This window comes from Streptopelia decaocto, assembly GCF_964273445.1.
Source record: "Streptopelia decaocto genome assembly, chromosome: Z".
Taxonomy (NCBI): Eukaryota; Metazoa; Chordata; class Aves; order Columbiformes; family Columbidae; genus Streptopelia; species Streptopelia decaocto.
Genome location: NC_138657.1, coordinates 52312107 through 52456285, shown reverse-complemented (window position 1 = coordinate 52456285; position 144179 = coordinate 52312107). Strand labels below are relative to the sequence as shown.

Sequence of the window (144179 nt, the reverse complement as noted above, 5' to 3'; positions counted from 1 at the left end):
AAAGACCCTTTTCTTTCAGTGAAATCAAAGTTTGTGCTTCTTGCTGTTTAGACCCAACCTGATGCAATGAAGGAAGTGCAAGTCTGTGAGGCAGGAAAATTTCAAGGAGATTGTCCTAGCTTTCTTGCATGGTGCTGGCAAGTCATTAGCCTAATTAGATTAGCCTGAAATTAGCGTTTCAAAGCCACGGGGGATGGGGCTTTTAGGACTCCACGAAGGGCTCTTAGGCTGTTTCCAGAGATGTTCTGCACTGACATCGTCAAGGGAAATCAATCCCAGACACTTTTTTTGCTGGGGAAAAGTCGACAAGGTCCTTTTTCAACTGAAATGTTTTAAATCGGCTTTGCTTTTTGAATTTACTTTTTGTTCAGAGACTGAAAGTCATTTCATTCTGAATTAAATTGAGAAGCAATTTAGGCAACCATGGAGGAAGGGGCGGGAGTAGGAGATGGAAGACGCAGACGAAGGGAAAACTCACTCTTTTGATGTGATAGTGTATTTAATCCTACTGAGCAAAATGCCGGTTAAACTTTCAAGCAACTAAATGATGAGCTAATGTCTTTAGATAAACCAAGTTAAGTACCTAGGGAAATTATTTAAGGAAATTCCTCATAAAATCCAAGCTGATTTGAGAGTAAACGGAATCTTAACACCCCACAACCTTAAAAGTCCTATTAAAATGTTAATGTTATTCAATTACGACACAGCTGCAGCAAACAAGAGGTTCCTCAGTAAGTACGAAAAGAAAAAGCATTAACAACTGTGGCAGAAGATGCTTTCCTGAGCATCTTCATACTATACATTAAATGAAAAAAAAAAAAAAAAAAGAGAGAGTGCTACGTATTCTTGATGCTCTCAGATTATGACTGTACTATCTATTTGACAAAGTAAAACTGAAATGCTACAATTTGATTGCAGCGTTTTATTCATTTGGTTGCATATTAAACTCTGATTTTAAAAGGATCTGGGTGTTTTTTTCTCTTTACTATTCACCACGATAAGATACAACATTTGTGTTATTCAAGAAATTACATGCTATCAGTGGTTTCAAAATGAACAGGGAGCTAAGGAAATGAACGATTTCATTGTACTAAAACTGATCCAGTTTGTGCAGTTTTCTGTGAGAGAAATTCCAAACAGGTGGAAGGGAAGATGTACCAGGAGACAACTTACCAACTACAGCCTTTTTGAGTTTTCTCATTAGGCATCTTGGAAATACAGCCAACAGGAATTAGCAGTATTCTACACTGCTAAAAGCCATCTGAAGAACAGCTATAACTCTTAAATACAGACAAGAAAACAAGAATTTAATGGCTGAAGTGACTGTATCATTTAAATCCATTCCTTTCACACAAGCACACACGTTTCACTATGAGATCCAGTTCAGGATGCCTGCTCCCACCTTTCATAAAGCACAAAATGTTTCACATGACTTTAACAAATTTGAGCTTTATACTGTAAAAGACCAAAAGCTGTAAGAAGAGGATAGAAAAGTTTAAGGCCAATGTTAATATTGTAGCTGCATGTCTCTCAGTCAAACTGTTCTGGTTTAAAATGAGTCCAAATTTGGTACCGTTTAGTCCTGACTGTTGTCAAGATGAACCAGCCAGGAACAGAAGTGACTTTCAGCAGAACTGTTCCCTGTCTTTAGCTAGGGTGACTTTGTGAAGCCCTGCACATCCAACTGTATATGAGACAATTAGTCTGCTCAGAATCAATACACTACAAGTTCAATGCAACAGCACAATAAGGAAGCCTGAATGTCCAGCTTTGTGCCATCTCAGCATTTTTTCCCTTTTGGGGCACAGAGGTGGGCTGGCTAGCTCTCTATGGTCTCCTGCCCAGCCAGCTCAGAGCTGGCTAGCTGTGGCCCACTAGGAGCTCTGCAGCACTGAGCCATTCCAGTAGGTCTGCAAGAATCAGCTTGAGTCTAACAGAGGTAACAGGGTCACCACAGCACTCAGCTTCAGGGCTGAGTTAGGTCCTGAGAAGCTCCTGAGAGTTATTTCCCAGCCTGCCCCCTGACACCACCAGGTCTGCAAACAGAGAACAGTGACACCCAAGGCCAGGCCTGGAAAGATGTGCTACCTCTGGCACTAGTCATGCCAAAGCAGCAGTGGTGCTTCATGGCTTTACCAGGTCTTTGGTGGTACAGCTCGGTTCACATGCTGCTAACTCAGCTTCTGGTGGCTCTGCTGAACACCCTCAGATTTCTGTTCCGTCTTCATTGCATAGTTAGAAAAGGACCACTAATCTGGGCCTGATGACCCAGAGAAATTACCTGGAAGATTCAGTAATAACCACCATCTCAGAATACTAGAGTGCCTGTCTATTATGTTTCCCATGTTATTAACCATGTTTTTTGTTGCCTGAGACATCCCAGTTGCCACAATCATCCTAAAAAAATGGTGAGCTGACTGCAAGTTCCATTCTTCTATTCTCATTCCATTCATCTGCCTTACTGCAACTCTCATGTTTATCATTTCTACTAAGGCCAGAAACAAATTATTTAGATACACAAGTATTTATTTGCTAATTCTGCATTTCTCTGCCAAGAGCTTACAGTAGCAACAGCATAACTCAGGATAACTGAGTTATGGGGGGATAATACATTCCACCTGACAGTCTTAGAAATAATAGAAGAGAAGGTAAACACTTCATCTGGAATTAATAAATGTCATGTATATTCAAGCGACATCACTGAAGTGAAACTGTTACTAGTGATGCCTGCAATCAAAACCATGGGGCAGCTTTTATGCAAGTCTAGAAGTTTAAGATTAATTTTGGAAGATGTTCACCTTACTATGATTCATCTGTGAAGGAAAGAGATTTTTCAAGCGTATTTGTTCAAACGTAGGTTTTTATAAGTCTACAGAAACTTCTCAGAAATTTGACATTGGGGGAAAACTCAATTTTAAGCTACATTTTCAGTGTTGCCCCTTCTGTACAAAGTACAAATGTGATGAAGAAAGAGCTGGAAGATTGTCTCTTAGCCATTTACTCATTTTCTTGATACTTAGGCTGCTAAGCAAGGATTTAATCTCAGAGAAACTCTGGGAAAATCTATTTAGTCGATTCTAATCATTCTCTGGAGAACAAAGCAATGTTCCAGCTATGCTGAGGTTTTTATCAGCACATCTCCTGTGTCAGAGACAAGGGAGAGCAATACACAGAACTGGTGCATTAGGAGCTGGTCTCTGTGAAGAAAGATTTTGTAGCTAGTTAAGAATTACCTGTGTGGTGCAATGCAGTTCCAAGAATCCAGAATATGGCTAAATGGGTTCTTAAAAACTGTAATCTGACATTTGTAATTTAATTAAAAACACTATATCAGAAGCAATTTTTTTCTCAACCAAAGTCTGCAAAATAAATCATCTTAATAACATCCACTATATAATTCTGAAATTGCTGACTAGCACTGAGCAGCTTCTTGGTTAAATCATGCTTTTTCTTCTAGCTAATTAATATTAGTCCATCTATTTACTTAACATACCCATTCATCCTATAGCAAAATATGCAACTGTCCTAAAGCACTTGTTCACAATATGTACCAGATTCCAGTAGTATTCTAGATCTTATGCCATTTTTCCAGGTATTGAACAATATTGGTATGATTGTTTAAACAAGGACTGCCAATATATTCCAAGCTTTATAAACATTTTTATTTTTTCACTTATTGGTTATTTTATTTATGGATACATTTTAGTGGACACATTCAAGCTTTGTTTGTTTTGTTCTGCCCACCACCTCTCCCAAAAAAAAACCAACCAACCAACCAAATAAACAAACAAAAAATAGACAAGTTTCTAGGCAAGGAGGAGTTTTATAGAATGAGCCAGAAAAGATTTTCAAATAAATTTTAGCTTAAGGAGATTTACGCTCCAAAGGTTTTTATTGCAAGGGCCATTTTCCTGCTTTTATGTACATATATTATTTCGCTTCAGAGGAGACAAAGTAAGAGACAAGTTATTCTTGAATAACAGCAAGTTATAAAAACACATCTCATTTCTCTAGTTAAACTTTTACAGGCCTCAGTCTTAAGTACCAGGTCAATCTAAATAAGTTCATCAATATTTTCTAAAATAAAGGTACTTGAATCTTACAGTTGAGTTGCAGGTGTAGCAACTAAGACTTCATCTCCTCTTATGTCAGAGCTTCAATACTACACTAGAGGTTAAAAGTAACTTGCATAGCATTATTGTCTCAATCAATAAATACAGTGGTTAGAGTTTCAACATCATTGCTTATAAAGGATATAATCTCTCCTATTTGAGACACACCACAAGACTGGAGCTCAACAGTATTGACCGCAGTTCCATAGTATTAATCCAACTACATTTTAAAAAATAGATGTTACTATGATTTAATTTTAATTTCTTTACCTTATAATGGATATAATACCATTATTTTTTAAAAAATAAATAAAAATTTAGAAAGTAGAGCTGATGTGTAGACATTAAATTTTAGGAAAGTCTTGTCTTTGCAGACTAACTTTATCCTTTTAAATTAAAAAGATTTTATCTTACCTACACAGAAACGAGTCACATCTAGTCATAGAGACGCACACAGTCTTTGCTTTCAGAGTGACCTTGACAAAAGCCATGAGGATATTGTCTTTCCTGATCTATTAATCTCCTTTACCCAAGGCATTCGTTGACACAGTACCAGACCATCATGCCCTCCCAAGAACCTGGGACCTTGTTCATGGAGGAAGGTTGTCTTGTTTCCTTGCTGGAAGTAAATGTGGCCTTGAGGCATTAATCAGCTGCAAAATCATTATTTTTCTTTATGAGTTTTCCTTGTACAATCACTGCTAGTGCTTGAGGCAGCTAGAGCATATGGGCAAGGATACAGTGTAAGGTAGAAATGCCCCTTTTAGCAGCATCCCCTACCTGATACCAGTTTATAAGGGCTGACTCGTTGGTGCTGTTTGTTAACTTTCAAACGCCCTACTAACTAGCAGTGTTCACATTAAGTTAATCACCCAGGATTCCTATGTAACAAATAGAGTTCAGAGATCCCCAAAAAGATGTTCACAAAAGTAGGCACATTGAGCATACAGCTTCTTAATCCTTCCAATAGCAAATGCTAAGGAGAAGAGTTTTACTTAGACTCTTCTGACCAAAGCAGTTCAGATATCAAATTCCATCAGCAGAGCTAGAAACATCAGGAAGTTCCTGTCTGGTTTTAAATAGTTTAAAAATTCCTGAGGTTTTTGGATATACAACCACTACTGCCTCCTTTGGCTTATGTTTGTATGGGATCAGGCCCATTTGACATAAACCTGCTGGACAGAGGTCACAGTATATGAATCAAGCTAGACCTTAGATTTGAGCTTGGTGTTGCCAGGAAATAATCAGTTCTGTGTATTCATCACAGCAACAGTGTGGGCTCTTTTAAGTAGATCAGGGAAGTCACCAGTAGAAAACAGACCAGTGGAAAAGTCAAGGATACAGACGAGTTGTGCAGGCCACTGCCTCACCGCATTTTCAGTCCATTCACCAGATGATTCTTAAAGGAGGCCAGGAAGGGAAAATATAAAATGAGGGCTAGTGGGTGTGTTGGCCAACCACAGCACTTAGAAACACAGAGTAACACATTATACAACCTCGTGGGTGAATTTATTATCAAGACAAGCCAAACAGACTCTGTCTGCTACAAAGAAACAAAGCTAACGAAGCAAGATTGAAGTGAGATTTGATCAGGTCTTAAACATCACTGTAAAAATATGGGGGGTTTTGTGTTATTTCCTGGATAGTGGTCCTGTTCCTTGGCAGTATTAATTCTTTCCCAATATTTGTGATGTTTGTTTGTTTGTTTTCTCTACTCTCCTATCCCATTAATCACTCTTCATAAGCTCCTAAGTGCTAAGCAAAATTTCTGTACCCGCAGGAACTTCATTACATCAGCCAATGACACCCAACATTCCCTTTTTAGTTGCAACTGTCATCTGAACTCCCCCTTCACATTTTCTGTTATGACTCAATTATGTTCCAAGTAAATAAAACCAGTCCTTTCCTTGTTTTGTTTCTTTGTTGTTGTTGTTGTTGTTGTTTTTCCTGAGACTACCTTGTTATCAGTTCCTCATTTTAGTTTCATCTGACCAGATAAGATTAGATTTTGAGGCCCTCAGAACTATCTAAATGGCACATCACAATCATGGAGGCTGTCAAGTGCAATTGTAGTGCACAGTGTCTTGCTAAAACTTTTAGGAATCTTCATCTAAAAGCAGGTTTTGTGGGACAAAAATTTTGTCCTCGGGTGCATGTTGCAGCAATGAACTTAGTTGCAGAGCTAGCCTTTATTGCTTTTGCTAGATGCTGCCTCAAATCACTTATATCCAAGAACTCACCATTGTAGCATCAGTATCTTTACCCCTACAAAGCAAAACCTGAGAACGAGGTACTGAGAAAATTCTAACAAACCAGTCCATTCCTCTCCAATCTCTCCAATAATTTTATTTTCATGACTGTTCATACAAAAGAGTCACAGTGTGTTTTACGTATCCAGTACATCATGTAACCCTCAGGGTCTTTGAAGTTTTTCTTGCTAAGACACATATAATGTTAGTCATCAAAGGCTGGATAAGCTTTCTTTCACCTGTACTCTGGTGCAATATGTAATTGCATTACAGTAAAGAAGCATACAACTATGCCTCTGAGAGGAACAATTCATGTCCTCCTTTCCACTTGCTCAGAGGGGACAGTAAACTGCCAGCTGGAGTAAACTCCATCTACTTTAGAAGAGAAAGGAGTACAGCAAAAACCTCTTTCCTCCTCCCAGTCTGAATATCTGTTGGGCATTCACCTTTCCCCCATCTAACACTTTGGTTATGTGAACCAAGACACAACATATAATAGTTCATGCACTAACTGAACAAAACTATTTTTAGATTTTTCTAAAGGCAGTTTCATTAAAACTAGCACTGCAGCCATACACATACTTCATGTATCTATTCACTTGCTATCAGTTCTCTTGTGTATCATCTTCCATTTTTAGCAAGAAATCAATATTATGATATTGTCCTTGAATTCAATTGCATTTTGCTGATTCTCCATTTCTGTTTCTGCAGGACTTTGTTAAGTAGTTATGCTGGCTAAGGCGTTTCAAAGGAAACAGGGAGTAAATTGTTTTCTGCATAAATGCACATATCTGGTTTTGTTTATCTTGATGTCAGAGTAACATTGCCATCATGGAGATAAATCTACTTGTATTTGATTATTACAAGCCAATGAGAGAGACTAGAGCTGAGCAAGGTGGTATTTATGACTCTTTGTGTCTGCAATGTCATACAAGTTAATAATCTGTCTGGCTTTAAACCCTGCGACGGAGGATCACAGGGAAAAAAAAATAATTACCCATTCTATTCCTTACACAGATCAAATCCTGGATGCTAATTTAGCGATTCATATTTTAAACTCTGGCTGCATCCACCTCTGTGGGGATTTCTATCTGATCATTCACTGAGTGGTAGGTAAGTACCAAAGGTTCAAAAAGGGAGAAACACCTGTCCTTCATTTCTGTCACCAGAAATCCTGCCATTTAAGCCTGGTGGGGTCAGGACACTGTGTCTGGCTCTTCCCAATGCTTAAGCTTATTTTTGTTCTGTTAATCTACAAAAAGACAAGTAAATTGGACTGAAATTAGTGAAGTCCAATGGGTTTTGTCAGGATAACTCAGCAGGAGATTTGGCATCATCCCTTTTATTCTGAAGTCCATGTAGGCTGAGTGCAACCTGCAGTTGGGAGAAGCTCCACTCATTGACACAAGCGATGCATATTTATCCAGCAGCAGCCACAAACTGCAGTTTCAGAGGAAGGCAGAAATGCCAACTGGACAATTATGCACAATATACGTATTGGAGAAATAACTGAAATATTTTGCAGTCCCACGTAGTTAATGATTAATGTATGTTCAAAAACAAGAAAACATCTCTGCATATCTCTTTACATACATTTTTACCCTAATGTAATTGAAGTCATAAAAATGCCAGCTTCAGAAGGACAACATATTTTGCTCTTGGCCCTTATTTCACATTTGGCAATGAGTTGAATATTTTAATTATCTGTTGTGTAAAGGATTATAAATGAGTTTTTACATTTTTACTAGTAAGCCTTTTGTCTATTAAGAAAAGCCTGTGATACCTTCTATATCCTTGTTTTATCTGTCTCCTATGTCTTCCTAACAATTTTCTGTCTGAACAGAATTACTTCAGTCTCTTCACATCATAGGGAAGTTTTTCTAGCTCTCTAAGCTTGTCTTGAACTGGAGTACCTCTTTTGTCTCTAAGAAGCGTTGTCCCAGGAGGAGCTTACTAAATGCATATATAGTTTGGAGCAAAATCCTGCTTCTGTATAATAATTAGTTCACTTTGCATCGATCTTTCTGATGGTTAGGTAAGGAAATAGATTTCAAGCCTTTTCAATAACTAATAGCATTGGACATATAATTAATCTTGTCTGCAGATAGAAATTAATAATCACTATTTAAATTAAAAAGTCTAAAGGAAGTTCCTGGATTAAGAACAGTGGAATTGGTTAGAATAAATGTAATTACTAAGAGATGTGGGATTGGTTTCCCAGCTGCTGTAAATCAGGATAGTTAAATCAAAATGTAATTATCCATGGTCACAAATTATAGCAAAAACTAAGAACATAGTAAAATTCAACCAAGTCTGCACAGCTAAAATAGAATATCTTCTGTACATGACCACAGACAAAAATGTAACTCTTGGTTACCAAGTGTAAGTTAAAGATCTTGGCTGCTGTAAATAATATTCTATTATTCCATGTTTTTAAGGTAGTTGAATGGAGGAAGAAGGTGGACTGAAAAATTTCCTGTTGAGAAGAAGTTGTTTCTTGTTTGCTCTGTACCACAAAGATAGTTGCATCTTTTTCATCTAAAGCATGTCCCACCTTTCATAATAAGATGCAAATGAGGGTGATATCTTCATAAACAAGAAACTGGATGCAAAGGTGTCATTGCTTTAATATACAGGGAGTATAGAAATGCATGGATCCAAGACCATGAAAATAACTGTTCTGTGATGTAATGTTGGAATATCTGCCCTACTCCATGATTGCTGTAACCCCACACCCATCAGTTTTCATACACAGAATCACCACTTTTAGGGCTACATTCCTGACTTTGGTTATCTGCCAGTTTTTGCTATAATGTTTATAATGTCATTCTGATCAGCATTTAACAAATGCTCTAACAGTTGTTACCTGTATAGCAACTCTGCTTGCTCTTTTCAGGGTCATTGTAGTGAAAACCACCTTAACAGAAGTTCTGATATGTACATGCCACTTTTTCTAACTCTTTTTTTCAGTTTTTGATTTGTCTTCTGTTAAGGTTTGCCAAAGACACATCTTTATCAGTTTCTTTCTTCTATGGTTACACCAGGCTCTTAGTTTTCTTCATACCTGAAAAGGATGTTTCAGTTCTCCATAGGATGATGTTCACAGAATGGGTACAGGATGAAGACAGTTATTCATAAGTTCAAGCAGCTCTTGCCTCAGGAAAATACCTGCTGAATTTAATGGAAGTTCTCCAATCACAAGTGCTACAAGTTTACCAAGTATATGCGGACAGCTTCACAATACCATTTCTCTTTAGAACTACATAAAAATAAATATTATAACAAGCAAAAATCCATCTATAATTGGACTCTTGGATTAAGAGTCCTTGTTCAAACAATGAATTATTTTATTCTGTTCACTACTTGAATTCATTTCAGTCAGAGGGAGATGAGGTTTTGCAAAGTATTTTAAACACATTTATGACGCTCAGCAAACAGATAGGTCTGTTTGCATGGGTATGTTACGCTGAAATATATGGGCAAGCCAACTACCACACAAATATTCAGAATTCAGGGGAAAACAACAGATGAAGCTCTGGCTGTCTCAAAAGGAAGGGTTTTTTTTGCTTTGAAGTTCTTTCCATTGCCTGCAGTGAGGACAAGCTTGCTTTCAACATTTTCTTTTCATGTTTATCATCTGTTGGAACAGATTCTCTTCTGTTTCCCCAGAACACAAAAATCCCCAGTTCATAAATACTTAAAATGAATTAATATTAATGACTAATATTAGTAGCAAATAACACATTTGACTAAGTCTAAAAGAAGATGAGACCCAGTAGGCACTTTAATCAAATAATGATTCTTCTATTAATGTATTGTTGATACTAGCTGACTTTTCGTTTCCTAAATGGTAGAATGATAGGGAAAGTATGAAGTCAGTATTTGTCTCTCTAATTCTATCTTGATTAAAACTATTTTACTTTCTGTAAATAAATAAATATCCGTTAGTCCGCAGGGAGAATGACTCAGTGGTTTGGTACATATAGCCATGAAGTGGTCTCAGATCTCTATCTCTATGACAAGTTAACGGTTCATACAAAGTTGTACAGCTCTAGCAAGCTGCTGAACATCTCCAACATGAGATGAGAAGTGCTTTACTTCACCATAGCAAATACCCTGATGGCCAGGATGCCTTCTGAGCATGGAGAAGACTTAAGTTCAAATCTTTCCCATAAATCAAACAGATTTTGGAGGGCTTCAGTCCAGGCGTTCAAGACCTTACGGACGTATCCTAATGATCCAACTGTCAATTATGACACTTCTCAGTTTCAGGCCTTTTCTGAGGAAAAGTAATTTCCTTTAAATATTACTGTCCTTCCTACAGATATCTGCTCTAAATTTGTGCAGCTATCCTGGAACAAAATTATTCTTGGTGTCAATATTTTTTCCTCTTATGTCACACTCTTCAGTCTTGGTGTCTAGGAATGTTTACTGAGTACTGGAGTTAGACTGCAATGAAAATCCAGTGCCTTTAAATTCTAACCCTAACAACTTCTAGAGTAACAGCAAAAGAGGTAGAAATGTAAATTTTTCAAGCTGAAAAAAATCAGTAGTTATCACAGGTAATTGCTGTCATAGTAGCCACAGGTAATGACTGTTTTCTTGGTAGCCATGCACTGTCCAGATCTTCATGCCAGTTTTTTGGCTGTTAAGCAGTTTAACATCTCTCAAGACCAGACGGTTACTTGCTGAACTGAGAACTCTTTTCAGGCTCTGGATTAATCAGTCAATTGCATTTTTGCACTAGGAGGGAGTTTTCTCAAAAGGCTAGAACAGTCCAGGCTAGACAGGTGTTTCCTTCCTGACAGCCTCAGATTTCATTGCGTATTTGGTAATTCAGCATCTCTCTCTGAATTTGTCACAACAATAGCTTGGTTGCAAAGACCAAGGATGAGTATTTGTTTCAACATTCATGATTTTAGACTGGCAAACCAGGAGTTGTGTGAGACATCAGAAGCTTTGCATACATGCAGGCTGGATCTTCTTTCACAAGAGGATCCTTAATTGGGCCAAAGGGCTAATTCTCCCTAAGTACAGATATCTGGTCATGGCTCTTTATCTATGCACTGGTTGCTAACTGTAGCTGGATATGTATTTTTCAGAAAATGAAGCTGTAGCCCATTGCTTGTCGTATAAACACTCAGTCCCAAAAATTAATTCCTAGGAGCACATCTTCTGTCAAGTCTCCAGAAGCTTTCATCCATAGATATCCTAAGAGTGACTAGGCATTTGCTTTTTTCCTGTGCACCAGATTTATTTTGGTATAATTCAATGTACTATTTCCAAGATTACCACAAGGTAATGAAAAACAGCCTCACAGCATGCTGTGGAGATCTAAGACATTTCAATATGTGATTTAGCAGTTGCAAACCTGCAGCTAAGATAGTGCTTCCATTCCCATTAAGACCCTGCTTTTCCAATTACAAATGGCAGGACAATGACCTCATACTGGAATAAATCCGAAATAATTCAATTGGAACCACGTTGGTTTAAAATTGAAATAAGTAAAAGAAAAATCAGTTGTACGATCATCTACACATTATTCTGCCATCCAGCTATGATCTGTCTTAGAGCAGCTGTCTCCAAAACTTTTTGATTGCACACTCCCAATATGTATTTATTTATTTATAAATTATATACACATGCTACTGTACTAATATATTATGCACATTACAAAATGCACATAAACATAGACATTAAAAAAGGTTAAGATGAAATAAAGACTATTTAAAAATATTATATTATTTTATTTTATTTATTAATAGTAAAAAAAATTTCTTCCCGCATCCCAACAGATTGTCTTGTGTATCCCCTGGGGTGCACACACCCTACTTTGGACCCCACAGTCCTAGATTTAAGTTCTGTCACTGCTGTTTCTTTTCCTAAGCCAAGACTGTCCTCATGTAATTTACAAGTCACTGTCAATGACAATGGCTTTCTGCATTGATGGTTTAACTGGCATAAAGCATTCAGCAGTTTAAAATGTATAACAATAATGTGGCAAACCCTGCCAATTCTGCCATCATAGTTTCTACAAATAAGACTAAATGTCTTTTTTCTAGCTCAGGACCACAACATTGAGATATTTTTTTTCTGGAAAGACATCATATGTCAAACAATTACGAACACAAAATTGCATATGAAAATATAGATGCCACTGTTGTGAACACTTGATGTGAACTGCCTGGAAAGGTCAGACAAAGGAAAACTAATAGGACTTAGAAGAATGAAAAGAAAATCAATCTCATAGATAACAGTACGAAGCCTGTGAAGAAAATCTTGGTTCCAGAAAAATTTTAAGTTCTCATCCACTTTCACAAGGTGAAACTTCTGCACAAAACACAGGTGTGAGCAGCTCTCCTAGTCAGAGCCAGGCAAGATTTCAAACATGAACACTGTAAGTTAGGTCAACGGATATCTTTAGAAAGATGGTGGAATGCATTACACAACATGTAGGGAAAAAAAACCCCATCTTTTGAAATTAAATGAAAATGTGTTTAAATGCTTTTTAGCTGGCAATCAGAATCTACCAGTCTGACTCATTTTTAAATATAACTCATCTGCAAGAAGGCAACTCAAATTTTGACACTTCCATTCAAAAATCAGCCAATGGCTATGAAAAAGAGCAAAATCTATACCAGTTCTCATCAGAACATGATGCTGTGCAGATTAAAGCGGACTGGTAAATGTTTTGCTTTTGGCAAGTGTTTTTGTGAAGAGTTTAAAGCTCACAGTCACAGTAGCAAGGCATATTCATTAACTTCCAGTAATTCCAGGGGCCTGAGTGAGACTATTTGTATGCCAAGAGATAACTCCTGATTCAGCAAAATACTTGAAAAAATGTTGAAACTAGATAGCATTTACATTCTTCAGTGCTGCTGAATGAAATCACATAGTTGCGGGTTTGCTTTAAGACATGGGTCAGTACTTTTTACCCATTTCATTGGTGTTTCTGCCTCAGAGAAACAGATAAATCTGTCAAATCTCTAAATCAGATCAACATATTAAATGGTGATATGGACACAAGAGGGAATTACTAGAGCACATATCTTAAACCACAGGTAGGAGAGAATGCCCTTTAGACAGATGTGTACAAGCAGTCAGAATGAATGAGTGTGGCATGGTACTCCAGTCAGATATCTCTAAATTTTTCTTTCAGCCAGTTGTGATTAGGAATCAGTTAATAGGTAAAATGCAAGAAGCCTTAGAATATGTAATACATAATCCTCAGCAGTTCCAGGATGAAACCACTCCATTTTGAGCCCAGCAAATAGCATTTTATAAGCTTCCTATAGAGCTTGCTGGCTCTTAGTTGTCATTCCAGTTCAGGTTAGCAATCCTAAAATTAAAACAGAACTCAGCTGCTCCCTGGGCTGCAGTGAGGTATAAAGAATTGCCAGAAATGCTGCCAATGTCCTCATGTGCACCTGAAAACATTGAAGGAGACTGAAATTAAGTGGGAAATTTCAGCCTGCCTCAGTTTTAACAAGTGAGACAAGCAATGCAGTACCTGTGAAATACATTGCAATAGCTCTAAACATCAAATCATTAATAGCTCAGTTTATATCATGTTCTCCAGGAACCTTTTGCTTGTTTGGGGCTTGGGGGGATTTTTCTGGTGACAAAGTAACAAATATATTTGGAAGCAATGTATATGGGACCGGGGAATATAGCTTAGTAAATACTTAAAGAGGAACCTAATAAATTGATTGCAGACCTTAGGAAGTCAATTATGCAAAGACAATAGAAAGAACAAGAACAGTTTTCACATTGTAGAAGAAACAACTCATCAGCACTTGAATGAAACAAATCAGTGTCCTGGCTGCTTAAAGTCATCATTTAACTGGGAGCATGCCAAATGTTCCTCATATACACAGGGTGGAAATGCTGAAAAGAATGATTGGACAAATATAAGCTATTATGATGGGAATCTCTTATGCAAAGGAGTCTCTCTAGCGTAACAGAATGAAGTTGGGGAGAGCTTTGCCACTAAATTATTGGTAGCTCAACTTTTAATACCCTGGTCAAGGTTTTATATGCTTTTTATAGCTAGAGCTGAAAGAAGTACAATAAAAATTATTGGATGGAATGAATATAATCCACCATCAAAAGAAGTGGTAGTTTAAAGAACAATCCTTCCTTTAAAAGAGATATGATGGAATGACTCTTATCTAGGTCACAGCAGTCATATGGTATATATGCAAGTATTGGAGCTTGTGAGGAAAAAGTAAACAAACCATAGCCATTTAGAAGTCTCTCCTCCAGAAACTCTCTGCTCACACTTAGTGCGTTTTTAAACCCCATAGGAACAGAGGCTGAACATTGTAGAGTCTGGCTATGTGGAAGGACCAAGGGACAGCAAGTTCACATATATGTGTACTCTTGGGATCATCTTTCCTCAGCAAGCCAGACTGGCTTTGATAAATGGCCAGAAATTGGACAGAAATATGTCTAATCGATTTTTAGCTACACATATACACTATTTGTCACTCTGAGATATGAGATCACACTTGATATAAAGTAAAACACACATTTTTGTAGATGCTGCATATTTATGGTCTGGGAATTTCATGAACATCAGGGGGAAAAAATAGGCTAGCACTGACTGCATTTGAAAATGTTACCCTAATAGAAAGTAGTGACACAACAAGTAGGCATTTTAACATATTTAACTGCTGCTTCAGCTATTTTTTTTCTGTTAATATCTTAAACAGTTTGTGGAGCATTAGCCATTGACAGTATCCAGTTCTGCAACCACATACAGTAAAGCCCAAAACAGGCAGCTCACGTAGTTTGTTCTGGTCAGTTAAATGGTGATGCTCTTGGGCACTGAAGTGAAATGTGTGAAAAGGCCCACAGTTACACTAACAAACTCTTTTAGCACCCAGAAGAAGGTGCATGCAGCATGTCTTTTAGTAATGGTCCCAGAGAAGGCACAGAATTGATTGGAAGTGGCAAATAACTGGAGCTGAAGGCATCCCAGGGAAAGCTCACACAGTACAAGGGGAGATGTTGCAGTGTATGGACACATTTGGGATACTGCTGAGCAATTTGAGAAGCTGTAGACTGTAGCGCTAAATGTAGTTGCAGAACTGAGGTGTATTGTTAGACTTATAATTTGATGTCTTATCTCTCTCTCTCACTGTGGCAGAATGCAAACCCCCCTCTCTCCCCCTCCCTCCTTCAGTATGGAAGGAGTAGGCACATCTCCCTCTCTCTGCTGTTTGAGGCTAACAGCTTCTTTTGTTTGGCCCCAGAGCACCCTGGCCATGGCCCTTAGGAGAAGGGAGTGCCGAGGCGCCAGTGAGCCGCTGGGCGCCTGCGGCCAGTGTGGGGGATGTTTGGAGGCTTCAGGGGCACCCACAGCCAGTGTGCGGGTGCAGAGAAGCTTCTAGAATGCCTACAGTCAGATCTGATCAGCCAGTATAAAAACGGAACTCTTGTCGAGACTCCGCCCATTGTCATGGGTCTCTCGGAGCACGAGCAAGATGCTGCCGCTGAGAGCCCCCCTCCCCGGAATGGAGACTCCGCTCACCTTGCCGCCACGGCTGTGAGTAAAACTTCTCGCAGGATTGCGAGTATATTTATACTTTTCGTGCACATTTGCACATGTACTTTCCGTGCACATTTGCACGTGTATTATAAATCAATCCTCGCACAATCGCGAGTGTATTTTCCTTCCGTGCACACTTGCACGCGTAACTTTCCGTGCCCAATATGAGCACGTGTATAAATTATTTCCTTGCACAATCGCGAGTGGCCGCTGAGAGCCCCTCGCACAGTCGCGAGTGTATTTTCCTCCCGTGCTTCCACATAAGCACGTGTACTTTAAATTTACTCCCGCACAATCGCGAGTGGCCGCCGAGAGCCCTTCACACAATCGCAAGTGTATTTTCCTCCCGTGCTTCCACATAAGCATGTGTAGAATTCCGTGCACACTTGCACGTGTAAGCAAATTAACCCTTGCAGGATTGTGAGTGTATTATAAATTTACCGTCGTGCAATCCCGTACTCACTACGAGTACGTGTATCTCTTTAAAAATAATCCCGCACCGTGTTTAGGCAAGTGCGTACTTCTCAGGGACTCAGGGACGGCTCCGGCATTGTTTTGGGTGAAGCCACGTGCATGCACACTGTGGACCACCTGTTGTATTAGTTGCTGCCCCTTAATAATTTTCCTCAACTGATATCCGAAGCTGTATTTAAGTCACTTTTGGAGTGCTAAAACCCTGTTTCTCACCAGTTTAATAAAAGTTGTTTTGGACTCTGTTGTCCCTTAAATTAACCTTGGGGTGCCTCCGTGACACTCACACACACATGTATGTGCAAATCTGAGCAGTTAAAATTGCACACTTCAAAAATCTTCTGTGACAAACTGCCCAGACTCAAGAAGAGGAAGGACTGCTCCTTTGTCTAAATAGATAAAAATTTCATATAATTCTCAGTTGTATTCATATAATTCTAAATTGTACTTTGCTTCCACACCTAGATTTTTTTCTGTTCGTTTTGTTTGAAATTGGCACCAAACTAGGCTGCAGTTACTAGCCTTTGGCATAGATTGAAGATATGAGAAATTGCTGAAATTAGTGCTGTCCATTAAATGACAAAATGTGCAACAGCTGGTTATGCAGGGTCCTCACTTAGTGAAAGGGCAGGCTTGGCAGTAGTAAAGAAAGAGTTTTTCCACAGATGGATAAAATTAGGACCTGAAGGAATTTCTGATCATTTAGCCTGGTCTTCTACATGGCACAGACCATTTTATTTTTGCCAGTTACTCCTATACTTATCAAAATAATTTATTATCCAATTTTTATTTGAATGCATTTGGTCATTAAAAAAAACCACAAAAAACTTTGGTAATTTTTTCCAATATTTTACATCTTCATTGTTAAGGCTCATGCTTAACATCCAGCTTGAATTAGTCTCATTCCTGTTCTAATTTACAGCAATTACATTTCTTAATATTTTTTTTCTCTTTACAGTCACAGAGAAGAGAGTTTTTAGGTGTAGGATATTAAAGGGATACCAAACACAGCTTGGGAGAAGTACACAGTTCATTTCAGGGGTCCTTTTCACAGACAAAATCTACAAAGGAAAAGCAGATATTGGGAATATCTTGTTTTGCTCTGATATTATTCTCCATATGTACAAACTGGTGTTGCCATTTTAGATGGCCTGATGATGCGTTAATGGATCTTCTCCTCAGCATTAACAATATGGCCTGTTTTGTAAAATATTACATTAGCCGGTCTTTTAAATCTGCTTTTTCACTGCTGTTCTGTAATTATGGACTCCATCAGTTCTGTTCACCTCTCATCATATTCCATTAGTATCTCCCCTCAAAGTACCAAATTCTGTTAATTTTCCCTGTGTATCTTCTATGTGATTATGCTTGACTGTTCCTAAATGTTTACCACAGCTTATTTCAGCTATCCAGCCTATTTCATTTCTCTGGGTTACCACTTCTGATTGCATCAGTTGCTCAATGAATTATGAAAATCTTGCTCATGTATTTCTCAGAAAATATATACACTTCCTCTGCCATTTCATGGGTTTTGGTGCAGTAAATTCCAGGGTCACTCAACTCTGTGAAGATCAGTGAATACTTCTTAAGATATTTTCTCCTAGTGTCTATACACACCCACTATGAATTTAGAGAAAAAGCTAACATTTAAGAATAGAATATATACAAATAAAGGGAATATTATTTGTATTTGGTTTATGAATGTGATTCACAAAAGAAATGCTCTTCTGAGTTTGGACTCTTTATTATAGTAAGACCACTCAATTCTAGTCATTTTGTCTTTGCTTCAAAGTACTTAAATTCCACTGTAGTCCAGCAATACCTGCAGACTTTCTCAATATGTTCTTTATTTCATCACCCAGGCCATTAATGAAATTCTTGAACAGAAGCATACCCTAGACAGATATATGCAGCACTCCTGAAATGACCTCCTGGAGTGAAAGCACACTGTTGAGAATGGCATTGTGTTTCCCTTCTGGATGACTACTTCATTTCATCTGGACCATATTTCCTTAGTTTGCAAATGAGAATGTCATGCAGGACAGTGACAAAAGTCTTACTGAAGCCAGTAGATCATATATACTGCTAGACTGGTTATCCTACCAGAAGAGCAAATTACATTGGCTTTCACCACTTGATCTTGACAAATCTACATTGGAGACTTTAATCAGCATTGTTATCCCACAGATGCTCATAAAATTGATTGTCCCAGCACTTTAACTAATACTGACTTTAGGCTGACACACTTATAATTCTCCAAGTCCTCCTCTGCTTCTTTTCAAGGTATGTGCCATATTTGCCTTATCCTTTTCAGATTTGAAGTAATAATCTCTACTTATTCCAAGGTTGTTCAGGATTTCTTCAACAAACCAAACTGAGTTTCACCAGCCCTTGCAGCTTGTCGTCATACAGCATATACACATTATTTTCCTTTGTGTTATGGTCTGTTTACCCTTGTAAAGACAAGTACATTAACTGAGTGATAATAAACGGCTCTTTGAGAGAGTGTTTCAACCTTTTCTCCGCCCATGATTACTTAACCACATCTCCACTTTACCAAACATGCCTATCTGTTCCTTTCTGTTACAGAAAAACGTCTGTTTTTTGATGGGGTTTTTTTGTGTCATTTACTCTCAAGTTTAGTCTTTTTAAAATTTTGTCTTTAAATACATGTGATTTCTTGTCCATTAAAGAACTGCAGATGCAGCCACGTTTATACTTTTTTGTGTTACTATTTTTTTTCTCCACAGCAGGACAGTTTGCCATTCTGATTTCAATAAAGTTTCTTTCACTAGTCACATACTAGTCACATATTCCTTGAAAATAATGCTTTAAGACCCCATTGACCAGTTATTTGCATTCATTCAGATCTTCTTTTAAGAACATAAGAACAACTGAATTCTGTTCTATATTAAAGTGCTACTAGTTTCAAATGGAGGCTTTTTTACATCTGCCTTTGTACTCTTACTTCTGTGTGCACGGGTATGACTACTAAATACACAAATCTAAACAGTTTCTACTTGCTATTTAGTAATTTCTGTTTCCTAAGGAATTTTCATTTTCTTTGATAGTATTGTTATTCCCATTAGTTCTCTGATATAACATATTAGTAAACACTGCCTACTAGTGTTTTTTTTTCTAATTATCTCTTGATTCCTCCTAGCCACCAATTCAGAATATTATCACATTCTTTCAAGATTGTGTGTTGGAAGAAAACAAATTAAATAATAGAAGAAATTATATTACCCCCTATCTCAAGCAATCACAAGTGATTCCAGCCAAAAAGTAATAGATCTGTAGTCTGTGGGTTACTTATGCATTATGCTAGAAATCAGGTGAACAATCACACGATTGATAGGTAAGATGCTCTGGTGCAGTGTCTGACATAGGCAATATATCTCACATCCATCTGCTTGCATTTGTGTGAAGTGAGGCTTAGTTCAGTAGGCTGAGTGAAAACTGAGCTGATTCATGAGTGATGAGGTGGGTTTGCTTCAGTGGAGGCAGTGCTATCAAGGAGCTAGGCAGCAAGGTTAGGACAGTCAGCTTTCTGCTTTTGCTCTGACAGTACACATCTCACAATGCCCAAAGGAAGTCCACTGTAGCAACCTGCTCAGGACTGTTACACATTTCAGCTATATGGAGCCCTTAGATTAGGACTTTGGTTAGCAGTGGATTTGCTGGAAAAACCCATACATACATATACATATACATATATATGTATGTATGTATGTCTTTTGCAAGACTTGCTTGAACACTAGGAACACCCAAGTTTTACGTCACCTCCAAGACAGGTCAGTTGGTGAAAGCTTAACACACTAGGTAAGCTCCCTCTAAGGACTTCTGTGTTCTGCTAATACTAAAAGGATGAACCCAAAGTTTTATACCTTTATGTTTTATCTTTATGCTATGTAAATCATACATGCCCATTGCAACAGAGAAGAATGTTCAGACTTAGGCACAAATATTACAAAGGCAAACATATAATCTTAATCATCTCATATATTAAGTCTGTACTATACAGAACTTGTTTTTCTTCTTGTGGATGATTTCCTCCTTTATTACCTATAAAATTCTCTACTTTACAACAGTACCTAGCAAATGCTAAAATGCTGCCAAGATCAGACGACAGTATTTTATCGTCCTTCTGCTTCAATGCATACTACGCCAGGAAGGGTGATAGAGAATTACTCTTTTAAGGACCTAATCTTCATATAAAATGTAACAATAAAGAAGAAGATTCTCTTTGAGCATTTCTTAACTGTGAATAGAAAAATCATACTCAGAGTCTGTAATTTCTTCCTGCCTAAAGCCTGTCAATCACTCCTGCTACACGACACTTAAAGGTTGTCAGCAATGTCTTTTAAAGGTGTCTAATTTTTTAGAGGTCTCACTGCAGTATTTACTGATTATAAAAATAATATACAGCTGCATACTATGCATCACATTGAGAGGAGTGTGTATTCTTTAAAACAGATTTATTCAGTCATTGTTCAATAGTGTCTGCAATGGAAAGACTGTTCAGTGATGAATCAGTTTCTAGTAGAACCATCTGTATCTGCATGAAATGACTAAAATAATAAAATAATTAGTCAAGATTGAAGCTTTAGGCAAGTAAGCCTATTAGATAAAATACCAAAGATTTATTTGTTTCATTGTTTCTCCATATTTTTCTGACTTGACAGGTTACCAGAAAGTATAAGGCAGTCACAGCTTCTCGAAACTGTAATAGACTTTATACAATGAGAGACACAGTAAGCGTACAGCCAGACACATGGCATAAAAATAAACCTCTATTTCCACTAGTGATCCTCAAGGTTGGTAGATATTAATTCCATCAATAGGGAGGAGAAACCCCTTACATTGTTCCTCTTTACTTCTCGGTATACCTGTATCATACAAAACCTCTTGTCCAAAATGGGGCAGCCATTCTGTTTCTGCAGGCATAATCCCAAAGACTATGGTGATGGCACAGGTGGGTTGTGTTTCACAGGGTTCCTTTGGGAGTGTTGGGCCCGAATGTTTGGCAGGACTCCTTCATTCACAGGTCTTCACTTCTGTTACTAGCATTTTTTCAGGGCCTATTTCCATGTACCCTAGGTGGTCAAAATGGCAATACAGTGAGCTGGCAGTAGCTTTGGCCTGTGGGAGGAATTCTTGCCCTGGTCATTAACATTTGTCAGGTATAAATTCAGAAGGAATCTTTTAACTCTAGGGTATCCTTAGGAGACAGTCTGAGTATGAATTGTATAGGTCATACCTACTCCTGTTGAACAGCTATTTTTTCCTTCTAGTACCCAAAAGTGTGTCTGGGGATTTCAGGCGGGTTAAGTAACTCCTGGAGATACCATCTTGTGTGTCTTCTTAGCATCTGTTCTGAGGAGCAGACACATGAGACATGTTCCTTTCAGAAAAAATCTTCTCATCGCAGGTGCTATTTCCGTATTTAATCAAACCAGTTCAAATTAAACTACTTAATCAGTGGGCAGATGCTCGCCCTCTCTCCCATTTCCATCCTTGGGCTGCTATGTTATTTCAGTATTTTCCATGTGTCCTTGATTTTGACATTTGTGTCAGTCATGTGGTCAAATTCATACAATTATAACTCAAGAAATGTAACTCACACTGAAAGCCCAAACATACTTGTCAGTTTTCTCATTCACAGTGACCTACACAGGCACATTTGCGGCATAGTCTTCTAGGAACAAAACTTTCAGTATCTGGGGTCTGAGCAGCAAGTTAATGACTGCATGCTAGTGCATTTCAGCCGCTTTTCCCATGAGAACTTCAGGGTCCATTTTCCTTTCAGTCAGAAGACCTCCTTCTCAGTGTCTGCCACTGAACTATGTAGATTCTGTAACGTCAGCAAATGCAAACAAGTAAATGTGTATGCCACCAGTGCATAAAAGGGTAAGGGTCTGGCATGAAGAAGGACAGATATCTCAATGTAATGTATACAGGAAGTTATTTTCCCAAAGCCTGAAAGAGCAGACAGAAAACACAGTAAACTGCACTGAAACTTGAACAGTTAAGCATAGATAAAATTAGAAAACAAACCATAAAAAAGGATATCAAAATTAACAGTTGAATTTTCTCTGTACACAGCTCTCAGCAGTGAAAATAATTAAGTACTTTCTGCTCAAAGTAGGACTTGCTTATAGTCCTAGCAACTAAAATATTCTGTATTTTCACACTTATATCTGTATCCACAGTTCCGAATTTTATTCTCTTCAGATTACAGCTAAGTAAACCTTCCCGTCATTAAAGAATTCTTGCATGCGTTAACAGAAACATGTTTCTATGCCTTTTTCCTTAATTTGGCTGAAATTCGTTGCTGATATAAGTTGATATTTTATTCACCTCCATTTTATCTAACATGATCTCTCCTATCCTTCACTGGCGGAGAATCATAAACCGCAGAGTAAGTCGGGTTGTCTTTTGAAAATAGATCTTTCTTTTGATTTCCTTGTGCTTCATTATTACAACTGCAGAAACCTTCTGCCAGTCTTTCTGTTGTAAACATTTACCACAGTTTTGTTACCTTAAAAATCCAGTCACCTTTAGACAACTATAATTTGGTAAATTGAAATCAACTTATTTCCCGAAAGGCATTGGTTAATTTTCTTGCTTGTAAGGCCCCATAACAGACACATGGTCACACAGCTCCATACAAAGAGAGTTTTCTGTGTATCTATAACCTTACTATCTAGACAGTTAAAAATACAGTCCACAATGACTCAAAAAAAAAGTTATCTATTTTGTGTTCTGGCTTAAGAAAAAGAGAAAAATTCTGACCTTGGCATTAAGCCTGGCTAAAGTTGAACAGTCTTCTAGATCCAACAAATTCTTATATCTTATAATAAAAAACAGATTTTCAACATTCAGATGCCTGCTGTGATTCATGATGCCAGGAGTTGCTTAGAGTAATAGCAAGCTCCTTGGGATAGTCCTATGGAATGCAAAAGTGAAAAAATCTCGGAAGAAATTAGAAAACCAGATTGCAGAAATTACTCAAGCAATCCATCATTTTTACTCAAGAAAGACATCCCTCCAAAACAATTTCGTTCAAATAATTGTAAGCTCTTGGATGATCATAAAAAACCTCTATGGAGCAATCATTTTTCCATCAAGTTCTGTTAATATTTCCCCCATAAATACTACTTCAGAAAAGGCAAATAGAATCTGACATTAGGATAAATTAACTTGATCTGACATTAGGATAAGTTAACTTGATACGAACTTAAAAAGAAAAATAAATAGGAGGAGTTTAAATGCACCTGAACAGTTGAATACATAACAAATGCCAGCAGAAAGGTCACTGTCTTCCATAGCACTAGTAAATAAAAAAAATCTATTATTGTAAGATTTTATTCTTTTTTTATATGTCAGGTTTCACATGTACTAGAAAACAGGTTGTCACTTTGCGACTTCTGAGCAGGTTTGAGGAGTATTAAGAACACCTTTTTCTTAATAGGTAGATTAAGATGTTGAAACTCAGGGGCCAGGTGTACTTCAGAACAAATCACATAAGAGTGTGAGGATAAGAGTATTAACATATTTTCCCTGGCCAGACTTTCAGAGTTTATATCTTTCTATTCTATTCTATTCTATTCTATTCTATTCTATTCTATTCTATTCTATTCTATTCTATTCTATTCTATTCTATTCTATTCTATTCTATTCTATTCTATTCTATTCTATTCTATTCTATTCTATTCAAATATTTTCTTTTCACTTTTTAATCCAGAAAAGTTCCACTGACAATCTATTGCTCAAGATACTTAACTGTTTTAAAATGAAACATACCAAATATGGTATCTACCAAAGGCAAATCTATCTGACAAAAAACTCAATTTGGAGAAAGCGTTTTACAGAAAACCACCAAAGAGATGCTAACTTTTATTGGAAGCACCAAAGCTCTATTTGCTAACTGACCAATTTTCCTAGTGGTTACAGCTTATAATGATGCAAAAATCTACTACAATGTGAGGACAGCAACAGGATGCCATTTCTGATAATTTCACCTCCAAAGGGAGCCGTGAGTCAGTCAGAAAAAGCAGACGCAATCTTTCTAGGAGATTTTGTACTCACTATGGCAGTAATTCCTTTTAGTATCAGTGCATCGTGTTTATATTGGACAACTAGATCGTCTGGCAAGGCTTAATCATCTGTGTCAAATTCCATAATTCTGTAAAAAAGTAATAGAAATGACACAGAGCCAGTGCTGGAAAAAAAAAAAAAATGGAGAACAAGGAGGGGAATCTGAACAGGGAACATCCAAAGAGAAAATCTCTTCCTTTTATGGACAAATAAACTTTTGTCACATTATGTAATGCTCATGTGACTTGTAGGTTCTGATGGCATGTCTCATGCCATATGCACCACACTCTAAAGCTTTGGGCTGGTTTTTCTTCTTGTTAAGCAGGTCCCAAAATGCCAAAAAATACTTAAACACCAATGAAACAGCAAATTCAATGTAATTATTTTAAGTGCTAAACATCGCATTTGGTGATTTTACTGTACAGCTCTTGCATGCAGCATCAAAAAAACCCAAAAACCTGTCATCAGCACATTCACATTTCTTTGGTCACTTGATGAATCAGAACAGGAAACTGATCCAGCTGAAAATTAATCTTTTAAGCTGTTTGTTTATTTTGCTGTTTCCAACTGGATCAGTTCCCAGATCCAGCTCACTCACCTCAACACTAAGATCTGCACAAGAAGGGACTAGGAACAAGTGGCTGCAAGTAGAGGAAAAGGCCACTTAGGTCAAATTAAAGAAACCATGAAACAACCACCTCAGAGCACAACTGTCAGTGATTGTGCTTCTTTATTAGGGTGCTAGCTAACACCCCTTAAATCTGTCACTTTATTTAAAGGCAAATTATAATCTAACATATTAGATTTTGTCAAAAGCAACTCTGGACAAATCAAAATCTTGAGATAAGAGTTTGTCTTGACTACCTACTACATTCAAAATACAATACGTCTGTGCTAGATTTTTAAAATGCTACTTAAAATATATTAATTCGTGTGTATTAAAAAAAAAACAACAACTCAGTTTTACCTGGGGGTAGATGTAGACAGAGAAGAGAACCAATATAAAAATACCCTGTCATATTATTCTATCAAAGACCATTACAATAATAAAATAGTTTGCAAGAGGTTTTTTATATTAATTTCACGGAACTTAATTGGTAATCTGTAAGTCTCAAGACAAGTTGTGATGTATATAGTTTGTCAGAGTGTAGCCTGTGATATCAGCACAGGAAAATCTTAATTTTAACGATGAACATGAAACATAACCATGTAATCTTTAGGTACAGGATTGCGAAATAACAATGAAAATATTTTTCATTGGAAATTATTTTACTCCTGTGTACTACTGTCAAGTAGCCCAAATAAGATGGCATTTCTAAAGCCAAAATAAAACTCATGTTTATTGGCTTCCTGTTTTCTGAGTCCCTGAGGATGAGCATTTTCAGGTTTTCCCCTACTGCTCACCAAACTATATAAAGGCTGTTATTGCAGAGACACCTAAGTTAGTTGAACTCTTGTTTATGTATATTTTGCACAGGTAATTTACTGACTCAAGTTAATTCAGTTAAACAATAATTAAAATAGATCAAGAATATTTTTGTGAGGCCTTCAAACTTCTCTGTGTAAGCTGCTTTGGTTAACACTACTGCAACATTTTACATATGCAGGCAACCCAAAAGGATCTCAGTTTGTAAAGGCTGTCTTCTTTTCAACACACAAGGACAAAATGGGGGGCTTTTGTAACTGGAAGAATCAAGGTTGCCGTAATTTGAGCAAAGTTACTGGGGCTTAATGCTTTGAAAGGATGGGCATAAGAGGAAATCAAATACATATGCAGTCATGTAGACTAGACTATGTAATGTTGTGTGAGTTGGTAGGAAAGGTCAATGTTTTCATAGGCAAATTATAGAGGTTAAAATTTTCAGGAGAGAGCCTCTTGTATATCACACCCACTGATACACTCGGCCATGTAGATCTTTTGTTAAATCTTCTCATCATTTGTGGAAAATCCCCTGTTTGTGGAACTAAGAAATATTCTCAAGTGCAGAACTTTGGATGCTGGCTATCTCTTTTGTGGACCTCTTGCATCTTCTTGAAGGGAATTGTGCAAAGACAGAATGACCAGTTCAGTAACAGATGAAATTCTATCAGAATATATTCTAATAAATTGTATTGTGCAGAACAGATCGATACTTCAAAATGAGAAGAATACCTCAAAACTATTTGTACAGCGTGGAACCTTGAACAGATGACATAACAATCCTCTCCTATCATTTAACAGTCCTTTTAGTGGAAGAGACAAATTCAGTGATTTTTATTTTGCTCATACATCTTGCCAAAGAGACAAGTGAGGTAAATATTCATCGTCATTTCCAGTATTCAGTAAAGATTCTCATACGAGCCCTCTTCAGCAGTTTTCTTCATGCAGATAGCTCAGTCTGGTTGTAGCCTGACCCATTTCAGTTGGGAAAAATTCCCTTCTCTTAATTTGGATATTTCTTTATGGCTGTTAGTCTTAAGCACATGACTGTTAAAGTAACAGCGTGTGAGCTTAAAGCATGTTACTATATTTTAAACATAAAAAATGTAATATTTAAAAATTAACACTATGTGTATTTGGAGTTCTGTGGAGCAGCAGGTTGATTATGTTCTACTGTGCCTTCTGTTCCCACAAGACATATTCTTTAGATTAGGTGACCTATACACACCGTGAAACTATTTTTTTGTTCCATAGTCCTCAAATCAGTTTGTTTGTTTAATTTTATATATATGGGGATTAAAGAAAGTATCTCCATGCAGCCTAGTGTACCCTTTACAAGCACTGGCACCAATTTTGCATATGGAATCAATCCTCAATGCCTTTAACAGGCTCTGTGCAAGGGTCTGGTGGAGCACGGTACCAACACAACAGAAACCTTCGAAAGCTGAGCCTTCCTTCAGGGCAGCTTTGCAGAAAGATGATGCTTGAAGAAAACTATTGTAATGGACCACAGATTGCAGTTTTTTACCATCTTGTATTACTTCAATACTGTTTAAAGAACATAACTCCTTCAGTCTCTGACATTTACAATCACCAATATTATTAGTATGAGATCTAAATTCTGCCCTCATTGTATACCGTTGTGTTCACTGAAGTGTAAAAAAATTCTGACATAAAGAAAAGTCTAGTAAGTCTCTTGCATGTCTATTAGTGCAACAGAGCTGCTCAGCTACAGAGGAGAAAGAAGGATTTAACTCTTCATCAGTCAAATGTGAGCTATTGCAGAACTATATCTTTATTGAACACTGGTAGAAAATAATACACTTTGATTTTCTGATCCCGGCTGTGTCTGCACATAAAGATAGGAGGGGGGGAAAAGTAAAATAAACAGATCTGATACAGAAATAACTATCATATTTTTATAGATATTTCCCTGATTGTCTGAAATAACAGTACACTGAACCCAGTGAATTCTACTAAGAAAAATAATATTTTCACAATTGCTATCAGAATTGTGTATAACTGTTGCAAAGCAGACTGAAAACATATGCAATTTTCTACACACTTAAACCGGCATGCACAGGCTGTCTAACTCAAAAAATTATTCCAGCCAGTGGAGGTTTTGCTGAATTATAATATCAAGTAGGTATTTCACAATACATATTTGAGGACTCATGAGCATCTTAAATCAGATTTTTGTTTATTTCTCTTACTCTGGGTTCAATTACATTATTGCAAAGGAAATTCTTAAGAAAGAGGCAGTAGTCACAGATTATTTATTTTTATTGTGAGAAGTGCAAATTTTATTCTGTAATTTTTTGAAAAGGGAAAGATGGTTTGTAGTAACTCACACTGAAATCAATACAAAGCAGATACATTAATGCTGTCAAAAATCCCACACATAAATGTCTTATCCAAAAGCTTGCACTCCTCTAATTAAACCTGTCATAAGAAAATTTTCAGAAAACAGCAAAGGTGAAAAATATGACATGCCCTCATGATCTTAATTGTTTGATTTCTTATAATGGCAATGAGACATTAAGCCTGGAGAGGGGAAGGCTCGAGGCAATCTTATAAATGTATATAAATATCTGAAGGGCAGGTACAAAGAGAACAGAGCCAGCCTCTTTTCAGTGGTGCCCAGTGACAGAACAAGAGGCAATAGGCACAAACAGAAACACAGAAGGCTCCCTCCAAACATTAGGAAACACTTTTTTACTGTGAGGGTGATAGAGAACTTGCACAGGTTGCCCAGAGAGGGTGTGGATATTGCAGATATTGAGGCCACACATTGAGTATTGTGTTCAGTTTTGGGTCCCTAGCTACAAGAAAGACATTGAGATGCTGGAGCATGTCCAAAGAGCAATGAAGCTGGTGAAGTGTCTAGAGAACAAGTCCTACGAAGAGCAGCTGAGGGAACTGTGGCTGTTTAGCCTGGACAAAAGGAGGCTGAGGAGAGAGATCTTATCGCTCTCTACAACAGCCTGAAAGGAGGTTGTAGTGAAGTGGGGCTCGGTCTCTTTTCCCAAGTAACGAGTGATAGGACAAGAGGAAATGACCTCCAGTTGTGCCAGGGAAGGTTTAGACAGGATATTAGGAAAAAATTCTTCACTGAAAGGGTTATCAAGCATGGGAACAAGCTGCCCAGGGAAGTAGTTGAGTCACCATCCCTGGGGATATTTAAAAGATGTTTAGATGTGACACTTAGAGACATGGTTTAGTGGTGGACTTGGCAGTGTTAGGTTAACAGCTGGACTCAATGATCTTAAGGGTCTTTTCCAACCTAAATGATTCTACGTTTCTATTCAAGAGTTGTCTGGACATTATCGAGGGCAACCAGCTCTATGTGACCCTGTCTGAGTAGTGGGGTTGGACAGGGCGACTTCTAGAGGTCCCTTCCAAGCTCAGCCATTCTGCAATTCTATGATTCTGTGACAACTCCTCCACTACCGAAACAGAATTTTTGTGCATTTAATGATAAATATTAGTTGCATAATTAGCTTACTATACTTACAGGAATTTGATATTAAAATAGTACAAAGGAAACGTGGAATCAAAGTGTAGCTCAGCTAGGAGAAATGAATGATGTTCAAAGTCCAAAAGGGCTGCCCACTTTATTATCTACGGCTCTTTACCACGAAACTGAGTGAAATTTGCAGAAGCAGAATACCTTATGGCTAAGCTTGCGTAAATGGAGGTCATATATGATGCAGAATGAGGAAATCCGTAGGTATTGAAAGAACACTCAATAGAGTACAGGTTGAGTGCAGGTCAAGTTTGAATTAAGAAAGCTAGCTTGCTTAGGTGATGGTTAGAGAGAAGATGGTTTATAGGCTTCTGTACTGTCAGCAGCCTGCAGAAATGTATCTTCACTATTATTGTTATCCAAGCCAGCTCATTTAAAGATAGCTTGAGTATATCTATCTAGGATGTAATTACCATACCTTCTGTCACATGCAGTAACTTATACAAAAATGCTATTGGTTCTACAAAAGACCATGTGCATAATAATATCAACCGAGTATCATCTTAGAATATAACCACTTAAAAGTATTGAATCTTGCTTGCCTTGTTTATAGAAAGAATTCTACTAAAGTAATAAAGACTGCTCTCCTGAGCAAGTCGAGAAGGAATAGTGTTTGTTTGCAAGTATACTTTCTCAAAAAACATAGATTTACACTTCATTTACAGTTTTCATACATATTATTTTTTTTTTAATGGAACACATGGAATGTGAAGAAATACAGGTTTTCATCTTTCATATATATAAAAAATGAGTAAAACTCTATCAGATGAGGATGCAAAAAAGAAATCTGAACATGTTTAACAATGAAACAACTACCTCTTGCTTTTCCTATTAAAAATTAAGTTTGGATTGACACAGAGAAGCATTTATAATTATTAATAACTGATTTAAACTTACAGATTGTTGACAGGTTTTCTTTCTCACACCATTTTTCATTTTGGATTGTTGCCATTTTTGCCAGTTACATCACCTATAGATGACTCTTCAAATTATTGGCTTCATTCTACAATACTTTCCTATGTCCTTCACAGTTAATTTGTCAGAAATAAGCAAGATTGACAGAATGTTTGGAAATTTAAACTCTGGTCCTCACAGATAATCTCTTCAATGGAATAACAAAAAGAGCACTTCAATGCCAGCACACTGGGACTGTAAGCAAGCTGGTGAGAAGGGATTTCTTTTTTACCTGTGAATTCGTTAGTAAATCTGAACTTCAAAGAAGTTAGATTAGACAGACAGTTCCAAGTCGAGGCTGTAATGCAAAATACGGTTTACTTTTATTCCAAAGAATGTCCTCATAAGAATGTTTTGTCTGTATCTCTACTATTGCTCAGCTTGTTTTGTGGCCATAATGTAGTGCCTTGATTTGGCTGCCTGAAAGGTCCACTCTGGAAATCAGAAATTAAAAAAAAAAAAAGAATTCATCTACAAAGTCACAGCCCAACTCCAGGATAGTCATCTAAACACTACTGTTGCTAAAGGTGTGCTCTTGTTGCTGTGCTGTATGAGAATGGACCACACAATTAGTAGGATTCTGATAAGCTACTGTTTCTTTATTTGAAAAGGAAGGGTTTTTTGCTTGTTTTTTTTAATTAGACTTCACAGACCATATATACAGCCTGACTCCCAAGGATGTTAGCAAAAAAAAAAAAAAGCCATAATGACCACGCTCAGCTGTCAAGACTTCAGTGAAAATCAGCAGAGACAAACTTGCTAGCCTTCTTTTTATAATTCATAATCCATCCAGCCATATACAGAAATTATCATTCGTGACTCCACACTGCATTCCCTTTCCTCATCGACTGTCTTTTCGGCATGTTCAGACTGAAAGTTCTTGGTCTGGGGATTGTCACTTCTCTCACTAATGCCCTGAACCTGTGGTGATCAGGCAGCTTTGTCTGCATCTCTCCAGAGCTACACAGCACACTCCTCATGAGGAGAAGGAGCAACAGAGCTCCCCTTATGCCCAAAATCTCAAAAGTCCTTTCTATCTGTGACTCCATCTCCTTTTGCTCACAGCTTCTATTCAGGGTACACTAGCCTGGGAATGAGGAAAAGATACAACTGAGAAAATATTGCATGAGCAGGTGGGGGACAGGAGGGGTGAGAATTGCTGTTTAACAAAAGCAGCTGTACACTTTTTCTGCGTTGTCATAATTTGTGGAACACATGACTTGCAGTCAGAAGAATTGCAGCATTTTTGCTTCCCCTTCGAGCAAATCCACAAGCAATTAATTGTATTGCACAGCTGCTTTTCATATATCATCCTTGTGCAATTTTAGCATGACTTAGGTGTAAGATGCATGAAGGAAATACGTGCAGCTTTAAAAATGACAAGCAGCTTAAAAGCTAACACAGTTATTGTCAATGGACAGATGCTACACTAATACGCAACCTCCATTCAAGATTTATTTACATCTTATATTAATGACCTTTGAAGTAAAGGAAAAAAAACTTTGAAACTGAAATCTTCAAATGGATATTCCTTGAAATTACTGAAGTCTTCAAAATGCTTTTCCAGACAAGAGTAAGAAATACTGTTCAGAAATACTTTCAGATCTTCCTGCATTTGTGGCAATAAACTTTCAGGTACTCTTGATTCTATACCTTTGTCACTTGGCTCTTTGATTCTTTCCGCTAGAATATGCAGCACCACAGACACAGTATGTGACAAGCAGAATACTGTGTTAACCAGGAAGAATAAGACTACTCTAGAATTTAGGAAGACATCAGGATAATTACCTTAGTAATTAGCAATTATGACATAAAACTGAAGTCTTCAGCCAGTGCTTCAGTGCCACTTAGGAATTGAAGCAAAACATTTCAATTGGTCTTAAAGAAGGAATTCTATTTCTTTCACCAGTGAGGACATGAAATGTTTGACTACTGATGTCAGACTTCTGTGGAATCTATTTAACTTAGATAGGTGTGATTAACAATTACATCTGTTGCCTTCTACGTGCTCAAGAGTATCTTTTTATTTAAACAAACAGGAATTTGTCCTTGAGAATATGTGTGAATTATTTTCATTCAGCTACATCAAGTAAAGCTAAATTATCTTCTCAAAGTACATTAAGTCAGAGTAGTCTCCACTTTTAGCTTCTATATTAGTTGGCCTAAATGGGACAGGTACACACAGAGCAAGCATCTGTTTCACAGTGATATTGAGGAACATAGCTTGCACTCTGCCTGGTTTACGTCTTTGGAATTTCTCTTTCATCTCATAATGCCCAATGAAGTTTTCTGCAATAATGTGTATTGTCTATGACTTTTAGTGTACATTTACACTTTCAGCTTGTTTTTACTGCCTAGTTTGAGTGAGAAAATGCACTCACAGATACATTTTAAGATGCAGGATCAGTGCTTTCACACTAGTAAATCCTGTGACTGAGAGCTGACACCACTTTCTCACCATTAGCATGCAAAGATTCTGTTACAGTGAGTATCGTCACTTCTGGCTGAGATTTGAGGAAGAAGGTAAGTAGATCTGTATATCAGCCTGTCTTAGGATGCTCAATCAGATTTCAAGGAGTCCAGGTCATTCTGGATGGCTACTCTGAAAGGGAGAATAAGTGAACCTTACGAAGTGCGATTATTCCTAGGCCTTCACGATACCCATGAACAAAATCGTGTAGTATTTCTCGTGTCAGAAGTTTAGTTAAGTGCGCCTGCATACCAGTTGCTGATGCCAAACAGAAGAGAACATCTCACTTCCACACTACTAAATTATCTTAGCCTCTAAAGCAGCATGGTCACACACAATCTGCCTAGTGGAAATGATCCGTAGTATATCACAAACTGTGCTTTGAAATTGTTTGGAACAGTACAAGTTCATGTAGGCCAAAAAGATACTGAGAACTACACTAAAAATTTCACAGCATGTACAACTGAATTTCAGTGCTCAGGAATGTTCTCTTACACTGTTCATTTCCTAGCAGGTGTCAAAAAGACATTTGATGATAACATTGACGTTCTTTTGAGCCTTAGAACTGATTGAGGTAGTTTGCTTGGTTAAGCATTGGTATAATCTAGACAGTCATGTAAGTGTCTGTGTACAGGAAGTGTAATGGCTACATCTACTTCCTGGAACAGAACAATCATTAAGGCAAGAGATGGGTTAGGTAGTCATCACACTGAAATGGAATTGCTCATTGTTCTTCTCTGCAATAAAGTGACATATATAAATTCAAACCTTGCATGAGAAATTCCTCACCATTTCTGTGCAACAATAATAACAGCTACACAGTAAATATTTCCAGGGGGCCAGCCAGTCTCTGATGCAGCAGAAGTTCTCCAGAGTTTCCTGAAAATTCGCATCCAGAACTCTCAAAAAAATTCTGACTAAAATAAAATGGCTAATATTAGAGAAGGCTGACTGACTTAAATATGTCTTTATAATCCAAGTCCTTGTTGCTTATCTGAAAGTTACAAGCATTTTGGGCTTCACTGCCAAAGCTACGTTAAAAAAAAAAAAAAAAAAAAAAAAGGAAAAATAGTATCTTTGAGATGAAAAGTCTGTGCTCAGAATGGAAAATTTTTATTCCCATCCACCCCATCCACCTTCTAGGCTGTCTCTTAGTTTCATATGAGTTTGAGAATTCCCAAACAAGGACAAAGTAAAACAATGAGTTTTCTAGCAGAAACCTTCAATGAGGTAGAATAGAAAATAAAATTCTGTCTTAATTAAGATGTTTTCAGTTTGCAAGTATACATGACTTCTCATCCGTGACAGTTGCACATCCCCCTGACATCTGGAGCCTTCAATGGGACAGTTAATGGCTCTTTAGCACTTTTTGTGCCCCGCTGTGCCTGTTCCCATGTACATACCTAGGATGGTGCTGACAGTCACCTCTTCCTCACACTTGGGATAGGGTGACTTCACCTCCCCACCGGCTCGGGGCCAGGAGGGGTGGGACCCTCAGTTAATTAACAGGGTCCTCAACAAAGGAGATGCCCGGAGTAGCTGCAAAGCTTCTGGACTGTCATGTTGTAATGCCTACAGCCAGATCTGACCAGGCTATAAAACGGGGTCCCTGTCGAAAAACCCCTTTGAGTCATCTTCTTGGAGCAGCAGGTCTGTGAACAGGAGCCTTCCCCTTAGACTGGGACGCTGTCTAAGGAAATTTTCTGGGATTCTCACCTCCTCATTTGGGTGAGTGTTTTTCTATGCTGGATGTATCTTTGAATGAGTCTCTGCCTAACCCAGGCAATGAAAGTCCTTGCTTAACCCAGGCAAGTGATTGTTTCTTCTGGGTACCCTTGAGTGAGAGGCCTCTGGTTTTGGTTTTTGTGAGTGTATGTGTGCATGTTGTGGATTCTCATAACTCTTATGTTGTTGTACCCCAATAACCTCCTCAACTGATATCTAAAACTGTATTTTATGTTGTTGGAGTCCTAAATATTTGTATAAACCCTGTTTCTAGTCAGTTTATCGGTAACACTTTTCTGGGTAGAATAAAGTCTGTTTTGGAACTGCTTGTCTGCCTAAACTGACTTTTCGGATGTCTCCATGACAACAACCAATGAGAAAACACTCTAAGGAAGATAAGCATGAAATGTTATGAAAATCCAGCTCAACCAGAAAAATTAATGGCCTATCTTAAAATTATACCTAACACCTAAAGCTTCTGTCTTTCCATTTTGTTGTTGTTATTGTTGTTTTGTTTTGTTTTGTTTTGTATTCTTGCTTCAGGTGAACAAATTCACCTATATTTTCTGAGTTTCAAAGATTTCTAACAGGACTTACTTAAATTTTGTGTACTTAGCAGCTGTACAGATTGGGCCTTTCAGATTCTAATTCCTTTATCTGCATCTGTGGTTGTGTGCTTGAAACCTATATGTGATCCAAATGAGAATGTAGATCAGTGATGTGGAACAAGAGTTCACAGAAAAGAGTTGAAGTGCCTCATTTATGTCTGAGGTCTTAACTCTGGAGTCAAACATTTGAAATACCAATACTGCCAATTATATTCAGAGGTGAAAAATTAATCTGAAAGGACATTCCAGGAGGATGACCAAGGATTAAGGCTTGAGGGTGTTATGCCTCACTAAGATCACAATCATCAGTTCCAGAATTTGAGGCAGATGTAGATGTCACACCATTGTACTTGCTCACCACTGGGGACTATTGTCCTCCAATTGATTGATCACCACTAGCAGAAGGCAGAAACAGAAGAGTTAAGCTTTGGAGGTACTGATTCAAGTTCCCTCTATAGAAACTGAGATTCTTCCACATTTCCAGTAGTCCTGGCAGCAAATGCATGGGCATGGAGCAGCCTTCTGCGAAAGGCAAGTGAATCACTGCCACTTCTGAAGAGGTGGAAAATAGCTTCCTTCCAGCCTTGCTCTGATGCATGAAACTCCGGCTTAAAAGTAAGGACATTCAACTGAAGTTTTGGAAAGTACGAAGAACTGGATTGACATCTTTTTGCACAGAGATGAATCTTATACATAGAAGTAACTAAGTTAGGTTGCTGGATGACACATGGAACAAAAGGGCCTCACTGTGCAGATATCCCAGTTGCAAAAAATAGCCAAAGAAGCTAAAGAAGACAGTTGGCTAAAGGAGACAGTTCTGTGCTCTCATTCAATCACCTTTCTAAACTGTAAATGTGGATGCTGATTTGCCTTATTAGTAGAAAAGTTTGCTCTTCCCTTTCACTCTGAGAAACAACTAGCTGTTATGATGACAGTCGAGTAACACCTCTGTTTGTGGGAAGGGACATTGTTTTCTACAACCAACACCTTTGACTTCTTCCATACACTGCAGAGGTTCAGACAGGCAAGCATGAGGCAAATTTCAACCCAGCTAATTGTGTTACTAGACAGTAGAATAATCCCTTTCATCATGGGCTAACAGGGTGGGTAATCTATCTGTCATCTAGTAAGCAAAAAGGGAGTCTGTAAATCTTCGAGCAGATGGTAGATTTATGCTACAGTCTGTGTTCTCTTCATGGGATTTATTAACATATGTGCTGCTTCCATTTTACCACTCTTATGTTTTGATTACTGATGCAACTCCATTTGAATGCAAGAAGGATTAGGGCTCAGTATTATGAATCCAAGTCAGATTCAAAAAGAGCAATAAGCAGTGCATTCACTCTTAATGTAAAGATGGTACCAGAGTAGAAGTTAAAATTACATGGAAGAAATTATTAAATTGATTTAGTTATCTAGTTTCTGATATGTTGTACCCTGGGATTTGAATTCTACAAACAAGGAGTTAAAGGTCATCATAAGCTTTTAGGAATATTAATCCTAAATTAGCATTAATTAGTATTAACTTTGAGCTATACACTCAAATCCAGCTGACAACACCTGGAAGCCTTCTTGAATGGACTGCTAGATGGGTGTCTCCTCTGTTTCTATTCATTTCAAGCTGCAGTACTATCCCTGTTCTTCCTTCATCCCCTCACCCCGTTCTTGTCAGTCTCTTTCTTCATTTCAGATTGTTGACTTCAGCAGATGGGAGAGGAGCAACCAAAACATAAAAACATTCAGCCAAAGATGAGTCAAATGTACCTTTTTTCCCTGAAAAAGTAAGGGCTTGTCACTAGGCTGCATATCTCACCAAAAGTCGGAAATATTTTTGCAATAAAAGCAGCCCAGAAGAGATCTGTAATTTCAATATCAATTCTAGAAGTCTGGTAAGAGGCTCTGTTTGACATCCTACAGCTCACTGTTCTGCATACCTGTATAATGAGTAAAAGGATGGCCATCATCTAACCCTTAAAAAACTATGGTTGTGGTGCTATTTGTATTGAGCCATAAAGTGCCCTAGGCCAAACCATAAAAATCATCATCTTTCCTGGTTTTAACTGGGTTCAGTTTGGTTGAGGAAAGAGGAATCCACCTTTTCAATAATCTGTTTTGGGTCCTTCCCCCAGTCAAAATTCTGGAATGAAAGAGGTTCATTATACTTCATTGATGTGCCATCACAGTCTCTTTCTATTCAGGGAAACATCTGTGACTTCTGGACAGCCTAGGACAGCTAACAATCAAAGAGTTATGTATTTACTTGTTCTGTTTGTTTAGTGTGATATAAATACTAAAGTTACAGCAGACATGCTGGAGAGGGTAGTCACAGTCCACTCACATCTGGATATATACTTTACGTATGAAATCTGGCAGAGCCAGTAAGAGTCAGTAAATCCCCACTCAGAGCATCTATTACTGACATACATTACAGTTAGTATTTAAAATAGACAGACACACTAGATACCAAGAGAACCAAAATAAGGGTTATTTCTCATATTTTTGAAGTATAACACCTGAAAGCACTTGCCATGCCACAGGGTAAATTCTGACAAATATCAGGCAGAAACACAAGGCATTCATCTATCTCCTATCAAGATACTTTATTTAAAAAGGTAATTTTAAACAAATTACAATAACAGAAATGGAAACCACATTTCATAGTGAAAGTCTACTGCAATGATGCTTGAGAAACCCTCAGGTATACATGTCTGCTCATACTCAGCACCATTCAGCACCAGTATTAGAAATCATCACACTAAGTTTAAAGAAGGTAGCTCAGGAACCTTTGACAGTTCCATGGAAGCTAAATTTAGCCTGGTAAATACTGGTTCCTAACTGAATGCTGCTTTGAGTGGAAAGCTCTTGATTCACAGGCCAGGTTAGCTATATCTCTATATTTTAGATCAAGCACTAATCTTTAACAGTCTGTAGAAAGGCACCCTTGTATGACCTGGAGAGCATACTGAAAGATCCTGCCTGATTAAGGAGAGTGGACAAATGTCTTTCTGAAACAGTTATTAAAACAAAAAACCTAAAAGTGCCAACCCTTATCACATCTTTGTATTGGAATATAAGTTTTTTTATTTAACTGATATCTGTGTGTGCAAATATTTACTGAGCATACATAGATACATTCATTATGTATCTAAAATATTGGACATCACTTTCTTAAACAGTGCTCCTTTATAGGTTTTAGAAACTTTATATCATGATACTGGGATGTTGTCTCCAGTCTGATGATGTCTCTTTTTAAAGGTCAGCCTTCTGAAACACTGCTTGATTTATTTTTTTTTTTTTTCTGGTCACATCAGTCAAAGATAAGCTATTAACCCTCCCCAGAAACCTGTTCTACTCACATAGAAGGAACTGCCTCAAATTAAAATCCTAAAAATGACACTTGCTGGCAAAACATTTCTGAGCACTCAGTCTGTCAGAAATACTCCTTCATATATTTAATATCATGTTATGTCTTTCAAATCCCATGCCTATCTAAACTATTCACAAGAATTGGCTTAATTCTGTATAAAAACAATCACAGAAGCTAGAGCCAAAAATAGCTAGTGGGTCACCTCCCAACCATCTTCCTACCAATATTTAAGTTTGCTTTTATGGATATTACACGTTGACCAGATTAAATTACATTGTAGAAACCTTTATGTTAATCTTTGTGTTCTTTTGACAGTGCTAGTGCATACAGTCTTTGCCATCCCTTAATACTTCAGTTTTAATGTTTTTCACTGACAGCAATTTCAATATCCTTCATCTTTAAAATTTTTAATTTCATGTCGAGATCTGAATTACATGTTTTCTAGTCAAGAAAAGAAATTAAGAAAGATGAAAACATTACCTAGTATCACCTCTCTTTCTGAGAATACAAATTTAGCTGATGTTATTGAATTGCTAATTCCAACCCTTATGTTCAGACTGCAAAGTCTGTTGCAAGAAGAGACACAGGTGTTCATCACTTAATTGAATGTTTGTACTACTTTCCCAGAACTCCATTGGGTGTGTTTTAGGCTGTGATTTAGTTTTGCCTGCTTTTAACAAACTTTGTTACAATATGCATTCTGAACACTACACACTATTCTATAATTTCCTTTTACCTTCTGCTTTGATCTAAAATGGCATCTTATAACATTGTCAATCCATAAATTAAAATGTTATTTGAGTCACTAACAAGCCACATTGAATGGTATTGTTCCTAAAATTGACCTTTTGTTGAATCTAGACACTTACCTCCCCACAGTTAGCTTGAATAATTATTCTTTAGCTCATAATATTCAAGCCCATTAATTTTGTTTCTAATCTTGAGGCACAGGAGGGCTGTTCCCCAGCAGCCCTATTTTTAACAAAACTGTAAATTAACATCAGTAAATTATGGAAGGAAGGGAGGATAACAAATATAATCACAAGCTGTTTTGGGTCAGTTTAATTGCTGGGCTGTCACTCAGGTCAGCCCATTTTGTCTGTATCTAATCTTTATTCACCATTCTCTGATTCCAGTAAAAAACTGAAAGAAACCAATAGCTAAATACTTCAGCACAGTCCGAGTTCATTACACCTAGAGATTAACAATCACTTGTAAAATGCTGACAGCCGATAGGTGAGTCAATCTGCCTTTCCCATTCATTCCCAGGTACACACTTCAGCAAAATCTTTAGAATCATTAAAAGCAAATGTTCTGCAAAAACATCTAGAGATTTTTACCCTGCTACTTGCTCAGAACATATTGATCAAAATGAGATTCATAATGTTCCAGGAACTACTAGTGAATTAATTACTCATTACATAGGTTGGCTTTGATAAGCTGTTTGTTTTTATAATTTGTTTATATCATTTCCATAGTTAGCAGTGAAATTTATGTTAACCAATAAGCATTTCAGCAAGAAGATGTATCACTTCGGTTTACACTCTAAAGAACTGATATGAATAATTACATGTTCCAGTAATGAAATAATTTTCCCTATTAAAGACTTAATATCACTTCATCAATATGTGATTTGTAGCAATTGTGAAGATAAATGTCACCATCATTAATTAAAATTATTTCTTCAGTAATGTCTCATAATTCCAGTTAGCTAACCATTATTTCTGTATTCTTACCTCCTACATTCCTCAGACTTTTTACTAGTTAAATAAGAATAATTGCAGCCATCTCGACTGCTGGCACTCCGATGCTTGCTGTTCGGGGCTGGAGTCAGGGCACCCCGAACAGAGGGGCATTGCCTGTGGAAATCACTCCCTCTGCCGGTCACTCGAGCCTCTTGCTTTTGTAGTTTACCAGACGGATCCAAACTATGGTTTTATCTTAGTTCCTATCTGTCTGGTGGCCTACTGTCTGGAAGCACAGTAAGTTCTTTTGCTTTACATAAATCAATCTCATATGCACTTTTGTAGTGAGCAAGAGATACTGTCTGTATGTTTCTTGGGAGCTCAGAAAATGAAGAGAGATTTAATGGAAAGAGGAGATACTTGGCAAACAAATAAAAGAAGAAAAGCAATGCCAGATAAAAAGAAAATCTACTGAATGTAAATAAGAAAAGGCTAGATAAAAACAAGAACACACGAATATTTGTGCCTTGGCAAAGTAAGAGATACAAAGGATTGCAAAGTGGAGAAAATGTTTTAAAACTATTACTACAGTAAAATGCACAGGCTATGCAGGTATCAAAAGTGTCTAACAATGCAGTTAGAAGAAACACCAAAAACACAAAAAAAACCCAAAAGCAGATACTTAGATCTGAATTCTGTGGCTATCCCAAGCACGCACTTCCTCCATAGTGAAATAATTAACTTACGCTTTTTCTATGGATAAACAACATTTAATCCAATTCCTTGTATTCCTTAAACACGTGTTCATTAGAGCATAAGCAAAACAGCGCTGGGTGTGCGGGGGATTCGCTCCGCCCAACAATGCACACCTTTAAACAATGAGAAGTGTGCTTAAATACAGTAAGGTGTTACATATTCATAATGACCCCAGGAACGCCTATACATATTCATAACCTTTCCCCACTTCTGATTAAAATGAGTCTCAGATAACCATTTCCATAGACCCTCCCCTGTTGCACCTGCGCAGTGCCACTTGGTGAATTTGAGGAGGGGTCTTTGAGGGTCTTTGGATGAAGGCTCCTTCAGCTTCATCACAGTGAACTTTTTACCTTTGGCTCATTATGTTGAATTGACTGGGACCCAATCTGCCAAGTCGATTGAAACCAGACTGGCGCCCCCTTTTGCTGTAAATCTTCGTTATCTTGTCTCCTCAAGTTTACAGCTAGGTGCAGTAAAACTTCTTATCTTGGCATTCGATGGGTTTCTGTTCTTCTTAACATAAAGCTCTAAACTAAGCATGTATTGTGTGACTAAGCCTTAAAGTGTTAGTTCATTAGTAGGCACCCATTATAAGTTTTAGTTAACCCTTAAAATGTTAGTTCCCTCTGTCAATATAACTTCGTATAGAAGTTTCATGGAGCTTAACCACCCTTTCCTTTCTCCAGGTTCAGAGCCCGTGCCTCATTTGGTTATATCTGTAAACATTAAACATCTTAGCATGAATCACAACTGCATTTTTCCCAATAGCAGTGTGAGAGATATTCGTATCCTGTGCAGTGTAGGATTGTAACTGTGCAGGACCATCAGTTTAGATCAGGGCAGTACTGCTCCACATAACTGACAGTTCAGCATCTTAGAAGACCATGAATAGCCAAAAATACATTTTTTTTCCATTAAGAAATGTTATGTTAAAAAGATGCCAAAGCACACATCTGATTTCTCAGCTTAGAAGATATACAAATATGGTTATGGGCACATAACATCTAGCTGTTCCTTCCCGTAGATGCAGAAATAGTATCTTTAGCTGTTTTGGTCAGTGACGTGACACTTTAATGCCGCACCACAGGTGGGTGGCTTCAGGAGATGCCTGTGTCCCAGGATCATTCAGAAGCATCCAGAGCAGTGACAGATGTGCTGCCTACACACAGTGACTAATCAGGAACAGAAAACTGAAGGGCAAGTGTGTGCCCAGGAAGCAGAACTCTAGTCCATACAGCTCCGTCGTTGCTCTCCTGGAGCTGTTCAAGCACTAGCCCAAGGAGGCTCTCACTGCCAGCCTGACACAGGACATGCTCCAGGTGAGGAATGTGATATTTCCACCCATCACTTAGCTGCTCCTTGGCACATTGCCTGGCTGTAAGAACATGTGGAACACAAAGGACTTTCAGACATTATTTAGATTCTTTTAGCTGTCTATTTAGATGCCTTAAAGACAATTTTTTTCCCAATGTTTTAAATGGATCCCCTTTTTCAATATAATATGAAAACATTTTCTTTCTCCTTTTTATTAATGCAGAACTAGACTTCTAAGGAATCAGCTTTAAAGGACAGTAAAATGTTACTACGTGGATTTCTACAGCCCCATTAACTAGACAGAGATTGTTGTCACAAAGTAAATTTGCTTGCCAAGTATTGAGGGCTCTTATCACTTCACCTCACCTTACAATGCGTAAGAAGAATTAAATATTTTTGTGGAAGTACAGAAGAATTTCACTACTCTTGATTAAAATTAAAAAACAGCTTCTTGTAATCCTTACTATTTACACTGCATATTAATTTACAATTATTTTGCTGTGCTGTATTTAGCATGAGGAACCACAGGCTTCATTGTAAAGTACAACTCTCTTAATACAGAAATCAACAAATAATGTTCCTCATATGTCATTAATATTAATAATCTAACCAAATGGGAAAAAAAAATCCATCAAAACAAAAACGTGAAACATGTGCAATCAAAAATCTTAGATTCCTGCAGCAGAGAAAAATTATTTGCTGTAGCAAGTATTTGGCACATTCTGAAAAAGAGTTATCATGTACCAAAGGACAAAGCATCAGCTGAAGAATGCCATTTAATATAAAATTATGATTACATGCCAAATGAATATTGCATTGTCACTGTTACACAGCAGCATCATTTAAGAGTTCTAGTCACAGTTCCAGTCTCTGCCACGCTCATCCCTGAAGATACACCCAAAAAAAATCAGTGCACCTGCCCTGAGGGTTTTCAGTTTGAGAAGTGGACCTTCTCAGCCAATGTGGGAAGTGGGAGTTGCAGGTATTATTATGTAATAAAGAGTGTACAGTTGACATTGATTGTAAAGGTTATGTTGTGAAGATTTTGTATTTCATGTTATTTTTGATATGTCTTGACTGACTGGGTATCTACTGTGACAAAGCAAATTCTGTTATCATTTTTAGTTTCATTAAAGTAAGACAACAGCAAATTTATTAAAAGGGGAAAAAGATAAGAGCAATTGAAAGGAAAAAAATCTTTTCATTAACAGTCTAATCTCCAATGCTTTATGTGTTAATGAACAAATCTTCTTTTAAGCTTGATAATTATAATAAATTAAAATTTTTAATGAGAAAATACTCAGTTTGCCACCTTGTATTTCATAGAATCATAGAATAATTTCAGTTGGAAGAGACCCTCAGGATCATCGAGTCCAACCATAACCTAACTTAACTTCAGCACTAAACCATGTCCCTAAGAACCTCGTCTAAATGCCTTTTAAACACGTCCATGTATGGTGACTCCACCACTTCCCTGGGCAGCCTCCTCCAATGCCTGACAACCCTTTCTGTGAAGAATTTTTTCCTAATATTCAATCTAAACCTCCCCTGGTGCAACTTGAGGCCATTTCCTCTTGTCCTATCACTTGCTACTTGGCAGAAGAGACCAACATCCTCTGCACTTCAACCTCCTTTCAGGCAGTTGTAAACAGCGATAAGGTCTCTCCTCAGCCTCCTTTTCTCCAGGCTGAACAGCCCCAGCTCCCTCAGCTGCTCCTCATCAGACTGGTGCTCCGGACCCCTCACCAGCTTTGTCGCCTCCTCTGTACTCTTTCCAGCACCTCAATATCTTTCTTTTATTGAAGGGCTCAAAACTGAACACAGGATTCAAGGTGGGGCCTCACCAGTGCCCAGCACATTGGCACAATCACTTCTCTAGTCCTGCTGGCCACACTATTCTTGTCAAAAGCCAGGATGCTGTTGGCCTTTTTGGCCACCTGGGCACACTGCTGGCTTGTGTTCAGCTGCTGTCAATCAATAGCCCCAGATCCTTTTCCACAAAGCAGCTTTCTAGCCACTCTTCCCCGAGTCTGTAGCACTGCCTGGGGTTGTTATGACCCAAGTGCAGGACCCAGCACTTGGCCTTGTTAAACGTCAACAGCCCAACGATTCAGCCGGTCCAGATCCCTCTGTATGGCCTTCTCGCTCTCCAGCAGATAACATTTGTACCTGGTATTTATGAACTCAAATATTTCTGAAGGCATTTAACCTGTCACATGTTTCCCTAATGGTTTTGGTTTCCCATGGTAGAATTCAGTAAGGTGTTTGGCTGATTAATATGAAAATAAAAATCTTTCTTAGAAATACAGATTTGTCATAAACAAGGCTCTGAGTCTAAATCCTATTTTTCCCAGTAGAAAATATAAATGTAAAAGCCAAGATTATTATTTTGAATAGTGAACATCTCTCTGTTAGTAAGGCTTGAGAAATACACTAATTTGTTAGGGAAACTAGAGTGCTTGGATGCTTGTTTTATACCGAAGTTCATCTCTCTGTAGCATTTTTCAAATTCCAAACTTAAAATAATTGTCCTTTGTCCCCATAAAAAACACATACCAAAAAAAAAAAAAGTATGCCAGGATGTGAGAATATGCCTTGCTACCACATTTAGAGACTGCAGGAACTGTTTTCTTTTTCCTTCCCCATCTCCTTCTCCCTTTCTTTTGCCCTCTCTTTTTCCTTGTTTTCCTTTTCATTTTCCTTTCATTTTTTTTTTTAATGGTAATCATGATAATTACATCAATTTTCATGGGGAAAGACAGGAAAGTTTTCTTGAAATTCTGCCTGCTGTAGCTTTTCAACCTCATATCTTTTAAAGATTCCGCTCAACAGTATCAAACATTCATGAGCTCATGAGCTTGCTGTAAATCACAGAATCACAGAATGTTAGGGATTGGAAGAGACCTCAAAAGATCATCTAGTCCAATCCCTCTGTCAGGGCAGGAACACCTAGATGAGGCTACACAGGAATGTGTCCAGGCAGGTTTTGAATGTCTCCAGACAAGGAGACTCCACAACCCCCCAGGGCAGCCTGTTCCAGTGTTCTGTCACCCTCACTGAGAAGAGGTTTCTTCTCAAGTTTAAGTGGAACCTCCTGTGTTCCAGTTTGCACCCATTACCCCTTGCTGGCTGGGAGCACATGCGCAGCCTGGCTCCTGCTTGATCCCCGGCTGGGGAGCTGAGGCGGCCGGCTGGTCAAGGAACAGGCAAAGCCCACAAGGAGACGCCGACACGTGGCGCCCGCGCTCGCTCCCGCCTGTGTGCTAAGAGTGGGTGCTGCGAGGGAAGCCCTGCTCCTCCTGCGGCCGCAGCTGGAGCCCAAATCTGCTCCTGGCACCAGCCCCGCGGAGGGGAGGGCCATGTCACAATGGGCAACGCTGGCTGTGTCACCGCAGCGTCACTGTGGGTTTGTGACATGGGCACCCTGGCGGCAATAAAAGGGGCTGCTCCCCGAGGTGGGGAAGCATCCGGAGGAGAACTTCGGTGCTGCGGGGCAGGAGATTGGAGAGTAGTCGCCAACGACCTGTCCTGTGTTCGCTGTGCAGTGGAAGGCCCTGGGCTTCCCTGACTGTGCAACGTGTGTGGCCGTGTCCTGTGCACGAGAGAGCGCGGCTGCGGGGCAGGAGTTTGGAGAGTAGTCGCCAACGACCTGTCCCGTGTTTGCTGTGCAGTGGAAGGCCCTTGGGCTTCCCTGACTGTGCACGTGTGTGGCCGTGTCCTGTGCGCGAGAGAGCGCGGCTGCGGGTGCTCTTGGGAAGCGTCCCCGACTGCGTCTGTGCCCAACAGTGCCCACAGCCGTGTCCCTCAGACCTTGCAGTGTCAGGACACACAAGTGAGGAAGTGGAGATGAACATGTTAGAGGAAGACCTTTACATGCTCGAGGAGTGCCTGGTTCAGGATTCTCCCATGACTCAAAGGCAAAGGGGGACACTGGTAGGTGTGGAGTTGTCCTCTTGACGCCGCGGGCTGGGGCTGTGAGATTTCAGCCCCTGACCCCTCCTTTCCCCATGCAGGCAAAGCAGGAGGAGCTGAAAGAAAGCACAGGGCTGCTGAGCAAGGAGGTCAGTGTCCCCTCCTCTGCCCATGTTCCCCCAGCTGCAGCAGCTCAGGCTGTGTCAGGGGCTCAATGACTCCATGCGGCTCCTCTTTGCAGAACTCTGCTGTGGCGGCATCTTACGAGAACTGCCAGCAGGTGCTCCAGCAGCTGGAGGTTCTGCTGGCCCAGTGTGAGGTGAGTTCGCAGAATCACAGGCTGGTTGAGCTTGGAAGGGAGCTCTGGAGATGGTGGTGTCTCATCTTGTGCCTCTGCTCAAGCAGGCTCCCCTAGAGCCAGTTGCTCAGGACCGTGTTCAGACGTGGACTGTGTCCCGAGTTGGGCATGGGGGTCCCTCTGTCTGCCCACAGTGGCTGCAGGGCTGGGAAGGAGAGGGGACACGAAGGGGGCAAAGGTGGTGCCCGAAGGGAGCTGGGAGAGGGGATAATGGTGAGGGGAGTGCACTCGTGGGGCTGTCCCCGTGCCCCGATTGATGGCTGCTCCTCACGCCCTCCTCTCCCGCAGGAGCAGTGTGAGGCAGCGTGTCTGGACGGAGGCGCGAGAGGAGAAGAGTCACAGCAGGTAGAGGGGACAAGGAGGCCCGAGTGGGCACGGCCGTGGGGCAGGAAAGGGCCGGGGGTGTCCATGTCCCAGCCTTGTCGCCCGCATGAAGTACCCATTGTTTAGCAGGAGGAAAGGCGCTATGCAAAGACGGTGGACTTGCTGCACCAGGCTATTAAGGAGACCGAGGTAAAGCCGAAAGGGCTGGGGGAAAACGGGTGGGTGCCCACAGGCCCTGGGGTGGGGGATCTCGCGGGGGGCCACAGCGGGCTCAGACACTCGCAACTCTTCTGACTCCCAGGTGCTGCGTCGGGAAATATGTAATTTTGAAGAGGAGGTGGAGGAGGAAGAGGCCTGGTGAGTTGGGCCCCTCACCCCATAGAGGTCTCCAGGGTGTCTCTGCAGCACCCGCAGGGATGGGGCTGCCAATGCTGGTGCCAGGCAATGGAGTGGGGCTGTGACAGGGGAGCCCAATCCCTGCCTGGGGTGGCATATGTTTGGAACGGGAACCCCTGCGTGGCCGTGGAGGTCTGTGAGTCGTCCAACCAAGCCCTGTTGCCCCCAGCTATCTGCAGAAGATGAAGGAGGCCGAGACGCCAGAGACTGCGCTGCCAGAGGTGGTGGAAGAACAGATGGTAAGCGGGAGAGCGTGTGCCAGCCCCTGCCCCCTGGCCAGCGTGGGTCTCCCTGGGGAGAGGGGTCCATGGAGGTCACAGCCACCACGGGCTACGCTCCTGCTCAAGGCGGAGGTCGGGGGCACCGTGTAACTCCGTCTGTCCCGACCGTGCGGCAGTGCTTGACAAGTGTCCTTGCTCTGTGTTGACCTGCAGGAGAGGGACTTGCTGGCGAGGAGACGCGGTTTCCTTTACTGGCTGCAGTGAGTGTCCCCACTGGGTCCCCTGTGTCCTGGGGCCCGCTCCTGGGCAGAGGCTGGCATGATGGGCTAGACGCCTGCTCCAACTGGTGGGGCTCACAAGCCAGGTTGCTGGCAAGCTGCTGGCTGGCTGTTGCCTTTGCAGCTGAGAAGTGCTCAGCGTCACTTTTCCCTGGGCCGGGATGTTTTCCCAGGCTTGCGGAGTCTCGTGTCCCAGCCTGCCCAAGGGAGCAAGGAGAAATGGCCAGGGAGGTGGCCTGTGGAGCTCCTAGAAGGGTTCCCTCTATCCCCTACCTAGAAGGGTTTGCAAGGCGTCCATCCTGCCCGGTCTCCCATGTCTCTTCTGCCCCACAGGATGCTCTGCGTGCTCTTCGTCATCCCGGAGCTGGTTGTCCTCTTCTTTCTGGCGGCTGCAGTGCTCTACGCCTCCTGCTGCGACACCGAGCTCCTCTACCGCCTCCTGTTGCACATGCTGCGTGAGGAGACCTACTACAACGTGGCGTATGCAGCGGGAAGGATCCTCACTGTGGTCAGCGAGGGGCCGCTGCCCTTTTGACCGCTCCCCCCAATAAAGCCTTTTGAATCTACACCTCCATGTGCTCGGGCAGGTTCGTTGGGGTGCAGGGAGAGCGTCTTGCCCTGCGTGCCGGTCCCTGCAGCCCCCCGCGGCCAGGCCCAGTCTCATCTGCTGGGCACTGGGCACGGCCACCCTGCCTGCTGCAAGCCAGGTCTCTGCCTGCCTGCCTCACCTGCTCAGCTGCTAGCACAGCTAAGGAAACAGAGACACAAGAAAGAGAGGTTAACAGATTGCCTTAATTCAACCATCAGACATATGGCACTGCAAGAACTACAGGCCTTGGTCATGGAAATATTGAGCATTTACTCACATTTATTTCATTGAAGGCGTAATGCTGTGCACAAAAGCACAGAATCACACAATAACAGAATCACAGAATCAGAGAATCACAGAATCAGAGAACGTTAGGGATTGGAAGGGACCTCAAAAGATCATCTAGTCCAATCCTCCTGCCAGAGCAGGAACACCTAGATGTGTCAGGAATGTGTCCAGGTGGGCTTTGAATGTCTCCAGGGAAGGAGACTCCACAATCTCCCCCGGCAGCCTGTTCCAGTGTTCTGTTACCCTCACCATGAAGGAGTTTCTTCTCATATTCAAGTGGAATCTTCTGTGTTCCAGTGTGTACCCATTGCCCCTTGTCTTATCATTGGCTGTCACTGAGAAGAGCCTGGCTCCATCCTCATGACACCCACCCTTTACATATTTATAAACATTAATGAGGTCACCCCTAAGTCTCCTCTTCTCCAAGCTAAAGAGACCCAGCTCCCTCAGCCTTTCCTCATAAGGGAAATGCTCCACTCCATTCATCATCTTTGTTGTTGCCCTGAGCTGGACCCTCTCCAGCAGTTCCCTGTCTTTCTTGAACTGAGGGGCCCAGAACTGGACACAATATTCCAGATGTGGTCTCACCAGGGACGAGTAGAGGGGGAGGAGAACCTCCCTCGACCTACTAACCACCCCCTTTCTAATACACCCCAGGATGCCATTGGCCTTCCTGGCCACAAGGTCACAGTGCTGGCTCATGGTCATCCTGCTGTCCACCAGGATCCTCAGGTCCCTTTCCCCTACATTGCTCTCCAACAGGTCATTCCACACCTTATACTATAAAGTCTTGTGTTTAAACCATCAGTGTAATCAGTGAAAAGGCACTAACAGCACCACCAGCCCCTTAGTCAGCAGGGCACTGGTGAAGACACCAGGAGAGATCCCCGTGTGAGAGAACCACCTTCAAAAGCACTCTTTTTGATTAGTGCACCTTGCACCTCACTCTCTGTTCAGCACTGTACCTACAGCTGGCTGTGCATTTTAGTCAGCAAGGATGTTCTAAATTATACTGACATAAGCATATGAAGTTTTCAATGGCATAAAACTTCATGATAGGTCTCAAGCCAATCCTTTACAAAAAATCTGATGAAGCATGCATAGGAATGAAAATACTTTCATTTCTGGTCATCCTTACGTCTTCAAGCCCTGCCTGGAGCTATACTCTGCAGGAATACAGGACTTTGTTACCATGATGGACAAGACCATCACAACTTTTTTTTACACCAATTTTAGAGAGATGGAGAATTCTGCTGTAAATTAATTACAGTGAGGTATTTCCTTGTAACGTGTAAGGATAAGACAAGTCCCAGCAACTAGTACAGGAAATCTTGAAATACCTATTTCATAACTTCTTCAGTTTTCAAAAAGTGAAGCATAAAGTTGGCTTTCTTGAAGGTATACTCCTTGTATTAAGGAAAATCTCAAATGATAGGTTTATGTCTAGCTCCTGCTCTACCTACCTAGTGAGATCCTACAGAACTATTGGGAAGTGTCTGACAGAGTGCTGACTACAATGTGATGTTACCGTATTTTTTAGTTCATGCATAAGGCTAGACAATAAACACCATAATTGCATGGAAGGAGATGAAAAGTGTAATCATCCTCACATTCCTTGAACTTAGAAACCAGCTGCTCTTTCATGGCTTGAACGTGTTTGATTGCAAGCAGAAGTTGCCTAAATATGTCATAGCTGAAGCATGACAGATAAGAAGGCATCAATAATCTTTACTGTCTAAGAAGCCATTTTAGGAAGCTCAAAAGCAAAGGCACAGCTTGCACAGCAAATGCCCTGGATATAGCAGAAACACAAATCTCACTTTTGGAGATTTGCATAGAATTGATCACTACATGAAACTGATGCCCAAAAAGGTTTTCTCTGACTTTCTTTACCTACGCAGCATCCTTAAAAATTGAAGAGCAGCTACTTTTTGGGCATTTCAGATACACTTCCATGGAATATTAGGACTCTGTTCAGCTGACAGTAAATAAGCTCCTAGAGCCATTTGAGATGCCTTCAGGGTCTGAACCTGGCCTCCAGCTGCTGCTCCAGAGGGCCATGTTGTATCTGCCAGTATCATAAATACATCAGCATTTCAAGTACCCCTGGAGATACACATGTGGGTATCTCAATCAAGCCTTGTTTCAAAGTCACAGAAAATACTCAGAATACCAGCTTTCAATAGCAAGCAGCTCTTAAGGTGCTACAGATTATAATGTCCACATTATGAACTACAGAGTTTGCTAAATACTTAAGCCTAGGGTCTTGCTCAGAAACTGTGGACATGTAGCTTTGCCCTTAAGTCTGCTGTGGCTTAAGCCTGAAGTGGGGATATGACTAAATCAGATCAAAAGCCACGAAAGTGACTGCTCTGTTAGTTTGTAGTATTAGTGCTCCTACCAGAAGAGAGTTCAGTGTTATGATTACATGAGTGTAGGTTCTTACCAGCTCTGGTGGCATCCTGCTTAGTGCTGGAACAGAGAATCAGCCTTTAAGGAATCTCACTCTCTCAGGAATGAGATACCTTAATCTATGGTGTCAACAAAATGAAAAATAGATAACATTGTTTTCTTCAGCAGTCAGACAAGTTGCTTATTCTACTTCCTCTATATTTAATATTTGTAAGATATAAAACTAAATATATCAGCAATATATACATTTATATAAAACTGCTTAAATGCTAAACTGATTTAATGATCCTGTACACTAAAAACATTTTTCAGTTTAACAGGATAATTAATTTATCTGTATCTCAGCCTGAGAACAAACCTGTTATATGCAGCCATTAGCACTAATGAATGAAAGAAACTTTCACAGCTTTCTACCAATGCCTACTGAAAAAGTGAAATTGATAATTTTAGACAGGGAGTTAATTTCATATAACAAAAAATATTTGCAAAGATTTAATTTTGAAAATGGTAAAACAGCAGATGATGCTGCAGTCTTATGAAAGCTAAAACTTCACCAAGTAGAAAATGCAGTGTAGAGCTCTTCAGAATGTTTGAATGACAGGAGCACTGAAAAAAACCCAAACCTCTGTATGTCTCTTCAAAAGGATATAAATGAAATTTTTACACTTCTTCGGAAATTTTATTTTTATATACATATTAAGCACTGACAAGGCAGTGCCTCTCATGGGACAGGAAAATCAGGGCTAAGCACACAGAGACACATTCAGTCACAAGGCAGATAATTACTAAGGATAATCTCCTTTTACTAGAAAGATTTTAAAACAACAACAACAAACAACAACAGCTAGGAGCATAGTAGGAGATGACTGGAAAGAATCTTCCAGATCTTCAAGTCCCACCACCAACTGCTGTAACCGTCATACAGTAGTATACCGCTGTACTTCATCTTTAAGTTGGTGCTTTTCTCCAATACTTTTCTTAGTAATCTCACGGGTGGAAAAACTGTAACTTTTCAACACTAAATTTCTATAAGGCAGGCTCCATCCATTTTGATCATCTTGGTATTACTTCTTTGTGCCCACTCTAGGCCCAGTCTCTTTCTTGAAAAGTGGAATATTATACCTATCTGCATTATTTCAAATAAGGAATTAACAGAGCATTAATATTCCCTTGTTTGTACTGGAAATACACCGACAGTCCAGATCACAATTCACCTTTTCAGAGCTACATCACACTGCCAATGCACAGACATCCTGTGACCAATTAGTATACTCCAATACTTCTACTCTTTTTTGCTTCCATTTGATGAGTCTGCTGACAGCAGAAATTCTTGTCAGCATTCTCCAAGTGCATAATCTTGTACATTACTCACCTGAATCTCATTCGTTTTCCATTTCTCTAATAGTCAAGGTTGAAAAGTTCTTAATATTCTTTGCAATTTCTAATTCAGCTTCAATTTAAACAGTTTTTATTCCTGCTATACATTTTAACAAATAACTTTATTTCCTGATCAGTATTTTTTAATTCCCTTCTATTATTTTCTATTCCTTGCCAGTGTTCCTGTATTTCTAAAAATCCTTCTTTAAGTAACTACCTATTTACATCTGGCATTATTTCTGAAAGTCTTTCCCTTGTTTGGATATAAATTCTTGGTATTTTAAATAAATCTAACTTTAATTTCAGAGATCTTCTCTATTCAAATTCCTGAGAAGTCCAGACTGTCTGGGTTATCACTGCAACTTCTTTAAGTTTATCTAAGCCCACTCTTCAAGTCAAGCACTTTACTTCAAGACATACTTTTGTTCATCTTTCCACTTAATCTAAATGAACTTAATCCAAAGCCCTGATCAAAAGTTACAATGACAGGCTCAACTGTAATATCCTTATTATTTACCCAAACTAAACATAAAATAGCCAAAACTGTCTTCAAGGGGTTGTTACTGTTTTTACACATGTCTGCTTACTGTAAACCACCTAAGTTTGTCTTTGAAGACCCCAGAAATTCTTTTTCCCATGTGGGCACAGGCATGTTCTCTTCCATCTCTTACAGTCCCACAGATTATAAATTCTTGGAAGGTGTGCCACCATGGAGAAAAAGAAATTGTGCTTTTATCTTTAGCTGGGTAACTAGGATGTTCTCCCAAGTTATGGGAAATGTGGAATTAGTAGAGTGAAGTGACCTGAGGTCTCTTTTCTGTATGAGTAGTTTCAGTTATAGGAACTAGTGCCCAACAGGTGGTAAACAGAATATATCTAATAAGCTTCACTGACCTTACTCATTTGCAGAACATGTCTTCTTTATGACATTTTCTTTCATTCTACCTCAATATAGCAAGATTCCTTGACCAGCAGGATTCTGAAGCACAGAGACGATCCCTGAGATTTAACACAGCTCCGGATTACATTCCAGGGAAAAAGCAATCACATAGTAAGAAAATTATTTTAAGAATTGCTGTATTAGATCTAGTCCTAAGTGACTTTAAAATGTTTACCCTAGCTCTAACACAGCCCATGTCCATACACAGCAATTTTAGACTGATCCGATTGCTTTTCAAAAAGAAGCAAAGACAAAGTATTTGTTGAATGATGGATATTCTGTTACATTTTATGGATACTGTAATGGCTAGTGTTACCAAAGTTTTTCCAACAACGAATCTGGTAGTACAGAGTGAAACAGGCCAATATTGCTCTAGCAGGCTTCTCTTAATACAATGTTGATCAAGTATGCAAGCTGCTTAGAAAACAAAATGAACAAAACCAAACAACAACAACAAACCAAACAACACAACCCAAAGCCAACCAGCTAAGCACAATAATAGATTTCCTCCTGTGCACAGTGTCAAGTTCCGAAATTTTTACCCAACAGCTTCCATTTCTTTATTCATTTATCTTAATAATCTCTCTCTGGCCATTTTCGAAGATACTTTCCTCCAGCACAGATGATCAAATAATAGATATACAGGTCTTGGAGATGAACCCAGCTGATGAGGACAGCCTAATAAGTAAAAGGACCAGGGATTACACAACAAGTTTAATGCCTAGAGTAGTTGCGAGCACAGGTGCAGACGTGTTGCAAAAAGAGCCAGAGGCCACGAATGCATTTGCAAAGAGCAAGTTTTATTTCAGTTACCTCTCTACCAGTGGATCTCTGAAGTAGCACCTAAGCTTCCATGCAGAAGTAACACAAGCAGGGATGCAGGCGCTGCAGCAGTTCAGCCCTGGTAGATCAGTGGGCTACCTGCACTCACCTGTATTTCAAGGCTTCAAGCAGGCACAGCCTCTTGCTCTTTCTCACAACAAAGCAAGAATCTCAGGCACAATGATAAGGTTTCTCACAGGCCTATATTATCTAACAGAGAGGTTCTACTTGTCAAGGATACATGGTCAGTAAAACAGTTAGTGTGATGTATGTGCTTTTTCTATATCACAGCTGCAGCCGTTTGAGCATATTTAAAATTAACCAACCTCCACACCAATCTTCTGCTATTTCCATACAGTAGTCATTCCTGCTCTACTGAATATCTGGAGAAAATGTAATTTCTTCTATTGGAGAAGTCATATTTGGTTAAAAAAAGGAACTCTACAGTAGTGAAAGTCATGTCATCCATTCTCCTAGGCAGCTAAGGATTATTTTTTCCAACTCCATCAACACTAATGGCAAGATATACAACATGTCCCAGCAGTGGCTATTGGAATACAAAACCACTTCTTGGACGTGTTGATAGAGCACCTGTGAAGTGGATATACTGTCCATGTGCCATGGACATGAAAACAGTGTGCATTACTGCCTATGCACAAATCACTACACCACTGCAGCGTGTTTCACTGTTCACCGATGCACTGTATTCAGACTTCCCTATAGTATTCCTGCTATACCACCCTTGTTTCAGAACAGCAAGTCGAAAATACTCTATGGTTTATGATTTAATGTGTGTCATTTTGGCACTGATCCTTGGACTGCTCACCATAAGGGGCTATCCCAGTAAAAAGCACTTGATATATATTTTGCCTTGGAATCACTTTCTGCATTGGGCTGTAATGTATCCCAAAGCCACATCACAAGCAACATCCATTAACCTTCTCAGTGATCATTTTACACACTCTTAACCTTGTACAGGGCAGCTGCCCTGTCCTCATCCTGTGAGGGGGAAATGCTCTCTTTAAGACAATAAATACTGCTAACCACAGAGCTGAATGGCACATTCCCCACGCTCAAAAAAAAGAAAATTATCAAAATATAAACTTGTAGCCAGTAGAAAGGCTTTACTTTTTCTCATTCTACTTGCTGTTTTTGTGGCATAAGCCACACGGTGCCTTTTATTTCTTTCCCCAGTGCCATCTTCACTGTTTTTTCTCCTTAAGCATGGGATGCTATTAAATTCACATAGTCCAATCCTACATCTTAGAGTAGAAGCAAATGAGATGACAAAATTTTAAAAGAGTAAAAGCTCTCTGCCCTAGTAGTTTCAATATTCTTTTATGTCAGAAGGTGAGGCCTTAAATTAGCAGATAGTCACTTTAACCTGCACTTTATTTTCCCCGTTCATCTCTCTATTTTGCTCATTTCTATGTGCCTTTACCAATTAAGTTTGCTAAAAAATGCCTCATAACCTGCAACTCCTTATCACCAATAAATAATGCTTTTTCTAAATAGTCCTTTCAGTTTAAATTGGAGCATAATGTACCACACTAGAAATTATTTCAAGGTCTGTCTCTTCTACCTAAAATTACTGTAGAATCATGCCAGAGGAAAATGGAATTTAATCAATGTGAACATCCTACTTGTGAATTTCTTTATCTAAACCTTCTTTACTGGGTCTACAAGAAAAGGTAGCACTTAGCACAACATCTCACCAAATGTAATAATCACTAAAAAGACTCTACAATCCTCTTCTCAAAACCAAAAACATCAGCTTTTCTAACCATGGAGTGAGGAAATGGTAAGACAGGAAAATTGTTCATCAGAGGATAGGGTATTTATTTTTTTTTAAAACACTACATCCAATTACATTGTTTAAGCATCAAGAAGTATAAAGTAATTTAGTTAGATGTAATTACTGAAAAACATAAGGCATCCTGAATGAAGGCTGTTATATTGTTATTTAAAATATTTGTATCCCACTGTTGTTCGAAAACTTTTCACATGAATAGGATTCTAAATAGCAGGAACTGGATAAACCTAGACTCTCTCAAAATAAAAAACAGACTAAATAATTCTACAGTTACAAGGCAGGCTGTTAGAATAACAACAGGATAGCAAAACGCAAAAATTACCAAAAAAAAAAAAAAATCAGGTAAGTGAAAGCACTGAAAAATAATTGTGGTAGCACAATTCTGTATCCACGAGAGCCCAAATCTTAAAATGAGTCCTACATAATCCAAACCAGCTATCTGATAACAAAACCTTGTCTTGACCTACAGGGAATGCACATTGAAATGCAAGAAAAAATACAGAAATCAGATATAATAAATGTAGGAGAACCAGTGAAGTGGAGGTTTCAGCGTTTTAAACCACCTCCACAAGCCAAAAAGTGGGCAGACTCTAAACTCTGATAACTCTGGTCCCCTCCTGTATTCGAAGCTGAGCAACTGTTGTTAATAGATTGTCAGTTACACGCATGTTAGCTCCTGATCAAGTCATCACAAATGGCCAAACTACTATTGATGTGGAATCACAGCCCGTCTAGTTCACTTCCAAGGTCCAGACACACCCGAGCGAGGGCCCCATGACGCTGCTCCCCGCTGCTCGGTGTTCAGAGCGGTACGACCGCCTTTCCCCCCAGGCGGCCCCGCACGATCTGCAGCAATTCCCTACAAAAGTTCACACGCAGGTTTTCTTCATTCCCCCTCCTCCCACCCACTCCATTGCTGCATTTAAAGCTTCCTCTCGGCCTTTGCTGCTAGTTAAAATAGTCAGCGGCTAGCTAATGATAGCCTGCCCAGGGTGTGATTACTTGGTGGCACATCTCGGGCTCTCTGATGTCCCTGGCCCGGCTCTTTGACTGTAAGCTCTCTGAGTCTGGGCTTGTTCCCTGGGCCTGGAGGAACATATATATTTTTCTTTGTCCCAAATTTTATTGAACACTTTTCATTCGTTTCCCCCTAATTCAGCACCGCGCCCCTCCACCCTTGTCACAGCTTGCCGCCGGGCTGACCCCACCCCGGCTCCATCTCTGCCAGTCAGGAGACGAGAGGACGTGCCACCCTCAGGCCTCGGCACGGCGCGGGGTGGCTGCCCGCAACCCCGGCCACAAAGGGCTGGCCCCGCAGCCGGCGATGGGCCCGGCCTCTCGCGGGGACGAGGGAGCCAGCAGCCGCCTGGGAGGGCTGGCCTGCCCCACCGTGACTTGCGCGGCCGGCCGGGCCGGGCGGGCGACGCGCTAGCGGAGCGCTTTCCGCCGCCGTTTGTCTCCCGTCTCTTGCCGTTCGCAGCAGCAGCAGCTGCTGCTGCGCAACCCCTTACCCGCCCGCCACTCGCCCCAGTGGCGTCGCCTCCTCCTCTCAGCCTCGCACAGCGCGGCGCGGTAAGCTGTCCGGGGCCTTGGGGGCGCGGAAGGAGGCGCCGCATCCGCCCGCTGGGCCGTGCCGGGCCCTGGGCAGGTGGGCCGACGGGCAGCGGGGTGCTTGGGGCACGGGCAGGGACCTGAGGGGCGGACACCTGCCTGGAGCTGCGGGGAGCGTCGGGGCTGCCCGCCCTGGGGCGAGCCCAGCGCTTGCCTGAGGGGGCGCCGCAGCGCGGCGGCGACAGCCCCGGCTTCGCCCCGGAGTTAACTTGACGGTGCCGCCGCCGGCGGCTGTCCGCAGCCGGAACGGGCGTGCGGGGCTGCCAGCCTAGCCGTGCCTGCGCCGCTCTGGGGGAGGCTGCCGGGCCCGCCGCGGACCTGCGGGCGGCTCCGGGGCTGTCCGGACACCGGCGGGGCGGCCGGGGGCTGCGATTGTGCAGCCTGGTGACTGGCGGTCGGGAGCTCGTGTTATGTTGGTACGTGGGCACCGTATTCCTGCCTGTTGAGTCCTTTGTTGTGTGCAACTAGTGTTTGTACGTGCGAGAGCATGAACGGGCAGTACTGGTCAGCGGGATCTCATGCAAGAAAGAGGTTACATGCTGATCCATAGTTTTCCATTGACTTGATAGGCCTGTTGCCTGTCAAAGCGATTTAAACCCTCCACATTCTCTTGCTGTATCTGTTAGACCTGTTGACTTCAGCAGCATGCTGTAGAATGTTTTTGCATCTCCTTAAGCAGAACTACTTTGGAGATCAGAAACTAGCGGCAAGTTTTTACATGTACTCAAATACCTTCCATCGTTGTTTCTCTGTCCAGCAAAGTGTCATTTCCTCGCCTTCTGCAAGCAGGAACTTCTGGTATGGACACTTTTTGGCTAGCACAGCTCATCTACCTTCTCTCTGTCATCCTACTTCAAAGCTGCCACTCATGCACTGCTTTTTCAAGACTCCAGTTTCTGTGCCCTAATTTCTTGCTGCAACCTAATGTAATGTTCATGGCTACAGCGTTCTGGAGGGGCCACAAGTGACTTTTGAACAAAAAGGCATTGAGAACCACTTGTCCTACTGTACTTGTTTTCTGATTTTTGTGCATTTGGGGATGTGGAGCAAACTAGTTGAAGATAAATTCTAGACCATGTTTTCAGCAGAAGTTTAAGTTTCTGTGTTTGGTTCTTCACGTAGAACATTTGAGATTTTTTCTTGGGGTTTTACCTACTGTTTTCGAGCAATCTTTTTGAAGAAAAAATGGCCAAAGTTTAATACACTATACAATTCACATTATATGAGAAACTTAGATATGAGTATGAAAGGGGAATTCCTACTAGTAAGAGGATGCTGGAAGGGAAAGTGTCCCCTTCAAGAAATGATCAATAAATTTAACACTGATCCGTTCTCTACCACTTCTCTGTCTGCTATGTCTACTGCTTGATTCTTCACCATTTTTTTGTTGTTATTTCCTTTATGAATAGTTCTACTAGCTTTCTGTGGTGGTCCTCATAGATTTTCCAGGCAGAGTGGGAAGAGGGAAAAACACAATTCCTGTTTCCACTTCCCTTAGCATGTTGATGCACATGAATGCATATGAAAATCTTAAGGATCTCATTCTGATATTACTTGTTTGCTGCTTTGGAGTTGTTATTTAATCTTCTAGTGTTTATTGTCCTTATAAATGTAAGAATCAACATTTTCAAATGGATCAAAGTGGATTTTGTGTTAGTTTCCACCCTAGCAATGAATTCTCCATTATTTTTTTTTCCTTGAAAATTTATATGATCTGCTTAGTCTACTCAGTGCTAGTACAACTTCATATTGAGTTCTGCATCCAGATTTGAATGCTGCTGTGCAAGAATAGCTGACCCATTTGAAACTTCACAAGGTAGCAGTGACAGCCAGAGATAAAGAAAGCACAATCTGTGAGGAAAGAGGGAAGGAACTGTATTTATTTACCTCAAAGACAAGTTTGAAGGAGAGCTAATATATGATAAGTGTTTAAAGTTGTAAAATATTCTTGCCTGGAAGAGAAGGAGCTGTTTTGTTCTCTGTATTCACAGAGAATGAGGGAAATTGGAAGAAAACTCAGGTAAGATATTAGGGGAAGTATTACAATAATAGAAGATAAGAATGTAATTGAAGAGTTTGGGAAGGCTATGAAATCTTCATCAGAAGTCTGTCAGAAGGTTAGAAAAATGGTTTTAAAGGAAGGGAACTGAGACTCTGACTTGGAAAGGAAGTCTTAACCCTTTGCTCCTCACTTTTCTGGATCTGAATCATAGAAAAATGTTTGAAGGGCATAAAACAAGAGCCACGGAGGAGCGTAGGCTTTTTAACACCCACATATTTCTACATCCTACTTTGAAGGCAAACACAAGCTTGCACAAAGCAATGGGTCTAAAAGCAGTATAGCCACAACAAACACGGTCCAGTGTCAAGCTGAAAACACCCACTGAGAGTGACACCATCTAGTTTCTTAATGCCAGATTGGAATCTCTTTATGTTGGTGTTTTTTGCTGGAAGATAAAGCAAGATGAGAGCAAGGTGTCTTTTAGTGGTCTTAGATGCAGAACAAGACAAAAACTTACTAAAATATATCCAGAACATTATGGGTTAACTGCATTTAACTACAAAACCACTTCAAAATCCTGTGTCTGTATGCTTTTATTTCACTTGCAATTGAAGTTATGTGCAAATCAAAATAAAATTGTTTGTGTGACAAATCAGGAATTACTCATTTGCTGATACATGTAAGAAACTTCTGCAATGTGTTACTGTGCATTTGTAGTGTTTTTCCTGTTCTCTGTAAGAACTGTAAAAGACATATGCTTGCAGAATTTTAATAGAACTACAGGAATTTTCCTTCTTAAATTTTACTAGGCTAGAAGAACACTTCCGTCTACTGTGATGTAGTATTACAAAATATTTGCACTTTAAGATTTTTTTTGTAGTTCACTGTCAACATTCTTGGTTACACCAAATACAACCTGTACTCTCTGGTTATTGCATATATCACATATTAGACATTAATTTATCTTATGAAAGTGTGTTTTTAGATTAAAGGCATATGCAGAACTAAGAAGTAACCTTTAAAATGTGTACATTAAAAAAGGAAAGAAACGAGCTTTTATTTTGCAATTAAGCAGTGTTTGCTTGTTAGGTGCTGTTCAGATGAGGGGGATGTTTACATCACTTCAAATGCCAGTGATCCTTAGACAGCCCGTGTTTGCATGACTTGAACCCTGTCTTTTAAATATAGACAGTGGATTCATTCATCAGGCCTTTATCTGTTGGTTCAGAGGTCAATCACCAATTGTTTTACACCTCGCTCCAGTAAGCATCGTTGGCCTCAAATGAAGCAGCTGTTCAACAGATAGCAGAACAACTTTTTCTAGAACCATGAGCATAAGTGGAACAGCACGTATACTGAGACTTAAATATATACCATTTGAATACACAGATCCAGCAGATAAGATGTGCAAGATATGTATCACTAACTGTGGTACGTTTCAATAATGTGTTTCATTAGGTGGGAATATGGCTGTACCTGAAATACATGTCCTAGCTAGCTTTATGCAAAAAGTCTTTCAGTCCTTCCTGGTTGATCTTAGATTTGAGGTTCTCACAGAGCTGTTGTAAGATTAAATTCATTCTAAAAGTGTGTTATGAAATTGCAAAGAACAAGTTAATTAGAACAGCTTTAAGGTGTTTGAGTGGTACAAACAAATTAATAACTGGTAATCATTCCTTCAATACCCTCTGAAACGTAATGCTGCATTTATCACAGCAAAGTGATACACACTGCTTGTAAAAATCTTCCAGAGCCTGAATGTACTCTTTTTTTTTTTTTTTTTAAAAAAAAAGGTCATTTGTAGAGGGATACAGCATTTTAATATATTCCACTTTCAACTTGTATATGGTACAGAAAGTAGCAGCACTGACATAGGGAAGCTAATAAAAACTTGAGAGAAATTCTGTGTAAGTCAAGGTGTTTAAATCACTACATTTCTGTCATGAATAATACAGGTCTCCAGTGTAAATTTCTCTAAGTGTCTCTTGCATGATCTTTTGCTTGGACATCTTAATTTATGTTAAAGTACATTAACAGCATCTTAAGAAAAAAATTATTGTGACATCATTGCAAGAAAATATTTAATGTTTGTTTGCCTTAACTTCACTTTCTAAGCTTAGCATGGATCTGATTGTGAAAAGCTGCATGTACGCTTGAGCTAGGAGTCTAATGTACACACACATTATTTCTGTTCTTGTCTAACTGTATTTTAGACTCTACATATTTAGAAAAAGTAGGAAATCTGCTGAAAGAACACCTAAGAAGACCTCAGATATAAAAGGAAAATAATTAATAACCTCTGTGTATGTGTTTCATAGTCTTTGATTAATTCGGAAAACAAGGCAAAAAAGGGAAAGGTAGAAATGGGGAAAATGCAAAATTCTCTGTGGCACAATAAGACAAACTGCTCTGCAGACAATTTGAGCACCTCAGAGTTTCTTTAGTAAAAACTAAATAAAAAAAATATGCTGAAATAATTAAAAAATCAGATATTTGGACTGTTTAAGAAAAGAGATTATTTTAATACTGGTTTTAAGTTTTATGCCCCTGCTTCCCTGTCAGTAAGTGCTGTGCAATTTAACACTGTGAGTAGTCATAATCCTAGCATAGTGCTTGGGTTAAATGGGTAGATGTAAAAGATTTTCTTTTTTTTTTCGTGTAGCTAACACAAGGGGGTAAAACCAGAAGCAGGTTGAAAGAAGACTTGGAGGAGGACCTTTGGAAAAAGCATGGTGAAAAAGGAAAGTTTTAGAAACAGATTAGAGAAGACCAGAGAGACCTCAAAACACAGCAAAGCACAGAGAGAAAAAAATATTTGTCTTGTGCTTCTGGTTGTTGTAATTTAGGTCTGTTTTACAAGGAGGTTGATTCAGGTCTGTGGAACACTGTGTTGCACCAGTAGCACTGATCCTCCCACACAAAATAATTTAAGGGAGCATACCTGCAGGGGAAAAGTGTTTTCTGTGGATTAATGCTGGCGTTCATTTAAGTGATGTGGCATTACATATGTGTATGTGTATTTAAAGTGTAGAGTAACAATGACTTACTTTTATGGACATATTCTGTGAAAACTGGAGTTCTCTTTTGTCTAAGCCTTGAGGAAGTTTTTTGGGTTTTTTTTAAACATATTTTGTTGTTGTTGCTTTCTAGGCCTGTATGTAACCTGGAAATAAGAACAGCTGTTTCACTTTGCTATTTAAAATGTCTAGGTGGCATGCTATACAAGATCAGACAGTGTTTGTAAATAAAGTATTAGTTTCCTCTGCAGTGAGAACACTACTGACAGACATCTGGGTTGCAAGAGGAAAGCGTGTGTGGTTTCGACAGGTGACTGAATTGTATGTTTTGTGGTCTTTGCAGACAGACATACACAGCTGAAGAATCAAAAGTTGAGATGAGTAACCAAGTGGCTGATGTGCTACGTTGCTGGAGGTGTAGAAAATACATAGCAAATTCTGTTTGCGTTGCAAAATGTCATGGAAAAGAACCATCTGATGTAAGTGGAGCATCTAGAAGCGGTTTGTAACTTCTTCCAGTGCTGTTGGTTTTAAATAAAGGAGAAGTGCTGGAGAGCGTCCAGCGCAGGGCAACGAAGATGATGAAGGGCGTGGAGCATCTCCCTTATGAGGAAAGGCTGAGGGAGCTGGGTCTCTTTAGCTTGGAGAAGAGGAGAGTGAGGGGTGACCTCATTAATGTTTACAAATATATAAAGGGTGAGTGTCATGAGGATGGAGCCAGGCTCTTCTCGGTGACAACCAATGATAGGACAAGGGGTAATGAGTTCAAACTGGGACACAAGAGGTTCCACTTAAATTTGAAAAGAAACTTCTTCTCAATGCGGGTGACAGAACACTGGAACAGGCTGCCCAGGGAGGTTATGGAGTCTCCTACTCTGGAGACATTTGAAACCTGCCTGGACACATTCCTGTGTAACCTCATCTGGGTGTTCCTGCTCCAGCAGGGGGATTGGACTAGATGATCTTTTGAGGTCCCCCTCCAGTCCCTAACATTTTGTGATTCTGTGATCCTGTGAGCATTAGGCTTGCCCTCACTTAGTAATTAATCTTTTATGGAGAGTACTGAAATATGGACAACTGCACAGAGAGTAATGTAAGCAGTAATGCTACTGAAGTCAAATAGGTAGTGAATCACCTTTATGTTCTGTGACGTGAAGGCTGGTATTCATGATGGATTTGAGTACTAGCTTGTGTAGAGTAAATGATGTTGCTGTTTTTCATATGAAAATGGGTTGTATTTTTGACAGTTTAAATGCATTATTTTTTTTTTGTTTGTTTTAATATCTTTTAACAGAGAACTCTTTTTTTCTAAGGTGTATTTTAAGTACTGACACTAATTTCCAGTGCAGCTAACTGTGTGTCAAATATTCCTACATCACAAACTTTTGCTCTTGATTTTGAAAAAAATGGAGGATATCTATGCACACAAATAAATCAGAAAATTAGCCTCCTGAGGGGAGGGATGACATCACAGGCTAAAATGCCACTTAGCAATTTACATCATCTTTATTCAAATAACCAGAAGAATAATCATATGGAATAAAACAATGACATAGTATTTCCTGCTGCTTTATAATGGCAGTTAGTAATCATGAAGAGTTAAGAGTCTTTCTGAATATGCCAAGAAGTCTGTGCTTATATGCTACAATCTTGAATCAAGTGAAAAAGCAAACAGAAGGGAAGATGTTGATCTTTTTTGTTAACACACTAGAAATGCAATGGCATTTTTTTTTGCATTTAAGAAGGATGTAACCAATAGAGGAAGAAAAAATGTTATTATTTTAAAAATCCTGATACAATTAGTATTATCAATAAACCCCATTTTAATAACTTTCTTTGCTTGCAGATTTTGAAGTCTGGAATATTTTTCATGCTTCATACTTGAGTGGTTTTTATTTTGTGCGTGGTTTGAAGCATTTGGGGGAGGGGGTGGAATTTCAACTCCTTTCATGGAAAAAAATGTAATGAAAAGAAAGAGGTATCTTTGTCCATGCCCCATGGTGGAGCTTTTAATTGCTAGTGGAGATCCACCTTCATTGTGCACAAGACTGAAGGATCTACTTCTCTAATTATGCAGCTAGTAGATTAAAAAAACTCAATTTACCTCTACTTCCTGAGACACTGGGAGGCAAAGATTTTACTAAAATGAGAAAAGTAGTGTTTTCAGTATGTCGGCTTTCCCTCATGAATTTTAGACATTGAGTCAAAGACATAGCTGAAATATGGGTAAACCAGAAAAATCTTAGAACAGATCTTTAAATATTGAAGTCATGAATGCAGTGTAAACACTTTCAATCAGAATTATATCCAAGTTGAAATATAGGTCCTCTCTGCAGATAGGAGGAAGACGATAGCGTAGACATGGCAAATATATTTACCTGTCTGCTGTCATTACTTGGAGAATTTCTAAAAGCTTTTGTCTTCTGTGTATAGTCACACCTGCAATTTTAAGCTTACTGAAACTTTTATTCCTGTGAGTTTCATAACATATGAGTCAGTGATTTTCCATATTCATAAATTTTAGGAACTGTTTTTAAGATTTCAGCACTCACCAGAGTTTCTTTGTATTTTAGCTGTCTTTATAACTTTACAGACATTATAAGCCACATTAAAAGATTTAATTACACTTGTATCACTTCTGTGCTAAAAGGTAGTTAGGTAATTGTTTTTGGTTTAGTATCAGTTAGTGAAATGCTACAGTTTTTTAGATTTTGTCTTCTCTTCAGTCAGTCATATCATTGCAGTAAAAACTGAAAGTTTGCTAAGAGTCCCTGGTTTCTGCTAGTTATTCTAACAAGCATTAGAAAATTAATTTAAAACTATTTGTGGCATAGTTATGCAGTACTGACCATAGTCTTTGTATAAACTAGAACTTAGATTTTCCTGTCTTTACTGCAAAATTGTACCAGCTGATAGTACTTCTGAAGGCAATTCTGGATATTCTCAGAAGATGAGCAATTTCATAGTTTTTGTTCTTGTAAACAGAACAGAACTACCTCCAAATGCCTCCATCTCCACAGTGGAGTCTGTCCAGTGTCCTTGGATTCAGAAACATAGAATTACTGACAGCATCTGCCTGACTTGCAGCATAAAGAATGCACCAACATCTTTGAGTTTTATCTGTTACTAACATATTTACTGAATTTGGGAAGCTGACTTCAGGCTGTATTCAAACAAAACTTTACATGGATGTTGAATGTCAATACAATAATTATTTTTTTAACAGGCATCACAACCTTCAGCTGCTGCTCAGGAGTCTTGCAATGTATGGCATGTGGACTTAGAAGCCATTCCAGAGTGGGTGAAATGTGTCATTGAAAAGGTACATATTTTTTTGCTTTCATCTTTATTATTCAATGGAAGTTAATGTTGTCGCGCAGATATAATAAGCAGAAACAGTGGTTTTCTTTTGCCCTACAGTTTTTCTCTGATGAATCTTTGATTTTAAGAGGCAAATGATACCTGCATTCCTCTCTACTTAGGCTTAGTGTCTAAGTTTTACTATATTGCAAGTAACTTCTAAACAAATCCACCCTGAAAATCATACATAAAGAAAAAAATTGTTAAGATTGTAAAACTAAGCATTTGAAAAATAGGCGAATTTGTTTCATCTTCTGTCCCTGTTTTGCTCTGTTTTATTTTGTTAAACATTACTTAAACTCTTTTTTAAAATAAGTGATCTCTTATACTTCAGTAGTGCATGATAGAGTGCCATATCTGTTTCAGAAACATGAGTCCGGGGTGGAGGCTGTGAAAATTAGAGGTGATGAGGTATTTCTCCTCTTTACAGACCTGCCTAATCTTGATTACCTGATCATTAGGATGCACTTTTGGGCAGTCCTTTGCATGTTATATTATTTCAGTAAGATTTGATTCAGTATTGATACTAGTATTATTCTTTTCACCTTTAGCTGTAAATGGCCAGCCTTCTGCATGTGAAAGCCTAGAGAGTGAGCTTGAAACCTGGGAAATACAATACCCATAGACTGCCCAGAAAAGGCTTAACATATTTGCTCGAGATTGCAGAGGAGCAATGATCCTTTGGTGGCAGAGGCAGAACATGCGATTCTCTGTGAACACCTTCAATATCTTAATGTTCTTTTTGTCTTTTAATATTCTGGGAACTTTTGCCTCGTTCAATTCTGACTGCTCTGGGCTTACGGATAAATGTGTGGGTTTTTTAAACAATTCTGACATCCCCACATCCTCCTGGGCTCTGAATAATTTTGCGATCATGTGTTATTTTCTCCTGTATGACTCCAAAATCAAAGGTTAAATCATTTTACATAAGCACAAAGTCTATTTGCAGGCTGTAAAAACCCACAGCTTCCCAGCCAGTTCTTTTTTGCCATCTGTCCCTGTTCTTAACCAATCTCACTGGGTTTTATACACACATTAGTGTATAGATAATCTTCAATAATTATAAATACGTAGGTAGTGCTGCTAGTGACTGTTGACCTGCATTTTCTCTTCCCCATCACTTGTCACTTCTTTTAGCTTCTTGGCTAACCCTTCCCATTTTATCCTCTTTATGCAGTCCATCATTACATCTGTGTCCCCTCAGCTCCTTTTCAGATCTTGCTGATTTTCCTCCTACCACATCCTCCACTAGCAGGCTGTTACTTCTTCCAGAGTCCATTGCCAAACCCATGCTAAATCAGTCCTGGACGCCCTTGTACTGCACCTCATCTCCCAGTCTCTGTGCACACAGGACATAGAGATGCCCTTTTTCTTCCCTGCCATCTCTTGCATTCCCATTTTTGTCAGGCTCCTGGCCTTATTCCCTGACCTTCATGGGTCACTCCTCCTCTAAATTAGGAGATCCAGGCTACTATTCCATAGTGCCTGAGTGGCAGAAAGACTTACTAAAGGTGCTAGGAAGTGCTTTTCCCTGAGTTTTATTGCCTAGCCCTTGGCATCTGGGAAATGGAGTGTGAATCTCTGAACCAGCTTAATTCTTCTTTGGAAATGGCATATGCACAAGTTGGTTTGCCTTATAAACTGTGAGAGACTATGCATGTTCAAGGAATTTTCAGGGATTTGAAGACCTTTGGGCATATGTAAACTGGGATTTCTTTTTCTCCCAAGTTAAAAAGATGTCCAGATTTAAACAGATTCTCATAAGTGCAATTAAAGCTTTCAATCAGACAAGCATCAATCAAACTACCTTGCAAAGACATTTCCAACTGAAAGCAGTGCTTTAGCTAGCAGTGTTGGGCAGCTTCTGTATTTGTGGCTCTAACCCAGCTTTAGGCACACTATTGAGTAATGTGTGACTGAAGTTGATAATCTTGTTTCTCATCTGGGCTTTGATCTACAAACACTTGTGTAACTTTAATCCTCAAAAATGTATCTGCTGGCAGATGAACACATTTACTGTAAATGCTAATAGTTGCGCAAATATGTAGGAGTTTAAATATCTTTGATAGGTGTTTTCTTTTTCAAAAGGGACTTTAGGATTGAAATGAGATTTATAGAATTACAAGTAATGAAAGTAACTGTCTTCTTGTAGATAGAGTACTAAGGATTTGTCATGGCATCTGCATGCACATTATGTTGTAATACTACATACGCCAAAATACAAATACCATTTCAAGCCTTTGTAGGGTAAGCAAGGTAAAAACCTATATTCTCTTTGTAACAAGTTGCCTTTCACTGTACTTAGTATGCAAGCACTCAGAAGACTTAGCTGAGAAACTATGCTTGCCAATTCCAGATTAACATGGTAAATTGATTTCACTCCTTTAAAGCAGGATCTAATGTTTTGATTAGTAGTGTAGCATTATTCTACCTATGGAGAAATTTTAACATATTTCAAATCCCCTACATTTTGAAACATCTGTTCTAGACTTCTTAGAATTAGTTATCACTACAACAAGCAGAGTTTTGACCAGAATATTAATTACAGTGAATTTTCATTCTGCTGTGAAGTGTCTTTTCTTGTGTTTGAAAAACAAAATGTAAATCCTTTTATTGAAGAAGAGTAACTCTAGTAATGATTTCTTAACCATTTATTTGCAATGAATGTGTTGAGTGTGTTTTTTTTCTCTTCTTGTTGACAGGCACAGTGGACAATTGGAAAACTGCACTGTCCATTCTGTGAGTCCTGCTTAGGGGGCTTTAACTTTGTTTGTGACACAAAATGTTCCTGTGGACAGTTAGTAAATATACATTTCTGCAAAAGTCGGACTGACTATCAGCCAGCTTTCTCTGTTAAATTCACAAAATCATCAGGAAAGCACTTACCCCTCCTTGGAATTCAGTCTGTTTTCAGCAAGAATACCTGCCACGAAGTCGTGGCTTCATCTTTGGAAATTAAAACTCAAGGGCTTTCCTACCTTACCAGAAATAATAAAGGTACTGGAAGATTAATAGAAGCACTTTGTCTAGAAATAAAAGCTCCCAGATTTGAGATAAAAAGTAAAATGCTTCCCATAAAGGCATTAGATCAAAAAGGAAATCTTTCTGCTTCCTTTCCTATGAATGATGTACACACTGTAAAACCTTTCCACAGAAGATCACGTAGTTTGGATTTAAATATCGGAGAGAGATTTATTTTGTCACCTGTGTTATATGAGGCTTGTAGTATGGGAACGATTTACCATGTCCAAAACAAATACACACAGAGTGGCTTACGATTAGAGCCCAATAGGAAAGATGGTTGTGCTTTTCAGGACCAATGTAGTTCCAGTGCTGACAAACTACAAAAAAAGTTTCGAGTTACTTCCTTTACATTAGTACATAGAGACACAGAAAGTGAGTATGATTTTGAAGCTACTGGACAATCTTCTGGGGGTGCCATTGAGGATGGATCACCTTCTTTGATGAACCTTTCTTCGTCTATGAGTGTTGTAGAAGAGGAACAGCACATCATGCCTGGTGGTCTTGTGCAGCCCAGAAGTATTTCCTTCAACCAAAAGTTGAATAAGAGAGAAAGAAACAAGTTGAAAAGCTTAAGGAGAAAACAAAGGCGGCGAGAACGGTGGCTACAGAAACAAGTAGGTGTTTAAAATTATTTATGCTACTTTTTTTTTGTGAAGTTTAACGTGCTTTTATAAATCTTTCTGACTTTTTTTTTATGCTCTCTTAATATTGGTTTAACATGGTACCATCTAGAGTCAGGTATCCTGCAAACGTGGATTTATGACCTCTTCCTACTGGTAGTTTTTCTAATTCAACCCAATCATTTTTTTCTATCTAAAATAAAACCTTTGTGGGTATATATAACTAGTTTCTGTTGGCTTTCATATTGTTTTGTGATGTAATAATAAATTTGAAGTGGGAGAACACACAGTGAAATTTAATCAGTGTGATTCAAGGAAAAATAAACGTTCAGATCTTCTAAATGAGAAAACCTAGCGTTCCATTCTGTTCAAGCACCAAGTGACTTTGAGCTCTTTCCTGCATACAGTCAACAGAGCCTTTAGAGTATAGTACAGAATTGAAGCAGAGGGAAGTGGGTTCAGGATTGCAAAAGAGATACGTACAGGCTGTCTCTCTCAATTAAATGTGAGAACCAGCTTGAAAATTAAGATAGGCCTGGGACATATTATTAGACTTTTCAGTATGATATGCATATATTCTTTTGTCTTTGGGAACGTTTTTTATTTTCTTTTAAAGAAAGATTTAAACTGGCATTGTGATATTTTGTAAACATGTTCTTATTTTGTGAAACACTTCTCTGAAACTGAAAGTAAATAACCTTTCCAAGATCTAGACGTCTTCATATTTAATACTTGTTTTTTAATAAAACTAAAGATTCTTAGGTGTCCGAGCCCCTAAAATTGCTTTTAAAATTCCAGGCCTCATTGTTTGTATTAAATTAAATGATGATGCAAATGCACAATATATATGGAACATTTGCACAGTCGTGTCGCCTTCAGTCTCTCCAGCCACTTAAATCTTTGCTAGATGTTACTTCCAAGAATAAAATGTTGCACAAATTTTCCCACTTCATCGTAGCTGAGAAAGAAAAATATGCTTTCAGATCTTTTGCTTGTTAAACCATGCTTAACCAATTCCTACATTATTTTAAAGTTTCATATAGCCAGTGATACACAGCTGTTAAAACTGCTACGTCTAATCAGTAAGCATACAATTTACAAGGTACAAAAAATTAAAAAGTCAGTACGTTAAATAAATCCTCTAGTTTCAAATAGTAGTTTTGAGTGGAAGATATTTTGATTTTGCACTGATTTCCTTAACCTTGGTGAAAGTCTGTGATCGTGGTGTGGAATATTTAAACAGGCCTGCTGCTCAGACTCTGAATCAAGCAGCGTGTGGCTACTGCGGTTGTGTCTTCCCTCTCGTGTGCCAGTCTAGGTATCCTCTCTTTTTTTTCAAGTTCCACTTGCCATCATGTTTCTTCAGTGTTTTGACAGCCGTTGTAGAACTGTGCATTGTGTTGCAGTGGTATTTGCAATAGGAAGCTGGTACTTTGTAACTGTGATTTCTGCCACATATGCATAAGCAATTGGATAGTGAAGCTTGACAAAAATAAAAAAGTGTAAACCTCTGAGTGGATGGAGTGAAAGAGTTTTGATAAATGACAATGGGAAGTATTTCATTTATGTTTTAAATGAAGACAAGTTTTTAAGCCAATCAATTAATTTTATTAAAGTTAACCAATTAAAGCAAGCGGTAATTTAGGCAAAACAGCACTGGGTAACCGGGGGAACTCGGTTCCGCCAAAGGGCACACCCTCCAGTCTTCGTGGGTGCTTATATAAGTTTTACACGTGTTCATGCATTGGTTGATGCTGTTCGCGGGCATCCAGCAGCTCTCCGAATTGGTGGAAGGTGTTGCTGTGGAAGAATTTGCTGTGGAAAATGTTGCCTTTTGAGAAACTGGATGTTGCTGGTTTCTGGCTTTGAGAAGCTGAGTCACTGGGGGGGTGCTTGTCCTATTTGACCTTGCTGCCTTATCCAGGCATTCAGGCCTTGGTTTTAACTGTCACTACAAAGTTCTACAAAACATAACCAAACTTGCACAAATACAGTTACTGCTCACAACACCACACATAATATAACACAACATACATAATATAACTGAGTTCCATTCGATTTGTTCAACAATAACAATTTTGACCATTACTTATTACAATTTAAGTGTTCTTTTAAGAAGCACTTCAGTGCAGCAGAAACCTGATGTGAAGTGAAGGTCTTCTAAGCTCTCTCTGTTGAAGGTACTGTGCTTCTCATTTTTACCTTTAATTAGAGTTTGTCTGGAGAGCAGTCTGAGAGAACAGACTCGTTCAGAGTTTGGTGTTTCTTTGTAAATGCATAGGCTGCTTCTTTAAGTTCATTTTGTGAAGCCTTGAGATAAAGAAGACTGAGGTGCTTCTGTGCTAGCATTCAGTTGCAGGTTTCACAGTCCCTGGCCTGATAAATTTATGATTTACTCTTTCTGAAATAGTAGCATTGCACTGATGGTTCTGTAGCATTAGTGGTGTAAGACCCATTGAACTGCAAGGCTGCAGGGTGCTACTACTCACATCTTCTTTATGGCAAAGAAGAAACATTGTGTATATTAAGCCAAGAATTTACACATAACTGAAATCTTAAGAATGTGATTATTTTTTGTTCAGATTTAATTGTTAAACAAAAAAAAGAATAATAATGCCATTGAGACTGCGGCACACTCTCACTTTTTCCTCTCCGGTTCCTGCGGGTCTGCCCGTGGTGCTGCACCTCGGCATGTGCGGGCTGCCAGCAGCCCTCTGGGCCTGGGGGTGTAACTGCTGCTTGCCAGCATCTGAAGTCCTTTACTGGATGGAATATGATGTCCATGGTTTCTTTTACTTTACCCCAGAATCCACCTGAGGTCATTCTTGTGTGTTGGGTAACACACTTTTAGACCTTTGCGTTTTTGTCACTGGTGTGCAGCTTCACGTTCCGTACAAGTTACCTTATGTGGTGCCTTTTGCATATGTAAGATGATACCGTTTTTCTGTGCTGTTTGTCACCCTCTAAAACCAATTCTGTCCAGCCCCGAGTCTGCATCTCTTTAACAGACCCCTGGGAAGTTGCTCGCAGCTGTTGGGGTCTCCAGTGTCAAGCCAGTGCCCCATCTCATGGGATCCCATGACTCTGCTGCTCTGTGTTGGTCTCCATTTCTTAAGTCTTCTTTTATCTTCATCAGGCTTTTGTTTGTTTATTTTTATATCATTATACTAGAGTTGAAAATACCTCATTCTGTGTGAAATAATCGCTGTCTGCGGTTGTACCATACAAAGATAACAAAAGTAAAACAGATTAGCCACAGACATATGGTCAGTTAAAGAAATTGCTGTCACAGCTAAACCGAGTAAAAGCAAGTGGCAGCTGGGGCACGGGAAGTTCAGGCAGGGCAAGGGAAGTTCAGCCAAGGCAAGCATGGCCAGCCTGAGCCCTGAGGCATCGCAAGTTCAGTACAAAGCTTGTGGCTGTTCCTAGCAGCAGCAATACCGCATTACAGGGCTATGTGGTTACAAGTTAGAAGCAGTATCTTTATTTAACTAACTGATACAAGGAGGCGAGAAATTTCGAGCATGAGGAACTTCTGAGACAAAGCTTATCTATCTTTGCTTTTGCTTTGGTTGTAGCTATTGCTACTAGATGGTCACTTTTGTAATTGGGATATTAGTTCTGTCATGGATTATGAACTGGATTAACAAGAGGGTGTTAGGAATGATGGATTCAGGCCTGAATTGATGATTTACCCATCTTAAATTGCAGTTATGGTTTCTGTGGAAGCTGTATCTGAGGGGAACAGCATGTGAAAGCTACCGGTTTCTGAGGTGCATCTGGAGCTCCTGTTACAAGCCTTCAAACCCCAACACTTTAGAGTTTTAATTATTTTCAGCTGTAGTCTTTTCATGCTGTTATTTGTGCTAACAGGTTTTGAGGGTGGTGTCTGAACTGACCTCTTCTGCTCTTTGGTATGTCTCTCACATAATTTGGTGTTAATAAGAGCCAGTGGGAGAAACAGCCTTGCAAATTTTCTAGGCATTTGCCAGGAGAAAACTCTGCTTGCTTTCTGTCATGGATTATATTGTAAACTACTTAACACTTCACTGGTGTGTTGGAAAGGAGAGAAAATTACTCAGAAAGCTACTGGATAAATTCAACATATCAGGATTGTCTCATTGGATCTCTATATACTCTAGATTTTTTTTTTATGATCATCTTGAAGCTAGAACATACAGATTAGGATGCAATGTAGCTACACTCTCATAATACAGCTTTGCTGAAGGCCAAAATAGCTGGATGTGCTGTGAATATCTTTCTTCATTTAGGTGAAAAATATCTGAATAAGCTCCCTGTCTATAAGATACTTCCAGAATAAACAGACAGTGAAGAATAACCTCAGCATAGCGGAAGTCCATGAGCTGTTGTGCATTAAGTGCCCATCTTACAAAAGAGGGGGATCATCTGCTCCTTTTGGTGACAGGCTACCTTTGGTGGTTAGTATGCTGAGAAGAGGCAATGTTTTTCACTGACCCTTTTTATGCTTTTCCAATATCCTTGGTAATGTGTATTTTTTCTAAAAACAGACACAAAAAGCCTCTGAATGCAGCCACCTCTACCAGAAATAGTGTTGTACCTAAGGGACAACAGCTGCAGTTATGTGCCATGCTACTGATAAGATCCTGATTCATCCTCACAGACCTTCTCTCTTGCTGGACTAAAGCAACATAGGAAAGAAACTAAGCCCAGACTTATGTATTTTATTTGTGACTGTCTGCCAGAAAAAATGTTGTTGTTTTTTTTTAGTGAATAACATATGGATCGTTGCTGCTCTTCCAAGGTTGTATTGATTGCTATTCCAAGAAAATGTTGGTGAACAGCCTAGAACTACAGAAATACTGTACGCTTTTTCTTGTATAAACCATAAATATTAGAAACTATTATTTTAGTTTTTCTAGAAGCTCACAGACAACTTAGATCATAGCTAAGAGACATCAAGTCTCATAAATTGTTAAGGAATACAATGACGTGTTCATAGAGGTAGGTTGCAATGGTGTGCAGTTAGACATGTTCTATAATTTCATTGTGGATTCTTGTTATGCAGATAGAGTGAAGAAGAGACTAAGTTGCAGTTATATAAGACAACTTATGCCTTATAAAAATTGAAGTTCAACAATGATGTGAACACGAACAGGGGAGTGCTTTCATATTTATGAGATTTACTGTGTATTACCAGGTGGATCAAATCAAATACACAGTAAGGAGAAAGTTTAAGATGAGACTTTGCATAAGAAAATACTGTTATAATTTTTATAGAATTTTGTGCCCTGGGGCTATAGTCCTTCACGTCTACAAATTGTTACTGACTCTGTGCCTAAGAATTTGAGTAAGTTTTGTGTTTCTAATTGGCTTTCATGGCACTAAACTCTCTGAATATGTATAAACTGAAGCAAATTACATGCTGCTTGTGTGGAGATTTAAGTAGAGTAGCAGGGCTTGATTCTTCAGATTTTCAGAAAAACAAAATTCCTAACATCTAGGAGAATTAAAGCTCCCCACCTGTTTTTAAAAGAACTAAATCTTCATGCTTTGTGGTGATCGATGTATCTATGAATGTTTCTTATCTGTGACCCCTTTTCACATTTTATATCCAACTTCTAAGCTATTTTTTTCTCATACCCGCATTTGGCAGAAAATAATGTTATCTGAAAATAACTCTTTTTTTCTTTATGGTAAAGAAGCAGCACAAATTGTGTGTGTTTAAACTTTTTTTTTTTTCTTTACATTTCTTCAACTATTTTAGGTAAAACTACAGGCAGTCACTGGGAAGTATAAGTCTCTGTGTGGATCAGGAAGTTGTCACACAAAATTGAACAGGTTAGATTTCACACAAACTTACGTTTCTGAAGTTTATAAGCAATCAGTGATTCTAGTAGGAAATGGAAAAAATGAAGTAGCAGGTTACTGAAATGAATTATTATATATATTACTGCAGAATACTGAAGAGATGTTGTATGGTAGCTGCATTTCAGAATTAAATGTAAGGAAATATAGTATCTGCTGTTACAGCTGAAGAAGTTGGCTTTTTTTTTTGGTGTGTGAATGTCTTTTTTCAGATCCAGCGTACCAGCTTATACCAATAAGTTAAATAAAACAAAAATTTCATGTGTTATGATCTAACACTCTTATTGCTATAAAGCTATGACAACATGAATTTTTTTAAAGCTAGTTATTGCCGAGATTTTATTTGGTACAGTGCTTTTTCTGGTATCATGTGCTTTTCTAATGCTTTGTATCAACATCTAAATTAAAATGGGGGAGGTTTCATATCTAGGTGACTTAGCTAAAAAAGTGCTTCACATTTAATACAATTTAGAATTATGGGGGATGGAATGTATTGGATTTTTTCTTTTTAAACTTACTTTCAGGAGTATATCTGCCTTTTGTGAAGATGCTAGAAATTGTTCAGTTCCCATTATTAGTAATTTGCAATCAAGTATTTCTCCTTTCATTTAGGCATTAGGAAATTTGATGTGTTGTTTCTAAAGGCTGGAGATTGTAGTATCAACAAGAAAATGTTTGGGCATAGTAATCATGAAGAAAAGAAACATTCTGATTCAGTAATGATCTCACATTTTTGAAAATGCCATCAGTTAGAAAGAAACATTTTCATCTTCATTAAGTAAGTGTTCTTCCCTGTAGTCTTTATTAAAAAATCCACCAGCTTGACAAAAGGTCAACCAAATCCTCATCTTTTATAGCGTAGAAAGCTGAAAAATTTTAAGTGATCTTATTTTCATGTTTTGTATATCTCATTTTCTTCTATGTACAAAGTGAGGAGGGTTTGCACTGCTTTTACTAATGAATATTGTATGATTAGTAAAATCATGTAGAATAAAAAAATATTTGACATTATGAACACTTACTCAAAGAAATAAATCCTTTCTTGCTTCTCCCAACTTCTAACGGCATTATCTGTTTCATTTATATTTTGTTCAATAGCTTTTAAAAGCCATTTTGAGTTTTGATTGTGATTTGGACTTGCTAAAGTGCAGTGCTAATACAGATTCTGAAGGAAGTTGCAAATAATTAGCTAGCAGCTTGAGAACTAAAATACAGTCTGAACTGAGGGAGAATGAGAGGAAACACCTGGTGAATAAAGATGATTCTCTAATTCTTCCATAAATACAAAAATTTTAATTCATGGTTTGATAAAAGCTATAGAGAGAATGAAAAAATGTTCAACAACAACAACAGAAAAAAAAAAAAAGAGTTAAGAAAAACCAATGCCATGGGTTTTTTTAAAAGTAAAATTAGAAGATCCAAAGAGATCCAATTTAGAACATCTCAAATTCTATTTGCAGATTAAAATTAGTATGTCTCAGGAAATGGAAAGTTAGAATTTCAGTGCAACTCTGGAATGCACGTTATTGGAAAAACAAAATTTCTACTGTGCACTTATTACACTTACTCTTGTCATTTTAGTTTTCATGCAAAACAATCCAATGGCTAAGGAAATAGGTCACAGAAAACCATTTAAGTCATAAGAAACAGAGCAAAAAACATTGATTAAAAATTGACAAAGAGCTTGACTGCAAACATGGTAAAGAAAAAAAAAAAAAGACATTATATAGTGAAAGAAACTGAGCAATGTAGAGCGTTACATTCAGTGGGCTCCCAGAGTTGTAAAGAGTAGATTATTTTGGAGCATTCTGTCTGTTTTGCAGTTGGATATAGCAGAAAACTTGTTGTTAAAAAAAAAAAAAAAAGGAGTGTATGATTAGAATAAAACTTTACACCTGAGATTCTGGAAAGAAGGTAAAAACTAGATGCCTGTTGTTCATAAGGTACCAAACTTAGATTCTTACTTTTTGTGTATTTTCTCTGTATCATTTGCCCTCTTTCTTCATTTTAGCCATAATTTATGGTGTGATAAGTTTTATCTTCAGGTAACTGCTCATATTTAGGAAAATTTAAGGAAGGTAGGTAAGCACAGGATGCTCTTAAGTGCTCTAATGTGGGAAATTCTGTCCATGAACTTTGCAAAAGGAAAAAAATACCAGTCATAAACCAAAAATCTGTTGAAACTAAGCCCCATGGTAAAGACCTGCCAGCACTGACACATCCAGAAGCAGGATGACCTAGATGGGACCTGCTGTTCCTTAGTCACATTTATGTGCTTATATTCCTCAAGTCTGATGCATACCACCTATACTTATCAAACCTAATATCACAGAGATGTAATCTTGCACCTTACAGAAGGAGTTACTACTAAGTGTATCCTTCCCTGTTAGTAGCAGAGTTGGCAGATTTTCTATGGTTTAGAGAGCTATTTTTAATTTTATTGACAACACTGGAAAAGTAGAATTCTAGTATAGCAAAGAGAAAAATGTAGCATCGTAAATGGGCAATTGTAAATGATTTTTATTATATGCAATTTTTCCAGGTGCTAAGGGGTTCAGTACTCTGTCTCATTTGCTACAAAACAAACAAGGTTGTATGAAAAGATATGTAAAGAGATTTTTTGAAGATTAGATACAGGCAGACCTGGTAGTTCCTCTTGGCCGAATAATGACGCAGCTTGTACCGTTAAGTAGTACTCCCCATGAGGTCAATCCAAGATCGAGACTGAAATAAGAATTTTAATTATGTTATAGTCAAGAGGAATACTGATTTTGGTATACTAGCAAACCGAATTTTGGTTTTATGCATTAGAAAAAATGCTGACCAGACGTAGATTTCTTCTGGATGATCAAATCTCTGCTACAGGGAACTACTGAACGGAAAAGCAGAACACCATTTTTGTAGCTGCTGTGGCAGTATGTTGTTGTTTCCCTCTGCAGCACAGCATAACAGACCAGTCGGGTTCCTAACAGTAAGCTGGTTTAGAAGGATACAAATAATACGTCAGAATTACTACTAGATGAATCTTTCTGGACTGAAATCTGTTAGTCTATTGAATATATCTGTATTTAGAATGGTATTAACAACTGTGTGGATGTCTCTCTTAGGACTTTTTTGATCTAAAAGTATCTCCGTTCTCTTAAGTATAAATGTAGCATTGACTAGTGCACTGAAACTATTTTTATACACGTGTGCGAACAGTACTGAATTTTAGAGACATGCTGAAAAGGACAATATGTGACCCATCACTGTGGGGACAAAACGTCATGAGGATCTCCTGGAATTAACTTGATCCGCTATTAGTAAAATATAATCTTTTTAATGGAGGGCCGCAGTAGGTTGTTCTTGCTCAGACAGAGTGCCAAAATGGGCTTGCAGTTGTTCTCTGTGTGTTCTCTAAACTGAACTTCTGTAAAACCTGTCTTGGGCAATAGCGGTGGAAGATCTTACTGACTTCTATCTCTAGCAGCACATTGTATGAATACTCTGTTTCACTTTATCTGTACCACTATTTCATCACCATCAGCTGCAAAAATACATTTTTTTCCTGCTTGTACCACAGATTTTCTTCAGTGTTTTGAATCTCAAGAAATCCAGTGGTCTGGTTAGATGACATTCAGAGTATCTGTTTATCGTAAGTTTCTCTACCTTATCTCCCAATGCTCTGTGCAGCCGTTTTGTCCCTCTTTGCTCTTCCATGTGCTACACATGGTACCATATCAAAAGGCTTTGAACCACTGCAGTTGCTTTTTTGAAGTCTCCTTTACATTTTCTCATCATCAATTTCTTATCTACACTTCAAGACAAGCTTTTTTCTTAGTTTTTGTCCATCAGTGTTCAGTCACTTTTCAGACATGGATGTGTATGTTTTGTGGGAAAAGACTTGCTGGATTTTTGCATGCAGTGTGCTTTTTATCATCATTTGTTGCACATAGAGTTCAATTATTTAAGTAATTCTTAGAGGAAAAACAGGCAGAAAGTGGAATTTTGAGAACAGTGGAACAAAATAATTCTTAAACCTTGGATACTATAAAAATGTCAATATTTTCCTAGCCATGTAGATGATGTACAGAATGCACTACTGAAATGGCACATTTTAGTGCCATAAGTGTTGAAACCTCTGCAGTAAGACCCATCAGCTAGTAAACTATGACCCAAATGTAGATCACATGTCACCCTCTGCACTCCTTTGTGCCCAATATACTAGTTTGTAAGGGATGTTTCGTGTGTGAAGAGAGAGGAGACCTAGCATAGAAAGAGCTAGGTGGAAGTTTGCTGACAAAGTGTGAATTTTGAGTCCAAGAGTGAGACAGCTTTTTACTCCACTTTGTTTTGAAGCTGGACTATGAAGAAGAAAGAGGAGTGAGGTGAAGCAGAGCATGCTGTCTGGAGGCTGTGTCTTCTTACATGTAAATATGGAGGTACAGTATGAAAAAGAATGAAGTAGACTTTCTAGGAAGTACTTTTGTATACACACACATGAAATCTCCAAAGTTGAAAATAGAGACTAAGAGTGGTGCATGTCAGCTCATATTTGGATGTTGAAGAAAGAGGCCAGGAACTTGTGGAGGATATGGAACACACAGAATGGAGAGCGTCTGTTCTTCACTTGGATCTATGTTTCTAACTTTAAGAAAGAGGGAAGTTAATACATATTAGTAAAAAGCAAATTGTGGCCATTTCTGTGGTTTATCAAACTTCTTACCCTTGCCAATACCTCACCTTTAGATTTAGAACCTGGTGGTGCAAGATGCATCTTCTGTGTGATGGTCTTCTGGAAGCTCACTAGGAGTTCAAGGTACCTGCTGCTTTACAGGATGGTGCCTTTGACAAGCTTACTAACCAAGGTAGATTTTGGCACAAGGTGGTGCAAAAGGTATGGTAGTTGTCCTATACTGAATCTTGTGCCCCTCTGCAGGGTTCCTACTAGGGACTTTGGTTAGGCTGTATGAGGAACACTGACCTGTCAAAATGGTGAACTGGTACAGTGGATTTGTGACTGAACCAGAACTTTTCAGGAATTATTTTTTGCTTTTCCCAAGCATGAGCAGCAGGGAAGGTATATGAATCACCATGTCAATGACATGCTACTGCAACATAGTTTTGTGGGCAAACATAGTTTTATGGGCAGTTATCATGTTTCTTCATTCAAAATACAAACATAGTCAGAACCACATGGCAGTACCAAAATACACATGTTACAGTGGGTAAAAAGGAGTCTTTGTACAATTCTGACCACAAATGTCTACTTCTCTTGTCTCATCTGACTCCACAGTGGCCTGATTCACACAGGACAAAAAGGCAAAAACTAAGTAGTTCTTTATTGATTTTTCTTCTCCATGCTGGGTTCAGTAGGCTGCTGCAGCTGGCATAAGAATAGAGGTGGAACAATGTGGTTGGAGGTAAAGAGATGTTAGGTGTGAGATCAGCTGAGCTGTAACATGAAAGCATGGCTTTAGAGTTACTCTTTTTGCTAATTATTAATTTGTTTCATATTCTAACAATCCCACCAGAAAATGTGCCAGTGTTTTGGTCATTTGCAGTCATGCTGTTTTGTATTAGCTCTTCACTTGCTGGATGTTTCTTATGATGTCTACAACAATTTAATTATTCTCAGTGGAAATGTATGAGACATTATCCATAACTTATTTGCTGCGAATAGAATTAAATTGAGGGCTAGTGCATAATCACAGTGTATTGATACCCTGATTCTATAATGTGTATATAAAAACCGATCCATCTTTTTTCTTCAAAAATTTTTAAGATGGACTTTTGTATCTGCTTTGGAGCTTTTGTAGTCTTACATATTTAATGTATTTAACAATCCATACTTAAATAATGAATTATTCTAACCTAGCATGCCCAGTGATAGATTGCTTTGCAATATCATCAGATAGTTTGTATTTTGGCTCTATAGCATTTTTATACTGCTACAGAAGTAACTGGATTTGTTGGTTTGGGGTTGTTGTTTTTTTTTTTTTTTTTGAGAAGGACTACTTTTTCAGCATAGGATCATAGAATGTCCTGAGTTGGAAGGGACCCACAACGATCATCGAGTCCAACTCCTGTCCCTGCATTTGACAACCTCACAGTTCATACCATGCGTCTGAGAACACTGTCCAGTCTCTTCTTGAACACTGTCAGGCTTGGGACTGTGATACCTCCCTGAGGAGCCTGTTCCAGTGCTCCACCACCCCGCAGCAGAATCTGAAACTTTATTAAAAAGAAATTAAGAACTCTGAAAGTAAATGTTCTTCTATCTGATCTACAAGTTCTTAAAACTTTTTGTGGAGGCTAGGATGAGGGAAACCAGTACTGTGGAAAGAAGCATATGCTGGTTCTTATTTGATTAAAATCTGCTTCAGTAACTATGCAGTATTATTTATGTGAGGGAATTTGTAAGATATATTAATACAAATATTTATTTCTTTAATTCTGAATGGGCAAATCTGAGACCCCAGTTCCAGCTGTCTGTTCCTCTTCTGTAATGAAAAGTGATTGACAGCAGTCATTTTACAGACTGCTTTTGAGACACTAAGAGCAGCCTGCCCATCTACTTATCTGCAACCCTCTTTCCACAAGGCACTGAGCATATTCTTGAGTGAAAAAGTGGGCATGGTAACAAATGTCAAAAGTACAATGCAAACTATGTGTCTGGTGATTGCAATGTTTCCTAAGAAAGTAATGTGTGTTATTCTGTGGGGTCCATTTTAACTTCCACCCAAAAATGCAAGAACATTGAATAGGAGCATCCTACCTAGTGATGTGCATGCATACTGATTACATTGGATAACTAAAGCCTGAAGCATTGTCCTGAATTTGAACTTAGTCCTCAGTTGATTCTAAGAAAGATTAATTTTCACTCTCATGCTTGGCCCCTTACTTTTGTGTTAGATGTAGCCTGAGTGGACATGGTAGAACATCAAAACATAGTTACAATTAACTACTCTCTACAAGTATTCTTAAAACTAATCTGAAATTACAGAAGTTATTGTATTTCTATCATTTGATGGCAGAAAAAATGTTCAGCCATTTTTAAGAGAGCTTCAGTCAGTGGCATTTTAATTTTATCTCTGTAGAAAAAAATTAATACCATGTAGGAATTTCTGAAAATGAAAAATATGCTCTGAAAGAGGGATTATGTTCTGGGAATACTAGCATAGCTTTAGGCTCATTAATAACAATGGTATTACATAGTAGCATGCCGTTCTCTTGTAATCTATCAAGCAATGAGAGTATTTTTCCTGCTGTTGTTTTTTCACTTGGGAATAAAACATTTCTGAAACATTGTCCACTGCAGTAAGCACATTGATAATTTAGCAAAAGACATACAGCAGACTTGACTGCATAGGTACCACAGAATATTACTTTAGCAATAATGCCAAATTATAATTATGCCAAATTTACCAACAATCACAAAATTGAAAGTAAAAGGTTTGCCAGTATATTAAGGCTAATTCTTGTGCTCAAGTCAGTCTCTCCATAAGGAGGATTTGGCTTAGCTTAGCTTCATTGTACTGCATTAGACATTGCTTCCAAAGCCTGTAAAACTTATTTCATATTCTTTTTTATGGTAGTGTTGTTTTGGAAAAGACTGTTCTACATCTAAACAATAGTCATTATCACAGATGATTTGTAGCCCACAAATTATATTACTTCTGGAGGTAGATAAGCTTGCTTACGCTAGTCACAAATTGGAAGAAAGGACATCATGTTCTGGAAGGACAGAAATGAAGTTAAATGTAGAAATGTACCAGTGTACTGTGTGCAGTCAGACTGAATACACAGTGATGGTGGCTAAGAGCATAAAATGTGTAAGAGTTTTCCATAAAAACTTCTATACTGTTTGTTTTAAATATTGTTGAGTTCATACTTGTGGTTTAACCTGAGCTAGCAATACAATGGTGATAGCCACTCACTCACGCCCACCTCCACCTCCCCCAATAGGGGAGAGAATCAAAAGGGAAGGGAGAAACTTGGATTAAGATAAACACAGTTTAACAAAAGCACAAAATACTAACACACTAATAGTACATACATACATACGTACATACATACATATATATATATATATATATATAAAATAGAAATAAAAGATACTCAAGGCAATTCCTCACACACATGCTGAGCAGCCAGTCCTAGGAAACAGCCCAGTCCTAGCAGCTGATCCCAAAGAGAGAGAAGAGAGGAAAAAGGCAGAAAGCCCGGAGGCCTCTGCAAAATGGCCAAAGGCTGGGCTAAACGTCCTGAGTGAAACTTCCCAGCTACCCCCAGAGAGAGAGAGAGAATAACCAGAGAGATCGGCAGAGCCACAACCGGAAGGCCTCACTCATATCTGAAGCATGATGCTAATGGGATGGAACACTCTTATTGATAAGTCTGGATGTCAGTCAAACTCTGCCCCATCTCTGCCCCGCTTCCTTGCTGCCTCACACCTGTGGGCAGAGCACTCAGAATGTCCTTGGCTCTCAGACCAGAGCAATTAAAAACATTAACTCTGTGCTGGGGTGTTATCTGCTTGTTCTCAAACAAATAAATAATGAGCATGCTAGCTACAAAAAAGAAAGGTTTCTAACTGCACAAAGAAAATTAACCCATTTTTAGTCAAATCAGCACAGTGCTAAACCATTTGGTTTGTAAGAAACATTTAGTTTAGTGTGTAGTTTTTCTGTAGAATTGGTTAGTAGCATTTTCAATGAAAGCTTTAGGAGGTACAGTATCTTAGCATCTCTGTTTGTTTCAGAGAACTTCAGAAATATTAGATGCTTTCTGGTGTAGGTAAACTCCATAATCCCTGCCTCAAGGGCAAGCAGTTTCCTTTCAGTATTGATTCAGTGGAAGATAACAGAAGGGTAAAGATCAGCTGAAGTAAAGAATAAAAATTGGAGAAATAAAATTAAATGCTCAACACCACCTTACAAATAAGCATGTGACCAACTGCATTTAGTTAACAAAATTAGAAATAAATAGTGTTTTCTGTACTCACTGTGTCTGAAATAGGTGCTATGGAGACTAATAGATAGTTCAAGGAGGTTACAGTGAGAGAAAAAGTTTTGAGACTTGTGGGAGAATAAGGACATACTATGGTCAGGCTAGAAACACTGACCAAACAGGGGCTGAGAGATAAGATAGATTAGGTATACTGATTCAAATTTAAATTTGGTCTCATGCAAAACTAAGCATGTCAGTTTTTCTAGGCAGAATTTTTTCTTTGAGAATGTGGAGCACAGCACAGGTACTTCATCTGGAGCACCAGGAATCCTAGAGTATTTCAAGAGACGAAAGTGATAAAAAATCTAAGTAAAATGGTTTCTCCAACCATGCTGAAAAGGCACTTCAATTGTAGCATGTATAGTCAATCTGGATCTGGCTTGGCCAGTGCTGAACTCATGTCCGATCAGCCTATTGGGGAGCAAGCTGAATTCTGCAAGTGTTCCTGAGTTCCTTTGATGTCCTCTCCAGTATCACAGGATGATTAGCCTGCATTCTGTAGCCTGTAGACTGAGGTCTACAAACAAGTTGATTGCATGGTTTGCACCATCAGGAAAGACCATGGGGCAAGACCATCTGAGTGATCTGTATGAATCACCCTGAAACCAGGCAGGGTCACTCAGGTGTCTTGGCCATGCATTCCCATTTTTGGGTTCATCATGATAACATTGCAGAGAAGTGTCTCTAATGTGCTACGTTTGTTTCTTTAGATTGTTTGAAGGTAGCTAAGCTGCTCAGTTATCTAACTGGCACTGAAGCCTAAGATCAGCTTTCCTGTGGCTGTGGATCTGTCTTCTGGGACCCAATATATATAAATGACTGTGCAAAGGGCCAGTTATCTTTACACTGATGACAGTCACAACCTGAAGAGACATCCCAGAAACAGGTGGTTGCCCATGCAGAATGTGAGATCAGTCTGTATCAGAATGGGAGCGGAGAGTGGCTAGTAATTTTTCACAAGATATTTCCAGTGTTACAGTGTTACAAAAGGATAAATTTCAAGAAGCAGTTAACATGTTCGCTTTGCAGGTCATTTGGGGAATTGTTGTTTTCTTACATGACCATCTTACCCAATTGCAATTTTATATGTAAGTATGTATGTATATATGTAAGTATATGCCTGGGACAAACCACAAATCATGTCTAATTTGAAAGATCATGGTCTTATGAAGCATTTTTCTCAGTTGGGTTAAAAGTTACTGCATTAATTGTGCTATAATGGAGCAGTCTCTATTATTAACTTTGTTCCATTGGGAGGTAAAAGAGTTTTTAAATTGTTATGTTATAAAAGGTCACATATGCTTTCACAGAACTGTTATCTGCACTTTAAAGATATTAATTAATATTTATCATTGAGTATGCATACATTTTTATGCTCGAAAACAAAGTATAATCTGAGACGAAAAATACATACTTGACTAGAAGGACAGTTTGTGAAAACAGTCTTTTATAAAAATCAGAAGTACTTAGGAATCTCTAGTCCAGGTAATGTATTTCAGGTTGAGTTGTGTGCTGGATAACTATTGCAAATTGATTCAGAATAAGTAGTTTAATTTGAAGCTTTAGCTAATTGGCAAATAATTTTTTTTCAAGGTGGGTAAAATGGATTGACACTTCACAGTAGCTGTCTGGAAAAGCAGTTTCTGTTGGTAGCATGTATTTGTCTTGCTGTCCTGAAAACAGAGGTTAAAAAGGGGATGCTCACACTTGGGAGAGCAAAAGGTAATTATTGTGTTCTCTGAAGACCTTTCCTGGATTTTTGTCTAGAATATCTTGATACCTCATAAAAGTTGGTACAGTTTTTAACTGAAATAAGTTAGATTATAGTTGCGTTAAGAAGTGTTTTCACCTTTGGATTCTGAAGGGAGTTCCAGGTCTATTACAAGATTGCTATATGGCAATTATAATGTGTACATTTTGTGAAATCAATAGCTGAGGGTTTTTTTTCCATTATAAAGTTCAGGATTTTGACCTGTAATCTCATTTGGTACAAATGAAGAGCTAGATAGTGGTATCTGTTCTGTAAATGAGTGTAAGGAGAAAAATGAGACACCAGCGTCTGTTTCAAGTTAGTGTGTGTACCTTTTAAACTTCTGGAAGACTGAAAAGTGCATAATTCAGATTGTCAGATGATGTGCATTTCTTGTAAACACACAAAATTAAATGGTTTTTTTTTTTTTTTTTTGCGAAAAATAAGAGCAAAGTCATGTTCTAAAGGAACCTTTTGTCAAAGGCAATGTCCGAGGACCTTTCTTTTCGCAGTAAAATTCCTACCATGACAGAGGTAGGAAAGATTTATGTTTCATACCATTGGATGTAAGATTTTGTTTGCTCTGTACTTAGACACTTAAAAGGTCACTAAGCATTGGAAGTCTGCCACACCTAGAGATGAGGTAGGCAGAATGTTTTGGCATTAATTTCTCAGATTCTGAGTTGATGAGTCATCTTTGCTCTCTCAGGAGTAACCTCGTAACTAGATTCGGTTTCAAGAAGAAATTTTTCTCACAGGTTGAAATGGTAAAAGCAGGTATGTTATACAGACCTTTGGAAAAGTTCATAGTTCCCTTCCCAGTATTATCTGACATTTATTTCCTTCATCTTAGTTTGCCAGGTTGTCATTTTTGCTTGTGTCTTTCAGTACAAATCTAAAACTTGTTTGAGCATTTTGGATCAGTGGCTGTGGAGAAGGCAGTCTTATTACTCACGGTTTTAGAATACTGGTCTCAGTAATCCAGAGTCTTTCAGTCATATTTTGTGTAATTCTTAAGACCTTTTAGTCACTGCAGATTGTACTTCCACCCTGCACTCTTCAAGTAGAACTAGGGACAAACACTTACACATAATGGGTACATTTGTGATTGCTGAAAGAGGGGCAAGGAGTCAGCCTCTGACCTGAAGCCTGGTGGCTCTGGTCCTGTCACTCTGCATAGAGCTCACTACCCCAACAACACACTAGTTGTGTTCATCCTGCACATCACTTGGCTTTGGCTCACAGCCCCAGGTGGTATCCTGCAATCTGAAGATGTTACCAGGTCTTGGATGTCTCCTTTCTCAGGTCAGAGTTGTTATATATGCCAGCATGGTGGTTTTTACAGCATGAAATTGCGGGAAGCTATTGCATGTCTAAGCGTATGGCCTGAGCATATGAGACAATATGTGGTATGCAAAGCCTGAAGTTGTGTAAAGGAAGATGTGTCATTCTCCCTTTTCCCATATGCCGCAGTTACTCCTGCAAAAATTTTTTTTTTTTTTAATTATTCTTGGTTATTCTCTGTTCCCGTACCTGTAAGCCAATTCTGGCATAATTAATATTAGGTATTCAGAATTCAGTACTTCTAAGCACTTGTGACGTGTGTGAGATACAGTATCACTTCATAGAATCATAGAATGGTTTGGGTTGGAAAGGACCTTAAAGATCATCTAATTCCAACCCCCCTGCCATGGGCAGGGACACCTTCTACTAGACCAGGTTGCTCAAACCCCAAACAACCCACCCTGGAACACTTCCATAGATGAGACATCCTCACCTTCTCTGGACAACCCATTCCAGTGCCTCATCACCCTCATGGTGAAGAGGCATGTGTGATCTAAATCTAAATCTATTCTCTTTCCATTTAAAACCATTCCCCCTCAGCATGCTATCACTACACACCCTGATAAAAGAGTCCTTTCTTGTCTTTCCTGCAGGTCCCCGTTAGGTACTGGAAGGCTGACGTAAGGTCTTCCCAGAGCCTTCTCTTCTCCAGGCTGAACAACCCCAACTCTCTCAGCCTGTCCTCACAGCAGAGGTGTTCCAACCCTCTGATCATTTTTGTGGCCTCCTCTGGCCCCTCTCCAACAGGTCCATGTCTTTCCTGTACTGAGGGCTCCAGAGGTGGATGCAGGACTCCAGGTTGGAGTAGAGAGGCAGAATCACCTCCCTCAGCCTGCTGGCCATGCTTCTTCTGGTGCAGTCCAGTGTACAGTTGGCTTTCTGGACTGTGAGTGCACATTGCCAGCCAACATCCAGTTTTTCACCCAGCAGTACCCCCAAGTCCTCTGCAGGACTGCTCTCTATCTACTTATCGCCCAGCCTATGTCCGTGTTTAGGATTGCCCTGTCCTTGCATTTGGCCTTGTTGAACCTGGTGAGGTTCACCTGGGCCCACCTCTCTAATCTGTCAGGGTCCCTCTGGATGGCATCCCTTCCCTCTACAGTATCAACCACACTACTCAGTTTGGTGTCATCTGCAAACTTGCTAAGGGTGCACTTGATCCCACTGTCCATGTCCCTGACAAAGATGTTAAATAATACTAGTCCCAGTATGGACCCCTGACAAACACTTCTCATCATGGGACTCCACCCGGTATCAAGTTGTTGATTGCAACTCTTTTAGTGCAATCATCCAGCCAGTTCTTTATCCACTAAGTGGTCCATCTGTCAAATCCATGTCTCTCAATTTTAGAGACAAGAATATTGTATGGGACTGTATCAAATGTTTTGATCTCTTTAGAACTGTTAGTAACTTAGAAATATTTGGATTTTGCAAATTAAACTTATTTTACATTTTTCAATTAACTTTCTAGATGCTGTCTAATCTTTTCAAAATCTAACGTGAATCTTGCCTGTCATCATCTTTATGCTGACATTTGATACTGTTTATATAATGTCTTACCTCGTAAGCTTGTGTATTTTTAAATGGGAGCACACATTGTCAAGACACAGAGTATGTTACAACTAGTGAATTCACATGGGAGCACACATTATATAAGGTGAGATGTTATGGATTCATTTTTATTTATCAAACTAATACTAAGTTGATGTATAGTTTCAACTACTCTAAATATTATTTTAGAGATACGTGGAAACAGGAAAACATTATTCATACGCAGGAGTTAGCACATGCTGTTTTCTACTGCTTACACAAATTACATTTGTAGTGTATGCTATGTCATTTTAGCCTGCTTTTCATTGAATGTAGAAGTACAGTTTAACTCTGTAGTTTTCTATTGCAGCTGTGCAAATATTGTGCAAAATAATAGTTTTCACAATTTCTTGTCATTTTTAAAGGTGGATGATAATGCTTATGAGGTACTGAACTCACAGCATTTAGTGGGGCTTATGATGATGTATGAAAATCATAGGAGTAAGATCTATCTGGATTTTATTACATTTTAGTATTTATTTGGATGTCTTATAAGATCTTTTAAAATAGTATTTTAAGAAGTATTTTAAAGCACTTAATATGAAGTGGTCTCTTCTGGCATTTAAAAATAGCTGTTGAAACACGAAGTTTACATACAGCAATGTAAGGAGCAATGTGAATGCACTGTGATTGCAGGCTGAAGAACTATTAAAACCTTGTGTACATCAGTTACTTTAGCAAAATTTATAATGCTTTTTTATATTCTTTGATTGTATAATTATCCTCTGCGGTTATACAACAGATGACTTGTGGTTTGTTTTAGGTTTTTTTTCCTTTTTTAAAATAAAATTATTTTGTGATCTGTATGCCTTTTTGTTCGTGACAAGATACAGTCTTTGGAACTTAGTAATATCTGTTCAGTACCTTCAGGGCTGTGGTGGGCTGACCCCAGCCAGCAATCAAACACCCACCCAGCCTCTCACTCACTCCACTCTCTTGCAGGGTCAGGGGTAGACAGAAGGAAGGCAAGAGGACTCATGGCTTCAAATAGTGACAGTTTAATAGGGAAAGTAAAAGCTGTGTGTGCAAGCAAAGCAAAAAGAGGAATTTATTCACTCCTTCCTGTCAGCAGGCAGATGTGCAGCTGCTTCCTGGGAAGTGGGGCCTCAGCACACATACATAATGGTTGCTTACACAGAGAAATGTCATAACCAGAAATGTCCCACCTTCCTCCTCATCTCCCTGAGGATTTGCTGCTGAGTGTGAGATCCTGTGGTGTGAGTCAGCCTCAAGACCAGCCCAGCCCAGTTTGGCCGCACAGACAAAGCACAGCCATGTATGGACTGCTATGAAAAAAAAAATAAATCTTGTTTCTTCCAGTGGTAGTTGTTTTTTGACACACCTTGGTGTTTTTTTCTTCATTTTCTTCCCAGCAGCATCTCCAGGTCCCAGCTGAGTCTGTTTCATTGCCATTTCATTCCCCATGTATCCACTAAATGATCTGTGGTTAAGTGACTGAAGTTGACAGTGATGGACTGCAGAACTAAGACTGCACTCAGGCTTAAGAAGGGCAGAGTTCGCATCACTGAGTTTTTCTTTCAGGTTGTCTCCACCAGTTAAATTTTATTACTTTTGAAGGTTTATGTGCAGAATGAGGGCTAAGAACTTCTTTTAAGTAAAAAAATGCTGGGTGCTAGAGAATTTGAATTTGTCGTGTGCACTCCAAGTGTTTGTGCTGGTCATACCCTTCACAAAGGCTTTATGTCAGATCTTCTGCTTGAGGGCTTTAGCTTGCATCCTTTAAGACCCTAGCCTCCTGTTGAATGCACTGTGAAAGCCATAAAATGAAAAGTACGTAGCCTAACAGTTTTAATCTTTTTAAGATAGACGAGCCTTTGAACGTTATAGAAGTGAGATTTATTGCTCCAAACATGCCCTGCTTTTGCCTGAAGAACTGACATAAATAATCCATTTAAAAATTATCTCAGTTTATCAGCTACAAACTTACATAAAGAGGCAACCAACCCAGCAGAATCAAGCTAAATAGTATTGGTTCATTTTGTGTAGTTCACTGTATTTGGTCTTTTGTCTTTGCCTGTTATGTTCCCTCATCAGAAAAGGCTTTTTCTGTGCTGCTAAACTAGGACATAGGATGCTAACCCACGTTAAGGAAATCAAAATTAGTAGCTAATATCAAGAAGTTTGCAAGACCTCACTTGACAGTCCTGAATTATGCAGGATGCTCTTATGTGAGATCCATCCTCTGCTGAAGTCTAGTGAGGTTATTTTGATAGTTGTTACCCTGAACTGTTTTATTAGATGCAAAGTAGGAAGTAGTATTCTTTCTTACTGACAGTATAGATAATTAAAAATAAAACCATCTTTAACAAACATGTTAATAACCATGGGCAGTATTAGAAATCTATGGAATTTTTCAAAAAGGGGATCTATATTCCAATATCAAACTAGAATACAGTGCTTTGTCACAAAAATAATTTGCAGTTCATTTTGCATCATTTAGAGAAATGAGTATGAAATAACCCTTCCCAATATTCCTTTTTTCCTTGTGTATATTTTGAACGGTTCTTCACATGAAAATATTGTAAGCTGTATGTTCCAGTTTTGTCTATATTTTTACAAATTTCCAGACTCTTTTATACCCTCTTAGTGTCAGTCTTACAAGGACTTTCAGGCTATCAGCGGTGAAATTTTTGAGATGTCTTGTCTACCAATGATGAATTGTATGTTGGCTACCATATTCGTATCTGAGTATTCATTTTATCATATGTCTAAATTGGATCAAATGTGTGAAGTTTAGAGCAGCGTATTCACTTTTGTAAATCCAGGTATCTTCAGACTTTTAATCAGTGTGCATGGTGATTTTGCTGCATGAGCACTTAAGCTTTTTAGATAAGGTGTACCAGCGCTAAGATGAGTTCAAAAGTTCGAGATCCATTTTAGACATTAGAACATTTTTTAAGTTTCTTTTTTTTTTTTTTTTTTCTGGACTAATTTTTGAAACATTTTAACCCTCAAGTAAGAATCTTGACTACATCTAAGGATCATTAATAATATTTTATGGTAATGTTGCTTTTACTGAAAGATTAATAACTGCTAATACTTACTGTGTGAGTCCATTTTTATAATAAAATCAGTATCTGCAACCTGTACTTTATAAACATAGTTTTTTGGTGTAGTGGTTCTAAATGAATGCATGCTAGACCTGTCTATGTGACTTTAATGGGACATTGTTTCACCCTATTGTTTACCGAAGTGCTGAAAAGTACTCTGACTTTTAAATACGTGGTTATAATTACAAAAGATTTTTAGCATTTTGTAAATTTATGCTTGCTGTGTAGTGGAGTTAAATGGCTTTGCTTCCTGTAGTCTCATCCTACATTCTGTCTTTCAAAAAAAAATTAATTCTTTCCTATTAATTTATTTCCTTTATATCCTCTTGAGTCTGGAAAAACAGTGCCCAGCAAGCTCTTGGAATTAGTGAAGGATGCAGTGGGCATAATTTCTGCTTTGAAACTATGAAAATGTTCATATGTAGCATGGCTTTTAAGTAGATTCTTCCTAGAAAAGGTTTTCCTAACATTGAGTATGATTTTTTTTATTGACTCTAAAAGTACTGAAGCAGTAAATTGCCAGTAAATTCATTAATGCAGTACAATGAATCCTATCCCTTTCACAGGGCAATATCTCTTCATTGCCTCTTTTCTGCTGTGCTGCAGGTGAAGCTCCAATGAAAAAGCAGGGGTAATTTTATTTATTTTTTTTTTACCCTCTTATGTTACCTTTCTCTGATTGTTTAGTGCACACACACTTCTGTACTTTAACAATCACCCCTTTGCAGCATTTTCATATGATCAGTTCAGCATTAGAAAAAGTCTGGGCAAATTCCTGTTGTTATGTGTGTGTGTTACATGTTTACAGATGTTAACATACAAAGGACCTGGGGTACATGAGCAATGGGCAGTGATCACTGTCTAAATCAGTGTCACAGCTTTTGAGCAGGGCAGTTATAATCAGCATTGCACTTGACTTTAGCTGGCCATCTGCACTTACTGTCGTGGAATTTCTAGCTCTGTGGAAACTGTATTGATGTTAGCAGTAACAGGAAAATTGTGCCTGATGCATTCCTAATCTTTTCCATTTACAAAATAAGAAGGAAGCTTTCTCTAGCTTTCTCCGTTGATTCAGCCTGAATACACATTTCTGTGCTAAATTTGTTTGCCTACTTAAGCACAGATTTTTCTGTATTACATAGTTCTTGGAAAAAGTTAATGGAGCTACTGCAAGCAAATGACATTGACAATGTCTACGATGCAACATGAAGTGTTGTTGGGTATGGAACAGGAATTATTCTGGCCATACTAATGATGCTACCTTGTGCCTGCACTAATTATCCCCATTAAGAGGAAAAGTTTATTAGCTTGTCCATAGCAGTGCAGTAATGTGTGTTACTGCTTTGGGGTCCTTAATTACTGTTTCCATATGTAAGTCCAAATTAGGTCACTCTGTTGAAAAGAAACTTGGGTCTTCTTTCTTTTGTGGGCTTCGAGAGGGAGAGGGAAGGAGGAGTGTCTGATAAATTTAGCAATAACTACTGTAAAGTAGACTTGTGGTGGTTTTTGGGTTTGTTTGTTGTTTTTGTTTGAGTTTGGATTTCGTTTTTGTTTGGTTGGTTGGTTTTTTTTTTTCCCGAAGCTTATTCCAAGTATACTTATTTTTTTAACTTTATTTGGCTGCTGGTTCTGTTTGACTAGTGGATTCTCCAGATACTGGCTAATTGGTTAACTGAATATCAAAATTATTTGCTTTAATTCTCTGTCCCTATGTGCTTAATACTGCAGCCAGAAGTATGAGCATTATTTTAAATCCTATTTATTATTATGTTGTATCAGCTATATTTTCTTGGAGTGCTAAAATTATGTTTGAGCATTTCCTTCTTATTCTTTTTTTAGCAGTTTCAGATATCCAGACACTACAGCAGAGTTGAGAATTCATTGGTTTCTTTATTCGTCATTAGAAAATTGTGTTCCCTCTGTGTTCTAGTTGACCATAATTTTCTGTAACTCTTAGAGAGGTCAATATGTGAAATGGGATTACCTGAATACCTTTGTAAAGGACTGTCAAGAAGATTGACGTAACCAATCTGAATGATAGTTCCAGCAAAAGCTGATGAAGATGGCAATTTAATTAGCTATAGAGATTGTCACTATTTTAGGACTGAATTTATCCATCGAGTTTTGTCTAACCATTTCATAGGTGATCTTTTATTACTCACTGTCATTTACCGAAGGATTTTTGTTTTTGTGAGGAGGCTTTATCATTTTAATTATTTGTGCATGTAAGCAAAATGGGGTAAAAGAGAGTTAGTTGGGGCTCTATTTGGAGATGAACATAGGTGAAATGTATTTGTGACATAAAATTACTGAGAAATTTGAATTCTTCAATTATAACAGAATGCGTTGGAGTAGCTTCAGTTTCTCGAGATGAAATGATTAAAGTAATGTAATAAAGTTTCTGTTACAGATTGAATTCACAAGGTTTGAAGCATATGTTCTTACAAAGACATTATTTTATCAAAAGAACAATTTGTAGGTGAAAATGAGAACACACAGAGCATTTCTGTATGGGTCCCTTCATTAATGAAATATATTGCTGTTTTATATTTTGCTGATAATAGATAATTCCAGGTTAGTGTGCAGTATGAATGTAAATGTTACAATAAATACACAAAAAATACCAGAATGAAAAAAAATACCCATGGTAGCAGAATCATAACTTATTGCTAGGCACATTTTTCTCAAAAATGAAGAACATCTGTTTCCACTGTACTACACAGGGGATCAGAATATGGATTAATTTGGTTAGAGCAAGACAATCAGTTCAGCTCCACCCTCCCACCAAAAAAAAAATCTTTTATTAGTTGAACATTGCAGCAGCAGTGCTCCATGGTAGCCCTTCCCCTGTCGTGTCTTTGCGTCTCACATCCCCTCCAAAGAGAGGCCAGGGAGCCTGTCTGGAGGCAGGTCCCTTGTCCACTGTTCCCTGAGTCATGTCCATGAATCATGTCCAGTCAACATCAGCTTGTAGCAGTGGATCTTGTCAAGAGTAAAACTGTAATGTTACAAGCAGTGGATCACAGCTCAGTAACTGGCAGTGAGTCTTCCTCTGCAAGATTGTTGTCCAAGATATTCTAAGCAAGCAGAAGTCTAAATCTGCCTCCTAAATACTGCCTGAAGTGCTGAGCAGAAGACACGTTTTGTTATTTCCCCATCCAGCTCACTCTTTGCAAAAGGTTTTCTGTGACTTCTATATCATACAGGGCTGTATTCCCTTTAGACAAAGACAAGAGAAATTTTGAATTAAATTTCAGTGCAAATGTAGTCAAGTGCTTATTTCCTTTGCTAACAAAATTTCATCAGCAAATGCAAGTAGAAAAGAAAATCTTCTAGCATCACTATTCTTTTGATTCTTTTGGTTTCTTTAATCTGGAAGTCTAGTCTCATAGCAACATGCTGTGCAAACAGAAACATATTCCATAACAATTAGCAAAGCATGGTGTGTATCATAAATAAAACTGTGTATAACTGTATGCCAGTTAAAGAGGTGCAACATATCATGCCTAGCCCACCGCTGACAGGGGAAGAGGTTTGTGTACAAGAGGAGGGGACAGCTGGCAAGGCATTACAAAAGATGTTGTCATTAATCTGCTGCTTAATATTCAAAAAGCTTCAACTTGTGAACCACCTAGACCCTCTATAAGGTTTATGTTTCAAACAAATTATTGCAAAGAAAATAGCGTTTGAGAAGTGTAAAGGGTCGAGCATTTTTTTTGTCCATGTCCTCGCTCTTACACAGTTACTGGTTACTTCAGGGTTGCTTTCTTTTTGCTGCAAATCCTATATATAGCCAGTTATAGGCTTTACCACAGTAATTCTTAAACCTTTCTGTTGGTGAGCATGCTTCAACAACATTAATAGTTGTATCATACTTTTTTTAATCCAGACAGAGAAATGTGAAATAGCAGATGTTCAGCTCGATTTTTCTATTTCAGCATCCTGTCATTCCAAAGAAGAGTTTGAACCTCTCTGAGTTTTTTGGTTTTGTTTTGCGGGGGGAGATGGATTTTTATGTTTGGTTTCTGAGAAGCTTTGTGAGAAACTTCACTAGAAGGAAAATCTGCAGTATTAAACTGCAGCAGAAATTGTTAGAAGTTGTTCTTCAGTCCCCTCAAGGCTTTTTTAAAAAGGCTCAGGAGAGATGTTGCCACCCTAAAATTTAAAATGGCCTTACTGTATCCATGAATAACTTCTGAGGAGAATTAAGTAGGATGCAGTATACTGCTTATACAGCAAAGAAAATACATGTCTTGCATGAAGTCAGAATTTTGTAGTATTAATACCTTTTCAGGTAAGGTAGTTTGCTTGGTATGAAAGAAATATTTATGGAAGTGTATATAAAATTATTACAGAAACATGCATCCGTGCATAAAAAAATTTTCACTTATAGTGAAAAATAAAAAATAAGCAATAACTTCTGCTCTGTATATGAGACAGAAGTGATTTGGATAACAGCAGCCTAAATCAAGTATCTGGAAAGAGGATTTATTTTGTGTAAGTATACTGACAGCCAACTGCTTTGAAGCCATCCATGTTCAACACTTTCAGACTGAGGCATCTATTGCTTTAATTTGAGGAAAACAAGATTTTGTATGGTTTGGATTACTTTGGGTATGGCTGAATAAAATACCAAAGAAATAATATAGTGCTTATTGCTGACAGCTGCCATCACAGAACCATACTTTATGATAGAATTTCTGATAAAATTTTTGATAAAATATCCTAAAAAAGCTGAGGAGAGATTGGTTAATCAAACTGAGCATCTAGATATTATTTGTCACAAAAGCAATATATGGAACAGTTGGATTGCATTTTGTTACTGCAGATCCACATGTATTTTTTTTTTAAGCAGCACAGGATGAAATTTCAGTCTCACTCTCCAAAGCCTGCATGAAAAGAAGAAACAAAAGGGACCCTTTTTCACCCCCTATTCCTACATGAAGACATCTGAAACACTTTTGTATTTTTGTGGTTTATTGTTTTAATTTTACATTACAATGTCTACTACAAATGGATTACAAACTGCAAGTTTTACTGAGTCAGAATAATTATGTAATCAAAATGTAGAAAAAGATCTTGCTTCTTGCTGTTGATGACTCCCAGAGCCTTAACCTTAAGTCATTTTTTCTTTTCAAAGTGCCATTTACAAGGCAATGCAAGTTCTATAAATCAAACAGATTTGGACTACTTGCAAATTTGTACTAATGGAAAATCTACCAACATTTTCATGATGTTCTGAAGTAAAAACATACAATTATTTATTTCAGTGACGTGTTTGATTGCATTTTAAGGAAAAATCATGTATGATTTTTTCAAGTCATACTGGAACTGCATAAGAAGTGAATTCAAAGACTCAATTCTGATTAAGTTAGGATTATTCAGTAGTGATCTCACTACGTTTAAAAAATTAAGCAACAGTGATGAAATGTGATTACATTTCCCTTTTCTCAGATATATTCATCTTTGAAACCCTTCGCTTGTCTTTATTTTTTTTCAGTGTAAGTTTATGTTGTACTTTAAACACTGTTTATAGATGGACTCTATAATAAATAATTGAGTTTAAGAAACTCGGCCAAGATGCTTTAAATAGGTGGCCTGATTGTTCTGAGTAAGATGATCACCTAGTTGCTCCATCCAGGCAAGGAAACTTTTGAAAGCGGGGACAATCATTTAATTCTATAAATATAGGTTTAGTTCCTAATTTTAGGGCAACTTATTTTAAAGCAATTCATCTCACTAGGTGAATCCTTATTTTACTGCAACCTGTCACAAGCTATGTCTCTATTGTGGAAACGGAGAGTACTTGCAGATTCGTAAATCTAGGTTGTCCTGTTTGTATCTTGATTTTGGGGTGAGAGGTAGGCAAGTCCTAGCCCAGCAGAAAGGACACTGTGGGGACCCATCCCAGCCAGGAGGATGTGACATTCGACAGGCACCCAGCTGGAGGGTCAGGGTTGGGCATACGTTAATGTGCATCCAGATGAACACAGACAGAGGCACAGTTAATTTATCTGGGCTAACTACCTCTTTTGAGTCATATTTGTCATGGTTCTTACCTAAATTCTCTCTGTCTGATGGATAAAAGGCAAGAACTTAATCACTTCTGCCCCAGCCTGTATTGGAAATCTCTGTTTGTATTGTATTAATAAAATTTGAGTGATCATGTCACCACCACCATTAATGACTGAAAGAAAGGTCATGCTTACATAATGCTACTAAAGAATTTATGTAAAATTTATTTAAAGACATGTTTGAAAAAGCCTGTGGTGAGAACTATGTTCAGCAAACCCATCTTTCTATCAAAAACATTAGTAAGTCTTCCATAACCATATCTAGCAGACAGAAACTGTGTAACTTGCATTATGTTGATCTTTTGGTAATGGCTAGCAGACAAATTATGCAGTTTCTACAGACTGTACGAGAAGAGAGAACTGTAACTGAGAGCTGGCAAATCCCAGGAACAATTAGGCTTAGGTAGGAAACTTAAAATCTGTAAATTGATGTAATTTAAAAAGCTGTATTCCAGAAGCAGAGGTTATAAACGGTTTGTAAATGCTGTTCAGAACATGAATGCACTTCTGGCTCTCACCAGCACTCTTTCAGTGTCGTCTGTTCCTCCTTCTGCTGTATAGTGCTGGGGAAGAGACCTATTTTAATGATAAGAGTAGGTGTTCTGCACAAAAGGGCCTTTTGTATGCTGTCTATTAACTCAGATTGTATCATCCATCAGTGTAATTTGCTTTAGATTTATGTTGAATGACAAGAAGAATTTCAGATCCGTTGTTTGATATACTATGACTGTGTTTATACAAAGCTGCCAAAATATAGCAGCACTGTTCCCAGACATTCTTTTACAGACATTTTGTTGTATTTTCCTGACATAGTATTAGTGTATACATTTACACAAAGCCTAGAAGTAGAGTGGAAAAATAAATGCATACCGTTGTCTGTTATTTCAGTGCTGCAAATCTCTGTTAAAATTAAAAGGCATGCTATTTTATAGGTATGACATTAATATTTCAACAGAAATATTTTATGGATTCTCTAGCTCTTTATGTACAGGAATTGACAGGACTCTGTCTTTTTACCATGTACCAGAACAACTACTAGTTTGTACTAGAGAGGAGTTGTACTCTCGTCGTACTAGAGAGGAGGACTCTTCAGATGTAGACAGCAACTGCTTTGATCTAACTAACAGAAGGCAATCTTTGTGCTTGCAGCTTGTTTGTTTCTTCAGGACTGTAATTTAACCTTCCACTCCAAGTATGACTGTAAACCACAGCAGCATGTTTACCACATGTGTTAGTGCCAGTTTTACACCATTTTGGTTTCCAAAATGCAAAGTAGATTTTTATTACCAAAAGGAGAAACAATATTCAAATAGAGAGGGAAAGTGAAGTAGAGTGTTAAGGAGCATATATTCTCTGAGAAGCAGGAAGATAGGTAATTTATTTTCTCTGGAACACTGAAGAAGCTGAGGTTAAACTGAGATATCTGTTGAGAATATTCTGAGTTTCAGTGTAAAAAAAAAAAAAAAAGTTGAAAAAAAAAAAAAAGAAAATATTTTTTCTGCATGGAATTCACACCAGAAAACTAACACAGCCTTTTATTTGTTATCCAGGCATTGCATCAAGGCTATAGGAGATTCATATAAGTTTCTACAGGCCTCTGTGAATTAATTTCACTGCTCCATTTTTTAAATACTGGTTGCAATAAAGATTTTTTTTTTCATATTTGCTTTATTTTTAGGTGTAGTGGCTCTGATAGCTGTGCCTGCGTGCTCTGCTCTGCATATTTATTTTTGATGTGATGCTTCATTTGCCCATTTAGCTATAATGGTCACATAATTCTCTTGAATGCCTGAATAAATAATGTGTATGTTTAATTGAATGAAAAATCAAAATAAAAATTAAGATAGGCTTGTAACATGGCACTTATACACTTTCTTATACACTAGTTTAGGGGTGAGTATAAAAATATATATATATTTATATAACACATATATCTCATATATATTATATCAATGTGATTCAAATACTTTTAGTAGTATTTATTCCAGTGGCCTGTTTCTGAATAATACTTCATGATAATTCAATTAAGCAGTTGCCATAATCTTTAAGAGTTCATAATAAAAGCCGTATTTACAGATGTTCCTTAAACAATAAATATGATTCTCCTAAGAGAAATTTCCAAGAAGGTAATAATATCTAGAACTGCCAGTTTAGGTGTATATTCCAAAAGCTTAAAAGGCTTATTTACTCCACAGAAGAAACTGCAGAGATTAACCAAATTGCATAACAAAAAATGCTTAAATAATTTCAAATCTATCATAGGAAGAAACAGATGTATGAGATGCTTGGAAAGAAAGGAGATATGTGCGTAATGACCACATGCAACATCTAGCACAAGGGATATTCAGTTCTGTGTGGCCTGTTTCAACCTGATTAAAACATTATGAATCAGTAATACAATAAAATAGTCATTATTCTTGTTCTGTGAAGTGTGTACAGGAATAAAAATAAAATATGTTAGATAATTTTCTTCTCCTTTATCTGTTTTTCTAAGTTTTGTTTTTCACTTCTTCCACAAAATAAGCCTTGATCTCCTGACATAAGTAAGATTAAAGTAAGCTGAAGTAAAAATATTTCAGCGAGACAAATTGGTTAAGGCATTTTATAAATTTATTTTTCTTGAAGTTCTCTAGTCGTGTCCTCAAATTGTCCTTTTACTTAAAATAAATTACATTAACAATGCATGTAACTAATATTAAATAATTATTTTTGTTAACAGGCTACTGAGGTTATTACAGTTCTATAACTCTCAATATCTAATCAGAAGTTTAAAAAATTCTCTAAGTAATGTTTATTAATTAATTCATTAGAAAGAGCAAAATTTAATGAAATGTGTAAAAAGGAAATGGTTCCTTGAACTATCAGGTTAAACAGCAACCCTGTAAAACTTTAAAACCATTCCGGGTAAGTCATGTTTTTGATTGTTTCTTTGCAGTAGTTTTAGGTCTATGAAAGTCATATATTGTCAGATCACCTTGATATTTTCTGAATATAACTGCTTCTTCAAAAAAAAGTGCAGGCTGACCCTACTTAGAGTCCAGTGAAGTGCCTGTGTATGAGGATGGGCTTTATGTTATGTAGACTGCTGAAGTAATCCAGACATGTCAGTTCTAGTACCATCTCTTAGTTAACTTCTGTTTGCAGCTGGATTCTAAAATTTATACACTGATAAACAGCCTCCCATGGACTTTGCACTCAGTGTCTTATGCCTGTTACATTAACTTACAGGCCATGAGGTTAGCTATTTTGGAAAAAAGTCTGCATATGTAGCCTGGAAGTGGTGGAGAGTTTATTGCATTGCTAATCCATTTAAATTGTCATTGTTCTCAGTTAAAATTTTTGGCTTATTTTCAATGTGAATTGTTAAGTGCATCTCTAAGATGTGGCATCTTATTGTTCCTTTTTATGGTATATTTTTTAAAATCAAGTTGATAGCATTCTTTTGCCTTCTGTTGTAGGATGTATTTTAGGCTTTTATATGTTTTTGTTGTGCCCTCTCTGGTTTTCAGTGGCAATTTTAAATTGTAGAGGCTCAAACTTGCATATGTTATTCTAGAAGAGATCTCAATAACAACCTGTACAGAACTTCAGGAGAGCCTTTAAAAGCAGTCTGTGTAGGCAGCAAGAGCAGAAATTTCGTTTGGGCAAGCACAAGCTATATTCTTCCAATGATTTTTTATATCTACATTTTTTCCTGTGGTAATAAGGGATCCTGGCAGTCATTACTTGAAGAACATTTTTGCCTTACAAGGCTCCATAGAATTGCCAGGTTTGTCATTTCTCTACGTCTTCCATGGGTGAGACCTGCTGATGGTGTGAATGGACTCATCAATGGGGCAACATCACATGGGTTAAATGAAATGCATGAGGCCTTGGCTCTGGACACTTGACTTCTTGCTTACTAGCCATAAGGAATAGTTTCCAGTATAGTTTCACAGAATCACAGAACGTTAGGGATTGGAAGGGACCTCAAAAGATCATCTAGTCCAGTCCTCCTGCCAGAGCAGGAACACCCAGATGAGGTTACACAGGAATGTGTCCAGGTGGGCTTTGAATGTCTCCAGAGAAGGAGACTCCACAACCTCCCTGGGCAGCCTGTTCCAGTGTTTTGTTACCCTCACCATGAAGGAGTTTTCTTCTCATATTCAAGTGGAACCTTCTGTGTTCCAGTGTGTACCCATTGCCCCTTGTCTTATCATTGGCTGTCACTGAGAAGAGCCTGGCTCCATCCTCATGACACTCACCCTCTACATATTTATAAACATTAATGAGGTCACCCCTAAGTCTCCTCTTCTCCGAGCTAAAGAGACCCAGCTCCCTCAGCCTTTCCTCATAAGGGAGATGCTCCACTCCCTTCATCATCTTCATGGCTCTGCGCTGGACTCTCTCCAGGAGTTCCCTGTCCTTCTGGAACTGAGGGGCCCAGAACTGGACACGATATTCCAGATGCAGTCTCACCAGGGCGGAGTAGAGGGGGAAGAGAACCTCTCTTGACCTACTACCCACCCCTCTTCTAATACACTGCAGGATGCCATTGGCCTTCTTGGCCACCAGGGCACAGTGCTGGCTCATGGTCATCGTGCTGTCCACCAGGACTCCCAGGTCCCTTTCCCCTACACAACACAGGTCATTCCCCAACTTATATTGGAACCTGGGGTTGTTCCTGCCCAGGTGCAAGACTCTACACTTGCCCTTGTTATATTTAATTAATTTTTTCCCTGCCCAACTGTCCAGCCTGTCCAGGTCTCACTGGATGGCAGCACAGCCTTCTGGCGTGTCAGCGACTCCTCCCAGTTTGATGTAATCAGCAAACTTGCTGACAGTGCACTCTATTCCTTCATCCAAGTTGTTGGTGAATATATTGAATAGTATTTGTCCCAGCTTCTCCAGACAATGCTTGTAAACACTGAAGCAAGGCCCTGTGTCCATGCATTATCAGTTGCTCATCTCCTAGTTGCCAGTTATGCCAAGTGTTTCCATCTGGGACCAAAAAAATTGTCTCCTTTCCTATCTCCATCTTTACACTTTAACAATATCTTCAGCTAACCTGCCCAAACCAGCATATGAGAAGACTTCAGGGTGCACATCACAATGTCTTTTGACTGTTGAGAAGAGTAGTAAACTCAGAGTATTTCTCAAAGATCTATTGACTACGCACAGCCTCATCAGCACCCCTTTATCCTTCCCCCTAACTGTGTCTTATTGCACCTGAACAAAAGAAAACAGTACTTGTGCCATCTCACACATTAGCATCCATAACTAACAAGCATGATTTTCTCCCTATAAGCATCTCATCTTCAGGCTATTGGCTCACTTTTTTAATGTCTAATATATTTCTGTATGCTATCCAGTTTCTCCACATGCATTTTAATTTGTGGCTAGCAGACTTAGACCTTCTAATGTCTCACCAGTGATTTGAGCAAAGGCCGTCACCTAGTTCAGTCCAAGCAGCACCATGCAGAACTTCAGAAGTTTATCACAAATGAGGAGGTTGGCAGTAGTACAAAGTTGCAAGAAATTTTAATGCATATCAGAGAAAATAAATTCAGCTAACGAGACAAGTGGTGACGAGTTGCACTTGTGAACTGCTGAGATACTAAAATAATGAACTGGATAATTATCTTAGGCAGGTATATGATAAACTCATAGAGTTATTGAACTGGTTGTGTTTGTAGCATGCGTAATGTTTGGATACAGTAAATACTAAAAACCTGATACTTAATTTTCTCAATTATGATCTATGAAAAATAATTCAGTAAACTTTAACTACATAAGAAATTTAGCTTGCCTGTGTTGTTCACTATGAGTAATTAACAAGGTGACACAGCCAACAGCCCAGCTGAAGTGTCTCTACACCAGTGCACACAGCATGGGCAACAAACAGGAGGAATTGGAAGCCACCATGCTTCTAGAAAGCTACAACATCATGGCCATTGCTGAAACTTGGTGGGGCAGATCCCATGACTGGAGTGCAGTGATTGGTGGCTACAGGCTGTTCAGAAGGGACAGACAAGGAAGGAAGGATGGAGGCATTGCCCTCCACATCAAGAGGTGGACAAAGTGTGAAGAGCTGTCTCTGAAGAATGGCCACGAGCAGGTTGAAAATTTATTGGTAAGTATCAGAGAACAGGGCAACAAAGGAAACCTTGTGGCTGGTGTCTACTACAGGCCACCCAATCAGAGGAAGACTATTGATGAAGCCTTCTTACTCCAGCTACAGGAGGCATCGTGCTCGCAGGCTCTTGTCCTGCTGGGGGACTTCAACCACCCTGACACGTGCTGGAAAAGTGGCACAGTGAGCTCTAGGCAATCCAGGATACTCCTGGAATGCACTGAGGATAACTTCTAGGCCAGGTAAGAGACAGCCCTACCAGGGGGGATATGACACCACACCTGATGGTCACCAGTGCAAGTGAGCTAATCAGTGATACCAACACTGGAGGCAGCCTGGGCTGCAGTGATCATGCTGGCAAGAGGCCGGCATGGCTGAGTCGAGACCTGCTGGACAAAATAAAGGGCAAGAAGGAAATACACGGGCGGTGGAAGCAGGGACAGGGATCCTGGGAAGAGCAGAGGGGACACTCTGCGGTTGTGCAGAGATGGGGTCAGGAAGGCGAAGGTGCAGCTGGAGCTGGACTTGGCAAAGAACACAAAGAACAACAAGAAGGGCTTCTACAACTATGTGAGCCAGAAAAGGAAGGTCAGAGGTAATGTAGCCCCTCAACGAACAAGACTGGTGAACTGGTAACAATGGATGAGGGGAAGGCTGAGCACTCAGCAACTTCTTTGCCTCAGTCTTCACAGGCAAGCTCTCTTCCCACACCTCTCAAGTGCATGAACTGCAAGAGGGGACTGTGGGAGCAAAGTCCCTCCCACGTTAGTGAGGATCAGGTCTGTGACCACTTGTGGAGCCTGAACACACCTAAGTCTGTGGGACCTGATGAGATACATCCCAGGGTCCTGAGGGAATTGGCTGATGCACTTGCCAAGCCACTCTGCATGATATTTGAAAAGTCATTGCAGTCAGGTGAAAGTCTCTGGTGACTGGAAAAACGGAAACATCACACCCGTTTTAAAAAGGGTAGAAAACAGAAACCTGGGAACTACTGACCTGTCAGCCTTACCTCTGTATGTGGGGAGATAATGGAACAGATCCTGCTAGAAGCTATGCTAAGGCACATGGAGAACAAGGAGGTCATTCAAGACAGCCAGCAAGGGCAAGTCCTGTCTGACAGACCTACTGGTTTTCTATGATGGAGTGACTACATCAGTGGACAAAGGAAGGATGACAGATATTGTCTATCTGGACTTCTGTAAAGCCTTAGACAAGGTCCCCCACAACATCCTTCTCTCTAAGTTGGAGAGGTTTGGATTTGATGGGTGGACTGTTCGGTGGATGAAGAAATGGCTGGATGGTCGCACTCAGAGAGCAGTGATCAATGGCTCAATGTCTAGATGGGCACTGGTAACAAGTGGTGTCCCTCAGGAGATCATACTGGAACCAGTACTGTTTAATATCTTCATCAATTACATAGTGCGATGGAGTGCACCCTCAGCAAGTTTGTGGATGACACCAAGCTGAGTGGTGCAGTTGACACACCTGAGGGACAGGACACCATCCAGAGGGACGTGGACAAGCTCAAGAAGTGGGCCCATGCAAACCTCATGAGGTTCAATAAGGCCAAGTGCAAGGTCCTGCACCTGGGTTGGGGCAACCCCCAGTATCAATACAGGCTGGGGGTTAAGCAATTGAGAGCAGCCCTGTGGGGGAACTGGTGGATGAAAGATTGGACGTGAGCTGGCAATGTGCGCTCACAGCCCAGAAGGACAGTCGTATCTTGGTCTGCATGAAAAGTCCCTTCCAATTCAAATTATTCTATGATTCTATGACAATACTATTGTAGCTGTCATTACCTAAAGAGAGAAACAATTCAAGACTGATAGAGAGAAGTTAGTGTATGTACATATATTTGATTAGATTAGACAAATTAAACGAAGCCTGTTTGATCAGGCAAACTGCTAGAGTGGAAAAGCAAAGTTTGGATGGTCAAAAAAATCTTCTCAGGCCTGAAAAGCATTAGCCCTCATGAATAAATACCACCGCAGAACAATGTTCGATAACTCAAATCGAGAGGGAAATGCAATTACAGTGTTAAGGAGCATATCTTCTCTGAGAAGCAGGAGGATAGGTAATTTATTTTCTCTGGAACATCAAAGCGGTTAATTAGAGGTTAGAGTAAAATATCTGTTGAGAATATTATGATTTTCAATTTTATTGTCTATTCTAATAATTTATTGTGATCTCTTTAGAGTCACATATACAAAATATATAGGTGTCCTATCAATAGTTGCCTTAAAAGCATTGGTCTGCAAAGCACATACACAAGTGAACAACTTCACTGCCTAAAGTTCCTTCCAAATGACACAAAATATATGAAGAAAAAAAATAAAAAAAAAAAAAAACAAACCCAAAACACATTGTTAGCTTTAAACAAAAGTTCTCTAGAAGAATGAAGAAAATGTCCTTCAGTTATTTCCCCTTGAGCAATTTATTGAGCCCAAATGCAGCAGAGAGGGTTTGAAGGAAAGTCATTGCAGTAGGTAGCTCCAGAGAGCTGCTTAGGCTGTTCTGCTTTGAAGTTTTTGGCTTGCCTTTGGATTTTTCTGAAATGTTGTATGGGGAGAAATTTAGAGTACAGGGCATTCAGACTGAATTATTGATTCATACAGATACTTAAGCCATAGGCTTTGGCATCTCTGCCCTTTTATGATTTATGTTTCAAGGTTAGGTTTGCCAGACAGCTGAAAGTATGCCCTTTTGCATTCATCATACCAGTCAACCAAAACAGAGTGCTCAAAGACATACAAATCCCAGTGGACCTGATAGCCTCATTTGGAAGAACTTCTGCTAGTTTAGCTAGAAAATATTTTTGATAGGGTTTTTCCTACATTTAAAAATTGGACTTGAATTTGTTTTCTGAGTTTGCTTTTGAAACAGCATAAAAAGTCACCAATTTATTCTGCAGAAGTTTAGCTAGATAAATTCTTTTTAAAGCAAACAATTACCTGCAGACTTTCCCATAGCGATAGGACTCATTTCAGTCTCTCTACTCGATCTAGCTGTCAACCTCTATGAAATTTTTAGGAAGCAAATACACCTGAGGTCACAACCCTTATGTCAGATGTGGTTACAACTGACTAATGGGTTCAAAGGCTGATGTGGGACAACCTGGCAGGTGGATAGTCATGGTACTCCCATAAGCTTCACTTCTGTTGGAAATCAGTCTAAACCCACTCAGTACTTTTTTTCTGGCAGCAACCAAGATGTGTTTTATTTTAGACCCCGTACAAAACAGGTTCTATATTCATTCTTTCAAACTTTTTCGGACTTGGGATTTATTGTTGTGTTTATATAGTATAACTGAAGGCTTAAAGTCTATTTTAAAGCTGCAGATCATTGTAGATTTATTTACAAGCATCTTATGAGTAACATGAAACAGATTATCAAGAGGCAGCTTCCAAGAGAACAAAAGAGAATATGCATACTGCGCTGTTTTAAAATGTGAAGTATGTGAATGTGCAGCAAGTCAGGTCTTTGTCTGGTTCATAAACATGAAAATGTGGCTTCTTGAGCCTCCCACACCACTGTTCCCCTTTAGAGGTACTGTTTGAGGTGCTGTTCATGTGAGAGAACAATGAAGGAGTTGCCTCTGCAAAGAGACTAAAATTGTATCCACATTTACATTAAGCTTACAAGAACAGAAATAACTTTGCTTCCTAACCAGTCTACGTAACATCTAACGGAATATGTGTTCTGATTAACACATATGTCAGTATCTTTTAGTAAAGAATTACTGAAAAATATTATCATTGTCCAGTGGAGCATGTAATCACGGTTCTGTGCCCAGTGCAGTCTTGAATGGGAACCACACCATTTTATGGGAAGGATGAAGAACATTTCTCATTTCAAGAGAACCTTTGGGTGTATTTGGTGGGCCACACACTAATAATGTTTCTGTCTTGTTTCCCCAGTCTCCATTCCACAGGGCTCTCTGTTGTTCTTACACTATTTTCTGCAGCATCTTGTGCTATTTAATGCCCAGCCATTACACAGTGCACATTACTACTCAGGCCAGCATCTCACATTGCTCAGTGTTTCCTCCATACTGCACAGCACTGTGCTGCGTGGCGCATCACATCCCACACTATACAGATTATTTCTGATTCTTAGTGCCACAACATGGCAAAGTACCACCCTGAAAATGGCATGTCCACGCTGAATGGCTTATCCCTGATGCTGCTTGCACACTAATTGCATTTAGGTGGGGAAAAAGTCCATTTCATTCCTCTATTTTAACTCTTGGTTAGTAGAAGAACGTAGTCCTATCACACACTTAGATTCTTCTTCTGCTGTCATTTCAGGGACATTTATTGGCATAATTAGTACACACTAATTGTAAGTCAACTACTAATTAACTTGGAGTTATGTTTGCATTGAGAAAGCATACACTAGTATCTTTAGGTTTTCATACTTCTGTTTAAAAAGTTATATATATGCAAAACTTTCTGTAACACTTGCTTAACTTGAAGGCCTTTTTAAAAATTCACCTTTGATCATTAATCTTTGCTTTGCTAATATTTCTATGAGATACAGTTTTATGTATTTTTTCCAAGTTTTATTTCAGGCAGATATCTTTACAAGATAATCAGGTGAAGTATAGAACTGTTTTTTTCCTTGGGTTATCATTCCCTTTAAGTGTGGACATTTTTTGCTTACAAAGCATTCTAAATTGGCCAGTTTAAAATGAAGGGGTTTGCAAGGAATTTTTCATAGTTGGGCATCTTGGGTCAAAGTTATATGTGCTTTGTTTAGTTTTATCACTGTTCTGATCATATTCCCAGATTTTACTCTGAACCTCCTTTTACTAGTAGCACATGAAGAGAATTTTGCTTCTTAGTGTTTAACTCCACTAGTTCTAGGTCTTTCACATGGTTACAGGTAAATCTCACAGTAAATGTCATGTCATTCGTTGGTGCATGTGTTCTCTCTGAATGTGGGACTGAATCAAATTCTTTCATGTAGTCCAGCCAAACTAGGTTAGACTCCTTGTTAGTTAACATTTTAATAGGCTTTTCAAGCAGAAGTTGATCCTCTGTTCTTCTCTTGGTTTTTTGTTAACACCATTCTGCTGTCCAACCAGTGAAATATCAGGGGTTACCATCAGGTGCTGCAGTCAGTATTAGCAGTTCCCAAGTGACCTGGAAAGATGGAAACTTTTGAAGGCTCTTACCTTTCTTTCATTTCTTAGGAGTTATGGTTTTGCTTTCAAGGTTTTCTGCTAGTACTTGGCAGTCTTTTACCCCCATCAGTGTCCTTGATGTCTACATGGCCTTTCTCAATTTTGTCTGTACTATAATTCTGCAAGAACAATATTCCGGTTTATGTTTTTGAAGCTCTCAAACGCCGAAGCTGGTTGGAACATACAGGCACTGCATAATTGCAAATGAAAAATACTACCTGTTTGAATTATTGCACATTAGCTCCTTGCATAAAGAAATTGCTCTGACGTTAGCTTTGGACTACTAAATGATGCCGTGTGCCTAGATAGGTCTTTTGAGAAGGGGTGCAAAGCTGTAGAAAAGACAGCTCTTCCTCTGATCCATGGAGCAGATTACTCTTAACTGGAGTCTAATTTGCACATTAGAATAATTTTGATCTTCTTTCTAATTGCAGTTGGCTCTGAGACTTTCCTGACTGTGCATCTTACCGTGATTACAAACGTGCCTGAGTCAATCATTACCCTTGAGTCCTCAGTCATTTTGCCTCTAGCTCCCTCATTTACTTAATTGGCTCATGCAAGTTGTTTAACTTGAAGCCAATGAGACAGGCAGCTCCCCTATACACCTTGTATATTTCCTTTCTGATCAGTGCCCATCAAAACCACTCAGCAAAAGCTTGCTTCCCCCCCCCGCCTTTTGGTTTTGTGCTAGCTTTTAATTTTGATTTTGTCCTTACATGGCTGAGTTGGAGGTGGTGTTATTATCACAATGTGTTAGTGTTTCCTAAGTTCTGCTGAAGTCATCTCTGTCATGTATTAAGCTCAAACTACTTTCCGCACTTTCTGTGCCAACTTATTTTCCACCTTTTTGTAAAAGAAACAGTATTTTAAGGCTTCCTTAATTCTAGAATTACCTACCTGTAATCAAGTCTCCATTGCTTCTTGCCATTCTGTTCTGGTAGAGATTGTCTGTGCTGTAGGTGTAGAGACAGTCGGAGTTAAACAGCATCACTGGTTGGTTGCAATGCGGTGCTGCTCGAATGCTGTCTCCTACAGCGTGGAGCTAGGCAGCTATTGCTGCTCGTCATGATGTTGCAAATCATGGAGCTAGTCCCAGCCAGACCTACACTGGCTGCTTGTCAGTACACCCTAACTGCCTCTGCAGTAAATTTCAGTACAAACTGAGGTTTTCTGGGCCCATCTCAAGTCTGGCATGGAGAAAATCAAGCTGCAGTAGTAAGTGCTGAGGTAGGAGCTGCAAAAGCCCCACAGTTATTGATGCTTAGCACTGCACAAAAGCTTACATTTGGACACAATGCTAAACCCAGACTGTCTCCTTGCATTTGTGTCACAGTAAGTCAGAATTTATAAGCCCTCTTGGCACCTGGTATTCTGGAAAGCATGAGGCAAATGCTGAGCTGGACTGGCAGTATGAGTGCTTATGCAGAACTATAAATTCTGCTCTGGATCTTTAAATTCATTCCACAGTACCCATACTGTTAGGGCTTATTCATTATTTACTGTATTCAGTGTTCCAGGAAGAAGAGGTCTGACTATAATGAGAGACATCAGAAATCCAAACCAGCAAGCCATACATACAATAATCTCTGAAACAGATCTAGAGAGTCCCATCTCTACATTAGGCACAAAATAACAATTGTCATTAATATCTGATATGCCAGCATCAGGTAGTGGTTCTGTGCCATGACCAGTGAGTGTCAAAAGTGGTCTGTATGATATACAGGTAGTGGGTATGCAAATTAGATGCAAATCAGCTGCTCTAGTACAGAGCATTTTTTGGGTAGAAAAGCATCAACCGGAGTGCTTGATGTCAATAACAGATGTCTGGAAGGGCTTGGCAGGACTAGCAAAGAAGCAGGTACAGAGCAGTGGTTGAGAAGGGAACACTAGGGAATTAAGTATCGATACTGGAGCTTGCAAGAAGTCACTGATACTACAAGGCAGCTTATAATTAGGGAACTTAGACTGAGGTCATTTGGCAAGGATTGGGAATTTAGAACAAGGGGCATGAGAGAAAAGTTCTGACACTCGGCAGTATCTGACACCTTCCTCTGTCTTGGTTCTTTTGTGGTGGGTCTTTGGGATATTGGGCTGTGTTGGATTCTGTTAGCTGTGAAACAGAGAAGATGGATAGAGAAGCTGGAACAAAGTCAGTGTCTCCTGTTTAGCTCCCATCGAGATTAAAAAAAAAAAGGTTTTCTTAAAGTCAAAAGCCCTGGATGCCACGTAAAATCTTCAGATTACATGGAAAGGTTTAATCATCTTACAAGAGCAAAGCAGGAACCTGGCAATATGCGCAAGTTCTTACACTTACATGGCTTGTACACAATTTGGGAAGCCCAACTATGTCCCCCTACAGATACATAAATGCAAGGAAAATCAAAGTATATGTGCTGATAAAAACAGTAAGTTCCTAAGGTATTAGGTGTTCCTAGACTTTCTGCTCTAAGATTTAGATTCTGCGTTGTACTAATAAAGTTGTGGTTTCTTTCAGACTGTGAGTTTTAATTCTTACTCACAAATTACCTTTCAAAGGCAGAACAATCCACAGGTTATTTTTAGAGATTTTTTGTTTGATTTGCCTTTCTTGGCACAGTAACGAAGTATTTTGGAAATAAAGTTGTAAATAAATTGTTAAAATTTGTTTTAAAAGAAGAAATCTGATCACAGTACAGTTTTACTCAACCTTTTTGGTTTTGTTATTTCCGTCTTGTACTGTCTCATATGATTTTTGTTCTCTTTTCCCACAGAGTGTTTGTTGTGACACTCCTGTCATATATTTCATCAACTCATAAAAAGTAACCTGTATTAAAAATTAAGAATATCACCAGTGTGTACCAACTTCTCAAGAGTTATTTAAAGTCACCTTCCTGTCAGTTGGTTTATACCAAAATAGTTACGAGCTGAGCTGTGAAGAGATGTTTTCTTTTTCTTCTTGCAGACTGCAAATGATAACCTGAATACAGACGATGAGCATGAACTAAGAGGAGATAAAGAAAGCTATCTCTGTGCAGTGTGCCTGGATGTATATTTCAATCCTTACATGTGCTACCCATGCCACCACATCTTCTGTGAACCTTGCTTAAGGATGCTTGCCAAAGACAATCCAGCCAGCACTCCATGTCCACTGTGCCGCACTACGATTGCCAGAGTCTTTTTCCAAACAGGTATAAAAATGGAAGTTTTTACAATACAGAAAAATATTTCTAGCTTTCCTTCCTGTATTTCTGGCCTGAATAAATATGCAGTTTAAACTATAGTAAAAGCCTGCTAACCAAATACGGTCATAAAAAGGAGAAAGAAAAAATAATCTGAAATTGGGCACATCCAGAATACATAGATAACCCACTGTGAGGTTTTCTTTGTATTTTACTTTGCCTGGACTATTCCACACAGGCTTTCTCAGTGGCAAAAACTACTCTGGATACAGATTTTAAAACTTTTTTCTTTTTGAAGTGAAGTTCTGATATTTTGCATTTCTGTGGTCTCCTCTTGCTAAATAATCATAAATTCCAAACATAATAAGCGTTTTCTCAAAATATCATACCAGAAAAAAAAATAATAATAATTACTGACTTAATTTCACGCACGCAAAGATGTTATTTTTTCTTGGTTTTACATCTTTAGTTTATCTACAAGTGAAAATAAAGGCTGGCAGAACCATAGAATCCTCCTAACTAATCCTGTTTTTAAATTCTCCCTTTCTGAACTCTTACACCCTCACCTCTAGTGTTCCTGACTTTTAGCAGTAAGAAAACATGGTGAGTGAGTGGTGTTTGGTGTCAGAACGGGTACAGGGATAGAAGAGGGTAAGTACTGCTATAGATGGGATACATGGAGCAGCAAGACTCTGACTTCTGTGCCTTGAGCAAGGCAAATTCGAGCACTGTGGTTAAAATTGCACAGTGATATCTAAAGCTAGGCCTTTTGCAGCACTCAAAACTGTGCATAGACAAGTCACAAAGTAATGGAAATGACTCATCCATGCAGGAGTGTTTGTTTATTTTTGCATGCCACAGAAGTCTTGCGGCGATCCTCTTTAAACTGCGAGAGTGCTGTGATGATGACAGGTTGAGGAAGCTGATTAAAGAATGATTTCATATTGATCAGCAGAGCTGGCCAGCTTCTATTTCTGGTTGTGCACAGTCTCCTCCTCTTTACAGGCACAACTTTGTATAATCTGATGGCAGACCAGTTTGGGGAACTGACTGGGCTAAATAAGAACCCATTTGGAGGAGAAGGAAGAATTTTTCAGACAAACTGATTGCCCCAGGATGGTTCACTAGGGAGCTGCTGGTGGCCAAGGATAGGGACTGACTGTGTCAGCACTACAGCAGAGAAAATTGATGGAAAGCTGCAGCCTGAGCACTCTCAGCGCCCTGCCTGGCTGATGTATGGAGGTTTCAAGCTATTCTCATTTCATTTGCTTAATGTTTGAGGCACCTTTGGATTTGATGTACAGATTAAGTGTGTTTTCCCAATAGAGAATTGCTTTTAGTTGTTACAGGGCTATTTATGTTTTTAAAAAGCTATTTAACAGATTTGCGGCAGTAAAATACTGCTGGGAGAGCACAAAGAAAAAATACAGACACTTACTAAAATGTATTTGCAAAACTTTTCAACACACTTAAAGTACTGTCATTAAAGTAAAATATAACAAGGATTATTTGTAGTCTGTGAGTACTTAATACACAATATGTAAAAATACCTGATGAGAGGGAATGAAGAAAAGGGAGCCAGGCTCTTCTCAGTGGGGCCCACTGGCAGGACAAGAGGCAATAGGCACAAATTGAAACAAATGAAATTCCATCTGCACACAAGAAAACACTTCTTTCCTGTGAGGGTGGTCAAACAGGTTGCATAGAGAGAGTGTGGAGTCTCCATCTGTGGAGATAACTCCGAACCCAACCAGACACGCTCCTGGGCGACCTGCTGCAGCTGACCTACCTTGAGCAGGGTGAGTTGGACTAATTGATCTCAGAACATCCTTTTCAACCAACCCATTCTGTGAAAAAGGCATTTCTTTTTTTGAAGAAAAGGATTTGTGTGAACAGAGTGTCATAAATATATAGTCTACTGTAAATAGAGAGCCATAACAGTATATGAGATGTGTTTAGTATTAACAGCTTCAGGTGAGAGAAATCCAAATGGCTTTAAAACAGGCATTTCTATATTGCTGTTCAATGTATAACAATATATGCTTGACTTAGCAATATATTTGAAACTAGATACACTGAATTTACTGTGTTTTATTATACATATATTAAGAAAAATATTTTGGCATTTCCTAGTGCATAATAAATTGAGCAGCTTTTAAATCAACTGAGAAGTATTGATGATGATATCATATCCATAGAGAAATTAGTAAAACCAACACATTTAGGAAGATGGATGGTGCCAGACAAATGTAAAGGGTAGTAATTTTTTTTTTACTTTACTAAGCCTTTTTAAAGTTATGCTAAAGTCACTGCTGCTATAGGTTTGTACAGCCAGCAAAGCAAAGTCACTAGCATTCTTTACCTATTTCTCTAAGGCTACAACTGGAAAGTCTTATTTTTTTCACAAATTTATTCTGGATACTTTCTTCAGCTTCTCTTTTGTATAACTGCATTTTATTTTACAAAGTTATCTCGAAAAAAAACATTTAGTGATGTATTCAGAAGTTCACATTTTAGCTCATACAGTTTTTGCAAACTGAACTGCAACTGCGTGTAACATGTCAAAAAAAAAGATGAAGGCTAACAGGTCAATTATCTACCAATTATGAAGAAAAAGAGGGCTTAACCCAGAGCTACAAAGCCAGATGCAACCCACGAGGATGCTTCCTCTGGCCTCTTGCCCTGATGAAGTGAGGTTTTTCCACTGGTGCCCTTGAGAGTGGGCTCCAGTCTGGGAGTTCCAGTCTGCATAGGTTGCTCTTAGAGTGTCTGCATGCATTTCATCTTTCTCAAAGGCTTTCTTAAAAGCCCTTCTCCCATCAGGATAGATTCACACCTGGTCAGATGGTAGGGTGCCCGAGATACACCTGAGCTGACAGCTTTTGATCTGATTGCAGCAGCTCCCTTCCAGTAACTCTGTCTTTTAAATGCCCCTCCTATTAGGCGAGAAAGCGAGCCAGGGATTGGCTTCTACACTTCCTTTCACATAGAGCCTTATTTATGTAAAGTGTTTCCAGGAAGAACCAGATCTGGCACTCGTGTACAATAAATCCACCACTTTGAGAAAGGCAGATTCAATGTGCTGGTTGTGCACGGGAAGCCCTGGCTTGTGGCCGGGAATGGGTCACACACATGCAGAAAGACAGGTGGCCTGGCCAGCCTGCAAGGGTCCCTTATCAAAAGCCTTACCAAGCAACCTTCTAGAAGCCAGGAAGAGCTGTCACCACTGTCATTTCTGAAAAACAGGAATCAGATGCCTCACCAGAGGTTTCAGTGTTTAAATTTGTGCAGTAAAGTTGAAAGAACTAAGTTTATTTTTATGCATTGTAGGAGAAAACCAAAGTGTTCTTGATGCTGGGAGAGACAGGCAGAGTCTCATCAGAGGATGTTTCTCTGAATCCAAATAGTATTTAATCCAAATGTGTTCAGTAGTATAAAAAACACATACAAAAATTAAAAACCACCAGTGAAAACTACAAAGTTATTCCTTTTACATTCAGGAGAGAAAATGACCTCTTTCCCTTCACTGTCAGAGGTTTATGGGTGCAGTAGCGCTGTTCTCACATAATGAGATCAAAAAATTTGGAGATTTCTGTACACTGCATGTGTTGTGCAGTCTCATTCCACCTGCATTCTGACACAGTAAAATAACAGGATAATTTTTAGAATAAGACCAGATATTTTTCTTTTTAATTCAAATCTGCTGTTACCTTCCTCTTACATAAAAAAAGCTACTGCAACCAAAGGGCATTTGGATTTTTTCCTTCTTTCTGGAGCCAGCTCACAAAAAGCTTAGCTTTCTCAAATTTACCACAGAAAAAGATTTGATCCTTTCATATGATATTTTTTGTTGAAAAAGTATATGCAATTGCAGTGAACCAGGTAAAGTAATAATACATAGGCTTTTTCAAAGATCCATGAAGGGCCTTTTCTTTCCCTTAAGGTACAGAAGGAATTATGGTAATGGCTGCTATTATTACTATTTATCTGGAGCCATGGTAGTTTGAAGGGCCAAAATGCGGGGGGTTGAAGTTTTTCCCTGTTAACTACTAGCGTAGCAACTTTGTTAGTTGTCGGCAGATTGCTTATTTTCTGTGGTAGGAAAATATGGTTATTTTTAATTTGTTTTCCATTGCTGTATTGCTATGGATATGTTAATTTTGGCAGATTTGAGTTGCAGTCAATGTAGATATTTCCCCCAATTTTATGCCTAGAAGCTGATGATTTCTTGAGATTCATAAGTTATGACAGCTCTCGCAATTTATCATTAACCATTCTGCAAATGTGTTCTTAATTCCTGTTAATCCACAGCATTTAAAAAAATCTCCAAAAATATTTTCACTCTTCCCTTCTCCTTGCACTGAGTGCTCTCCTTTACTGAGTGATGCTGTTAAACAAAAACAATATGAACTGAGAATTAATGCTGCAATCAGTTTGATAGATATAATTTTCATTCATAGAGGACATCATAGTTTTCTAAGTTAAATAGCCTGAATGTACTGAAGTTTGCTAGAATTTTATGTCATCTTTTCTAAATGCCTTTTTTTTTTCAGAGGAACAGAATCAAAACAGCATGTTTAAGACTTTTTCTTGCTGTATCTGGAAATGCTTGGGGTTATGTCATTTTAAAACAATGTAAGATATCTTATAATCAGAAAAAAAAGTACACAGTAGATATGGCATTTTTATTTGATAGTATAAATGTCTGCAAATTATTGTTGTGTTTGCAGCATTGATGTGTACATTATTTTCCATTAATTATTGTAGAATTGAACAACTCAACCAAATCTTTTTTCCCTGCGGAATATTTGAAGTTAAAAGAAAACTTTCAAAAATCAAATTCTGCAAAATGGCCTCTACCAAGCTGCAAGAAAGCCTTTAGAGTTTTTGAAGGTAAGTTTTTTAATTTTTTCTTAAACTTCACTCAATCTTGAGTATAATATTTGCAAACAAGTCTCTAGCTAATACATGCCTTAGGAAATCAGAGATGGATGATTATTAAAGTAGTGCTGAGTTAAATTCTCTTGGGTCAGTCATACACAGTGCTTTGAATCTTAAGATAAACTGCAAGTTGTGAAAAGCCAATTTGTGTGTGTACTTTTAAATTTATTCTTAAATCTTTACTTCTGTGAACATTATCAGGATAATTATATGTAGTTTCTTGTTTGGAAAACATTGTGTCTGCATAGTGGAATAAAGAAAATTACTTGGGGAAAAAAGTTACTAGTTCCAAATGTTGTCAATAAAGACCTCTTTAAAAAAATCAGAATCAGTATGTTATGAAAGAAATCTCAGGTCTCATCTACATTTGCTTATATAGTTACTTTCTATAGTGCTCACTCTTGATAGCAGATATATTTTTCCTGTTTGTAAGAACAGTATAGATTGCTTTTTTAAAGTATGTGGAAAAAAATAAATGAGGACATGCTTTCAATGTTCCTTTTGTGAATCTACCCAGGCCTTTCTGTGGGTGAAATTTGGTGAATTCTGATCATCCACTTATAAAACTGTTACACAAGGGCATTATTTGATACTGAAAATAACAAGAAATGCTCCTAGCTACCAAAAATAAGGAGACTTAAGAAGTCTGAGGACTGTAGATCATCTTTGGTATTACTCAGAGGGGAAGCTGTTGCCAGGAAAAACAAAGAGATGAGTATTTCCTTTCTCTAACAGCAGTTAATGCGGTGTGGGTGTTGATGCTGAGCTTAGTAGTTTATTGTAATACATTATGTATGCAACATAGTTCATATATGTTCCATAGTGTCATATGAATTATGTCTTTCATAAATGTGAGGAGCTACCATGCTGAGCTTTGTACAAAACATAAATAATTAAAGGAAGATCTGGAGAGGTAATAGAGCTTCATTATTGTGCTACCTGAAAATTGGGCATGTTGTTCCACAAAGGTGATTCAGAGTGCTGGATTTATGCGTCTCCAAAGGTTAGCCTAAAAGTCCCACACTCAATGGGGATGTGATTAAATGTAGTTGATAGGAAACCTGAACCACATAGCTGTATGAAACTTTGTCTTAGCCTTTTTTGGTGCAAGTGTTGCTGCCATGTTTCTGTTTTCTGACTTTTTATTTGAATAAAATCTATTGCTGGGTTTGTGTCAGTTCAGAACGTGTGTAATTTTTTTTTTTCTGGACTGCTTTTTTGGGCTTACATCTAAATTTGTGCTTGGCAGCATCTAAACTTCCATATTTGGTTTTCTTAACTTTGTATGTGCCATACCTCAGGAGGCTCCCAGGGACTTTACAGGCATAGAAGACTGAGCGTACTGGCAGCAAAAGGCTTCTGACACCAAAGCAGATTAATTTTGTTTAATTAGTAAGGCAACAGCCTAATAAGATGTTAGAGTTGCAGAAGGCAAAATATAAAGAATGGGAAGAAGAACCAAGTGGGTACATGACTGGACTGAAAAGGGATTTTATTTGAGTGCTTGGATAGCAATGAGAACATGCAGTTTTGAACGTGGGAATAACTGTCTCTGTGTAAGAAAACACTGCATTGTCAAAGAAGAAATTCTGTGGCCCTGTTAGAAATGCATTTGCTCTTATGTCTGGTTCATATCCAGTAGGTTCAATGGTCACTGAGAATCTAGCAGCTCTTTTCAACCTTCATATGATTCTACTTTTCCATGTGACAAAACCTCTTCCACAATATTATTTTAATACTCTGGACATAAATACGATAAACTTTGAACAGTAAACCACTCATTAGAGATGCTAGACCTGATAAAATCAGACCTCAGAATTAGATTGGGATGCCAGGAGGTAAAGACAGCGGTTGAGAAGCCTAGTTTATATAGAAGATTTCTCACTTTGAACTAATTTAGACTTTCTGAAAATCACAGGACTACTAGATAAAATCAAGTGTCTTTCCTTTATTCTTACTTTTTTCCTGAATTGATTGTCATGGTTTAATCCCAGCTGGCAACTAGGACTGCACAGCCACTCACTAACCCCAGCCCCAAGCAGGACGGGGGAGAGAATCAAAATGGGATTAAAAAAATTGTGAGCTTATATAAGAACAGTTTAATAGAACAGCAAATGAAGAGAAAATAATAAAAATAATTAAAAAATAAAAATAGAATATACAAAACAAGTGATGCACAATGCAATTGCTCACCACCCACAACACCGATAGCCCATCCATTTCCAAGCAGCTGTATTTAGTAGTTTATGTACTGAGCATGACATCATATGGTAAGGAATACCCCTTTGGTCAGCCTGGGTCATCTGTCCTGGCTTCACTCCCTCCCAGCTTCTTATGCACCTGGCAGAGCATGGGAAGCTGGAAAGTCCTTGACTACCCAGCAGCAACCATAAGATCAGTGTATTATCAAAATTCTTCTGATACTAAATGCAAAACACAGCCCTGTGCCAGCTACTAGGAAGAAAATTATCCCAGCCAAAACCAGGATATGGATGCAGTGAAACCACCACATTTTGTAGTCAGTATGCGAGTCTTTCATATGAAAATTTCCACAAGGAATGTAAAATTATCTTCTAAGAAAATCCCCAAACATCCATACCTTTTGAGTTTTTATACAAAAAGTTATGAAACCTCAGCACCATATCACTTTTGTGCTTTCAAGATGATGAAAAGTGATCCAGAGTAGTTTATCTTTATGCTGGACTGTATTTTTTTAAATTAAAATCATTAATAGAATTACCATTAGTTTCATAAACAGCATTTATGGCATTTCTCTGTATAGGGCATGTGCTATTTGTCCAAGGATTAATGATAAAATGGAAATGCTATTCAAGAATGAAAGCAAATCTTCTTTTACCATTCAGATTTTTAATAGAAGTTAACAAGCTAATTTTAAATAGTGCTCTAAACTGTATTCAGTTTTATATAAGTTTAACAAATATATTACAGTAGTTACTCTTTTGAGTATTGGTAACTGAAAAAAATCTTTCACAATAGAAATAACATCTCAAATTATTTCCTTAAATGAATTTAAAAATAAGTAAATAGTGTAGTTTGGATAGGATAAATAGCAAATATGCTCAACTGGATATTGTTATCATATATTTATAGTTTAGTAACATCATAAATGTAGTCTTTGCATGCCACTAATTTGAGTTGCATTCTATAGACACTGTAAAGTCACAGAAAGCTCACAAACTAAGGGTAAGTCTCTAAAAGTGATTTGATACCAGAAATGTGAACTAACATAAGTGATAAGGATAATTTAAATTGAAAATACAATACTTTATTTGGCAGTGTCTTTGGTGTAGTTAAATGCAGGAATTTAAAAAGGGAGACTGAAGCAGTTAGTGCTCTAGGCCTAAAAGGGTTATTTCAAAAGCACTTGCGTTAAATCTGAGATAGAAATACATTGAAGAGACCAGAGATGCAGGATAGTCAAGATAGTGATGGTAATATTGTAAAAGGGTTCTGGCTGTCTGCATCTGGAGAAAGATTGTAGATATGCCTGAAGCACATAGCTAGATGTTCAGGATGAACAAGGGGGATTATGAAACCTCTGAGTTATAGCCCTTGGTGACTATTTCAAGGTGTAATTATTCCTATGCTAATAGGAAGTTCCTTCCAACTGTTTTTATGCTAATGTTTTTATTTAAAAAATTATTATTAAATTGAAAGTAGGAAAGCCTATTGAGAAAGAGTAATTCTTTTTATCTATTTTGGGGGGTGGGGTTTTGATGCTTAATCTAGATAACATTCCCACAGTGCTGCATACAATGAAATCTGTGCTAGTTCTTTACTGATCCCATCTGCTGAGTGACTTAATAAAAAGCTATTGACTTCTGCATCATTCAGGGCTTGCGAGAAAACAGTGTTTTCAATGCCTGTTAATATCAGTGGAAATTCCCACCACCTCTGTAGACAATCTGCCATGCCCTTTTATGTAATCAGTCTAGAGAGAAAAGGGTATGCAATTTCCTACCTATCTTAAAACAAAACACAGGCACACACACAAAAAAACCAGCACAACAACAACAAAAAAAAAAAACAAACAGAAATGTCACGAAACCTTTTACCTGTTGATACATTTTTGTATCTCTCTGTCTTTAAAATTGGCATACAACACTTTAAAATACGTTTTCTTGATTTGAGGTTCTTGTTATAGTGCTTTTAGTTAGGCAATAAAGGAAGCATGATAACAGCTGTGAAAATTTACAGCTATAGAATTACCTCAACTAGATTTTAAGTACATACTTCTCTGTTTAAAAAGAAGAAAAAAGTGATACTGGTTTTCAGGTTTCTGATGTTGTGATCTACTGAGAAGAGAAACAAGATAGGTGTTACTGAAAATAGAAGGTGCAGCATTGATTTTAGCTGTAAAGAGAAATGCTGGAGTATAAGATGTCTCTCAGAATAACCCTTATATTGAGCTGTTTTTCCCAAGTCATACTATTCCATTTTTCTTGCAGTTAATTTCCTTACTTCCTCATTTATTTGTTTTAAGTTGTTTATTCCTTTGTCAGACTACTCAAGACTGCAGTTGTGAGACCATGCAATGCTTCATCTCCAGAAGGTTTTCTTTTTTTTAGCCAGGGTTCAGCAGACTCTTCAGTATAGCTTGTTGAATCACAAAAAGCTAATTTGCACACATGCATTTCTCACAAGATGCTTTTACAGTCTGAAGTCTTCACAGTAAGTGAATTTTCTGTCTCAGGGAGACACACACATTACTGAAAGTGTTGTCTTTGAGCATCTGTTATGCCTACAGTACACCAAGACGGAAAACACAGAATCCAAGCACTGCTGGTTGATTGTGTCTTAGGTCAGCTGCACTGGTGGCAACTGTGTCATTTTGCTGATTTGTCGGCACTTGGACCCTAACACTAGCACTCATTTTCCTTGCCCACAAGTCCTTTCAGTTCAAACACGTCACTGGTAAGAAACACAAGAATGATTTTGTGATTCCAAGGTCCCATGTGGATCCCACAGAGCAGCTGTGCTTGGGCTGGCCTTCAAGCCTTCTCTTCTACACCTCACCAAGCAGAAGTGAGTCTGAAAGAAAAACAAAACGAAATGCAGGTGGAAATTTAAGATACAAACATCAGTGCCACAGAAATGTCTAAAGCTTCAGCCCTGTTAGCACTGCTACTTTCTGTCCCTGTTTCGCAACAGCGTTAGTACAAACCATCATGTAAGTATTGATAGCAGTGTTTATCTTTTAAGCTGTTTTGCAGAGGCTGTTCTTTAGAGACTTCTTCAGAGACACAGTCCCATTGGACAAGGTATTTCATAGCCTTTTCCTGGTACTGAAAACTGCATCCAGAGCTAGCCTGTGTAGGACAGTGGTATACCTGTCAGAAATTATGGCTTCTCAGTCATCTCTGCTGGTTCTAGCTAATCTGCATGTGTCATCAGGATTGCTTATTTCCACTTAACTATGATTTTATAAGACTGCTGTACCAGGGATATTGATAGCTATAATTATGCAACCACAAGGATTGTGATAGAATGGCCATGGCAAAAAGGCTTACTGTAGCCTTTCCCCATATATTTCTTGACATGTCCCTGAATGGATCTAAGATTGGCACCTTCAGTTCTGCATAGGGAACCAAGTGTTCATATTGGCCAGTAAGACAAACCAAGAACATTTTAGACCTCTTACACAGCCATGGTCCCACAGCTGTACTGGAGGGAACCAAATGAATGTGTAGGGGAATTAAACGTATCATGCTTGGCATTCAGAAGCTTAAAAATTCCAAGTCTTTTAAGAAAGTTCTTTTCTGAAAATGCTCAAAAAAAACTAGGTGAGTTCAGGACAAGAAAGGCCTCTCATCCATCAATAGCTGGTTAAAAGATACCAAAGGATAAAAATAAATGATTCATTTTTGTCACTGGAGGGACATTAGCTGTCTGGTCCTAGATGGGTATGTGGTACAGTTTGTACTATCCAGCATGTCTATTACTGGAAATGGAGGTGATAACATTTGCTTACAGTACTGAAATATTCAGGATAATAAAAATAAAAGCCAAGTGCAAGCAGTGGCAGAAGACTCTTATGATACTGAGTAATTTTCAGCAACATTTACATTGTTTTCCTTTCATTGCAAAAGGAAGTAGTAAACTGGAAGGATACAGAGAAGATAAATAAGAATGTCAGTTTTAAATTGCTTCCTGATGAGGAATATGTAAATGGACTAGAATGCTTCAGCCAAAACAAGAGATGACTGAAGAGGGAGAATGATAGAGGTAATTAAAATCATGAGAGGCATGACAGAATTGAATGGGCTGCTATTATTCAGTGTCTCAGAATAAAACAACTAGAGGACATCAAATAGAATTATCATTACCCCAGACCATGGGTTCAAATAATAGCAGATTCTTGGAAAAAAAAATGCAGTAAAGGGTATTAAGCTCAAAGAAACTGTATTTGCATGTGAAGATCTTTGATCTGCAAGTCCCTGGGAGCTGAGAGAGAATAAGAGGAAAGCATTGCAATTTCCCTGTTCTTACCTTCTTTCCTCACTATTCACCAATTCCTCATTGTTTGACCTTGTCAGATAAAGAATGATACGATAGAAGGACCTCTAGTCTACTCTTAGTATGCCTGTTCTTATAAAATATCCTACAATTTTATGACAATTATGTCTTCAGTTACAATTTTAACTTAGGCATCATCAAAGGATTTTATGTATTTATCAAATAAGGTCACGTATTTATTATTTGCTCTCTGAAGACAAATGAGAACAATACATGATCCTAGTTAAACCACCATAGGTAAATTTTGCATTACTAGCTTTTCGAAGTGGTAGTCTTTCTTCACAGAATCTGTTGAGAGCATAAAATATGTCTTCGTCTTTGTTTTTCAAGTTTGTGTAAGATTCTGCTGAGACTAGTTCAAGTTGTGGTGGGACTCAGTGGACAAAAGGAAGCAAGGATGCCTTCTGTCTCCATCACTGGCAGGAATTAGCGAGTATATTTCTATGCATTTTAGTGGAATGGGGAATTATGCTTGCCAGCTATGCCAAGTAGAATGGCAAAAATATTGTGGCCACTTAGCAATGACCAGTAAAATTGGTTATATTCCTAATTAGCTGTGAACTAATTAAGTTTAGCAAAGGTTATGTCAGACATGCTTCCCCAACACACTCCCCCAGTCTGGTTGGCAATGAAATATAGTGCATGGGAGAGTAGTTTGTACTCAAGTATCTCCTAAAAAGTCTCAACTCTGCTGGTGTAAACATGTCTTACTTGCAAGTTAAGTTTGCCTGGTGTTCACTCCTTTGATTGGATGCCTCATAAAAATTCCATTTACTGTAAGAATAACAAAGAATTTTTGGCTGAGAATGGGTTGTAGAGATACCACATCTCTTCATCACTATCAATGAGTTAACAGAGAAGAAGGTAGGATGAGCACATACCTTGCTTTCTGTTTCATGTATCTGCACCAGTGACACAAATAGATCCACACCATTCCAAAATTTGGACATGAACACAGTTCAGTTTGGTCTTGGAGCACTTACTGTGTAGAAAATTGCTAAGATTTCTGGAGGAATATGGTACTTGCATAGAGTAATTATAAAAAGTGAGGTGGCATTTTTGGGGCAAGGCAGAGTTTTAGAGACCCCTAAAAGTGAAAACAAAAGCTGAAATTTGAGTTTGATGAAGGACAAAAGAGGAAAGAGAATAGCACTCAAGTTGACAGGTAAGAATAATAAGCACAAAAAGGTGATCATATTTTCATTATATCAGAGCCAGATTAAGCATACCTTCTCAAAGACGCAAGAGATGAACAAGCAGCAGAATAAAGTGAGGTTATCTCAGAGATATCTTAGCTGAGTAGATAAACATGGATGTTTGAAATTATGTCAGAAGAAGTCCGAGATAACCATCATTACACTTATAATGATGGATTAAAGGAAGGATTTTTTTTAACAGTTTGTAAACATATTTTTTAATTGTAAATAGCTTCTTTCTTGATAATATTTTGGGCAACTTTTCTTTCTTAAATTTTTTTTAAATTTTCTGTTGAACATGTATGAAGGCTTTGCCAGACAGCTCTTTCCGTAGAACATTGTTCAGCTTCCTAAAAAGTGGTTAAATATTGTCGGCATCAGAAGACTTTAAGTTCAGAAAAACTATGCCAGCTTTCTCAAGATACAGTCTTGTGCTTTGTATTTTTCATTCTCTGGAGGAATTAATATTTCTTTTGTTTGCCTAGATGGGAAGTCAGAATTTTTTGGGTTGACTTAAGCTAAAGCTGAATATGAATGTGTTCAAAGACAATGACATGGCCCCAAGATAGGTCATTTACCAGTTTCTCTGCAGGAATTATGGGAGGCATGTGGCCAAACAGTTAGGTTGGCAAATAAACTAAATAATACTTTGTGTACACAGCTTTGTCTTACAGAGGGATGTGGTTAGGCCCTGACATGCCCATCTTGTGTATTCCCTCTGACCTGTGCTGTCAGACTGACCATGTCTTAAGACAAGTAGAGCCAATCCATTAATTTATTTTTAAGAAAGTATTTGCATTACATTAATGCCTTAAGCACTGAAAGACTCATGGACAGCAGTATATGACAATACTCTGTAAAGTTTTTGTTAAAGGATCTTTAGTATTACATTAATAGGTTTTTAACAAAATATAGCAATCATGCAAGTCAGGAAATAAGAATTGAAAAAGAATTGAGCAATTTGTCAAGTAGCATACACACTAGAGACAAGCATCAGTATTCCATCCTTTTTAAAGCTATTTTATACTTATTCAGTCATCTTGACGTATTATATTAAGCCTACCTCTAATTGTCAATAGCTTTTGCCTCTACATAATTTGTATGGTAGCACTCTGAACAAATGGAGCCTGAAAGAATATAAGTAGTTAGGAAGGACTTTTAGGGAGGAGTTCTAGGGAAGAATGAAAATAGAGAGATGTGATGCCATTACAGCAGTAGGATACAAACAGAGGAAGGCTCTTGTTATGATAATTTAGCAAAAGTTGCTGACAGCTGAAATATAGTATTTGATCAGCTGGGAAGATAATAAACATAAAGAAAACATAAACTTGCGACATGATTTTTAGAAATGATCAGTGATAAAAAGTAGGAACAACAGAAGAAGGTGATGATGAGGAGAGTTCAAGACCATGATGACCAAGAGATTTAATGAAGAGATAGTGGAAGACAGATGGAAAATAGATAAAAAATTAATAAGACAATTCATAGAGTTACAATATTCTGAATACTTTTAAAAATATTTTTTTCATATAGATTAGTGGTACACACACCATGGAAAATTAAATACTGAAGGTTGCTGTTTGAGATTCGTTGTCTGCACTGTTACGGCAAGGAGAGAAGCTGACCACAAGTTAAATTCACTGTTAAGATACAGTTTAACTACATGCAATTGAGAACAAAAGTGATTACAAACTCCCATCTTAAGGGCAAATATATGAAAATTACCATAACTATATGCATGACATCAATATACATGCAACAAACTTACCTTTAAAATTAAAGGAAGACATTTTATGATCTAGAATGTGTGCAAACTGTTCTTTTGGATCCTTGACATGGTTTCACAGGGAGACCATGCAGCTTCATTTCTTACTATCGGTCATCAGAACGGTATGGAGTGCAGGCAGAACAGGTATGGTGAAGGAGAGGGCAGTCTAACAAATCCAATGTTTCATTTATTCACAGAGTTACTTTGCACCCAGAAAAACAAAGACATGCATTTCAGTTACTGTATGCTATTTTTTTTTCATCTTTGTATTATTTTTATTTCGTCACCCTTAATTGAATTTTGAAATAAAGTGGTTTTAGAATAGGAGAGTAGGTTTTGCTATAAATTATTTTAAAAAGCTTTTATGTGATGTCCTGCCTGTTTGGTACTTAGTGTGTTATAGTTTAGGGGAAGAAAGAAAAAGCAAATAAATAGTGTACTTGGTTACTTAAAAAAAAAAAGTGATTGCATACTGCCTATCAAAATTCCTTTCAGGGCTTCCACAGTCAAATGACTTTTCCATTGTGCGATCTGAGATCAATTACTCCTGATTTAGCATGCACCCCAACACTTAAACTAGCCAATTAGCTTGTATTTGTGAGTATTGATAATTATAGAATAATCACAGATGTTTGGACAGAGTGTGTTTTCTAAACTCATTCTGCCCTCCCACAGTCCTCTTGCTTCTTGATTCATTTACTTCCAGGGAATTAAACAACCCAAGACAGAAAACACAAGGACTTCTAGCTTTGTTTTGAGTTTATGAGAGGAACTGGGCACAGTAGTCATTGAATATTTCTCATAAAACTGCTAATCAGCATTCATATTTAATAAATTAGCAAAAATGTTAGTTATGCAAAATGCTTAGTGTAAAATGTGTATGCGTGACTTTAGTGTGGTTTTATGGATTTTTTCATTCATTTTTAAAGCTTGTTCTCTTTTCCAATAACCTGATTGTTTGGTAAGATATACTAGCTAGCTTTATGGTTTGTGTTTTAATTGGTAAGAGCTGGATTATTAGTCTATAAAATAGCAAGAGATAATTACCTTCAGAAATTTTATGTGGTTATTTACTTAATATTCAGAATATCATTGTTAATTTGTGGCAAATACACTATATTTAAGTCTTGGAATTCAAATTAATGGAAGGAACATGTAGAAAACTTGAACTATAAATAAACCTTACTGGACAACAGGATGACCATGAGCCAGCACTGTGCCCTTGTGGCCAGGAAGGCCAATGGCATCCTGGGGTGTATTAGAAGGGGGGTGGTTAGTAGATCGAGAGAGGTCCTCCTTCCCCTCTACTCTGCCCTGGTGAGACCACATCTGGAATATTGTGTCCAGTTCTGGGCCCCTCAGTTCAAGAAGGACAGGAAACTGCTGGAGAGGGTCCAGCGTAGGGCAACCAAGATGATTAAGGGGGTGGAGCACCTCCCTTATGAAGAAAGGCTGAGGGAGCTGGGTCTCTTTAGTTTGGAGAAGAGGAGACTAAGGGGGGACCTTATTAATGTTTATAAATATATAAAGGGTGAGTGCCATGGGGATGGAGCCAGGCTCTTCTCGGTGGCAAACAATGATAGGACAAGGGGTAATGGGATCAAGCTGGAACACAAGAGGTTCCACTTAAATTTGAGAAGAAACTTCTTCTCAGTGAGGGTGACAGAGCACTGGAACAGGCTGCCCAGGGAAGTGGTGGAGTCTCCTTCTCTGGAGACATTCAAAACCCGCCTGGACATGTTCCTGTGCGACCTCACCTAGGTGTTCCTGCTCCAGCAGGGGGATTGGACTAGATGATCTTTTGAGGTCCCTTCCAATCCCAAACATACTGTGATACTGTGATACTGTGAAATCCAGTTACCTATTTTTGAATGGAAGAAGTATAATCTTCATTTCCTATCCAGAGTAAAACTGTCAGATCTCTTTGTTAAGTGTAAATATTTGTAATTTTGATTGAATGAAATTTGAGGGAAAAAAAGTGAGAAGTTGCCTCCTCTCTGTCCTGAAGGCCTGAGGGGTGTTAATTGCCATGATTAACAATTGGTTACATACTTTTGTAGAAAAAGTCAGAGAACAGCTACAGAATAAAAGGAATAGAATATGTATTGTTTGGGGTTTTTTTCTTCTTTTAATTGCTAAGTGATTTAGGGTTCATTTGTGTATATTCTCTTACCAGAACCATCTAGGGTTTATAAAGTTTTAAGATAGTAGACATGATACTTAAAGTCCCAATAGTTATGTTAATATGAATGAGCAAAAATAATTATCTGTCTGGTCATCAATTCTGTAGGACTGAAGTTTTTATAAGCTTTTTGTTTCGACAGATGAAATGTATGTCAGTTATTGACATTACCACATTTGGGGATTTCTGCATAGTTTTGTCCATAGTGTGATGTTCTTGTATGTCAAATGACATACAAGTCACAAAACAAAAAGCTGATTGTAACAGTGGAGAGCAGTGGTTTCTAACAACTCTGCCTTATAAAATGGAATTCCCCTTATGCAATCAAATCTTATGTCCCATATAAAGGGCTTCAGAAAACATTTTTTTCACATTTTCACACTAATCAGTTGCTTTTCTAGACTCTTTGTTAACAGTGTTCTTTGACATTTTGAAAAGCAGTTGCCGTTTATTCCGCACTAAATTGCCTGTATACTGTTGATTTGCTCATATACAGGACTCTGCATTGCGTGCACACTGAGTTCAATAAATCACATTTTATGCATGTGCAAATAACTGCTTACACACAATTTATGCCTCTGAAACTGTTGCAGATTTTAACATATAAACCAAAAGCCCTGCAAAAAGCCTCAACTAGTAAGACAGACATCACAGTGAATAGAAAAATGTTTTCAGATAGGATTATGTTCAGCTTAAGTACATTTTCCATCCAGGTTTTCTAAAGCCCAACTGCTAGCAGAAAGTAGGACTTGGATTTTGGGGATGGAAAAGGAATGGAGACATGTTTGGGCCATCATGTAAGTTTAGTCACACATGGTTATAAGGTGTTGACAGCCAGTGGGAACCCATGCGTGAAATCAGAGGAGCAAGAACAGAGACATATTCAAAGAAAGCAGAGACAAAGTGAGAGAAGGGTAGGAGCAGGATACTGAGGGAGCATTGGGAAGATGATTGGACTTTGCAGTGAGAAAGACCTTGAAAGGTGATGGTAGAAGTTTTAGCATGGGAAAGCTGGAGGCTCTGGTGTGCATCCTGGGGCAAGAGGAGTTTGGAATTTGAGGGCTCTCTCTAAAAGAAAAATGAGACTGACTTCTGAGGCTATAGGTGTGTGGAGCTGAAATATTTGAGACAGGAGCATAGGAAGCTTCAAGTTTTTCATGCCAGAAGAGGAGAAAAAATAAAACTCTGGATCTGAGAAGGATGGTGATTGGATTGAGTAGCTGTGGTTTGGAGAAGGAACTAGATGCTTTGAGGACTTGAATTTGGTGGAGGGATTGAGACTGAGTTAGAGCTTGGGACACGTTTGCAGGCATTCATGCAGGATAAGTGCCATCGTTTCATGAACCTCTCTAGCAATATATGCCTTTTTCTTTGTTGGAAATACAGAACTCATAGCGCATTATCACTGGTAAATCTTGCAACTTAGCTATTATATTAGTGTAACCAGAATATGATGCCATATGATGTGCAAATGGGAGAAGGCTGGTGTTTATGCAGGAAGCTCAGGATGATATCTCATTTGTAAAAGCAGTATAAAATCATTGCATCCTTGAAAAAAGTACAGAATGCTGGTAAATTTTGTCCCATTTCTCCAAGCTGTCATCAGGTCTGAAGAGAACAACAAATTGGAGGACAGGCTGACAGGCTCAGTGGCAGGGCTGCCATTCAGAGGGCCATAAACAGGCTGGAGAAATGGGCTGAAAGGAACCTTGTGAAATTCAACAAGGACAAATGCTGAGTCCTGCACTTGGGAAGGAAGAGCACCTGGCAGTGAGCCCAGTTGGGCACTGACAGCCTGGGAGCAGCTCTCTGGAAAGGGCCTGGGTGTGCTGATGGAGAGCAAGCTGTGCATGGGCTGGCAGCATGCCCTGGCAGCAAAGCAAGCCAACAGCATCCTGGGCTGTATGAACAGGAGCAGGATGTATGAACAGCAGTAGGTGAGGGAAGCTTTTATCCCCTGCTACTCGGCAGACCACATTTAGAATACTACGATTTTGCGCCCATCCCCACCAATATAACAAAGAAGGGAGTAAATTGGGGCAGGTTTAGTGGAGGGACATCAAGATGCTCAGGGGCCTGGGACACCTGACCTGTGAGGAGACGCTGAGGGAACTGGCTTGTTCAGTCTGGAGATGGGTTGGCTTTCAGGAGGATCTCCAGGTGACCTTACCATGCCTACAGGGAGACTACGAAGAGGACAGATTAGCTGTTCACAGTGGTGCATGGCAGGAGGATGAGTAATAATGGATATGAGAGGTTCAAACTGCAAATAAGAAAAACTCTGTCACTGTGAGGACAGTCAAATGGTGGAGCAGTTGCCCACAGAGGCTATGCAATCTCCATAATAATATTCACTATGATGGGCTGTGAATTAGCTGTTGCCACTTAAGAGATCTTGGTAATACCGTGATTTGCTTTCTGAAAACATTCAATGTACAGCCATAGTCAAAAGATATGCAGGAATTAATAGAGTCATAACACAATGGAAAACATTATGTCATTGTCTAGATTTGTGGTGATCCCACATCTCCAGTTTTGCATATAATTTTAGATTACATCATCTCAAGGAAGGATGAAGCAGGGTGAAGCATAATGCAGAAAGGTCAAGTTATGGAAGCTTTTCCAGACAAAGAAAATTTACAACTTTTTCTTTTGGAAAGGATATTACAGAAAACAGATACAAGAGGTCTGTAAAATTATGAGTGGCATAAAGATGTTTTAGGAAAGATTGTTCATTGTCTCTCAGAAGCATTATTACATTCACAATTATATCAGCCATAATAGATAGGGCAAAACAATTGACACTGAGGGCCAGATATCCACATTTGCATTTTAGAGAACAGTGGCAACTTACTTCCAATCCCAAGAGCTGGATGCCCATTAGTGGTCAGAGCATATTACTGGAACACATCAGAGTTCTTGGAGCTCATGTCTGGTTAGTTTCACCTGAAAGGAAATAAATTTATTTGCTCTAAGACTATTCCACCAAGGGACACAAAGTGCAGTAAGTGGGGGCGATACGAGATCTGGTTCAGAAGTATGCAGGGACACATATAGGGAAAGAAAGTCCTATCAATGACATTTTAACACATTGTTCTGAGCACAGTTTCCAAAGCACTGGCATCCTAAGGTGCTGGTTGCTGCAAGAGCACATATGGGAAGGTGTCAGTCTATACTTGCCTTTTTTCCTATAGTCTTTCAGTAGCTCTATCTAACTGCTGCACCTCATAATCAGAAAGAGGAGACTGAATCAAAATGATCTTGATACATCTGATTGAGAATAAATGTTCTTAGGTAATTTATTTTTACATGAACACTTAAAATGTAAGTGTTTGTTATAGCTTGCATCTTATTCATTTGGGCACATTTTTAGAGTGCAATTTGCCATCTCGTATCTTATATCCTTTAGTCATAGCAAAATGAGGTCAGTCAGTTTACAAAATGGGGAGAACATTTTAAATAGTTTGTAGTCTTATTTGAGTATTTCTAGTACCTCAAAAAGAGGTTGCAAAAACTTTGGCAGGGACACATGCAAGAGATGTGCCTATTGATGCTGTGGTGAAAATCCTGATTTGCATGCTTTGGTGAGTACAAAAGTGTGAATTGCACAGAACATTGTTTTTGTTATCTAGTAGCAGGTTTCCACTAACAGTCTGCCAGACTCTGCTGGCACTGTCTATGCATATTCATGTGATTTGAGAGGAAATTCTTGTTCAGAGTATAGCAATAGAGGCATGCACCAAAAAGTTAAGTAAAATTTGTGTTTTAACAAATACACGCCTGTGTAGAAATTATTTAGGGACTATACTCATCAAATAAGATACAGTTTATTTTTTAAAAAGGAGCGAATACAGTAGAAGTGATTTGAAGCTCCCTCAGTTCTTCTGCTTCATAATTCAAATCCCTACTCCATGTAGCTGTACAGTTTCTGAGAAACTCTACAGCTCTCAGTTTCTATCTTCAGGGGGCTAAAACCAGACACAGAGACATGGCTTATTTCCACTCTAGCTGTAGAGACAGAGATATGAAGGTATTTTTCCTGTCAGAATTTATTGAAGACAGTAGTCATAGTATAGATCACAGAGCCCGCAGTAACCTTTGTGCATGATGTTAAGGAAGCTTCTTTTCTCTGTGATTCGCAACCAGAGACTCGGGATGAATTACAGAACGTATTATTAAATAAATAACTTCTTTGCAAGGCACAGCATAGAGAGCAGCTCAAGCTGGGTGCCTCCAGAAGGGGAACCCTGAGCAAAAAAACCCTGGGAAATTATACCCATACAATCTAAGCTTCCCAATCATCTGCATCAGTTTGGGCCGAATGCAAAATTGGAGCCTGGGGTCTCCTGTTCTTCATTGGGTCCCTTCATTTTTGTCAGGTGGCCTATTTCTTATCTTTGTGCGTAGTTTTTTGTCTTTGACAAACCCAACTCGATGTCAGTCAATTCTGTCCTTCAGTTGCTAATTTGCATCTGCAGCTGGGGAGAAAAATAAGTCCTTGGCAATAACCTAAACATTCTTCTGTTTCTCATCTTCTTTTAGACGCACCGTTCCATTCTTTTACCTGTCTCTAGGGATGTAGCTCCTTCTGACAATCAAAAGCTCCATTATTTTCTTCCGTGAACAAGTTCTGGGCTCTCTTTTTGCTTAACGAGGCAGAAAGTTCAGAAGTTCACGGCTGGTGGCTTAAGCAAACTTAGTTACTTATGCTAAGTGAGTTCTATATAAGAAGTTTCTAAACAAGTTCTATTAAGAAGCAGTATGCCAAATAATTCAATAAGGTAAGGCAGGCTGTTCCCTAACCATAATTATATAGGGTTTCTAAATCTGATCCTTGGTTTCAGTACTCTACACAAGTTTATTTCATAATACACTAAAGAAACAGTTCTTCTTTGTTAACATCTGTTAAGTCCTAGAACTCCATTTACAAAACAGTTGTACTATTGACATTTTCAGCTGAAGGTTAATCAATTTATGGATGGTAAATGTCACGGAGGCACCCCGAGGTTAGTTTAAGGGACAATAGGGTCCAAAACAACTTTTATTAAACCGGGGAGAAACAGGGTTTTAGCACTCCAAAAGTGACTTAAATACAGGTTCGGATATCAGTTGAGGAAAGTTATTAAGGGGCAGCAACTAATACAACAGGTGGTCCACAGTGTGCATGCACGTGGCTTCACCCAAAACAATGCCGGAGCCGTCCCTGAGCCCCGGAGAAGTACACACTTGCCTGAACACAGTGTGGGATTATTTTAGAGAGATACACGTACTCGTAGCGAGTACGGGAAGTGTACACTCGTGATTCTGCAAGGGTAGATTTATAATACACTCACAATCCTGCGAGGGTTATTTTACTTACATGTGCAAATGTGCACGGAATATTACACGTGCTTATGTGGAAGCACGGGAGGAAAATACACTCGCGATTGTGTGAGGAAATCATTTATACACATGCTCGTATTGAGCATGGAAAGTCACGCGTGCAAATGTGCACGGAAAGTACACGTGCAAATGTACACAGAAGGAAAATACACCCACGATTATGCGAGGATTAATTTTACACATGCTCATATTGAGCACGGAAAGTTACACGTGCATATGTGCACGGAAAGTATAAATATACTCGCAATCCTGCGAGAAGTTTTACTCACACCCGTGGCAGCAAGGCAAGCGCAGTCTCCATCCCGGGGAGGGGGGCTCTCGGTGGCAGCGTCTTGCTCGTCCTCCGAGAGACCCGCGACAATGGGCGGAGTCTCGACAAGAGTCCCGTTTTTATACTGGCTGATCAGATCTGACTGTAGGCATTCCAGAAGCTTCTCTGCACCCCCACACTGGCTGTGGGTGGCCCTGAAGCCTCCAAACATCCCCCACACTGGCCGCAGGCGCCCAGCGGCTCACTGGCGCCTCGGCACTCCCTTCTCCTAAGGGCCCTGGCCAGGGTGCTCTGGGGCCCAACAAAAGCAGCTGTTAGCCTCAAGTAGCAGAGAGAGAGGGAGATGTGCCTACTCCTTCCATACTGAAGGAGGGAGGGGGAGAGAGGGGGGTTTGCATTCTGCCACAGTAAAAAAGAGACTATTTCAGCAATAGAATTGAAATCTATTCCATATAACTGGCTATCAACTTTCAATAGCTTTACTCATGCTCAGGGAAGCCACAGGGATTACACTTGGTGTATAGGGCTACCAAGTCAAAACTGATGTAGCTACATGTTTGCATGGTTCCCTGCTTACCCTTATTGATCCAAAACCAGCTTTTAGCATTTTGTTTTGTATTTAAGTATAGAAATAAACAAAAATAAAACACAAGTTACAGTCTTGACTAAGACCCTCCAGAGAGGATAATGCACACTAAAATAAATGTGTAAAAAGGCAAAGTGAATGATATAGCATTAGTGGTAAAATCTAATGGCATCTGCAAATTAAATTTAAAAAGTAGAACATAACATAAATCTATTTGACAATAATGTTTAAAAATAGTTAGAAAATAAATTAAGAAAAATGCAGGTTTAAAATTGAGGTAAGTTTTTAAATTAGCATTTTGGCAGAAAGGTATTTAAAGAAGACTAAATTTTTTTAGAAATTTTTTACCAAATTACTAATGTTATTTTTCATTAATTAAAAATACTGTTAAATTAACATGATTTTAACATAATCTCAAGCATAACATAAAAAACAAGGAGGTCTGTATTCTACTTTAAAGAGATCTTTGGCACCTTTAAGCAGATTTTTTAATCAGGTTTTATGCACTTGCATAAAATTTGTGGTATTGTAATCTAAGACACTTTAAAAGTAAATCCTTGGACTTTTTTACTTTTGTTTTTTTTTTTCCCTAGAGCCAGTATAGCGTAATTAGCTGTGGGGCAAATCTTAGCCCAGCTGGTGTCACTGAAAACCATCATAAAACATCATCACTAGCATGAAGATTTCACATATAATCTCCAAAATAAGATAAATAATTTTAGAGATATTCTGATGCATGCAGATCTAGAAAGCTAGTACCTGTATGTGACAAACTAATCCAAATTGCATTAAAGTAAACCATAAAATGAAATGCAGTGATATCATGATGTCTAACCAAGAGTGATTCTCCAAAGAAAGAATTTCTGTATCTCAGTAATAATAAAGCAGTCATTAAATGAACAGGACAATGGGTTTACCTATATATTTTGGAGTCAGAAGGTCTCTGATAAACTATCTTAAAAAGGATATCAAAGAAATAAAATATTTTTCTTTGGAAGGCATGAAAACAATTGTGCTGTAAAAGTTCTGGGCAAAATATTAATTCAGAAAAAAAATTACAAAGAAACAGTCAATATCCACCACTGAAAAGGAAAAATATTGAAATTCTAGAAAAGTTCTGTATTAGGACCCTTTTAAAAAATATATTTCTCAATTATCTTGAATAAGGTCTGTGAATGTTAAAATGAAAATTACTGGTGTGTGAAAACCAATTATACACAATTGTTTATACTAGTCAAAAACAGAAGACTGAGGAACTTCAGGAAGGTTTAATTAAGCTGGACAAGAAGCAGCACAGTAGTAGATTAAAACTGAGAAATGCACGCTGAGGCACACTGGTGTGCAGTGGTGTACACTGAAGGGGACACTTCATACCCACCTTGAGATTCCAAGAAACGTGATGTCAGTGCAGAGGATAAGAGCCTGGGCAGCTCAGCAAAGACCTGTTTTCCAAAAATCAAAGAATGTGTCATAAAGATTGAGATTTACCTGAAAACTGAACGAAAATCCAGACTACTACGACTGCATTTCTTCCTTGTCCTTCATCAGAATGGGACAGATCTTCTGTGTTTGCAGTGCAGCTCCCAGACTTTTCCCTGTGCCACAACCTGTCTATCACAGTTGCACAGACACATCTCTAACCTCTCATCTTGACATTTGCAAGAACTGTGCTCCTTTGGTGCTTCTCTTACTACACAGAGGAGTCAGGGGAGGGATGAAGAGGAAGGACCTTGTGGCAGGACCCCACACTAAGGCCATTCTTGGGGTCACAGGATCTTTACTTCCACTTGAAACTTCCACTTGAAAGGCTGTGTTTGCATCTGTTTATATATTTTTAAGGTAGTATCAGCATACAAACAGTAATTTTAAAACTGAAATTTAACCTGGTATGTTTCACATGGAGACATAGTATTAAAGCAAGGAGAATGTATTTAGAAGAGTGTTTTGAAAATAAAAATTCAAATACTGGAAACAGGAATTAAAATGCATTTGTGCTGTTGAAATATGTGTGTACGCACACAAATGTGTCTTGATTACTGGAGAATTCAGATGAGTAGATTTAGGGAATCCAGAGATTAATAGATCAATAGATTAATCTATTACAGTATATGTAGCCTTTCACTTCTAGATCACTGAAGCAAATTCAGTGGAAGAAGGCACCAAAAGAGAGGTCTGGGTAACATAAGCAGATAGCATTATTTTACTGTAATGGAGAGTGCCAAATCCAAACAGTCAAATGTTTCCATGACATGGAATGCTTCCAGACATGGAAGACGGAGTCACTTTTTAAATCTTTCAAAATAAAATCCACAGAGAGCTTCTTGTCCAACAAAGTGAGGAAGCCTAGCAGTGAGGTGTGAGATTTCCTGCTTCCGTTTGTTATGTAAATAACTGGGGCAGGAGTGTTAACTTTTCTCTTTTTTTTTTTTCTTTAACTCATTCTTACTGCTTTTATAAAGTTTTTTATCTCCTAGTGCCTTTTTCAACAGGTTTTCAAAGACGCTCAGATACTGTAACAAGGAGGCATTTCCCACATGCTGCTCACAGGATGGACTACATGGACTTCGAGGACGATAGCCGTGGATGGCGGTTTGATATGGACATGGTGATAATCTACATTTATTCAGTCAACTGGGTAATAGGATTTATTGTGTTCTGTTTTCTTTGTTATTTCTTTTTCCCTTTTTAGTCTGTAATAGTCACACTTAAAGAAGAGAGCAGTCATGAGAACCACAACATGTACAGAAAAAGTTTGAAGAAGGCAAAATGTTTGCTTGATGTTGCGTTTTTATCAGAGTTGTTATAGACTGCATCAAGGATGCTGTGAGGCTATTTGACACTTCTGCTATGCGTGACAAAGTACTTGAGTTTGGTTCCAAATACAATGTGAAATCCAGATCATACTTAATTCAGTGGAAGCTGTGCCTTGATTTCGGTGGGAATAGGATTTACACCTAATGTATAACATATTACTCAGCTGAAATATGCAGTACTACTTGTTCTTAGGGGAGTTCTGTGAACTACAGCAAAACATGATCCATTGAGTCTTTCTGGGGTTCAGTTTTTAAGTTGACACACATTGTTCACTTACTGCTGCTTCAGTTTCTCATACATAAAACCCATGAAGCTGCTTTCGGGAACACGAGATTGTAAGCACTGCAGTGCTGCACCATGCATTATATAGACATTCATCAGAGCTGTTTCGATGGTGTAATCCAAATTCTGGAAAATTTTGACCACTGATAGACCTGTGCTGTATTCAGTGCCTAAAATTCTGAGCCTGAAAAAAAAAAAAAAAAACACCAAACAAAAAAGAAACAATACTGCATGCTGTGCTGACAGTTCATCTTTTCAGCAAATGGCAATCAGAAGGAAATGAACTAACAATCCCAAGTTCTGCACATTAAAGCGACCGTTTTTGTGCATATTCCCAGAGTAGTGCTGTACCGTTTTTTACCCATCCAGATGAGTGTGTTTGGACCCCACAAGACAGCTAATGGAGGGCAAGCAGCAGGCCTGCTGGCTATGGTGCCATGGGACGCTAACCTCAGTAAATACTGGAGAAAAAAGCATTCTCCAGTTTAAGGAATCAGTTATTAATTAATAATAAATCAATTATTAAATTGCTGTAACAATTTGGGGATACTCTTTAAGTGTGGGCTCACCAGGACTATGTGTTTCTAGGGAGGTCACAAAAGAGGGGACAGTATTTATTTGCACCTTTCATGTGAAACAATTCTAAAGCACTTTATCGTTTTTCTATATATAGACTGCTGAGTTACAGTATCAAACTGCAGCCAGTTCAGCAATCATTCCATACTTGCTGCTTTACACAGTATTTTCAAATGAAAGTGAAGGAGTATCTATTAAATAATAAAAAGGATGTTATTAATAGAAATTTTTACGGGAATCAGGTGCTGAAGAATGGTACAAGGTAGTTCAGGGGCTTACTTTTCAGGTTCAGGAAGGTACAAGGACATTTTTATGTCTAATGGCATGACCCTGCAAAGTACACTGTGGTTTCATCTGGAAAAACATGTGAGTATATTTATGTAGTCCCTCTGGTATCAGGATTTGTGTGGGAGACCCGTGTTTTTTCAGTAGGTGGTGTACTCCCCTGTTCTATCAGAGAACAAGGAGAAATGTGTTGTGGAAGGTGCCATCTGCCAAATGTGATGGAATGGAATGAAATGAATGCAGGGGTTTTATTAAGCATGTGCTTATGCCTCTTTGCTGGAGCAGGGCCATCATGGTCAGCCTCATAGTCTCTAAAATGATCAAGGCTAGAAACTTTCTACTTAATCTGAAAAGCAGCAGTAAATCAGCTACTGATACTTAGTTTTCTTATAGGCTGCATAAAATAATCTCTTTGAGAATATATGTGTGGAATTAAAAATTACAAGTCTAACTGTACTGATTGGGCTAAATAACTTTTACCATTTATTTTTAATATATGCAAATTTAAGGAGATATATTATTTGAAATTCACCATCACCATGTAGCTATGTTTGTGACAGAAATGCATTCTCTGTTATTACAGTATGTCTAATTACTTTGTGTCTGTGTAAAGGTGACTGGCCCTATTACTGATGGCATTAGGTATAATGTTTTGAAAGATTTAAAGTTATAGTAAAGCACTTAGTGATTTTCCCATTTTATATTTATACGAACAAGCCTTTTAAAAGCTAGGGGGTTTAGATCATAGGCTCATGTTTTGCTGCATGCAGCTGTGTAGGTCTGTATGCTCGAATATTAATAATTTTAAACATTTTTCTCATCTCTGCCAGGACTGGGATGCTAACTGCAATTTTTGTTTGTCTTTCTAATCTTGTGAATTTACTGCTCGTATCTCAGCAAAGAGAGAGACTGTTTCACCTGTTAAGCCAAAATTGCTTTCACCTTTTAATCTCGAAAAATACTAAAATAAAAAGATGTCATGAAAAATTAATTTAGCTGACATAGTCTGAAATTCCAGTAATAATGTAATTTAAAATTATTTAACCAGGATATCTGATAAAGCAATATCCTTAAGGAAATATTCCAAAGTATATTGAGACATAAGAAACATAATATAGTTATTAACTAATTAGATGAGAAACAATTACTTATATAATTTTTAATAGCATGTTATCATGATTTTATTCTGAAAAAGGCAACAAAGAAGAGTGAAAATTCCAATGTAATACTGGCCCCTTTTGTACATTTACAGCAAGAATTGTTGACTGAGGGTGGCTACATTTTCCTAAATTTAGAAGGAGTGACAATTTTGCATGGTATTTCTAACTGTGTAGCTCAGCCTTTCTTCAAAACCTAAATAATAAACTGTTTCTTGGGCTATACTGTTTTACTTTATATTGTTTGTTATTAATTCCAGGGGATAATTCATTTTAAATGTTTACAAATGTACATAATGAAGACTAATGCAAGTCGGAGAGACATCCATCATAGGAAAACACCTAAAAGGCATAGAATGGATGTACTGTTTTGTGTCCTTTATTGCTTTTTTGGGAAACATACTTTTGTAAAAATACAATAACAATTTGAAGGCTCAAACCTGGTTTTCCTTGAATTCTGCCTGTAAAATGCTGTTGATATCTGTGGGAGCAAGAGCAGGTCCTTTGAAAGCAATTTTCTGGTTATATTAATCCTGCTCCGCAAGCTTCTCTTTCTTACTTACAACAGTATTAAAATATTTGCAATAAAATTTGAGTCATTTGTAATATTTTGCATTAATTTCACTAGATTTTGCTTGGTGGAATTAAATCTTAATATTTTTTTCAATCAATATTGTATTTGTTATTCTGTCTATTCTGTTTCTGCTTGGGGTGCAGCTAGGGTTAGTTGGACTTTTTACTATTGTGATTAACTCTTTTCATACAACCAGCCTTTTATTTGTTTTGGTACTTTCTGGGAAATGGTCAGCTTTTTGTCAGAAATCATCTTGGAGCAAGGTGTGGATCTTAACACATTCTGATAATGAAGAATACTCAGTGCTGGTGCTGTTAGTCCAGACCAATTAACTGTTGAAGGCGGCAGAAATCCAGGTCACGACTAAGTTTGTCTCTCCACAGGCAAAGGGACTTTGTGCACACTCAGAAGTGTATGAGTTTCTTGCCTTGCCCTGGTTTGTAGCTCTCGTACCTACCAAAGGTCCAGTCATCTTTCTTCCCTCACATAATTAAAGAAGCATTCCCAAGCAGCAGCTGCACAGGGAGTAGATGCTGTGAAGCACACCAGGTTCTTTCACAGCTGTGTATCTGCACACAGAAGCTGAGATCTAAGTTAAGCCTTTGCCAGTACACTACATTCACACCTGAAATATTTATTGAATGTCCACAACAGCATTACCACAGTTACTGATATTGAGATGGATGAGCCAGTTTAACTGAAATCAAGTTAATTCTCTTCATGCAGTTAGAAAATTCACTTTTTAGTAGCTAGCTTGGTTTTTTATTTTGGATTTAGTGTGAAAATAATGTGATAATACTGTATCTTTGCCTGAGACAGAGTTAATATTTTCAGTAGCTAGCTGTGTTTTGGAATTGGTATGAAAAGAATATAAGAACTCACTGATATTTTGGCTGTTGCCAAAGAGTCCAAGGACTTTTTCAACTTTCCAGCTGCAGGTGAATAGCAGCGAGGAGGAAGGCACAGACAGGACACCACCTAGATTGACATGCGGGCCGGGCAATGAAATATTCCCTGCCATTAGCATCACACTCTGTATATATTTATAGCTAGAGCCGGCTCTTCAGCTAGTTAGTTGGTGAGTTCAGTTCCATTTTCTTCTGTTCAGGAGTTGAGTGTTAGTTCAGCCTTTTGCCATTCTGCCATTTTGCAGTTGGCCAATGGCCTTTCCACCTTTTGCCTCTTTGGTCTCCTGCTGGGATCGGCTGTTTGAGACCTGAGTGTTCTCACTTCTGGGACTGGCTGTTGGTCACAAGACAGGCTGGGTATTAGTCTCCATTTAGTGAGAGCAATTCCACTGAGTATCCCGTATTGTTGTAGTAGTAGTAGTAGTAGTAGTAGTAGTAGTAGTAGTAATAGTAGTAGTAGTAGTAGTAGTAGTTGTTGTTGTTGTTGTTGTTGTTGTTGTTGTAGTTGTAGTAGCAGGAGTAGTGGTTTGGGGGTGGGGGGTGCAGGGTGATGGGGTTTTTTTGTTATTAAACTGTTCTTAACTGATGAGTTTCTCTCCTCCCTTTCGATTCTCTCTCATCCCACTTAAGGGGTGGGGGAGGGTGAGCGAGAGGCTACTGGGGTCCTAGTTGCGGGCTGAGGTTAAACCACAACAATGGGAAAAGATTGATGAAGCAGCAGAGTTTGGTTAATTTTGTCATTTTTCAATAAAAGTAGTGCTGATAACATGAACCTCTGAGAGGAAGAGTAGCTATTGCAGTTAATCATGTGACACGTAACCATCTTGATGGTGTGTTGTGTTGCTTCCATGGATGTGTTTTCAGCATCTTTTGTCCTTGGCAGCCCTGACCACTTTATAACCGGGATGCACAGTCCCCCTGTGGAATTCCAGGTCTGTGCAAGTGGAGTTGCAGGCAGACAGAAAAGATGAACATCATGGTTTCTCTTAATCACACAAGGCACTAAAATGCTGGAAGAACTTGTCCCACATTTGTGTCAGTTTCCTTTCTTTTCTATACATAACCATAGTTCTCTGGCTGGAACAACCCATTATAATTCTTTTTCTCTCACTGTTATCTTGAGTCAATACAACCAATCTCTCTTTGGGTACCAGTTCAAACTTTAAGGTGTTATCTTTCCTCATTGAAGTCAGTGGTTGTTGCAGTCCACTAATGATTAAGTTCAGAAGAGTACCAAGGAAAGAATCACAAGAAATAGGGTTGTATTATTTCAGTATTGGTCATCTTACTGTCAGAAGCAGATCTTAATGATTTACTGTTTAAACTTTTTATTGTTATTTAAATGTTAAAGTATAAAACATGCTTTTTTTTACAGGCAAAGTTTTGTATTAAAATTTCCAAAAGCACCTCCTGATTTTGGATGCCTCAGTTTGGCATTCTCAGCATAAGACCTTCCTTCTAAAGGGCCCTGATGCAGAACTGAAGATCACCTTTCTCTAAAATAGGTTCTTTAGGGTTTCTTATGTTGGGAAGCCAAAGCCTGATAAACCTTAAATACCCCTGTTTATGGTGGACTTCAGCAGTGATCCACATCACAGCAGAATCAATGGGAGCCATCATTGTAGAGATCTAGTTTCTCATATAAATCTGCAACTGGATTTTTGTCTTACAACCTTTTTCCATTACTATAAAAGATATTCTGATGGAATTTCTGAAATGAGTTTTCAGAATTTCTTGTGGCACAAGCAAGTTCAAATTTTACATTTACCCACATCTGATTACTCAATGACTGAAGGTAAACTAAACCTCTAGTGTCTTAGAATTGTTAGGATTTCTTTGCTTCTGTGATGTAATCCTGGAAGATAAATACTGTCAAAATGAACTTGGTGAAATAACTTAGTTAAAAATAAGTTAAAAA

The 144179-nt window shown here is 38.6% G+C and overlaps 2 protein-coding genes across 2 annotated transcripts; both read left to right on the top strand.

Annotated features, from left to right (window-relative positions):
• Positions 1-45680: 45680 nt before the first annotated feature.
• LOC309450940 (uncharacterized protein) lies at positions 45681-48543 on the top strand (the record flags this gene model as incomplete). The annotated part of the gene is made up of 9 exons (XM_082074195.1): positions 45681-45796; positions 45985-46246; positions 46467-46544; positions 46872-46928; positions 47034-47096; positions 47209-47264; positions 47473-47542; positions 47738-47784; positions 48136-48543. 9 exons carry the CDS (start codon positions 45681-45683, stop codon positions 48335-48337), a joined length of 951 nt encoding a protein of 316 aa, XP_081930321.1. The 3' UTR covers positions 48338-48543.
• Positions 48544-57543: 9000 nt separating this feature from the next.
• On the top strand, positions 57544-141369 carry RNF180 (ring finger protein 180). The gene is made up of 7 exons (XM_082075192.1): positions 57544-57615; positions 63017-63152; positions 65900-65995; positions 68736-69671; positions 112586-112811; positions 117570-117695; positions 138155-141369. Exons 2-7 carry the CDS (start codon positions 63051-63053, stop codon positions 138352-138354), a joined length of 1686 nt encoding a protein of 561 aa, XP_081931318.1. The 5' UTR covers positions 57544-57615; positions 63017-63050; the 3' UTR covers positions 138355-141369.
• The last annotated feature ends 2810 nt before the right edge of the window (positions 141370-144179 follow it).

Excerpts from the sequence above, each read along its gene's own strand:
- RNF180 (XM_082075192.1), top strand. The coding sequence starts at position 63,051 with ATGAGTAACCAAGTGGCTGATGTGCTACGTTGCTGGAGGTGTAGAAAA. Across the intron at positions 65,996-68,735 it reads TGAAATGTGTCATTGAAAAG|GCACAGTGGACAATTGGAAA; the intron begins GTACATATTTTT and ends TCTTGTTGACAG. Across the intron at positions 117,696-138,154 it reads AGCCTTTAGAGTTTTTGAAG|GTTTTCAAAGACGCTCAGAT; the intron begins GTAAGTTTTTTA and ends CTTTTTCAACAG.